Source organism: Gallinula chloropus, assembly GCF_964237585.1.
Source record: "Gallinula chloropus genome assembly, chromosome: 3".
NCBI lineage: Eukaryota > Metazoa > Chordata > Aves > Gruiformes > Rallidae > Gallinula > Gallinula chloropus.
Window position 1 is genome coordinate 60,222,763 of NC_140087.1, and position 121,896 is coordinate 60,344,658.

At 38.6% G+C, this 121,896-nt stretch overlaps 1 protein-coding gene across 3 annotated transcripts; it reads left to right on the top strand.

The window, feature by feature from the left end:
• Positions 1-42,139: 42,139 nt before the first annotated feature.
• Positions 42,140-97,373, top strand: SYT14 (synaptotagmin 14; the record flags this gene model as incomplete). 3 transcript variants are annotated; one of them, XM_084261371.1, is made up of 7 exons in its annotated part: positions 42,140-42,266; positions 48,496-48,714; positions 73,419-73,687; positions 75,590-76,039; positions 92,337-92,526; positions 95,859-95,915; positions 97,060-97,373. In XM_084261371.1, 7 exons carry the CDS (start codon positions 42,155-42,157, stop codon positions 97,371-97,373), a joined length of 1,611 nt encoding a protein of 536 aa, XP_084117497.1. The 3 variants fall into 3 exon arrangements, with proteins under 3 accessions (XP_084117497.1, XP_084117496.1, XP_084117495.1); XM_084261370.1 differs by lacking the exon at positions 95,859-95,915 and having other exon boundaries at positions 42,155-42,266; XM_084261369.1 differs by lacking the exons at positions 42,140-42,266; positions 95,859-95,915 and adding an exon at positions 43,471-44,416.
• Positions 97,374-121,896: the final 24,523 nt, after the last annotated feature.

Sequence of the window (121,896 nt, forward strand, 5' to 3'; positions counted from 1 at the left end):
AATACAACCCATAATACTAATTCTTTTTCTAGATGAAAGCACACCAGTTTTAGTAGTTCTATAAAATATTGATCCTAAGGTAAGGCTCAGGAGGTACGTCTAACCCATGACTATTTTTACATGAAGCTGTCCTTGATCCGAGAACACTGTCGCCATGCACTGAGCACAGGGTTTGATCTGCCTCTTCCAAACCCCGCTTCTTTGAATGCAGATTACATTCCTTTTCTTGGCATTTGTTCTTGTGCCACCAGTGTCAAAACAGAAACTGCAAGCGTTGTGATGAAAGGGAAAATATTCCATTTCCCTGCAGCTTCTGTAATTGCCTTCGTGTCCTTTTTTGAACCGCCCCCCCAGAGCCAGTCCCTTCCGCGGGCAGCAGCTCACTGTTCTGAGCCTGTGCACCTACTATGGCAACAGGACCTTAAAACCCAGCGGAAAAAAACTCCAAGAACTCCAGGCTGGGTGGCAGCAAATAAACTGAGTCTTTCTCTCCGTTCAGATTAATAGATTCTGTTCTCAGAGCTTAATTCCGTTCACTGCCCCAAGGAAAAATGAGAGTGTTTAGCAGAGGTACAGTGTGCCGGTGATAAAGCCGCCCCCGATCCTTTCCCAGGTTGGGCAGAATTAGCATAAGTGCTCAGTGCACACAGCTGCAGCCTTCAGCGTGCAGGAGCTTCTGCAACAGCTTCCCTTCCCCGAGAGGGGATTTTGCCAGTGGAATGACACTGGCATGGATTCATCAACCATACGCCTCCTCTCGCTTCCCACGCACTCTTTTGTGCTGTCACCGCGGATCAGTGTAGGAGCGCAGCTCTGCGGGTCAAAGCCTGGTTAGACTCTGCTGAGCGCGCTGCCTGAGCGTTGTTCTCTCCCTGTCCCCAGATAGCAGAGTCTATTTCTTTGGGCAAAATGTAAACCAGATGGGATAATGCATTTGAAAGCTTGAAAGTCAGAGCCTTTGAATTATTTTTTTTTCTTTTCTTTATGATCTTAATTTATGCACATATGAAAGTGAATTTCTCTTTTCGTTCCCTCCTTGTCTCTTTCCTATCCAAAGCATTAAAAAAAAAAAAGAAAGAAAAAGTCAATCTTTTCCAATAATGTTTTAAAAATTGTTTTGGAAATTGAGAAAATTTAGAAAGACAACCCATAAAAAATCTGACAATTTTAAAACAAAACAGGAGCTTTATTTTTTCTTTCCCTTATCAGCTGTATAAGGAATATCCATCTAAAAACCGTTGATTTGTCTAGCATAACATGAGCAACGTGTGGTGGAGCTGGCAATGTAACACAGTTCTCCCCTGCCTGCACAGATCTGTATTGAGAAAACTATTCCTTCTTTCCCTACAGCTCCCCATCTATTTCAACATGCATCTTACAGTTTCTAAAAAGAAAGGATAGGAGTTTTATGGAGAAGACTTTCCTTAACAAAATAAGAGTGGTTCTGATTGAGGAGCTCTATTCAGTTTGTGCTCTGAGTCAGAGAAGGCTCCAATGAAAACAGGCGCGTGCCAGGAAAGCAAAGATCCATTCCCCATGTGTTTTGGTGTCTTTGGCTACCTCAGAACAATGTGGGCCCATTTAATGACACGCGCTGACATTTTCAGAGCAAACTTCCAGCTTCTGCTGTGTCTGTGGAAATGGTGGTTTACTGTCGCTCCCACCAGGGCCCACAAAAGCATGTTGGATTCAGACTTTGACTTGTTACAAATCCCTATACCGAACCAGAGAAGCAGTAGAGCCGATAGGCCTGGGAAAGGTAAGCGTTAACAGGTTAGTGTTGCTGGAACAGCCTTTTCCCCTAAGCACGCTCTCACAAGCAGCAAGGTTTATCTAAACTTTCAAAAATTCTACTCTTAAAGCTGAGACTAAAGACTGAAATTGAGGGCTGGCATTTAACTGTGATGTTATGGCTCAGTGCATTTTTTATACAATGATACATCCATCACCAGAGTCACTCAGGACTCTTCTCTGCCTGCTGAGCAGCCGCACGTAATTGCATACTTTCTGCTCAATCACGTATTGCTGGCTCATTTAGGACACAGAGCAGTATATTATCTTTAAAAAGAAATGTCTGATCATTAACTCAGAAGATAAATGATATTCATTTTGCTGATCTGACTGGTCTGATACGGTTGTAATACGCTGGCTTGAAACAAATGCAGGCTTTTAAAGACCAGTATAATTTGTGGCAAAACCTATGATAGGGACTTGTACAGCATGGGTCTTGTTTTGCATAAAGCTGGATTATCTCTGCTCCTTTTGCTGTAATCAGACCACGTGGACGCATAATTCTGCTAAAATTCCCCAGCATAAATAACTGCAGACAAGGTATAGTTCAGTTATGAAATTTCAGCTGCTGAAACTGTCAATCTCTCCTTAAAACTATGGAAACTTTTTCTATATAAACAGGCCACTTTGCCCTCAGATGACAGGTGAAGCTTTGATCTCTAAGATGTGTCCAAAGGTAGCTAATTACCAGCTCAAAGTAACTGAGAGTCAGCCAATTATTTGCTCGTTGTCATATAGCAGGTTAGTGACAGCGGCAGGAATACCAAATCTTGTAACTCCAATATTGTGCTCAGTGCATTAGATCACAATTGTCTTATTTATATCACTGTGTATTTCTGAAAGGTTGCTTTTTTGTGGGGGGTGTTTTGTTGTTGGGTTTGTGTTGGTGGGTTTGGGATTTTTTTCTTTGTTTTTTAAAAATCAGATGCTTGTAAATTAAGTTGCTGTCTGTAGTCAGAAATGTTTTTATCACTGATTCTGGCTCACAACCAACCAAGCACATTGTTATTTTTACAATGGGACAGGATGTTCCTCTCATTCCAAGGAAAAGTTAATTATGAGTGTCAGGAGGGTATGTCGTGATTTTGTTATGACCAGTTGTCCTCAATCATGTCACTGTTGCAAAAGGCAGTTAGTTCCCTAACTCTTAGTCAGTGCAGCAGCATTGACTTCAGTGAGCTGTAGCTTTAGCAAGCTGATAAAAAAAAAAGATAAAGTAGGGTACTTTTAGAAAGCTGATGACCAACAGGAAGAAGTAATCCTTACAGGCATGTTTTATAACTGAGGATGAGAAGACAAACACACCCTCCCCCCCTACACACACACACACTCTGCTTATGCTTCAATAACCATCAGGTGACCTGGCTACATATTATTTTCTTCATTAAGCAAGACTAATTTATGGTCTCCAGTCAATCACTTTATCAGCACTGTAAGCTCTAACCTCTGTTTGCTGGGTTATCATGGTAGAAAAAAGCTCCCACTGGAATGTTGGCTGTCTACATTTAGGCACATTTTCCTTTACCAAGTGATTTGTACCTTGTGGCAAGGAAAAGGTCTAGTAGTACTAGTCATTTGGATGGATTAATTGATGGCCCTGGTCTGCTAGATTGAATGTGCTGGATTTCTGTTTCTGATAGCAACATTAGCATATAGTTGAGTGGCAGAGTGTTTCTGTGCAACATCAGGCCCCATATGTTATCTCCTCTTACAGTTTGTAACTTAATTCATTTAACATAAATCTGTGAATTCTTGTAAGTTCATTAATTCAGTTTGTGTATTAATTCAGAGCTCGTGAATTGTGAATCTTATCAACTTATAGCTAAATGAGTAAGTACTTCTTTCTGTTTCAAAGCATATTTTAGGCTAGAGACTTAACAGAAATATCAGTGAACTTTTCATAAAAAAATACTAACCCAAGAGAACTCAGACACCAGAGAGTCACTGCCAAAGATGAGATCTGTTTGAAAATCAATTCCCTAATTGCCTATGGAAGCAACTTTTCCACAGACACAATGAAAAATTCTTTTAAAATAGTTTCATCTTCCATGTTATGAACTTCCTGGTGTCAGTATCTTTGTTATCCACACCCAGAAATTAAACTTGCAATGTGTAAGTTTACATCCTGGAGATGTGTCTTGCATTTAATTAGTTGAAAAAACCTCTATGCCATTGGATTTCGATGGCTGAACAAAGTGACCATAGTACATGTAGACCACCTATTAAGTTTATTTTAAGGTATACAGATCCTTGCTTCAGGGAGGACCACTCCTTAGCCCCATAAAAACCTTGTTAGCCTTTTGTTACATCAAAATCCTTGCTGCTGGGTGGTATGGAAAAACCTGTACCAGGTCCCTTTACCCTACATAGTTCCCCAGCGTATTCCCAGAAGACTTGTCACCCTTACCTACCTCTTTGTACCATCATAATATGCACAATGGTGTGCAACATCTACCCACATATCAATAAATGCCATGAATACACACTCTGATTGACTGCATACAGCTCTTGAATTATTTGAGGCGTTTAGAGTTGCAAAAACTCATGCATACAGTAATAGTGTTTTAGGATCACAGAGGTGCTTCGTGAAACCAAAACCAAGAACACATGGTGTGGAAACAACCAGGCTGTGTCAACTGACCCCAGAACAACAGGATGATCTCTGTCCTGCTTTATTGAGCAATGTGGCTACAGCTTCTATATCACTGTTATTTATTTGTGAAATAATGGAGATTTCATTTCCTTATCTTGCAGTGGTATTGTGGGGATCAGTACAATGAAGATGCAACCAAAGGATCTTGATATATCTTTGACTAATATATTCTATTATGCAACAAATGATTAATCTCATTAAATAATTTAAAGGAAGGCCAGATCCTGTCCTAAACTATAGTGATATAATTCCAGCAGAATACTTTTTTTCTTTTGGAGTCACACGGGCTGCAGTTGGAAGAATATCAAAGGTGAAGCTTGGGGGTGGGTTCAAATGAAATACAGAGCCAAAGAATGATCTACCAAAAATGCCAAGTGTGTGTAGAGGAACGGGAATAAAGCACAGATGATAACTTGCAACAAGGAGCAATGACTTTGGGAGAATTGGCAAAGAAAATGGTCATGGAGAATACAGCTTTTGTTTGGACCACCTCTTGGACTGAAAACAATTTTGGGAGCCAACAAGAACTGCCAAGGCAAAGTAATTGTGTTGATTGAGATCAGTAGTGAGAGGTTCCAGATCTGGGGTAACATAGCTGGAAAGAACGAAAAAGAAGTTTAATATTGAAAAGGGACAAAGGCAGCAGAAAGTTAGAAAGCACCATTCCAGACAGCTGTTGCCTCACAGTTTAACAATACTGTAATAAAAAGCAGCCAGCACAGTATCCTGTTTTTAGGATCATTCCTTTAAAGTTTTGTAGAGGATTTATGAACATTTTTCACGTTTCCTTTGAATTTTCCATTACATTTTTTCCCAAAGGTAATTGTGTATCCACCGCTCTTAGAAAATGTGTGAGCACTATTGGACATTTAATACATCTGAGGTTAAACAAGGGGTTGTTTCAATATCACAATCACAGAATCATAGGGGTTGGAAGGGACCTCGAGAGATCATCGGGTCCAACCCCCCTGCCAAAGCAGGCTCCCTAGCTCAAAAAGAAATTAAGACACATCCTTCCTAAGACAGATTAAGATGCATCATTTCAGTACCTGGATGGGGCCTACAGCAAACCTGTTGAGGGACTGTTTATCAAGGAATGCAGTGACAGGACAAGGGGTAATGGTTTTGAGCTGAAAGTAGGTAGATTTAGACGAGATATTAGAAGAAAATTCTTCCCTGTGAGGGTGGTGAGTCCCTGGCACAGGCTGACCAGAGAAGCTGTGGCTGCCCGCTCTCTGACAGGGTTCAAGGTCCAGGTTAGATGGGGCTTTGAGCAGCCTGGGCTAGTGGAGGGTGTCCCTGCCCAGAGCACCGGGGGTGGAACTAGATCATCTTTGAGGTCCCTTCTGACCCAAACCATTCTAAGATTCTCTGATCTTTATTGAGATGGCTCAAGTGAATTTGTACCAAAGTCAAACTCTTATCAGGCAGAAATGAAGGGTTTAAAGCTATGTGGCTAACACATTATTGCCCCTGCCATATGTTTCCATACATTGCCAAATCAATTCTGTTCTAGTGCCATCATGCCCTGTCAGATATGCCTAGTGCCAGCATCCCTAGAGGAATCATTGCTGTCCTATGGTTGGAGCTATTTCTGTAGACGATCCCCTCAGTTAAATGTACCTGTTTGCAGTATTTGAATTCTTTATTACCATAGGGTATCCGTAGGATCAGGAGATAATTCACGCTGGAAGGAAATTACAGAGGTCAAAACTAGACTATATATCACTGTTTCTTCTAATGGAAGAAGCTGGGTCTTGAGGAAGGGGAAAGTAGGTTAGTTGATTGGCTTTTAAACAGCTTGATTTACATAACTTGGTTGTAAGCTAACCTCAGATTAGTTTGTTACTGAGTTTTCTTCTTTTTTATAATTTCTGTCTCTGTGAAGTTCCCCACTGATGAGTATTTGCATTTCAGAAATCTTTGTGGAAGTTTCTGCTAAACATCAGCCAGACTGAAAGTTGGGCAAGTTAAAAAATTTCATGTTTAATCCAGCAAATATAAAATGGTATTAATGAACTAATTCCATAGCTTTTTTAAAAATTACCTTAAAAGATGTAGACAAAACCTGAGTACATCATACAAATAATACTTTAACTTTATGATTCTACAGCTCTTCTGCAGAATTCTTAAACTTGCTGTAATTGCATAAAGGAGTAATCTTTAAAAGAACCAGGACTATACTTCCCATTTACTTATAACGTGGGGTTTTTTCACAGAAGGTACTCTTTTGAAAAGGCAATAGAAATGTTAATCAAAAAATGTATTTAAATAGGTTCCTGTATTTAACAGTGATTTTAACAATTCTGCAGGTTGCATAAATTTTTAGTAAAAATGTTTCTTTAGATTCAGTAGTGTCATTAATGCATCAATAGAATATTTGTGGTGCCATCAGAATGAATGACATATTCTGGTAGTTATTTTAAACATAAGAACAGAACATATGTTCAGAAACAGCATTAAGAACAGCTCTGCGAAGTCCAAAAATCGGAGTAGCTCATATGCTGCTGTATACCTTTGGAATAGTTGAAGTAATTAAAAGGCAAGCTAAAGCCTTTGTCAGTAAGAAGCAGCATGAAATTAGATGTCTGCAGCCTTTTGTGCCCTTGAAAAGAATTTTTACAAGACTGCTCCTGAGGGCTAAGTCCAAAGGGAAAGTGAAATCCTGGGTACTCTGCAGACTTGCCCCCTGAGCTGTGCGGAGGCATGTGCAAAATAAGTCACTGCCATCAGAAAGAGTTTAACACACAGATTACACACCCTGCGCAAGCCTCCCGGTAGGACCAGTTAAGGGTACCAGATCGTTCCAGAGGACCCAAAGAGCTCTGGCTGTGGCTACAGCCTTTCCCGGTTGCTAGGGGACAGAGTTTGACAAGCACTTTGTTTTGTTAATAGATACTGTCATTCCTCTCTACGGAGGCCAGGTTCCCCTCCTTTACATGCAGAGCAGCGGCACAAAAGTACTCCCTGCAAGCCAGAAGTGGCGGCTTTGAGCTAACCAGGGTACAGGTGGGAGGGCAGAGAAACAAAGCAGGGAGCACAGAGTGCACTAAAGGCAATTAGAGGGAGATGAAGAGTGAGAGTGAAGGAAGCTGTTTCATGGCAACGGGAATGACTTCGTCAAGGTTAGCCAAGAACAGCAGGCGCGGGTAGGTTTGACCAGGGCCGGTCAATAAAACAGGGCTGGCATACGTGCTCTAAGTAACTAACGCTGTGAAACACTTTGCCATTTTATGACCATTTCCCCTTCCTTGGGAGGGCAATTCACTCCCTGTGCTGCCATCACCACCTCCGTGGGCACCGCTCTTACAAGCTACTTGGGTGACGGGAAGGTGAATCTCTCCCACTCCTCGTATTTCCAGCGTCAGTTGGTGAGCAATCAGCTTTAAGCCCTTCGTACCATTCAAAGCAATCTGAGATTAAAAGGTTTTAGTAACCAACACCGCAACAATTTTAGCTCTGCCTCTGTATATGCTATGGGTTTTCAGCTTGGTACAGCTCAGTCTCCATTCAAACCCTTTACAGCCTCCCATTGTGCTATTGCATCGGGTCGTGGGAGCAAGGTCATTTTGTGCTGGCATGAAGCAGGGCGGTAGGCTCTGTTAGCATCCAGGATCTCATTCTTTCTAAATATAGCCCTCTGGGAGAGCTGGATCATATCGTCCCATCCCCTTTTAATATTTTAAGTATGAATAACGGAAATTGAATTTGATTTTGTTCCATGGTATTACCTTTGATGGCTTTTTGATGAAGAAGACGTATTCCATTAAAAAATGGACATGACTTTCTGAATGGTTGTTTGTTGACAATACATATCTGCCTATTTTCACATCGTTATTGTATGCAATGTTTTTTCTAATTACAAATCTAGAGAACTGTTTTGTCAAAGTGCGGTAACTTCCATCCTCTTGTATGTTGGGAGATTCATCTGTGATACCCACCTTTGGAAAAGAGAGGGGCTTTCTTTGTTGTGTATTTGTATTAGATTGTATGTATTATTTTGCATTTGTATGTATTATCTATAGCTTGTTTTTCATATTTTGCTGGAGCTGTGTAGGCTGTTTGCAGGGCTTTGAGTTATTTAGCCTCATTTCCCAAGCAAATGAAGCTTATGTGAACATGCTTTCTTTGTCAAACGCTTCCACCTGTCAAAGCTGAGGGAAGCTTCAGCTTGGGAACAGTTGGTCAAGTTCATCAAGATCCCAGAAATAATTAAGTACCTTCTAGTTTCATGGAATCTAACTTCTGCATGGAGAAAGCAGAATGAAATCAGTGCCCTCATTGAAGAAAAGGACAGGAGAATTAATCAATTATGACAATTAAATGTTTATACTTTTGGTTTGTCAGCTTCTTGACTGTTTAAACAGCATGTGCAAATCTTTGCAAAAATTGCAACGTGTCCTGTTGTGGCTGGGGACGTGATAGGGGTGAGCTAGGGATGTCCCATCAAGGAGGGAGAGTGGTCAGAGGTGAAGAGCTACACCTGCAGGAAACCCCCTTCATTAGTTCAGCTTCTCATGGAAAAACTGGTATGTCCACATGGATTTTGGATTAATCTGGCATAGGATTTTTTTGGCACAGTCTTGGTTTGTGACTCTGTGGTTTCTATGAGGACGTGTGCTCATTGATAGGTATCCTTTGGAATTGCACTGAGCTGCATCTTCATGGTGCTTTTGTTTTGGAACAGTGCACAGGAACACAGTGGAATAATGTTTACTTTAGTAACTTGAGCCAGCTAATTTTTTAACAAGTGTGCCAAAAAGAATAATTATCTAAGCTATCCAGGTCTGAAGTCTGCACACAACTCGTGGCTAACTGAGCATCAGCTAGAATAATCAGGCACCAAAGCTCACGTTTTCATTCCTGTTTTCTGTTTTTATTTCTGTAGCAGATGTATTGCTCATAGATTAACAATGTGAAACTGAACACAAATCTTTGCTCTTTGCCTCAGTTGATTAGACCTTTTCCAATTGTATCCTAGTTGGAAACCCGACCTTGTGAAGTCCCAAATCTGGCAGAAGAAAGGTGCTTCTGGAAAGACTCTTTTCCAGTTTCTCAATCATTTATTCATGAATATGAAGTTACACAGAGTGGTATTTGGCTAAATCATTCACTTCAAGAGTTGATTTTATGATCCTTTTCCAACAATTGCAGACTTGAAGGTATCTGGTAGGTCACTCTTACCAGATGCACCTATGCAATTTCTGCCAGAGAGAGGGCCCAGGCTGCCTTTCCTAGCTTTCAAACACTATGAGAAGCTAAGTAAGAGTCACAGTTTATTTACTTAGTGCCAGCAACTTGATAATGCAAACCTTAATACCGAAAGGTCAGGTATTTAATGTCCTAATAAAGAACACTTTGAGTGAGAAATTAATCTGGATGGACATTAAGTTGCAAATCTGATTGGCAGTGTCCACAAAATTGCTGCCAAAAAATCTTAGGGAAAGTTGTAAACTGATATCCCAAATCAATTAGGGCACAACACTATATTATAACGCTTAGCCATCTTTTTATCTTCTGGAACAATAACGTCTTTGGGAGATATCTCTTGAAGATGTTTCAGAGGTCATGTTTTAACTTCAACATTATGGGCTAGAGCTTTAGAGTTGGTTTGTTTCTCTCTTCGTTTCAACACTGCTGCACCAGTTCACCAGGGGTTTTTTGTGCATTCTTATAAATAATATGCAAGGGTGGAGTACCCTAAAGTTGCACATTATTCTGCTTCTTGCTGGAAATTTTGTAAGGCTTCTGGCTAAAAAAAAAAAAACAACTCAAAATTTTGTGGGAGCTTTGATCTATTCTTACAAATTCTGTTTTCTTTCCAGACTGAAATACAAGCAGAGAAAAGGCAGACACACACAGACACAGAGGTGCAGGTGTGCACGCTCACACACACACACACACACACACACACACACACACACTCTTGGAACACCCCACTGAGGGAAATTTCAACAAAGGGTTGAGTTTTCTAATGGAAAGGTTTTATATTGATAAAACTAAAATGATTCATTTAAATGTCAGTATTATGTTAAAATATAATAGGAAGTTAAAAAGGCTTGAGATTAAAAGGGTTTTTGTTTCTGAAATGAAAGACCTTGCATATGCCCTTAATTTTGCCTCCCTCCTCAATGGCATGTTGGTGAAATCATTATGTTTCTGCAAAGTACCTAGCTCTGAATGAAATGGCAACGTTCCACTGCAAAATTTACATCCAGCTGTTTAAAGATTTCTTCCACTGTATGTTTAATTGTGAACTCATCTCACTCATGTATGTTTTACTTTTGTTCAGATGTGTTTTAATACTAAGATTATGGCTAAGGTGGAAGAGAAAATCCAAATAGTTTAGGCATGGATCATGCTTTAAATGTGCAAAGAATCAGTTTATAGCAAGGATCAGAGAACTCAGAATCATGACATAATCTCCCATAAAATATTTGTGGGTTTTGAGAAAAACTGGTGCAGAGTTCTAATCAGAAAAAGTAAATATTTTGATATAATGATCACACAAAAATTTAATATAAACAATGGCACTAAAATATGTTAAACAGGCTTTGTCTTTGAATGGAATTATGTGCCCTTGCTATCTATATAAACATACGATATCACAAACATATATAATATTCTATCACTGTACTAGTTTTCCCAGTAACTGAGACCTTCATTATCTTTAATGCTGTTATATCCCATGGCCTTCATGCCAATGTTTCCAGCAGTTTTCGATTTTAATTGCCAAAGTGGCTTCACATCAGTGCAGTGGGAGAAGTTTCTCCCACACAGGTAGTTTGTTGAAAGCTTTAGAGCTTATAGGATAAAATACATCCTATACGTGCCAGTCAGTTCTATTAGTGAACCAAACTTGTCAGCAAATTTGTTGTTGCAACAGGTGGTAGTTCTTTCCTTTGAAAGGAAACTCTTGCTAACCCATGAGTTGTTTGTACACCACTGATGTATTACTTAAGGCCTCTTGTAGTTGCATTTGCTGCAGCTGTCCTTTTTGTATCACCACAGGTAAATACTTTCAGCAGAATGAATTGCCCTCTGGGTTTAGTGGGATGCCTCTAACGCACCCAGAACCACTCATCTGGGCTCTTTTTTGTTTTTTTGGGTTTTTTTTTTGCAGGGGATGGATGGAGCTATAACTCATGCTGTCACAATTATACCATGGGAACAGAACTAAAATATCTAATTTTTTTTGAAGTTTGGTTAAGATTTGTCCCTTCTGGTAATAGGGAAAAATGATACCTTTATGGTGGTGGGCAGGACTACCCGATGTTTGAATAAAGCTTAGAAATTTTGAACATGTACCTGTGAAAGTAAAGAACAAATAGAACTGAAATTACTCAGCATAGCTCTGAAAAGTCCTGTTTTGGTTCCTCACGCACACTTTTCATACCATCTCTTTGTTGATGCAGAACCATGTGTGTTCCTTGTGTCCTGGAACTGTTTTTCCAAACTGAGCAAATCATCACTGCTTTGGTGGAAGGTATGAATTTCTTTTGTGCTTGGAAAACCAAAAGCATGGACTAAGAGTTCCAATTTATTCCTCATCCTCAAAAAGAGTTTGTCCAGTGACATGAAGGACTCCTGTAACCCACTATGTTAATTGCATGCATGAATCACAGAAATGGGATGACTATGTGAGGCTCCACAAAAATTTAGATGACTTTTTAAACATCTCGCAAGCTGAACCCTGGGCTCTGTAGGGATGGATGTCTGTACCCTAGGAAGTTTTGCTGACACCAGAGACAGTTCCTTCATGAGGGGATGCTGCCAAAAGTGTGAAGGAGAAATAATGAAAAAGGAGTAGAGAAGAATAATAACTCTAACTATGTATTTGATCCCACAGGAGTCTTCAGCACAGCAATACCATGAGAAAGATGGCTATCAGGACAAATTGTACAGAAAACTTCAGGGCTGGAACACTTTCTAGGAACAAACAGAAAATCATTGGGGTATCTGAGGTAAATGTCAGTGCCGGTGCAGAGAAATATATTTGCCATTAAGCTCTGCTGACATTTTATCTTTTAAGATCCTTTTTACAGCTGCTTGTCTGGACAAATGTCTGTCATTTGGGACTCGTGTTTTCCAAGATGGACATTTTGCTCAAGCTGGCTTTGCTTTTAAACTCCTCACTTTAAAAGTTGCTTTTTCTAACTGAGGTAAAGAATGAAATTGAGAAATCACATTGATTTTTCCATATGACAAAACATTTCTGAAGGCTGCTAGGCTGAAGGAGATTAATGCTTCCAGGATTTGAACAGTGACTTAACATTTGGCAGAAAGAATATATTGGTACCAAAGATACTTCACCTGATGAACTTGTGAAAATTTTCCTATGTTTGGCCAGTCCATACATGCCTGAGAAACGTGTTTGCATGTCCTAATGTGTGCTGTTTCCTTACAGCTCCAAACACTAATGGGACTTCCCTACACAGCACCAGAGTTTTGAGTGCACACTGTTGTCTTTCACAAGATAAAATCCATTAACACAACCATTCTGCTCAGCTGTTATCTCTGTTGGTCCCAGGAGCCATGCATGGCGTGGCTCAGATGTCCTGGCTGCCAGGATCCTTGTGGTCAGTGCCAGGGGGCTCTGTGAGACCCTGTCCCCTTTGCTCACCTTGCTGCTCCGTTTGCATGGAGCTTCTGGGAGGCGAGTAGGACAGATCAGGAGGATGCCCTGGGAGGGATGACAGCTGCAGACCCCAGGGGAAGGTAGTCTGGTCCAAGTGCAAGGGAGCTGGGGAAAAGGCATGGGAGAGGAAGGACCTGGGGCAGGTGGGGCAGAGGAAAGAATGGCAACAGAAGCAGGCCCTGAGAAGTGGAAAGAAGTGAACAGAGGGTGTAGCCACAGAAAAGTGCCTGCCAAAGCCAAGTTTCAATGAGGAAACTGCCCCCAACCCTGTGTAAAGTACTGCAGATCCATTAACCCCTCCACATTCATTTAAATCCCATTTAATGTTGAATTCACCTCAATCATTTGTCAAAGGCTGCTACACATTGGAAGATGTCAAGCCCTCCTGAAGATGCCTATCGTGCTGGTGGATGTGGCACCACATGACAGACAATTATTTCAGTATCACACCCCCAAAACTGCGGGAAAACCGGACTACGGTTCCGGAACACTACGGTTAGAAATGGGATCTACCAGAGCCAAGGTTTGTGGTGTCTTTATCCACCACAGGGTCCTGATGCGCTTCAGATGGCATCTGTCTTGTGCACCCAGGTCAGTCAAAGGTAGGATGGGGAGGAAGGAAAGGTCTGGGACTGTGCAGCGGCACCGTGTCACAGTGTATTTATCACCCGCGCTGTGCAGCAAGGCAAGGCGGCCCAGGGAATTTAAATTCGGGCATCCCCGCTCCGTCAGCGGGCTTGCGGAGCAGAAGCACGGCTGTTGCAGCTCTTTGACGGGGCTGGGTCCGGGCGCTCCGTGCGGTCCTACCTGCACGAGCTCCGGGGAAGCTCCACAGAGGTGACCGCGGGCGCCGGGCGCGCCAAGTTCTGGGGGTGTTTGTGGACCCAGGGCCTGACTGAAACTAACGGTCCGACAGCTTCGCTGCCTGCCTCCGCCGACGGCTTTGGGAAGGACGCCCCGGGGGTGGGGGCAGAGCCGCGGAGAGACCTTGCCCTGAGGAAGAGCAGCCTCTCCCGCCCCGCGCCCGGGAGGCGCTCCGGGGCTGCCCGCACCGCCGCCCGCCGAAGGGACGGGGCGGGGCAGGGCGGGGCGCGGGCTCTCCAGCCCGTTATAAGCGGGCGGGCGGGCGCGCGCGCGGCATCCGCCCCCGCCGGTTCCGCGGCTGCCGTTCGATCGCGGGCGGGCACGCGCGCGGCGGCGGGCGGGGATGGGGGGGAAGGAGGAGGAGTAGTCACGCGCCCCGGCACGCTCCGCTGGCCCGCCCCTCCCTCCTCCCCTCCCCGCCGCCCCCGCCCGGCCCCGCGCGGCGCTCCCGTCTCGCAGCCGCGGCGCTTGCCAGCGCCTCTCCTGCGTGCGCTCCACTTGGTACGGCCCACTCCGGGATCATGGCGATTGATGGTAAGTAGGCCAATAACGGGCTCCTCTCGCCCCGAATCGCTCCCCTCCCCCAGCCCCCTCCTCTCCCTCTCCTCCCCCGGGCACGGTGCGGGGGGGTGGGGGGGGAGAAGGCTCCCACCGCGGCTTGAGGTGGGGGCGCACCGAAGCCGAGCGGCACCCCCCGCCCGGCGGTGCCCGGAGCCGGGCTGAGGAGGGCGGCAGGGGGGTGTCTTCTTTCCTCTCCCCTCCCGCGCTACCCCCCTCCTCCCCTCCCGTGCCCCGGCGGGGGCTGCAGCGGAGGGGCTGTGCTGTGCGCGGAGGAGAGGTGAATGTCGCCGCTCCCGCCTCCTGTCTCCATGTCGGAGAGCCGGGAAGGGGCGAATAACCCCTGCCACGGTGGCCGGCATCCTTCCTCTCCATCCTCCGCCGCCTGCCCCGGGGATGCCGGGCGTGCGCCTGTGGGCGCCGCGGAGAGGACCTGTGAGGAGGACGAAGCCCTCCTCTCCGTGCTGCGAGCCGCCCTTGCTCTGAGGGGGAGGAGGGGGCGGGCGGCTCCCCGTGGGGCCGGGGCTGTGCCGCCGCTGCCTGCCGCCGGGTCCGAGACCGCTGGAGCGAAGGGGGTGTCTCGTCACGACCCGCAACCTGGTTGTAAATGTCAGCTGCTGAACGTACGCAGCCTTATCCATCCTCCCCGGAGAGACTTTGGCAACTGCTTTAAAAGTAATCGTCCCTCCTGGCCCCGAAGTCTCTGAAGAGCGATTGATCCCCCGGGCGAGGGAGGCTCCCTGCTCTCTGCCGGTTGCTCGGCTGCTGAGGGCTAACAGGCGGTATAGGAGCTTCTTGGGTCCTCGGATCTTTCTAGTCATCGCTTAACAACAACAACAACAGCTTGAGGTGTTCTAGACACTTGTTGGTTTCTGTTTGGAGATGGTCATCTTAAAAGGCAGGGCTCCTGAGCTTTGTTTGAAACCTTTCCTCTCTATTCCGAGAGTAATTTTACATCCCGTTAAAAATCCTTTAAAAAAAGCCCTCCCCTCTCCCCCCCACCCCAAGACCCCAAAACATCCCAGAACTTCTTTTTTTTTCTCAGCAAAAGGACATCTTATGGTATGCTGCTTCCTCGACCACAATGTTTCTTTCTGAAAGCATCTGTTGTTAGAACTTAAAGGACCTAGGAAAACAGCGAGGGGGGAAGAAACAAACTGTTCTTGTTTGTTCTGCATGTGGGATGCTTCTGTGCTGTCAGTTTCCCTGAATTAGTAATTAGGCCTCTGTAAGGAGAAGTTGTACTGCACAGGCAAAGCTGTGTGTTCACCCTGTCTTGGAAGCTGTGCACACCAGGATTTGAAGTTGGCCAGCTTTAAGTCGGCTAGGTTCTCTGCTGTTGAAAAGCCCTCTTAGTATTATCAAGAAGGTAGCAGAAATTAGTGCCAGTTCTTGGCCTTTTACATAACTTCAAGCTCAGAAGAAAGAAATTATCAGTCTTTCAAAAAACATCTCTGTTTTCATTTTAGGCTGCGTTGTCCTATAAATCTGTGAAAACTTGTTAGATCTGGAAAGAATCACAAATTCTGAAATGCATGTTAAATTTTCAGAGGACTTAGGGTATTACTTCTCAAAAGTTCAAGCAAATACTCCTGAATGAATTAAGCAATCTAGCCTTTGAAAGGAGTACAACACTTCTCATTATGGCCAGACTTTAGATAATAGCCTGACTGTCTTCTAGACACTTAATGTGAAATTGCTGAAATGGGATTCAAGCTCTTGAGAAAATTGAGTGCATAGTTTACACTTAAATGTGAGGAGGGATAAAAAAAAATCCAATCGTGAAGGTGATCTGCTGGCTTTTGTTTCAGGCCTCTTTCTGAAGACAGAAAATGCAATGTATTTTTCTGCTGTAATTTGTAGCAGGCATGCAGCATCCTCTTTGTTGTCAACTGAAGAGCAGATTGCTTTAGATTTATTAGTGCGTGTTGCAGTTTTTATTCCTCATCTTGGTGTTCTCTCCCTTCTGTTTGTGCAACAGTACCTTGCCGTGACTGTTTAGCAGTACTGTTTCCTGGCCAGCAGTGTTTATAAATATGAGTTTGCCTTAGGTGAACACTAACTCTTGAACTCAGGGTCCAACCACAGCACTTCTAAAGTGTCAAAATGCAGCATTTACATTGTGTCCAAGTTAATCTGTAAATGTCTTTAAAGAGAAAAAATACTTTGCTCAGTTTAAAAGATAAGGCAACTGTCTGTATATTTTTTTAAGGGCATGGGAAATAAGCAAGATTAAACCCTTCTGATTGAAGAATAACTAGGAAGTAGTTCAAAACTCCTTAAAGCAAAACATATACAGTTACATGTGAAGAGTGCACAAAATTCAGAGAGGTCAAATTAAAATAGGATTTGTTAGCTGCAAGAAGTTAAGTGCTTTTGGCTGTCCTTAAAAATCTGTAAGTACTGTTTCCAGTGTGATTTTGTCATCATACCAGTTTAGAATTTAGTGTTAGACTGATGTAAAGTTTTTGTAAAAGTGAGGCTTTTTGTGTCAAGTGTTAGAGAACCAGGGAGCCATTGGCCACAGTCAGTGATCGCTGTCGTTTTGATCAGTGACAGTGCTTTACCATGTTCTTGTATTATGATCACTGACAGAATTTTAAAAGTAGTGATCATAGGTCAAATAATAGTTAATGATTGTGGGAACAATTACATCTTCTACTTTAGAAATACGTCATGTTAAAACATGTGTCTCTATTTCTTTATAAAGACATCAGGTATACAGTTTGCCTAGGTCAGGCAATCTCAGATTTGCTAAGAAACAGAAGGGGGCAACCCAGCTGGAAAAGTTTTGGCATAAACAAGATTTAAGACTTGTAGTTAGAGTTCTTATTTCTGTGTATTTCTTTACCAAACCAAAATCAGTGTTAAGGAGGACCTCTGTTTTAACATGCAAGGTTATTTATTGCTTAATATTTCAACTTTTTCATAGGGAAGGTTAAATTAATCTAATACGGGGCGTGTCAGAGCAGGGAAGATGGCAAATGTGGTTGCGATTTAGCAGTAGTAAACCCAAACTGGTCGACAGTCTGTGATTAAGATCCTCTCAACTGCAAGCTGCCCAGGCCTGGGGTCTTGGGGCAGTTTGTTGGGTTTGGGAAGAGAGAGCTCTGGGGAGTCACTTCTGAGAATCCTTCAGCATTGCCATGGTAATATTCCTTATGGCAGCATTAATTTGACTTTATGTTGCTTTTCCTCTTTTGAACAATAGCAGAAGCCTTCTATTTAATTGATGTCTGGGTGAGGAGCTAGCGATGGAAACCACATTGCAATTGTGTGTGTGTGGGAGACACACAAAGGTCACAGTGGGATGCTTTGTACCTAAGGTAGAATGAATTACCTATCTTGCCTATCCTCATTCTCCTTTTACCACGTTTTGCGGTTGCATTTGAACATGCTATAACATGGTATGGGCTGCACAAAAATGTTCATTTCTCAAGGATGGGAATACATTCAGAGATGCATCTTTTCAGACTGAGTTAATTCTTTTTTAACTTACACACTTTCTTATGGTTTCCATTGTGAGGAGTTTCACTGTTAAGAGCTGAGAAGAAGTATTAAAAGAGAATAGTGAGCCATCTGGATAAAATGAGTCTAGTGGGGAAGAAATAATTGAGAGGTGGTGCTGTCATTTAATAAATTATTGCTAGAGTATGGAGGCTAACAAATGTGGCTACCCATATTTTCTGCCTGTGATCAAGTAACACTTACCATTCCTGATGTGGTATGCCAAGGACCTTGACAAGTGTCTAGGCTTGTGAATATCTCTTATTTTGCCCCTGCACCTCCTGAGTGTCTCTGAAGTGTCCTGAGCTCTCCAGTGTTTTTCACAAGATTGTTCTCCCCTCTCTTTCCTCATCTGCCAGCTGTTTGGTTGGGAGTAGGCAGCTAGCTGCAGCAGTGTGTGTTGTGCATGGATTTATTAGCTGGTGGGCTGTCCCTGTGTTTGGTGGGTCTGTGTTTGTGTTGTATTTGCTGATAATTTTTTTTTTAATGGAACATAAAATTCTCCACGTATTAAGTTCTTAAAGCTTTCTGTCTGTTTTGCCTTAAATTAACCAGTGAATTTCTAAGCAATAGAAGGATGGGGCAGGAAATAAACTAATTATATAATCCTCATTTCCTTGGGAAACAAAGAAAAAAATTACCCATAAACAAAAAGTAGGTTCATTCAGGATAAGAAAAAAGGTGGTTTAGGTTACATGAAAACTATGCCTTGTTGCAAATTTCCAGAATCCAGAAAAGGAAACAAAAGGACAATGAGCTGTGTGTAGTTCTGAGATAGGAGTATCACATGTGTGGCTCATAGGTTGAATCTGGCTAGGGAACAGTTTTATCTTGACTTTCAAGTTACCTGGAATATTCAGGTGTCACTGCAGCGTGTACTAGGAGGGTGTAAGATGACATAGAGATCCTCAAGTTAGTGCTGACCTGAATTGGCAGTGGTGCTTCTGAATCCACGCTGATGCAGCCGGAGCAGGGGTTGAGCAGCAGCAGCAGTATTAAATAAAGCCTAAACATAAGAAGCCGCATTTTGTACTTAGGCCTGTTTTTGAACACATTGGTTAAATGTAGGATGGATTGAATGTCAGGGTATTGGATTTGTTCAGCCACACAGAATCTATTTAATGTGGTCTTATGCTCACTCTCATGTCTGTAGTGGAAACTATTCGGGGGGTGTTACCTGGTATTATTTTTTTAATTGTCATTGTAAGGATGATTCCCTGCATTATTTGCTGATGACAGTAAAGGCTTGTGTGATATGCAAGATTACCAGTTTCCTGGTTGGATGTTTCCTGGTTATGTTACCACCACTGTAGTGTTATGGATCTTTTGAAATAAAGGTTGCCATTAGGTCTTTATTGACTTTAGGTAACAGAGTGGGCTACCTTTTAAAATAAATACTCTAACCTCTAGTGCTCTACAGACTTCATTTTGACAAGCTCCTTGTGGGCTGAGATGAAACTACAATACTTGCTGTAAGAACAGTTGATATATTCAGAGTGAAATTCTTCTTGAATTCTGTTCATTTTCAATGCTTAGCACTTTTGCAAATTGGAACTCTTGGTGCTCAAGATGAGCATGCAGGAAAGCAAACAGAGTCACTACCTGATTAAAAATGTTGGCTTGTATTACTGCCCATCAAAATACAGGGGATCTGTAAGAGACAAAACAGTCTTGCTGTGTTCTTGGAGAACCTTCAGAAACTCCTTTAACCATCAGGTCATACCTATTCACCCTATTCCCAGCCTGATTCAATTACACTCCTTCCACCCTTTTTAATGAATGATATGAGGCATCCACAGCTCATACTCTCAGGCTTTTTCCTGAATATTGTCAGGTTTTAGATTGCATAAGGCAAAGGTCTTATCTTGTATATAAAGCTAAATGGGCTCCTGGGGATTGAAGTTGAAATTTCACGTCAGTGTTTAATCCTTGCACTCCCTAATTTTTGGGTGTTTAACTCTTGGAGGTGGGAGGTGTTTTCAATTTTCTGTGTAAATCTGTTTCTGGAGTGAGATGGAGAAACTTTGGGATGTTTCTGAAAGTTAATTGTAAGACAGCAAGCAAGTGCTGAGTTTGTGAACTAGTAGGTCACATTCTGCAGAGGAACATATACTTTGGTGTGAAGAGTCAGAGGTTCAGTTTGATTGACATGAATCTTACAGGTATTTTTGTTTTGTAGTCTAAATTAAGCAGTTTCCCTAACTGGTATCTTCTGAAATATAAATTCTTGGTAGTAATTTCCTTTCATATTACAAACTTACTGTTTTATCTGATATGAGGAATCCACAATTTCCGTGAGCATATTTTCCTCACAATTTCTTTGAGTAACTAAAATTATTAAAATATACATTTTAAAATTTAATTATGCACACAAGACTATTAATTGTTAAAAAAATATTTCTCAACTTACATTCTCACATGTAACTTTGCTCTGGAATGTTGATTCAGTGTTGTTAACTGGAAACTGTAGGAATTAGCTAAAAATCCTACAAATTTTTTATCTGTTGTTTTGCTATCAACTTTTGTTGTTGATGTCTTCCTTTTTATTTCCAGAACATTTGATAGCTGTGTACATTGCTTGGCAATGTATATTTAATCTTGTAATTTGCAGTTAAGTAACAGATCTTCTTGTAGCTGCTGGTTTTCTTTCTATTCTTATTTAAAAAAATTTTATAGGTTTTATATAGGTCAGATTTGAACCATTTATACTGAATGTTTCTGTTGCTAATTATATTTACTGTATCTCTCCATTTACACTGGTGAGACACCGAGGAAGTATTTGAGAACAAGGTAAAGAACTTGTTAATCTGACAACTGAAATAAAATTAGCACTACGAAAAAGAACAGTAGGAAAAGAGAAGTGTCTTGTCATTCTGGGTAGAAAGGAAGCTGAGAGTTTTATTTTCATGATGGTGAGAAGGTCCCAGGTAACCCCTCTATGACGTAGCACAGATTTTTCTAAGCGGGCTATCTCCATTTATTTTTGGCTTCCATAAGTCCATGTAGCTGCTTCTGTTTATTTCAGTGTGAGTAGGATCAGATGCAAAAATAATCTGAGAAACAGAAATGGCTGTGCTATTCTTTATTAGTTGTCTCTGAGTGCTAATTTGCTGATCGGTGGTGTTGGTTCTCTCGACTACAAATATAATTGCAATTTAAATATTTCCTGTGTGAAAAAAAGCTTTTGATCTTTGTCACTATTTTAAGGTCAAATAACAGCAAACAAAATATACTTAAATCAGGATAGGTACATGGCTGTATCTTTTGGCTAAGAAATCAATATATAGCAATCATTTTAAATGGTGCTAGCAGAGGAGGTAGTCTTTACAGTAGGAGTTTGTATTATAAAACCAGAATGTTGACTTATAACTCTTACTCTTGAAAATGTCTGGTTTTCAGCACATCTGCTGCTAAATTAATCTGATACTTATTTCTCTTATGAGTGTGTTAGACAATTGTTCTTTATTCACCAGCTTACATCCACCATCTGTTGTGTCTTTTTTCTCAGGTTTAAGAGTCTTAGCCTATTAAACCACTCCTCATATGTAAGCCTTTTGTATTTTATCCATTTTTATTGACTTGTTTTGCCTTTCTCTGACCTTGGTGGTATTTTATTCTCTGAGGTGGTGGAACAGAGAGAAGACCAAAACTGTACAACATATACAAGATGTGGGCACATAATAAGTATATAAAATAGCAAATGTGGTTTTTTTTAAAACTTGCTGGCTCTTTTCTAATAAATTAAAATGTTTGCTTCTTAGTTTGCTTTTTGACTACTTCCAAGCATTCAGCTTTGACAATTTCAGTTTTTACTTAGGCAATATGATTTGTAGATTAAAATTGTAAAAAGGGTACTAAAGGAATGCAGAGATTATTTTACCACATGGACAAGGATGGACCAATGAGTCTATGTAACCTCTTTAGGAAAAGTACCATACCAGCTGTAGAGTTGCTCTTCTGTGAAAGTCTTTTTAGCTTTGTTTATTTTCCTTTACAGTTACTTGTCTGTTCATCTAAACCCAGGTTCTTCCTTACAGTCAGCTTATAGCACGAGGCAATTTTTCAAGTAGTCAGAACATTTCCATTACAGTTGTCTTTTACAATAAATTTGTAGTATGTTATAGGAAGCAGCTTAGCATAAGAGCGGGTTTCCTAAGTATCTTGTATTCATAGCAAAAGCATCAGTATTTCCACATGCTTCAGACACTTTAACAGCATGGTAGGCTTTTTCACTTGTATCCCATTTTGTTTCTGCACATAACACCTCTATTTTAGGCATCTGCTGCACAGCACTGTTGTTTCCTTCTTGTTTGAGACTCTTGCGTGCTTGAGGTAGGTGGCCAGCCTTACCTATGATCTGTAGATTGACTGTGGCTCTGTTTGACATGGGGTCACAGAGCAGGAGTGAAGGAACTCTGATGAAATACACATCTTGTGCCATTGCTGTGCATGAGTGGTAGCTACTCCTCTGTAATTTGACAAGGTGGGCTTTCAAGAGCTGTAAGGAATGCCATGCCCTCCAGCCCGTTCATGCTACTCAAACCTGTGTGGGTGCTGTCATTCTGCACTGAAATTTCATGGATTTGTCAGTGGAAAAAATAGTTGTCTAATATTGAATAAAATGTTAAGTGAATGTTTGTTGAATTTAGTCCAAACTTACTGAATGCTAATTAAAATCCAGTCCTCAGCAGGAAAGTAATTTATCATAAAAATACGTCCCAAGTTACACCCAATGACAAAGACTTCTGTGATACGGTGTAATGTTCTGCTGCAGCTACTAATTTAGATTTTTTTCTGAACTGGACAGTGTGGTTTATACTCATATCTTAATTTGTACCACAGTATTGATGCTGGGACTGAGACTGTTTGGTGTGTTTGTTGAGGGGATAGAATGCACCCTTCCTGAGTTTGTGGGTGATGCCAGGTAGGGAAGCAGTTAGTGTGCTGGAGGTAAGGGCTGCAAGGTGAAAGAATGGACTGAAGGAAACCACATGAACTTCAGCAAGGACAAATAAAATGCCCGGTCCTATGCAGCACTACAAGCTGTGGACAGTCTGCACAAAAAAACTTGAGGGTCCTGGTGAGCAGCAAGTTGAACATGGAATGGCTATGAGTCCCTGCAGCAACATAGATTGACCCTGTATCCAGCTGTGTTAACCCAGTATGGGAGAGGCAGACTGGAGAGACTCCAGCAGAGTGCTGCTAAACTGGTGGGGGGCTGGGGTATGTGGCATGTGAGGAGAGGCTTTGGAAATAGGTTTGTGTAGTCTGGAGAAACCTGAAGGGGACTCTTACTGCAGCCTTTCACTGTATAAGGGGGTATAAGAAACAGAGATGCCTTCTTCGGGTGCACAATGGAGGCACCTGAGGCAATACTCTAAGGAAGGAATGCTCACAGTGAGGGGGTGACACCTTTCCTGCCTTTCCTCTTGGAACCAGTAGTGCCTGGAGAGGTCATGGAATCTTGGTCCTTGCAGAACTTGGTTGGTTGAGGCCAGGTTGGAACCTCCCGTAAAGGTGGTCCTGCTTTGAAGCCTCTTAGATCACCAGTGGTCATTCCCAACCTAAATCATGCTTATGATAATGCCAGTGTTATATTTCTTATCCAGTTATTTTCAGGATGTTGAACTGGAGTTACAGCTAAAGTCCAGCATAGTGGAACTTTTTTGTTTGCTTTTCGAAAGATACACACTTTTACAATTTAATTGATATAAAATTCAGGTGGTGCTGTATTTTCTTTGATGTAAAACTTTTCATCTCTGGTGTCATCTTGGCAAGTAGAGACTTGGTATACAAAAAGTCTTAAATTGAGAAAATTAAACTTAATCAGGTGTTACAGCTGCCTCTCAAACATTGTGGTTTAACCTGGCAGGCAGTTAAGCACCACACATCTGTTTGGTCACTCCCTGGCCAGTGGGATAGGGGAGAAATCTGTGGGGGCAGGGGGAAAGGTAAATCTTGTGGGTTGAGGTAAAAAACAGTTTAATAGGACAGAGAAGTGGAAATAATAACAATGTACAAAACAAGAGATGCACAGGGCAATTGCTCACCACCCACTGATTGGTACTCAGCTAGTGCCCCAGCCAACTCCCCACAAGTTTTTGTTCAGCTTGGTGTAATTAGGTATAGAATACACCTTTGGCCAGTTTGAGTCAGCTGTTCTGTCTGTGTAGCTTCCCAGCTGCTTGTGCACCCTCCAACTGCTCACTGGTGGGACAATAGGAGAATCTGAAAAGTTCCTGGCTGCTTAGCAACAACTAAAACATCACTGTGTTATCAATACTATTCTCATCCTCAATCCAAACCACAGTATTACACCAGCTACTAGGAAGAAAATTAACAATTCTAGCCAAGACCAAGACAAACCTCTGCCCATTCTGTTTGTGCTGAATGTTTGAATGTTTTAGATTTTAGGGCCACAAGGTAGTCCTTCCTGCTTAAGAGAAAGCAAATGTTTTGTTGAATGTACAATTCTAAAATCATTTCATTTTTCATTATTTTTCATTTTACTCCCACTGTCTGATATTATGAAAAGCTTTGTGGTCCCCAGGTGGGATTTTTTCTGTTCTCAGCTTACATTTTGGACAAAGCTTTATGGAGCTTTTATCTGCAAACTTGCTTAAAACTTTAAACTGTTAAATAAGTCATCATGTGCATAGTCAAAGTAAAATAGAATTAATAATAATTTGCATCTAAGTCAAACCTAATTTTTTTTTAACTATAAAAGTATGGTGACCTACTACTATATTAAAGTCAAATGTTTACAAGTGACATTTAGCGACTGTAAAATGTAAGAGGGTCATACCCCTGAAGCTTTGGGATATGGGGGCGGATACAAACCCAGTCTTTTCAGACTGAAATGCTAAATTAGCAGCTGACATCTTAACATCATGCAAAATGTTTTTGTATTTTCAGTTCAGTTTCTTTCAATGACTGGATTATTCAGAACTGAGAGACTTCCTGGTAGTTGGAAAACCCAAGTAACTTGTGTTCATTTGTTAACATGTGAGTGTAAAAGCAAGGTGTCAGTAGTGTATTAGATCCACAGCTTTCCACTACGGAACAGAAGAATCTGCCTAAGTCATCTGAGGATAATATTTCATGGGTTTAATAAATTGGGTAATTTAAAAGATGCCTTCTTCAACTTTTTTTCCAAAGCATGTAGGTCACTTGATGTATTTTTCTTTAAGTTGATTTCCATCCAAAAGCAGTTTTGAAAGAGAGTAGTAGATTAATCACCTATTAAATAAGAAATAACATTCAGCATTTTCTAACAAAACAGAAAAAATTAAAATCCTGAATGAATGCATGTTAAATTGTGTAAATTTATTATGTTGCCTTTAGGCATTTGGTTTAGTAGGGGACAGGTATGGTTGGGCTCAATTATCTCAAAGGTCTTTTCCAATCTAGTGATTCTGTGATTCTTGTGGTTAAGAAAAAGTAACATGAGGATTAATGTAGTGGCTTTATTTAGTGGAATATCATCATATTTTAGCATCTAAATGATTGAAAAAAGATACCTTTCTTTAGAAACAATGAGTAACAATGCAAAATCCAAACCTAACATTAGTATTTTAAGATAAGATTTAAAGCTGGTTGATTTCACTGAGGGCAGTATATAATTAAAATCTGATGTTGCTCACTGTTCTTCTGTGTCATTTCTAGGTGAATCTTTATTTTTAACTAACTATCTAGTATCTATGTAATGTTTTTTTTTTTTTTCCCAGTAATTGTTATTCTTTATTCACTGCTGGATTTAAGTTTATTGGGGGAAGAAAATCTAGCAGAAGAGTTTCAGTCACTAGTTTAGTTTCTGTAGTCTGAAGGTGATTGTAGTGACTTTGAAGGAGACTGTAATCTTATCCCAAAGTTTTCTTAAAAATTTGTTGTCATAAAACCAGATTATTATTTTTTTCTTGAATTTTTGTTATGTTTTTCCTTTCAAGATGTTTTCTGAAGGAAAAAAAATATTGACTAGCTTCTAGAATGCACTGAAAAGAGGAAGTTGTTATATTGCTATTATAATAGGGATTTGTTATGGTGATAACTGTACAAAACTCATGGAGTCATCAGACTTGATTCCATATTCAAGAGTATCTTTGAGGCTTTTATTTCATATTACTTGATATGAAAAAAAGTATGTTGACTTAAAATAAGGATTCTTTTTAACTTTAAGCAGACATTTATTTTAGAAAAGTTCTCTTACACATTTTTTTAATCCTTTATCCTTTTTGTCCTAATACGTGCATTTCCTACAGTTATTTCTTTTAAATGTAAATTTAACTAATAATATGGTTGTCTTCATGCTAACAGATGTTGGTGTAAAAGTTGTATCAATTATGTTTTAAATATTAGTTGACATAATATCTCTTATTATATTGCCTAATATTTGTATTATGCAATGAAAGAGAGTAATAAGTGCTGTATAATGTACTTCCACATTTTTGAGATGGAAAGAATTTTGTTATCTAAAGCTTAGTTTAGAGTGTTTTGAAGTGCTTGGAGCTCTATAGGGATTAATGCATATGGAATAGATGTGAGTTTTTGAAACTGTTTTTTACTTTCATGAGGTTGCAGAGATCTGGGAATGAAAACCTAGGCAGTTCTTTATTCGTATACATGCAGTCTTTATTGTTAGAGCCAAAAGACTTAGTGGGTATGGTAAAGATAAGCCATTACCTGGTGTTGCTTGGAATTTTAAGGCTTGACCATGGGGCATATTGTTCCAAAAATAATTTAAGAGCATCACGAGTACTATAAATGTATTCAATATAAAACAAATAATAATAAAAAAACCCTAAAAAACCTCCTCCGATAATTTCTAGATAACATTAAAGGAATCTCTTCAACAGTTTGCAACTACCTGTTTTTCCTCCTCCTTGGCTTAGCAATAGCTCATTTTGTGTCCCATCCCTGTATCACAACTTCCGTTTCAACATGGTTGAATGAATGTAGTCTCATTCCTTTGTAGATTCCTTCTTTGTCCATGCTAGGTATATTATGTGTTGGTGCTTTGTTCATTCATCTAATTCTAACATTAACATGTTTTTTATTGAACTATAATCAAAAGCTTAATATTTCCAGCAACAATTTCATTATTGTCATAAATGTCTCATTCTGTACAGATTCCAGGTAAACTCAACATTTAGTAGCAGGCTTTCTCTCTTTTACAAGATAATAATGACGTTATTTTGGCATTCTGTAATTTGCTTGTGTCTAATTTTATCTGTACAAATTATGTGTAAAACTCTTGAAACTGTACCATCCTTAGCAATATTAAACCAAAGATATAGCTGTTGTTTTCTCCAAATTGAAAACTGGTTAAGTTAAATGACATGTTTTTACAACATTTTCTTTTACACTGTTTAGAAAACTTAAGAAGCCAAATACATTTTATTAATATTTTCTAATTATTTATTTTCACTTAGGTGGAGAACGGACTTGTGGTGTACATGAGCTAATCTGCATTAGAAAAGGTAAGCAATGATTTATGCAAGTGAACTTCTTAGCTTGTGAATAGTACTGGTGAGAAATCTACCTAATGATATGGTCTTACATTTTCTGGATCTTGGTGTTGCATCTTTGTATTTCACAATGTTTTGGTGCTGACACTGTCAATGAAAAAAAGAAATGAATGTGAAATTCTGAAATAAAATTAGAATTTTCTCAATAAGAAAATAGTTCCCGAGTTACGTGGAATTTGTTAACGTTGTTCAGTTGTGATAGGAAACAAAAAGCCCTTTGATCTTTGCCTTACCCAGTTCTTTGTAGTGGTAATAGAAAGTTGTGAGGATATTTTAAATAACTGAGGTAATTGGCAATTTCTGTTTCTGTTTTCAGTTGAGACCCTAATGGTTCAAACTTCTTTGAAAATAACTGTATCAGTAATGAAACCAGTAATTGATAGAGCATGAAACAGAGCTGAGCTCAAGAGGACTTCTATTGGTTTAAAGCTGAGTTACAATTGAAGTTGGAGTTTGACAGTACTGCTGAGTGATATAATAACTAGATACAGTTCTGTTTTCTGTCCTCTGCCAGCCTCACGCTCCTTCTGCGGTGTTTCTGTTGAGTCTCTGTGTTCTCTTCTGAAAGCTAACCTGAACAAAGACAAGTAGTACTTCAAGGATTAGATCCTTGCGTTGGCTCACTGTTAGGTCAGGAGTGTCTTGGTGCTTTCAAAAGGACAGGAGTAGAAGTGTGGTGGGAGAGGAGGAGGGCTGCAAGACTTCAATAACCTAGTGTTAGACTGGCTCAATAGGATTGTCAAACAACATTGTACTTGGTAGGAAGAAATTTTGAGCGACCTTTGAATAGAGCTTAGTTTCCATTGCATTCACTTAAAGGTTTTAGTAAAATCAGTTTTTTCAAAACATTCACTTAGTATCTCCTAACCTCAGAATTAAGTCTATTGCTTAAGGTAAAAAAAACGCTTTATGATCACAAGTCATATTTCCAAATATCTATTAAAAAATTTTGCTGAATGTTGTGTATGGTTTGACAGTATAGTAATTGAAAATATTTTTCTGATTTTTTTTTTAAACTTTGAATAATTTCATTCTTGCTATATTTAATTACTACTTTTGCATTTGGCAGGGGAGTTGACTTTTTTCTTCTTATGCTTTGGTGAGCTTTTTGTTTTGTTTTTAAAAGCACTTTGTTGTCTCTCTTTTTCCATTGATGGATAAGTCGGTACACACAATGCTCTGTATTCTTTCTCTAATAGGCTCTGTTTTTCTTTCTGAATTATGAAACGCATTGGAAGTTTAGGAAGTTTCAAAATCTGTTAATCTTGCTAACCCCTGTTTATTTCAGGGGACTATAGTGATTTTAAGAAAAATATTTTTTTTCCAGTGGAGGCTGTGCTGTATGTTTTTTTAATGTTATTGCTGGGAAGCTAAATTGAAGAGATGTTCATTTTTTCACAGTTCTGTTAAGATTTAAACATTAAGATTCTAACCTCCATTTGTCATTGATAAGATATTATAAGCATTTGTTTTTAAATAGCGGTTGCATGGAACCTGTGTTTTAGCCTAGGTAGCTGTAAATTAGCATAGGGATGGGTGTGATTAAAAGAGAAGAATCCTCGTAATGCCATTTATACTTGCAGTATGTTGAGATCTTTTTTTCATGTGAGTTTCCATACATATTCTAACCTTGTGTACACTCAGGCCCAGCCATGTTGCTGACACAGTTCTTGTAGTTTGTGGAGTGGGTACATTCTTGTCTGCCCCTCTCCATACTTGAGGTGTATGTTTAAAGCAGAAGGTGTTTGCCTTCATTCTACACATATTCTAGTCCTGTAGCATTTTGGTTACTTTATCTAAGACTTTACATAATCTAATACATGTGAAGACGTTTTTATTCTCTAATGGCCATGCTATGAAGAATACTTCATTTGTCAGTTGAACTGCTTGCTTGCGAGGATCAGAGTGCATGCTCAAGATACATACTGACCTCCTTAGGGTAGGAAGGCCTTTCCAAGCAGAGAATTTCTGTCTGCCAGTAGGCAAAAGATCACATCAGATCTTCCAGATGTGTCCCTAATGCCACTGGGTGCAAATTTCAAGCTTTTAAATGATGAATTTGGAAGGTTTTGTTGTTTTCCCCTTTTCTATCTCTTGGCTGTGACCTAGTCTATGAGCTCACTGTGAAAGCTTGATGGAAAAATTATGTAATCACATTGAAATATGGATAGTTCCCTGCAGTCTTGTCCTGTGCTAGGGAAGTTTGCCCTTTCCCCCTCTCCTTTTTCACTGGTGTCTGTGTGACTGTTGCTCCAGGGGAGTACACCCTGGCACTCCTAGCATTCATTCACTTCTTTCCATTGAATGTGATATATGAAGCCTTGGGAGTTGGTGTGGTGTGTGACAAAATGGTTCTACGTTTGCTGTTTGCCTGAAAGTCTCCAGTGCTTTCTGACAGGTGATGGTACGTAACTGCAACTGCCAGATGACTGTAGTTAGAGTCTGCGTGGAACCTCTGAAAGAAAGATTGGTAGTAAATAGCCAGCATAAGTGACTTGAGTTCTTGGAGCTATCAAGTGTATGTTTCTGCTTTGCTTGTCCATCCATCTTTCTCACTGTCTTCCAAGGGTGACTTTGTGAAGCAACTAATACGATAAACAGTGATATTCCATCTTATTTGCTCTGCACTGAATAGGGAAAAGGGAAAAGCAGCAAGTAAGTATGTGTCTTTCTATGAATAATGCAAAGGCAAACTTTCCGGTTTCAAGTGATGGAGTGTAATTAGAATTTGTATGGGGATTATACAACTTGAAGAACACCTGTTGCTGGAGATTAGTTTTCCCTTCTGGTTAGCAAAGTAACACATTCCTAAATTGTCTCTTCAGTTTTGCTAGGAAAATAGGAATCATGGGATAACCAATGATGAAATGTGGCAAGGAACCAGAAAGGTTAGCGAGGCTCTGTGTGATCACACAATTTAGTTCAAATTATTTGATGAAAACTTCTTATCTAAATATGAAGACACAACTGTAAAAATAAACCCCAAAGCTTAAAAAGGAAATGTCTGCTCTAAGAATATTCACCTGTTACAATAAAAATAATTTGAAACCTCACTTTTCATTCTTTTGTAACTTTGCATTTTCTCAAATTAGCCAAAATCATGGAGGGGTGGGGTTTTTGAACATTAATTTTTTAGGTACTTTAGGCTGCAGTACTGGGACTACAAACAGTTGTGTCTTCACCTAAAACAATTGCATTTTCATTTAAAAGCATCATTAAAATCTTTTTATTAACACTGCTTTCACTGAAACTAATTTGGTTTGTAGATGTGTTTTTAGTGAAGATGCAAAAATTTGCAAGTACCAGTTATCGAGCTTATTATCTGAATTGTCATGTAAATATGATTCCAATACAGTATCAATACAGATGTCATATTTGATAACCACAGTTGTAGCAATTGTCTGGCACAGGGCCTGCTCTCATGTCACATAACACTGTTAAAGCTGAGTAGTTCCCCAAGGCAGATTGATGGGTCCACTTGTAGTCTGCACAAGGAGAATTATAGTACTTCCATAGTGTTTTACTTACTCAGTTTCCTTTTAGCAGATTCAAACATTTTTGAGAAGAATCTTAAAAAAGGCTTTTCTGGAAAGTCTTAAACTTATCTGTATGTATTTTTAGAGGCTTTTAAATAGGGAAACTGAGGTGGGGTGCATGTGTCCTGAAAATGCTTGGATTTTGTGGTGTAGCATCTAATAACAGCAAGATACAAAACAAGTCCCTTTCCAGCTATGGAAAAGAACTTTAAAGAAGTGTGTTCAGTTCTTACAGAGGTTTAGAAATACAGCACTGAAGTCTGACTTGTGTGTTTAACATAGCTGAGTGGTTGAACTCTTTGTGTGGTTTTGTATTTATGCACTGTTGAATTCTGGAAATTGGAAAAGGTATTTTTTTCTTCTATTATAAATGAATTTCTTGTTTACTTATGTTATTTAGTGCAAGTTTGTTATGTACACACACATATCTGAATTCTTGTTTCTTGCCTGACAATACAAATTGAAGACTTGGCTAGAGAAAGAAAATTCCTTCTTAGTAGTGACCGTGTCATTTCATTCAGTCACTTAGGCTTCTTTGCAACAGGAGGTGGTGACAGCGTTTTTCTGATACTCAGTTAAAGTTTTGCCTTTTAGCTGGATATCTTGATAACAGATGTTTTTGAGAGATTAGTAAGAGTTACATTAGGTTGTTGCTTTGGCTATTTGGTAGGGATGTAAAAGAATTTAGGAAAGGTAAAGTCAGACTTGAGAAAAATGTATCTTTTTAGCTATGTAGTTCATTGTAGCTAGACTGCTGGTCTTACTTGGCATTGGCTGTTGTTAGCTGTACTAATATTTTAATTAAGGTGGTTTACAGGTGCTGTTTGTACACAAGACAGACTTGTAATGAGTATTTATGGTATTGAGCTGTAACTGAAGAAAACCTCTCTTGAATACGTGTTGATATGTGTAATACTTTATAACATGCAAGTGACATTAAAGCAGAAAATGCATGGCCATGTTATTTTTAGGTCTCTTTTTAGCTTTCACAATTCGTGTGTTTTTTGAAGTAATGCAAAATGATCCATTGCTGAGTTAGAAGTATTTTATATTAATTCATGGAAATGTAGATTGAATATCTAAGTAATGTCTGAGTTGTGCACATTTTAAAAATTATTTTTAAACCGTTTTTCCTTTAGCAAGATCTTCTTTTCTTTCTATTGTTGTAGCAGTCTCCCAAACAAAGAAAATTATTCAGCAAACTGCCTTTGTGACTAATAATGGAACAGAAGTGCTTTTTAATATGCAAAAGAAAGGAGTTGCAAAAAGGCAATGTCTTTGGTTGACAATGAAAAATGTCACTTTTAATAATAATTTTGAAAAGATAAGAAGGTATAAATTTTTGTTTTGTCAGAAGTATATTTTAAGTAGAACCATGTCCTCTTCAATGTTCTGGTCAACTATCCTTATCCATTTGCATGTATCTGAATGTTAAGTTACCAACTGCAATTTGTTCAAGTGGAAAAAAGATATTTATTCATGAGTTTTATTTTACAAGTAGAAGCATTACTTCATTGGAAGTCAAATTCATCTGATATATTACAGTTTTTTGATAGTCTACACTAAGTGCATGCCTCTGAAAAAGCGGCCAAATAATTTTTCCCCTTTCTCTCTACTGTCATCCAGTTGGTAGAAATTCTAGTTCTTTGTCAAGAGAGAAGTGATACCACAGATGGTAGCAAATTACTCTAAATTAGGTAACCTTACATTAACATAAAACATGATAAATATATGTTGTTTCTAGTCATTTAATGCTTCAGGTATGGACACTACAAAGTAAAGTGCATTTTCCCTTTAGACATAGGAGTAAAACCTCTTCACTAAAAAGCATACCCAATTAAAGCTACTTTTGTAATATTGGCAGAAAATAATAAATAATCTGTTCATGGTGTTCACTAGTTAATTTGAAATTTCTTTTCACATGGAAGAAAAATATGTATTTCCCTACTATTGCTTTTATTCCATGAATACTAAAATTGATAGATCTGGGTGGTATTACAAAGGTATGGCTACATGTTAAAAAATGAAAGTAATAAGGTTAGAATTAACAATGCTGGATCATACACTAAACTTTGTGCCCTGTTGGAAAGCTAGTCTGTATTTATACAACTATACGTTTTCTTTGATGTTATTGATGCCTATAGAGAAGCAAAGTTATGGTTTGATGTTGTGCTGTGTTTGGAGTCTCTTGGAAAGCAGCATCTGCTGGGGTAAATTAACTCTTCACTATTGCACTACATATTGTTCTGTAGCAAGTTTTGTGTGTAAGAACCATGTTATAACCAAACCCTGGCATTTCTTCCCTTAAAATGTTCATGTAGTACTTTTCACTGCACAGTAGTTTGCTATGTATACTAGTTAATCATGGTGCTGTTCAGAAATCTGAATCCTGGATTGCCTCACACTTTGTTAGTTGTAGTGGCCAATAGGAAAAATGGAGTTTTAAAAGATTTTTATTATGGAGAACTCTCCCTCCAACCTCCTTCCCTGTCCCCCCCCCCCCCCCCAAAAAAAAAAAAAAAAAGAGAAAAAGTAAAGGAAAAAGGTAGTTGGGGTGACTTTGTAGTAGTGCATGGAGAATGCAGTCATGCAATAGGCTATGTAATTGCAACAGGTTATTGGCATTTGGAGGTAATCAAAGCGATTCCATGATCTGTGTGTGTTCCAAGTAGCAGTGTGATGTTTCTTTTTGTTGTTTCTTGTTAAAGATTTCTGTTGTGAGATACTGCACAGGTGAATTCCGTGTTGGAGAGAGAAGGCATTGAGGCGCTGGTAAACCAGCAGGGCTGGCAGGCCGACAACTTCCTTGGCCCATAAGAATTTAAAAAGTGAGAAGATGTCTGTCAGAAACTCAAACCTTCATCTCAGAGTATGGCTTCTGTTATTTCTGAACTGTTTCTTAGATCGGTGGTAGTTTGGAGCCTAGGGTCCTCTTTTTCCCCATAATTAAATTTATCTTCAAAAGCCAGATTTAGCATGGTATTTTGAAAGAAAGGGAAAGGAATCCTGACAAACTGCAGAGGCAACATTAGAATTGAAACAAGTATTTTTGTGCATTTCTGTATGTGAACCAAATTATGTATGTGAACTGAACCTTTTTAACACAAACTATAATCTTGAATACATTGAACATTGAACTCTATTTGCCATAAATATTTAGTCAAGTAATCTAATTGCTCATAATAAAATTAAATAAATTAAATTTTAAAAATCAAAATACATTCTAGACTTTCTTCCTGTGTGAAGGAAGTCCTGGAACCTAGATGTTAAAACATATTTTTTCTTATTAGCCTTTGTAATTAGATGTTAAGAAAACAAGGGGGGAGGGTGGGGACAGGCAGGCAGACAAAGTCCTGATTTATCGCTGTAGTAGTGTGGAGTATCCTTCGGCCAGTGTAAAGTGACATAAAACAAATGAAGAAACAAAGTTGCTATTATTCCTGACAATTTTCCACTGGAATGAAAGTGACACTAGTGCTAGACCAGTGTAGTTGTGATATAATAATTCCAGTATTTTTTTTTAAAATGTAAACAGACACATGTATTTTTTCTTAATGTCAAATGTGTGATTTTTTTTTATATGTTTGCCTATAAAATGCATCATGCTTGATTTCAGATAATGTAAGTTTTCTGTTTTTCTCAGTATTACTTTGAAAGGCTTATAAAGAGAATTTTTAAAAGGGCATTGTTATTCCAAATAGAAGAGTAAATAAGCACTTTCATCCTGATTTCATTCTGTCAGTTTTTCAAAACTTCTGAAAGGTTCTTGTTACTAAAAATTGTTAATAATTTTCTTATTTAGGAAATGCTCCATTCTGTTCTGTGTTCAATTGTCACTTCATGTTTATATCGATTTTAAATTTCATGTCACTCAGGGTAATAGAATAGATATAGATATTTAAAATGTTAAAATGCAGGTGGCTTATGTTGCAGGTGCTTGTAATTTTTGCCAGAGAGTGTGTAAAACTGCTGTATAACAACATGCAAGAGGTGGGAGGAACAAACACATAGGAAGGAATATCATTAAGAACAGCAATATAATGTGTATTTAATATGTAGCCATCAGCAGTGGGGCTAAGTTAAGAAGTCTGTGCTGCAGAAGAAAGGCAAAATACAAGTTTGAGTTGAAGGGGACAGCATCTTTTATACAGAAAAGTGTCAGTTGTAATGTTACCTGAACATAGCTAAAAAAACCCCCTATGCTGGTAGGTGTAATGATAATGGGAAAGTATTCTAGTAGTAATGTCAGCAACCACATAGAGTTACCTTGTCTGTAAACCATTGCAGGCAGTCAAGAATTTAATGTAAGTGTGACACAACACTGGATAAAATATTGTCCCCTGTAGGTGTAGCAGTTTGTCTAGCTAAGCTGTGTTCTATTCCCTGGGGATTGATTATTCAGCTACTCCAGCAAACAGGAAGATAATGATAATTGTGTTAAATTAGTGTGAAACTTTGTGTATTGCATTTACCTTGTTGAATTAAAGCTGTTTTGGAAGAGCACAAAATCTTAGGTAGCCTTCAAGTTCTGTTACTTACAGAGAAGAGGCCCTCCTATCTAATTAGTTTTAAAAGAAAAATATTTACATGTAAATGACACCTTGGAAAGTACAGCTCTTACTTCTGTTGAGTAGTCAGTCACACAAAGCTATTGTGCTTCGAGCGGACTCTGAGCTATAAAGGGGTTGGTTTGTTTGTTTTTCCCATTGTGACATGAGTTGTCTGTGAGAAATAAATATGTGCTGTTTGGAGATAAATAATTCAAGCATGGAGAAAACACAATCAAGGCATGAATCTTATTTGGTGGTGCAGTAACCTGTTCAGCTTTCCGAAAGTATGTTAATTTCTTTTGCAATTTAGAAAGTTGGTATGAAGTGATAAGCAGCAGTGAATAACATTTGAATTAAAATATTTTTGAGCTGGACAGCACAGATTTTACATCACTATATTTTGATGTTATATGAAAATAACCTAACAGCAAAAAATAATTCTTCAGGACTAAAGACAAAACAGCAGTCCTGTTCAGTTGAAAGAATTAAAGCTAAAATATCTTAGATCAAGTTAAAAAATGCTTACAATATAATTTTAAATGCATTTGTGCTAGTATTTTACAGATAATTGAGGTCTTTTTTCATGATACCCCTAGTTAATTTGTGCACCAAAGAGATAGTATTGCATTTGTAAATTAATAATTAAAACATCTCTAAGACAACTGTGGCTTTTCACATTACTAGCTAAGTAAGCACTATGATGTGGAGTGAGAGAGCTACAGAAATAATTGACTGGATGCTAAATAGAATCGGGGGGTACATACATATTTAAAAAATACCCACTTTTTAATATTAAATGCATCAAATGCTTTTTAATGTTTTTGAGGATTTTTGTTGTTTTGGTGAACCTTACTTGAAGATGCCAGTATTTTCTGAAGAGTTTAAAACGTCTCTTGGTGAAGAAAAATTCAGTGGCAGGGAAGTTATTTGAAAAAGAGATGCTAATTTGGTATTTAAGATGAAGAGATGGTAAGTTTCTGCGTTCCAATAATTCTCATTTGAGAGATGATAATAATGAAGGTGAATTAAAATGATGTTAATGTAATACTTCGGTAATGAGTAGAACTTTCTATGCCATTTCCATAGCTAGCAATTCAATTAGTCTTAATAACTTTGTAGCAAGACGTTTGTTCTTTTAATGTTTCTGAAACACTATATTATTATGAATTTCAAACATTCATCGGTTTTCTGAAGAACAGAGGATAATTATGAAGTAGGACATTTGAATTTGAAATATGACTATTGCAAAAGTATTGCCTTTCTGTTGATTTGTGGTTGCAGAAGAAACCTCTGTGAGTGTTTAAAAATGCTTTTCGTGGTGCAATTAATGCCCAATCCAATCAGAATTTCTGACAGTATGTTTTGAATCAAAATAATTCTGGTGCTGAACATGGCATAGATGTATTTTATATGCAAAAATAGTACTTCCCCTTCCCCCCCCCCCCCTCCTCCCGGGCCTATGAGGTATAACTGTTTTACACTTCAACTATTAGAAATTAATTGAAGGATTAATGTGATGTATAAAACCTCTATTCATAGATGGGAATCTGTACACATTTACATGTGGAACATTGAAGTACAATTTTTTTCTTTTTTTTTTTTCCCCTGGCTTTGTAAGGGTAGTACATTAGGGGTTTTGAACTTGATAATATACTTATGTCTGTGAACAGACATTCTGAAACTCTCACATGGATGCAAATTGATACGGAAATATAATTTTCAAGTCCTATGTTCACACTGAATTACATAAATAATTAAATAGCCTTGCTGCAGCTAAAGTTCCATTCTTTTTGTAAGGCAGCAGCCAGTGTGTTTTTCACTCCAGAAAGATGTCATCAGATACTGTGTTTCCATAGAGAACTATACAGTTTGTATATAGTGCCTGTGTTAACCCATTAGTATCCAGGAAGTACTCCAGAAAAAACTCAAAAGCATTGTATTTTCAAGGTGCTTAGCTTGTGGTTAACTTCCTTAAGCACATATTTTGAGGTATCATTGCCAAACAATACAAACATAAGGGGCATGGGGGTGTGGTGAGGGGGTTGGGAGAGAAGAGTTTTGAATGATCAAATGTAAAATACTGGAAAGTGCATTTTTCTCTGAAGGTTATGTACAGTTAATCTGTCCTATTGAAAGGAAATATTCACTGTCCTTTATTGTGGGTCGTAGAATGATTGGAATTCATTCAATCTCCTGCTCAAAGCATTGCCGACATTGAATGCAGGCAAAGTTGCTTAGGTTAGCCTGCTCCAGTAACAAAGCAATTACCCTCATATATTAATTTCTGTGATTCCATTTTCCTTATCTGTCTAGTCTTCCCAGTTTGTTGTTGTTCTCTGCCTTCTCTTCACTTTCTGACCTGTTCTGTATTCTCCATCCTGATGTTGTACCTTCTTCATCATATTTCCCATTTCCTCAGTAGACATTGTACCTAATGGCCACGATCTGCTTCAGTCTCACTTCTGTCGGTCCCTGTGTCCTGCTGAATCAGTTTCTTATTCCTGCCTTTTCTGCCACTGTGTTTGATAGGTGTTTGAATGGAACTATTGAAGAATGAAGATTTTTCTGCGCTCAGCCCAGTCTCAAGCCTCATTTGGTCAGGATCAGTAATTCAAAGAAAACTGGTTGTTGTTCCAGTAGCCTCAGATATTCTTTGTTATCCATATGCAGTCTTGGGAGGGAGCAGGACCTGCCAGCCTAACCTTGGGAGATTTCTTCTGTTACTGAAATTGAATATAGATAACCAGAGGTTTTTGTCAAAACTGAGAGCTTTCACATATTTAAGAAGATTCCATTAAAATGGTAAATGGTCACCTGAAAAATGAACAGCTGACAAACATAAAACCTTCCTTGCTTTAAATCAGAGAACACTAGGGCTTTTAAAAAAATAAATTGGTCACCACTTTTGTGGTAATATTTATTTTTTCTTTAGCTTATTCTCACTTGTAGCTTAACTTTTTTTTTTTTAAAACTTAACATACAAAACCCTTCCAGTATGATGCAGAGAGTTGTCATAAATTTCAGCTAGAGCAAGGTATTTTAATTGAATTATGAGCAACTTAAAATGTCAGGTAATCTTAATAGAATGTGCTGCAGCAAGACCTCTCATCCTGATGGACTGATATGAGACTAAGTAACTATATGCACCTTTGTATTTCTCTTGTTCTGTCTGAAAATAGCACATGCTCCTCCCAGACACACTGTTTTTTTAAAATTTATTCTGGCCCTATTACGCAGTTCTGCTGTGTTCTTAAATTTCTTCCTCTGCCTTGGACTCTAGTGTTTTGGAAGGTGAAGGTCGGATTTCGAAGGTTGTGAATTATTTCTAACTTTGCCTTCAGCTCTTCAAAAGCATGTGTTCCCAACCTAACTCAGCTGAAAGTTGCTTATGTTTTTCCTAACTTTTCTGATATCATTTAGTAAAACAGGAAAAAAATCTTCCTTAAGTTCCATACTGACTAAATACAGGTTTTAGTCTAATTGAGTTTACATTTCATTCTTTTGGGATTTCATTTGCTGCAGTTGTGATATTTCTTTAGTAATACTATCAGGATGGGTGGTTCAAAGCTCTTAGCATGTTCCTTTCACTGTGAAAATTGTCAGGGTTCTAGGCACAATGTTGTTGTGATCTGTTCTGGTCAGAGATAAAAAGTGGAACAAAAATATTTTTTACAATTTCAGATTGTTCTGGATGCTCAGCTCAGTATAGAAGTGCAAATCTGACCAGTTCCTTTCAGACGGTGGAAGGTGCATTTCTTTTGATCTTTCTTTTTTTGTTATTTTTAAACACAGCTGTATAATTATTTAAAATACACCACAATTACAAATGTTCCTTATCCCAGAAATAATGCCCCCAGAACAAATAAAGCGGGTTGTGGAACTGTGTTTCACTGTCAGCACTTTTACATAAATGTATGAGCCCAGATTTACAAAGGGCATATGTAAACTTGGATAATAATTTCATTTGGAAGGCTCCTGAGGATGTAATTCACAGTTCAGCCTCCTGCTCAAAGCAGGGCTAACTGTAAAGTTGGATTCTACAGCTCATCTAGGCAATCTGTTCCAGTACTTAACCCCTCTTACTCTCTAACTTTTTCCTTCATTTCCAACTTGAATTTTCCTGGTTGCTACTTCTGACTCTTGCTTCTTGTCCTTTTGTGTTGCATCTCTGAAAATGCAGAGCCTGCTGATACACAGCATTATACTCCTAAAGTGAAGTACCAAAATCTTGGCCAAGGGAATTAAAAAAAATCTTACAAATCTTCCTAAATTTCCTTCCAACCCAAACCAGTAAATGACTCTGTGATTCATAAATCCTCCATAAATAGAACACCCTTCCCCCCCAACTCCCCAAAATGGAATTTATGATATAGGACACTTAATTAAGTCTAGAGAAAAGCAGGAAGAAAGGGAGGTGTAAAATCCTAGCTTTGGCATAGATGAATGTAGCTGTGGTCAGTCCTGAAAGATGCATCTCTCTTGAAGCCACAGAAAATACTGAGTGTTAAGGTGTCTGTTACCTTAAGGTTTTACTCTGCATTGTTAGAATGTTGGTTTGGTGTATGAGGCTATAATGGTTGTAAATTGGTCAGCAGACTACTGATAAACCAGTTAAAAATTAATAAACATCAAACTGTGAATCACAGATCTGTAACTCTCTATTGCTAATTGCACACAATTCTTGAGCTCTAGTTCTGTCACTTTTGGCTTATAAATTGCAAGCAAACATTGAATTACAGTTGTATAACCCTTTACTTTAAACTCGCACATCGCTTAGTAAAAAATTTGCAAGTCTGTCATCCTTTAAATTCTCACATCAAATCTTTCAGATGTACACCCAGTGGAGAGTCTGGTGGGTTGCCCAAGGGGCTTCCCTCTGATATGCTGGCAGCCTTGGTTAATGAAGCAGATCAGCTCTGTTTTAGTCTGTAGGCATTTGCACTCCTGTCAAAAGACCTGCCCTCACTTGTTCTTGAACTGCTTTTACAACTTGTTCATTATTTCTTACATTGCTAGATCCATCTATATTGCTTTCACTCCCTAATCTCCTTTCAAATAAACAAGGGACCCCTTAATTACTCTTACCCATTGGTCCAATTTCATGGAATCATTGAATCATAGAACTGCAGGGGTTGAAAGGGACTTCCAGAGATCATTGAGTCCAACCCCCCTGACAAAGCAGGTTCCCTAGGACAGGTCACACAGATAGGCATTCAGACAGGTCTTGAATATCTCCAGAGATGGAGACTCCACAACCCCCCTGGGCATCCTGTGCTAGTGCTCTGTCACACTCACTGTGGTTCTTCTGCATATTGGTGCAGAACCTCCAGTGTTCCAACTTGTGGCTGTTGCCCCTTGTCCTGTCCCCACAGACCACTGAAAAGAGGTTGGCTATTTCCCCTTGTGTCCCACACTTGAGGTATTTATAAACATTTATCAGATCCCTTTTCAGTCTTCTCAAGGCTTAACAGCCCCAGTTCACTCAGCCTTTCCTCACAGGGCCTCCAGGCCTTAATCATTTTTGTGGCCCTCTGCTGGACTCTTTCCAGGAGATCCCAATTTGGCCATCCATTCTCAGATTTCGTATTTCTAATACCATTTCATAGGTAATCTTGGTCTTAAACAGTACTTCTGATGATGTTATATAGGTGCTGATGGATTTGCAAGATTTTTACCCCTGTAAAAGATGCCCAAGACTCCCTTTTTTGCTATCTGCTTAATATCAATTGCATTTTCTTTATACACTAAGACGTGTCAGTCTACTTCAGCCTTTTTTTCCTCTACCTGACTCTGATTACGTATGCTTTATCTAAATTCTACTTCTCTTGGTATATGCAGGTGGCACAGATACCAGGGCAGGGAACATAACTTTATGTGCCTTTTCTCGTTCTATTTTTTGCTCACACAGTATTTTACTTGTCAGGAAGCAGTGAGGACCGGCTGGTCCCTAAGGGCAGAGGAGCCAGGAGCTGAGTGTAACAAGGCTGGCAGAGGCAGTGGCCTCACCAGCAAGGGCTTGGTGCCTCCCAAGCAGTGCTGTCTAGGAGTTGGCTCTGAGTCTAGGCTGCCAAACATCCTGTCCCTTCCAGAAAGTGAGAAGCTCTTAGCTCCCTTCCAGTATGCTCTCTCAGATGTTCCATCAAAAATCATCAGCCTTGGCATCTGTTCTGCAGAGGCCATATCTTGTTACAGAGTCTAGTGTTCTAGCAGAACCCCTCACTCATAATCTCAGTCCTCCCTTAGCCTAGGACCCCAATACTTCTCTGTTACTGGAAAAGATGGTTGGAAGAGAAGAAACTGATGAGATTTTAGTGTTAAACATTAAGTCAACTTTAAATGGTGGGTTTTCTTTTATATCTTGCACATATAGTAGATATGGAACCTTAGTAGTATTTATTAATGATCAATTCTGATAAATACAACTCTTATAAGTGAAATTTTTACAAGGCTTTAAAATGTGTTTGTTTCTGTTTCTTTTAGTATCTCCTGAAGCAATTGGATTCCTGTCTGCTGTCGGGGTGTTCATTGTTCTCATGTTGCTGCTTTTCCTGTACATTAATAAGAAGATGTGTTTTGAAAATGTTAGTGGCTTCCCAGATCTTGATTCAGGATACACTACACGAAACAATTCACAAGATAAACTTTGTAAGTATCTGAAATACAGTGTACTGAAGTAATTATAAGAATGAATGTTTTTATAAGGATGTGTATAAATACACAAATAATCACTTGACTTGAGTGATGAAAAAACACAATCTTGACATTTTCCATGACTGCGTTATGGGGAAAGGAAGAAACCTTTGTATTCACAAGCCACAGAAATTCAACAGGTGTATAACCAAGGAGCTTACTTATGGGAAGATAGTGCAAGAGAAATATGAGAACATTTGCATGTATTTTAAATGTTCTATAATTATGTATAATTAAATCTTCTCAACTAAATTTGTGAATAGGATAATTTGGTTTTCAGCAGCCTGCTAAAAGCCTTCAGTGACCTTTTGGAGAAGGTCTTGCATTTACTCGTCTGGGAAATAATTTTAAAGAAATAAAACATTGGAAACGAAAGAAATCTGATCTCTGACTAACAAATTAGAAAAAATTTAGACCTTGAAAAAGATACTGAGAGTTGGTAAAATAACCCCTTTCCACTATTGGGCTGTGGAAATTGAATGGCCTTTGTTAGTTGACTTGAGAGGGAGAGACAGGTACCAGAAAACAGAGTGGGAAATTGGAGATGTTTTCTTCCTTTCTACCTCTTTAAAAGGTGAAGCTAAATTTTTATTTTCAATTTTCTTGGAGACAGAAAAAGTTCTCCCACCCCCAGTCCTTGCTGGAAATTAAGGCTCTTGACTTTCTTTTTGCTACAAAACAAGTCTTCATGTTCTGAACTATCTCAGCTTATATAAAAGGCAACACATATTTTGGGGTGAAGAAGTCTCCATGATGCGTGTACAGTGATTATGTTAAAAGCTTGTTTTGGTGTGACATGATGAAAGGATGTAATTTACATGTCTCACAACTTCTTCTTTACAGGTTAGAATAAAAAAAAAAGGTATTTCCACATCACACAGTTGTCTTATTTTTGAAAATAACTTTATTATGGCTAGTTGACACTGCAGTTGATGAAAGACTATGGTTTTGCAGGTTGATTGTGGCTTCATTTCAAGATACTCATTTAGCTGCTTTCTTAGGATTTTCAATGCATTTTGAATGGAAAGAGCAAAGCTGCAACTTCCCCTGGTAAATGTGTTGAGTTTGAGATAGCAAAAGTGAATAGCTCTGGAATTGATCGGTTTGTGAAGCGGAGGACCTTCCTGTGTTAAAAGTTGTTGCTGAATAGATTGGAGAAATGGCGTTTTTCAGAAACCTCCAGCAAAATCTGAGCCTTCCCTCTGTGTCTTCCCTGGTTGACACACTTAGCAGTGCTGTGGATGACCTGACCAGTGCTGTTGGAGAAGTTGGTTACAGTGTGGCTGATTCAGTAACAGAACAAGTAACAAGCATGATCAATGGCTTCCGTGCGGAAGATGAAAGCTCTAAAATACCGAATGATAAAGCCACGCAAAGTAGAGAGGAGCATACTCAATCATTAATTAATTCTCAGGAAATTAATGTGAAAGTGAAGAGAGGTATAGCAGAATGTAGAGAGACTCCTTATTCAGAATCATTAGATTCTGTAAAAAGAGATGGAGTATCTGACCATGTCATGGACAAAACCCAGTGCCAGTTAAAAGGCAGAGATAGTAATAATCGTTTTGGTGATACAGTAATACCTCAGAACTTGAAGAATGTAGGAGGATCTTTTCAAAGAGACCCAGTAGGAGGAAATGAATGTTTTGTAAATGATAAATTCTCAAAGGATAGTAACCTGAAAAATAATCCATTTACAATGGAGCAATCTACTGAGGAACTAGATAATTCCCTGTGTGCAGTATCAGATAATTCTAAGAAACACTTGCATAGAAAAATCAAACAGTGTTCATCTGGAGTTGATTCTAAGGATTCTGAAGAAGCACACAGTATGAATGTTCCTAAAGATGTAGAAACAAAACTTGTAGAAGTACAGAAGCAAAAAATACCAGACTCCAGCTTGAAGACACAAAATGACCATCCTGAGTGCATTAATGAATTAAGAGAAAAGAAATCTGAAGCCTTTTTTGACAGAAGAGGAAAAACCGTATCAAAGGATGAAGACAATGTGTCAGCTACAGCAGCAAAAACAGGTAAAAAGAGATACTCTAAGAAATCAGAAAAGAATTCCAGAGAGCTATGTAATAAGAAGACATCAGGAAAAGGTGAGGAATATTGTCAGCAAACTGCATTCTTCAACCTTTCCTGAAACTTAAGATACTTCCTACTTTTTTCACCTAATTTACACATTTCCTGTGAATGAAAGAAACTCTTTGTCAGTGATTCATTCTCTAATGATGCTGATATTTCTTGGAAGCTGCTTACTTTTAAAAGTATTTCTTGAGTGAGCTGATTAATAAATGTCTTTACTGTATACGAACTTTTCTTCTTCTATTTATACAGTTTTTCTTACCTTCCTTGGGGGTACCCTGTGTGCTTTTGTAGAAAACTATGAATTAATTAATACTGCAATTTAGCAGTTGTTCAGTGAAAGTGGCTTTTATGTATTCTAAAAGCATTGCATAAAATGACATAAGATGATAAAGAAAAAATAACTTTTGCATTACAGTAGATCTTCAAAACGTATTTCTGGGATATGTAAGACAATAATTTCAAGACACAAACCTCAGTGACAAGTGGAAATTAAGTAATTTTAAGTATAGAAAGAACTGAATGTGGCTTGTCTTAAAGAAGTAGTCTCCCCTAAAAAGCTATATACTGTTGATATTGATGCTGTGTGTGCAGTGCTAAACATCCTGTCATAAAAAAATATGTCAGTGTAGTTGCAGTAATAGTTTGTGAGTGAAAAATAAAACCTAGCCGGGTATGTAGTGAAGTTTTAGAAAGCAACACAGGCTTTGCTGGACTTGCTGTTTTTGTAGAGAAATTTATTATTTCACAGTAGAAATCAGATGTTATTTTGGTGATGGTTTGTTTTTTTTTTTTTTTCAGTATGTGCATGTGTTTTCCCTTCTTTGAAAATTTCAGTTATTCATTTTGTTTGTTGTGTTTTGGTTGTTCTTTAAAATTATTTTATTTGGGAGGTGGTTTTCTTGTTTGTATGATGAACTATTATCTGTTATTTTTTTCATGTAATACAATATTTGCAAAGTGTATTCTCTATCAAAAATAGCATTTTATGTCCCATAATAAGCAAATTAATAGCTTTCGATAGGTTAATAATTACATATAACCTGTGTTAGCCAAATAAAGGAAAGTTTTTAATAAAAACGTGAATTCTCTTAGGGAAGTGGCAAGGAGAGGCATAAAACCCAGGGGATTTTTTTTTTAACATGCAGGGAAGTTATTTTTTCCCAGGTAACTGAAACAGATTTGTATTGTTCGTTTAAAAAATGCTTGCATGGATAACTTGTGTTTTGATCTTAATGAGACTTTTAAGCCCTCTGAAGGGATCTTGTTTAATGACTTGCATACATCCTCATTCTTCTTCATTTATGACAGGAACTGGAGAAAAAAATCTGGTATCACTGAACTTTTGGATGCTTATAAATGTCAGCACCTTTCAACATGTTGCTACCATGTCTTATTCTATTCTCTACTTTAGGCAGACTGAACCTAATTTCATGTGTGTGAATACATTTCTTGTAATGATAAACAATGCATTTAATACTGATATCATTATAGTTGTGGAAATGTGTAGCAGTTTCCTAGGTAGCAGGTTTCAACCTGTTGAGGGCAACATGAGATACAAAATTTTACTCTGTACCAGCAAAGGATGCTCCTGTATGCCAGCTAGAATATATCCTGCTTGGTGTGATATTTTCAATAAGTAATCAGTGAAATGGGACTTGCTTTGTAGCCATCCATACAATGGGAAAAAACATATCTGTCACACTTGAGTTCAAATTGATAGCCTAGAGTTGAAAGATCTAGTTGCTCATTAGCAGTCTTTTAAGGCACCAGTTTTCCTATAAATACTAAATTAAGATTACGTACACATTGCATGTAGAGCTGGTAACACCATCTGCAGTTAAAGTTTCCTGACATTTTCCATTTCAAGACCTTATTTTCAGTTTTTTAAGAACTGTGCCAAACTTGAAATATTTGGGATGAAATTTGGCTTTCTGGGTTGTTTCTCTCTCTCTCTTTTTTTTTTTTTTTGTTTTTGCTATCTATAGTTTAAAATTTTAGGAGTAGAGTATGGAAAAAGCATGTTGTTTATCTGTGCAACAAATAAGTAGATTTCACATCTGCTTCACTAAGATGCTTTGGCACCTTTGTATATTGGAGTATGTACTTGAAATTGGGAGAGCACTTTTTCCCTCTCAAAGATGCCCATGTTCTATGAAAAACAAAAAAGTAAGTTTGACAAAGTTGTAAATCATTGGAAGCTTTGCTTTTCAAAAAGGTGTAGTAAACTCTCATAATTTGCTTGTCAACTTCACTGACCATTCCATTTGTGCTCATATAATTCATTATAGGGGTTGAAGGAAAGAGCAGGTCCTATCCTGGTTTTGATACTGTTACTGAAGGATGTGGGAAGTTTGAATGGAGGAATTGAGTGTATGAGGACAGAAAGTTCCTGAACAAACGTGACATGATGCAAGTTGGTAGACTAGGATTTGTAGTAAATTGGGTGGCAGCTATGGAGAGAACTAATAAGATTATATGAAGGTGGAGAGACTAAGGTTACATAAGTAGTTGGTTAGGTAGGCAAGAGAAGAAAAATTGAGATTGAATAAACAGAGATAATAAAGGGGAAGTCCCCATAAGAAACCAAAACTGGATGCTTGGAGCAGGAATCTGGAGTATGGGGCTGGTAGACAGAAGCTTAGAGTAAGATTCTATTTATAAATGTAACTTTGGAAAAGATGTCTTAAACTTGCAGCATAGGCTTTTCTATATGACTTCCAGGGAGAAACATACCTCTGTGGGAAGTGATTTTACTCATACTCTAGAAGCTTGTGTAGAAGTGTGAAGGAAGAGCCTTTGTAGTAGGAAGAGGCAAACAGGTGACTGTAAAATAGGCCTAGATGTCTGACACAGGTTGGGTTACTTCAGTTTTAAATTACTAAATTGTCGATAAGCTGAGTACACAGGCAGAGGGGAGAGACTAGCTGGGCATGAAGACAAGAGACTGATGGGAGCAGAAATGCAGGACATAGAGCTAGGACAGGGACTGGGGTGGAGAGCATAAAGCAGGGAGGAAGAAGCGGGTAGAGCATGACCCAGTAGTATATTAGACAATATTCCCTTGCCCATAAAGCTGTTTTTCAGCTCCCAATTCTGCATCTTTGAGCTCTGCTGGTAATGGAAATCCATTGGCAAATTGTATACCATGGACTTGGTCACTGAGTAGTGAGTGGTAATGCTGACCTCTGTTGAATTTACATGAACTCTTTTAATGCCTATTAGAGTCTGAGATCTACAGAACCTTTGCATGGTATGTTAAATTTGGACAGAATTCACTTGAGGTTTGGAAAAGGGACGAGAGAGCTTTCCTTTTATGGGAATAAAAGCACAGCTGAATCTTTGACTTGTGGGAGGAAGTCATACTTGATGAACTGGGAAAAAGTTGGCCAGAGGGGTTGGCATTATACAGGAAGTAAAACGAATAACTAGATAGATTCTTCTTTGCAAGTTTTGCTGTTGTCGGATGACTGCAGTGAGAAGCTGCATTAATTTCAGTTATTTAACAAGGGGCTGTTTATTTTAAGTTAAATAAAACTGTGCACATAAGCATCTTTCACTAGCACTTTCCCATTCATTTGTCATTGTGAATTTGAGCATTACCAACATAAATATCCTCAGACAACTTTGTTGTAGTTTTCTCTTTGTAAATCAGTTTCATCGCTGTTATAGTGCATGCTCACAGCAAAAATGAGCTGGGAATGGAGGATCAGGAGCTGCCTTTTTGGTATGTTAGGTATTGAAATGTAATACTGCATCAATGTTGGATTTACTTTGCACAAGTGACGGAGCATTTTCTTACTTAATCAAGGGTTTCAAGAAGTTCAGTATGCACTGTCTTACATAAACGGATCCTTATTCTGTTGAATAAGTTTCAGAATGATTTTTGGGGCATAATAATATTTCAGTTTTTCTGGAAAATAGCTCTCACCAATTAAAAATCATTTAATACTTATTATGACAAGATAATATTAAAAAACATCCAGAAATTCGAATTGAAATAGCCTAAATATCTTCAATTATAACCTTTTATGGTTATTTTATTGTATTCTATCTTGAGCTGTAGTCGATTTGCTTTATTTTATTCAAACAGACAACTCTTATATGAGTAAAGACCAGCATGGTTCATCATCTGAGAGTGAAGATGAAGCACTGGGTAAATATCATGAGGCCTTGTCTAGAACACAGAGTTCCAGGCTGCCAGTGGTGGATGGCAGACAGCAAAAAAACTATATATGGGAAACCAGACAAAAATATAGTCCCCTCTCTGCAGAATATGATGGATACAGTAGTGAAGCCTCAATAGATGAAGGTAAGAGTGATTTAAAAGCATTCATTTTATTCCAGATTTCAAATTTGTTCTGGATAAGTAAGTCCTAGACAAGGACAGCTTGACTTGCAAATAGTCAATGTCTGCAAAAAATATCCAGACATGTCTTATATTTGTGCATGCTCCACAAAAATGGCAGACTTGTGCGCATTCTTTCAGAAATACTGTTATAATGAGTTTATACCGTTTTATCATTAGTCATTTTATTTTGGGAGGGCATTTAAGCTTTTGATTTAGGAAAGAAACATGGAAACTCTTGATGAATTCTGTCATATTAGAAATACAAAGAAGACCTGTTCTTCCTTTATTGATAAGCTGTCATAACAGCAAAGTAAATGAAATTGGTTATTTGTTACCGTGCATAAGGTCATTGCAGTGTGCATTACTTGAATGTTCTGGTTTTGGTTTTGTTTTTTTTGAAATCACAGAAATTATTATGGAGATAAGATTAATATAAATTTTCCATGGCATTAAAAGTTGGTTGTAAACAGTGGATACTTTATTTTGTGGTATAAACTTCTTTTTTTTTTTAAGTTAGGGTTACAAACTGACTGGCTGAGAGGCCAAGAATTCTGCTGTCAATATTTTGCCAATATGTTTTTTATGCTGGAAAATAGCTGTGTGTGAGAACTGTGTAGCCTTTTTCTAGCATGAAAAGTGAACTTTGGTTGAAATTACATAAAAATCAGATTTTAATATAGATGCTTTGCTATAATAACATATTTGCTGGTCTCCCTTTGATATGTTGAAATGCAGGGCTTTTTTTTGAGATGGATATTTTCTAAGAAAAAGTGGGTACATATAATTATAAGATGTCTGTCCTTAAATGTTCTGTACAGTCCAGAAGAGTTTGAAAAAAACTAAATTTTCTACTGTGTGATGTAATTCAAATAAGTAAGTTTGCCACTACAATTTGAGATCAGTGCATGCTCATTCATGGTTCCAAGATAAGACATAAAGGACATGAAAGCTATGATCAAAGTATGTTGCAGAGTAAGAGGATTCTTTTCTGTTCATCAGAAATTTTGGCTTTTTTGATTGCTGTTAAGTTATATGAAAACTGTGAGTTCCAGCAAATGGGAAGGAGATGGAGAAGTGAGGTCAGATGGTGAGAACTGATCCTTGTACTCTGTGATGGGGAGTGACAGCAAGGAAGAGGGAAAGTGAAAGTATGTTTGCTTTTTATATCTACTGAGATTTATCAAAAGCATTGGAGAGAGGAATAAGAAAGATAATTTTCTGTAAGGCTTATGTCACTATTGAGAAAGAATGGTGATGTATATTAACAGGAGATGGAAAACTCAATTGTGCCAATACAAATTACACCAGATGATTTCTTTCAGATACCCAGAATAGTGTATTTGTCTCTTTTCAAACTATTGTTGAAATAGTTGTAGCATAATTCATGTTGGAAAGAACATGTGACATCCCTCTTCCTATGTCACAGTTGTTCAGGGTTTTTTTTATCTCTACTAGTTCATCTTAGTGAAAAGTTCTCCGTTTGTGCCAAAGTAAAAAACTCAGACAGTAAGACAAGCTCGAAAGGCGTTGTGCTAGCCTGTATCCACGGGGGGGGTTTCAATGTTTGTTTTTTAAATTGTCTTCCTTGTCATTATCTCAGATCATGAAAATACACAGTTACAGACTTACCCTCTTCTGGGAGATGAGAACTCCAGTCTGGAAATCTGTATCATAGTTAGAAGCTAAGATAAAACAATACTTTGGAAGTCCAAGTATTGTGTCAGGAAAGTTAAAATTGGTCCCTGTCCCCCCCACCCCGCTTTCACTTTTTCTTCTGTTGCTAAAGATATCTGTCACCAGCTGCTATCCCTTCTCAACGTTCTTGTCATTCAGGAAGCTGGCTGGATGTAAAACCCATTTATATATATTCACACACATACTCATTCTAAAATTAGTATGCAAACTGAATTTATTATAATGAAAGAACATTCAGGGTTTGGAAGAAAATTTCAAAGCAAAAACTATGAAAACATGTTAACTTAGAAAATTGTTAATTTTTAACCACATACTGGCAAAAAAGCTTTAATATATTGTTAGTATTTTGTTTTTAAAGCTGCTGCTTGAGAGCATTCTCTTCCCACATTTTACAAGGAGGGGAGAATCAGCAGTTACTGGTTTGATAGCCTGCTATTATTCTGGGTTTCTGCAGAATGCTTGCAAATTAGAGTGATGATTTTTGTCTCTCTTTTTGTAATCCATTAATTTCAACAAAAACATGTTCGATAGTATTAAAAAGAGTTTTGTGGTATTGGACACGGCAGCAGATTAACAACCCCAGTATCTGTCACTTTTCAGTGACCTGAAGGTGGCACACTAGAATAATTTAGTGTTAGTACTTTTTACGGTCTTCCTGAATTATTACAAGCATAAAGGAAGGAATGTTTGAACAATGATAGGGAAGTGTTAGGATGGAGGAAAAGCCAGAGCATGCCTTGTTATGCTATGATCATTACAGAGAGAAAGCTCCCCAACCGAAAACTTTGATGAAAAAGAAAGCCTGCAGTCAAAAATAAATGAGACTGGCAGTTGCTACCAAACAATTTGTATGTGTTCAGAGAAACAATTAATTGGTCAGATGAGGTTAAAAATACCTGATTTTTACGTGGAGGCCGTAAACATTCTAGATGTTTTTGGGTAATTTTTAAAAATTCAAAGCTTGACTACTCCTTCAACTTGCAAAGTAAATCTACAGGATACTTGATGTCATAGGAGTCCTGAAAGATTTAATTAAATAATTGTATTTTATATTGCTGAATTATTTTTTAAAGAAGTGTAGAGAGAAATTATAGAACCATTTCTTGATTTTATTTTTTTTTTCTTACAGTGTGGGGGGGGAAGCAAGCACTGTGTTCCTGTGTACTTTAATGAGAGAAACAGTTGTCAACATATTTGACTATTTGTGCTTCTGTTTCCTCATATGTACTGTATAGTTTTTATTTCTAAGACCTAAAGATTTCAGCCATACTTCCAGCTTAAGGCACCAATCACTCCACATGTTAACCAGGGCTTGGTAGTGTTATTGTGAAGTGATGAGAACTCATTTTTGTCTCATCTGTTTCCCTTGCTCACTGCAGTAAATCAGCCTCTGATGATATCATTAAAAATTCCATCAGAGGTAGAGTAATATGAGCAATGAAAATGATACTTCATTTTCAGGAAATTCTGTGTTATTTTCTTTCAGCAGTTAATGTCTGTCACATGTTGTGTCTTGCAACAGTGTGCTGTGCGTTTTCAAAGGAGACAGTAAACAGTTTTACTAGTAACTGTTTACTCTGCACTTTAATCTTCACTTTTTAAATTTGTTTGTTTAGATGCGTCTGCACTTAATGGTGCACACAAATTCATGAGATAAAAATATAATCTTGTCTTTATTAATACACACTGTACGCTTTGCTTGCCTTGCTAAAAACCTCTAATATTTTGTCTAATAAGTTTTTCATTACTAAGGCCATCAAAATGTCTGATCATGTTATTTTGAGGTTCAGTTATTATCAATTACATCATTAGTTTGTTACATTCTATTTTCTGGCTGCACATCTTTAAAATAATTTATTTTGAAGCCTGAAAATGTGTGTGGCATGTCTTCACATCATTCTTTTCTCCTCTAGATGGCCATATTAATCTTTCTTTCCAGCATATTTATACAGAACTGACATGGCATTTTGTATAATATTTTCAATAGCTGAATGAAGAAAGCAAGATATTTTGTAGGTTTTGTTGGTGTATTTCGGTGATGGAATATTCTAGTAACACTCTAGTTCATTCTATGAAATTTAGGGTTTTAAGTTTGGATTCATGAATAACCAGTGTCTGATCCACTTAATATATTTTTACAGTGCATTTGATGCACTTAGATTTTGATGAGTTTTAATTTATATTTTAAATGGAAAAAATATACTGGGTTTAGATGCAAATACTTCTACAGACTCACTTTTGCAGTGAGTGCATCCTGGAACAACTCAAGTCCAGAATAGCTCCAAATGAAAATCAAGATGATGACAAATGCCATCGACAAAAATAAAATCGTACAGAATGGCCGAGTAAATGGTACTGATGGTCAAGTAAAATGGTGCAGAGGATAGGTTTACACCTGAAATTTTCGACTCCTGAACAGATGATTCAAAACTGTTAATCATGGAAAAGAGAAACCTGTATAACTGCAGTGTTTCTTGATATCTGTGTGGACTTAACCCAGGCTTTGTGCTTAGGCCCAGAGTTATGGCCAGTGAGAAGTGTGAAATCTTATTTTGGCCAGTAATATTTTTTGTGCTCTGTCCTGTTATCCAGTGAAGTACAGATGCTCGTAGAAGTCACTTGTACTTTATTTTGCTATAGTTTACCAGCACAGAACAACCACAGGTTCCATCTCCAGCCTATTTTGAAGTCTTTTTCTAACTTCTCAATTGATAAAGCCCTTCGACTGAAGACATGTTTGTTCAGAGGCTCTATTTCTGAGATTGGCCCAAGTGCCTTACATTTCACAAGGTTTTTTGGAAACATATGGAAGCACTAAAAGACTGCAGTGAGAAAACATAAGTTCTCTTAAATGAGAATCTGCTGCTCTAGCAGGCATATGCTACTGGATTTTATCCATCTTTTCCATATTGTGAAGGTAGAGTATGATGTTATTTTTATAGTTTATCTTCTCCACTTTTATTCTTCTCTAGGCTTTCGGCACTTTATGTTGATGTGTCTGTTGGACATATGTTTGCCTTGCTCCTCAGTGTCAATCTTTGCACGTGAAGGCGACTGTTCTTCTGGAATCTCTTGGATCTGATTCTTTATGCAGCTTTTTGCCTTTTCTTTCTCCCTTGTTAGTTTTCACTTGGGAAAAGTCTCTTCACTGAGCTACTTGGAGTATATATAGAGATTTCCTTTCAGTATCTTCCCAACATAAACAGCAAAAGTTGTTTCAGAAGCACCTCAAATGTGGTATACAGGTGAATCTCCACAGTTTGTTAAAGCAACCTGGTGTTGTTTTCCTCCGTAAATAACTTCTGTAAAGGAAGATGCTACTTCTTCCAACTTGTCAAGCTCAGGTGGAACCCACTAGACAGGCTGAAAGACGAAGAATGGATCCCTCAGTGACTCCCTTTATAATCATGTTCCACTTCAGTTTCTGTTGTTATTCCTTGCACATAAGCAGATCTATCCTAAGCCGAGTGTAAATGAAGGCTTCATGTTTCAAAATTACAGAGTGAGGGCCCCACTATGGTTCTATTGTATGGAACAAAATAAGTCTATGAGGTTCTCAAAGTTGATCTATCTGTACATTTCATAAGCTGAGAATTACAGGTGAAAATGGCATACATGGTGTAAGAAGTATGAACTAGTGTTCAGACTGGAAGACTGAAAGTTCAGTTGATCATAATTTGAATAATTGGGGTTCCCCCCACCAATGTGCTTTAAAGAAATTAGTTAGAAATACCATGGGATGAGTGTACAGAAGGAAGTAGCCACCAAGCTTTCTCTGTGTCTTTATCAGATTACCTGTGAGATTTCTCTGGTATAATACCTATTGGAAGGAAATCCGTTTTTTGGCCTGCAGGTTTTGTAGACCCAGTTCCTCAAATTCATCAGAATACTTTCAAAGGCTTTGCAGTAAAGACACGTCTTAAGTAATGTTCAGAGCAGTATTTCCCCCGTGTTTCAGAGTGAATTTTGAAGTCTGAGTCGTGTTACAGCTGTGAGATTATTCTGGATATTCATACGTGTATCTCAGCTGATAGTAGTTTTGTACTAGCAATGGATACAATTCTTGATGCACTACTTAGAAATTTTTGGAAGAGAAAAAGGGTAGGATTTTTTAAATTACAGTATGTATTTAGTTGAATCAGCTTCCTTATGCTTGATTTCTATTATGTGGCATCTATCCTTGACACTTATAGGAGCAATTTAAAATCTTCATGTAGTACAGGAAAAAGTGCAACAACACTATGACACAAAAGTTCTGATCCCAGATTATGTGCCTCCTATTTATTGGTAAATTGGAGTGATAATTCATTGCCCTCAAGCCCTTAAAACCAGAGAAAGAGTGTTTCTTCTGTTTTTGAAGCCCCTGGGGAGTGTGGCAGTTCAATCTGTATCCATATTTAGAGAACATTTTAAGGATAGTTTTGTACAGTACAAAAGATAATTATGTAATTCAAGGGGCTGCAGTGTACTGTCCAGAGCTAACTTGATTTGCCTTGCTTTTTAGTTGCTCTGGTGCTATGTTTAAGTTTCTAAGTTTCAAAGTATCTTCCTAGTGCATTATGGTAGAACTCTATAATTCTTATATAGCAGTAGAATACAGTAAATTCTGTTACGTATTTGAAATTATGATGCATGTTTCCCAAAAATATAGTCAACTGAGCGATGCAAAGTCTCAAGTGATGTAAAGATTAACTTTTTCTGTCTTCTATTAAATTGTACAGAATTAAGAATATTTTTTTTTGTTTCCCAATAAAGTGTTACTCTTTGCCTTTTGAGAAGTTCCTGAGGGTAAGAAGCCTTTCATGTAAGTAATTTACATTTTAGGCTATGATCTTCTTGTGGTAATGGTTCTTTACCAGCATGAAAAACAGACAAGCATAGCATTTACAGAATCTGGAGATCTGGAATGAGCAGAATTCACAGATAGAAGTTGAAAGTATGTGTGACACTATTATTTTTGTAATTTTCTTGAGAAATATTACAGTGGTGGCAAGATCTAGACATGGGTCTTAAAAGCAAAGGAGATCTGTGTCTGAGCTTAAACATGGTTTTAAAGAGTATGGAGTTACATTAGGAACTTCTGAGTTGAAAACCAGATAGGTGATGTCAAAGTTGTGAAGAATAAATATCTTGTCAACATGAAAGTGCTCTATAGAATAAGTTTGAGTGATTCTGAAATCCTGGATTTACCTCATGATTAACAGCAGAGATGCTGGAAAAAGTTTTCGTTAAAGCATGCATGTCCTCTTCTGCTGAGAGAAGAACTGTGACAAAACTCAGTCAGTGATGATAAGCTAGACCAACTTCCCTTTCCAGCGAGAACAACTCCAAAGAGGAGCGAGAACTGTCCTCCATTAGGAAAGGGCTTTTTTCCAGATGTGCACAACTGAGCAAAGCAATCTCACAAATTAGTTTCCTCCTGCCAGCATTTTGAGTTTTTTGAAGAAATATCCTTTGCATTGAAGTGAAGGCTTTGAAAGTCAACCTTAGCAATATGATAACTCTAAAGCAATGTGAACAATAAATTAACAATTATATGAAAGTTTCCATTTTATAGTGAACTTATTATTTTAATAAGTCTCTCACCTATTTGAATCTGGAATTTATGAAAGGATCAACATTGTCATTAGGTGAGAAAAGTTCACCTACGTAATTCCTCCTGAATTAGTTCCTTGTGGCATTGCATTCTATGTAGATGTTGTACATGTAGAACTCATTTGTGATATAAACTCAAGAGTTAATACTATATTTGCAGAAAAGATCACTTCCTTGATGAAGCTAGCAGTTTTCCTGATTCTGAGAGTTCACATTGAGTACTGGGTATTTCTTGTACTAGTATGATGTAAAAGCTGTCAGGTATGGACATTCAGTTTTCTTGGTATTATGGTAATATCCAGTCATATAGGGGAGCAGTTTTTGATCTTTATGTATGTTTACCATGAGAAGTGTCTTGTTCTGAAAGACTCCCACAGAATTGACGGAGAAGGTGGTACAGTTTTTTAGTCTTAACCCTGAATTGCAGAAATCCCATGGCTCTACTGCGGAATGAGTAAGAAACATGATTGAATAGTAGGCTGAAAATCACTGGGTGTTATTAGGTCCATTGCTCTGCACACACCCAGTACTCACCTGGCGACAATAGTCATGCTGCTTGGGTAGCAGACTGGAACAGTACTTACTACATAAATATAAGAACTAAAGATGTTATTACAACTCTACATAAGAACATAACAAATTGATTACAAGTTGATCAGTTCTTCTTCCATAGCACCTGTGGATAATGGGATCATTCTTACCTTTAAAGGCATAAATCAAAATATTTTAAACTCTAGTCTGAGGTTTGCTTTTGCTTCCTAGTTGTGTTTTGTTCTTCCCTAGGTTAAAGACCACTTACCATTAGGACTGTTTTTTATAATCTGATCACATTAAATTTTAACCAACTCTTTGGTAAAAGAGGAGCAACAGGTTATTTTAGTAACTGAACACTTCTTGTTTTGTTACCTAGTCAGTGTAGATTCTTTTCCATACACACATGTATCAATTTCATAGAAATGATATAACTACTCTTTTGGGATTACTTAATTATTAAATATAGTCCTTGTACAAGATGAATGATGTTACCGTTTTTATCTAATAACATGTATTTTATTGTTAGGATGTCTATTTTCATAGCTACTGTAGTTGTATGTATTATTTATCATTGTATCTGAGTAAACAGCAAGAAATAGTGTCAGTCACTTCTGTGGAAACAAAGGTCTGTTTGGGGTTTTTTTCCTTGTTAAATAAGTCACGTGTGCTACTTGCAACATAAAGTTATCCTTAACTTTTAGGAATTATTTAGGGAACAAAGCATGATACATTATATGACTTGAAGTGTTGTTTGTTTGTTTAGTGTTCATTTGGTTTAGTCAGGGGTTTTGTTTGTTATTTGGGTGGAGTTTTTTGTTTGCAATTGCTTTCTTCCACTGCATTAACAAGTAAGTTGGAAATAGATCCTTAGCTAGTGTAATTGCCAAGCTTCGGTCATTTCAGCATGGCTGAAGGTTATATGCTGTGATGGAATCAGGGTCTCATGAAAGTACGTAGGAAAACTCAAAGGGAAAATTATTTTATTATGGAAATTCTGATTCTGGTCCTTAGAGAGAAGGTAGCAGACATGCTTAACTGGGTATAAGATTTTCTGTGTGGAGTCACCTATGCCCAATTCAATTAAAGGTTGATCTTTAAATTTGTAAATAGGAAATCCTGCTACATTCACTTTCCACACCACTGCCAGCATGTGTTTTTATGTATAGATTTGTACATTTTGCTTAAAAATATTAAAATTTCCCAGCGCTCTATTTGAAACCTTTGCACTCAGCCTTTTTGAACCATTCTAAATTGTATCATTAGAAGTGGGGTTAAGTTTCACTTATCATGGTCTTCTATTTGTTGTAATTTTAAAAGAAGGTTTATGACATTCCTTTGCAAATATATCAATTTGTCAGATAAAGGTTAAAAATTAGATAAATTTTATTCATGTTAAAGTCACACCCAGCTTATTTAAAGGCAGCTTTGACTTAGAGTTGCAAGCCTGAGGATATTGATTTGAATTATGCATGACTGTCTGGTATGCAGTTCCATTAGCCTGCTGGATGGATAATGTAAACATGTTCAGAATTTTAAGTATCCTATATGAGCGGCAGGTTAAAAATAGAGCTGATAAGAGCATGTGTATCTGAAAAATCCAAATCTTGGCAAATGAAGCTACAAAAGGTTCAGCTCTTGAAGAGTCTGACTTCAGGTGCGATCTTCTCTTCTTTGGAAATGTTCAGCCCGAACAAATACAGCTTATGTGCATGACTTGAACAGGTGATGCGGTTGCTGTTGTTTACTACAAAGACTTGACATCTGCACCAGCAAATGTGCTTGTAACCAAAAGGTCAGGGCCAGCTCTGCATTTTTTGGCAAAAAAAAAATTAAGGACAGCATCTGTGCTTGTTTGAATTTGTAAAGATCAACACTAGTGATTAGACAAATTTCTTCCTATCTTCAAGGAATCTTGTTTAGAATGTTACTTGATTTTGCCCAGACTTTCTGTGGCTTCCAGTGTCTCATAGTTCCTGTTTCTGTTATATCTGATCTGTTTGGTTATCCCTGTATTTTGGCATTCTGTAGTCTCATGTAATGCGTTCTGAAACATTGTTTTTAAACTCTCAGCACTAAAACCACCATGTTAATAAGATTTTAAACAGATAGTATCTTTTTAAAATTTTGTCCCTGTTCCTGTGAATTTCAATAGGAAAAAAGGCACCTCTGAAATGAAAAGTACAGTGCCATCTATGTTACATTTTATTAATACTTACTGTTCTTTGAAGTGTTTCTGCATATGTAGCATTTGTGGCAGTTTAAGTGAAAATAAAAAGAAAAACTCTTGCACTTATTATCAAGATCTGATGGATGCAAACCAGAAAGCTAGTCTTAATTTTTCATTAATTTGTAAATACCTTCTCAAAGTTATCTTGAAGTGCTTCATATTTGGCTATGTTAAATTCTGCACATAATGCTGGAATTTAACTATTTTTAGATGATGAGAACAACAAAAGAGAATAATGGTGTATTTTTCCTGAACTTTACAGTGATTAGTTGCTTACATCTTAGTTTGGAAATAATCATGTGAAAATTTGAAATTAAATGTATGACATAAAAGCACTTCTTTTAGATGAGTTTGATTGTAGTGCTTTTGGGTTTGGGGGGTTTTTTGTTTGTTCTTATCCTGTCAAATCTTGGATCATGAATTGAACACCCACAGAAAATTTAGCCAACATGTAACTCTCCACTAGGTCTGGTAAAATTTGAAAAGATATTTTGAGTTGATGGCCACTTTCCATTGTATCTGAGGAATAATTTGTCTTTTAAGAGACTCATGTCTAATGAACTCCTTCAGAAAAACTCATCATCCTGTTTGATAATGGCTGTTATCCTTGACTGTTTTGATAACAAAATTCCTTTACATGGCAGTGAGAATTACTGCTGTGAATCATCAGCTTTTCCTGGTGCCATTTCCTCCCTTTTAGCAAGGTGGGGCTTTAAAAGATGAAAAACTGTGGAAGTAAAAATGTTTGCTGTCATTAGTGTTAAAGGTGATCTGTTGGCCTCAGAGGTATAGGTGGCAACTGTGGCCATTTCCAGACAACTGTGAGATTCTGTGAAGGAAGAACTTGAGAATGTTTTTTGAAGGATGGTAAGAATGGTTATTTCTTAAGAAAAACCCCCAAAACCCAAACTAGTTTGCACTTTATGTCTACTCAGAGAAGAATGAGGGATCTCTTGTGTGCCTTTGTGCAGAGTGCAGATAATCCAGGAGAGTATTGTACAGAGGAGCTGTGCATATAGCATGTGTAAAGTTGAGTGTGATGGCAGGAGTACACATCCATTGTGTAAATATCTCCACTGTTCCGGAGGCTACTATTTTGGTGAGTGGTCCCAACATTAAACTACAGAACTAGTAATATTTTGATAATACAAATAACTTACCATAAACACTACATTGTAACAGTCAATTTTGAATTCCTTTTAATTGTTCTCTAGCTTTCAATTACCTCTCACTTTTCAGGGTGTTGGGGGGAAATGAGGTTTAATTATAGTTGAATGCTCAGAGTGAAATCATTATGTTGATATTTTTTGACCCAAAGAGAGGATATCATAATCTGAGACACTTCAAAGTTAAATTTAAAAGAAAAGCATCTTATGAAATCCATGCAAATAGAAGTATAACCTCCAGTGACACTATTAGAAAATTGAAAACATCTAATATGTCTTTAGTTCATATGTGCTTGTGGTAAACTTACCAGAATGGTACAGTTATTTCATAATGTCATAACAGCAAGGGTAAGAGTCTGTGGTTTATGCTTCTCTGTCCCTGGCTCAGATGGTGCTTTAAAATGCAGAGATTTTTGAGCTTGTGGATATGAGCATGTCAGGTAAGTTTCTTGTCTAGTGTTTTTCTGTAATACATAAAGATGTTTAGATAATTTAGGACAGGGGGAAGAGCAGCATTTGCCTACCTGTTCTCTGTCTCTCTAGCTCTTAGATGCCTTTGTGGTGCTCATTTATGTAGTTGATGTCTTACCATTGATTTAGTAGAATGAAATTTGCAAGATGGTTCTGAATGAATCTATATCAAATTAATATTACAATAATTTATTTTTCCCTCTGGTTATTATCGTTCTCATACATTAATACAGATCATGTTGTTTTTTGAAACCTGTGTAGATTTTGCTATCTGTGTAGGAGACAGTCTTTTGTTTAAGAAGAGGTCAGAATACAGAAACATAATGGGAAAATCAGTTTACTAACTGCCCTCTTCTTCACTGATTAGTAGGAATTATTCCCAGCTTGTTGGAATGCAATTTGCATTTGAAAATGCCCATAATAAATTGGTATAAAGAACCCTAACAATTTCTGTTAAAGGGAGTTTTATTTACTTTAGTTTATGCATAATTTTGGAGTTGTATATAATGTTTCTGCAACTCCTTTTTGAAATGCTTGCTGAAATTTCCTGCATTTTACACCTTCAATGGATATGTTGGTCTAGAAACACTTAAATTCTGTCAACTCAAAATAAACAGCAGTCAGAATGATTCTGTGTACTCCCATTTTCATTTTAACACTGTTTCAGTTAATCACATTAAATTGTTTTGTGTCTGCACCTTTTTGTTTTGTTTTCCTTGAGAAAAAGTACTATATTTTAGATGGAAAAGAACCTGCTTGTTTATTTCATTACAAATTGTTAGTGTATGGCATACCTCATTTTTTTTGAGGGGGGGACAGAAGAGGAACCCTTCCAAGAGGTTAGATATTCTTCCTGTATAGATGGTTCGGATTCTGACTGCGTCAGTTTTCTGGTGTTTGATAAAGCACACAAAGCAGTTGTGGGAGAAAGCATATCACTTGTATCCATGGTAACTTGAAAGATACTTTGGAACTCAAAGGGATAGAATAAGCCAGAGTAATAGGTCTCATTATAAGGGCAAAATACATAAAAGGTTCAGGCATATGCTTTTAATTAGTTGCCAAAAATAGCTAGAATCAGAGATGATGTAATGAAACAATAATTCTTAGTGTTAGAAATGGGCAACATTTGAATTCTAAAGATGTGCAAAAACTGAAAGGCTTTTATCTTACCATCTTATTATGGCTATTCAGTTGGTGAATACTAATAGTTTTACTATGGTTTCTTAATCATGCTTAGGACATGAGAGTGCACACTGATAGAAGCTAGTGTGAGTCTTGTACGACTACAAGTTTCAGAAGTTCCACAGTGATGTTAATTCTTGTGGCTCTGATGCACCTTCTTATGAATAGCACAGGCAAAACATTCTCTTAGGTACTGCAAGTACACTGCTGGAAAAATAAATGTAATGAGTGCCTCTATGTAGGGATAATAAAAAATATTTGAAAATGAAAATTAGCTTGAGATCAAAGATATGGTATTTTTCAGAATAAGTCACTTTAATTTTAAAATAGGGAGGTAAGCAATGGAGGAAAGTGTGAAAATGTAATAGGAAACTTGAGTGGGTGCTCTAGTATTGAATTCCAGAGAATGAAAATAGAACAATGTCTGAAGTACAAAGTATAGGATATTTGAATAAACATGTTAATAGAAATATTTTAACCCGGTGAATAATTTTAAAGTTTTCTATTTGAACAGCAGTGTTTGTAAGGAATCCATCTTGTATTGCAGTGCAATTCTCCACATTATTTCCTCTGTTGCTATAGAAACTAATTCTAGTGCAGCTGTGATCGCTTATCAAAATTCTAATGTTTCAATACCCATTTCTTATTTTGAGTTATTTAAATAGCCTTGTCTTATGTTGAATCAAACTGCACATTTCATCACTGCTGCTGAATTGTCGACTGGTCAAAATGTTAATGTGAAGTGATAGCAAATGCTGGTTTTGTTTTATTTCTTTCTGCCGTCTAAGCTATCATACTTATTGTTAAAGTTTGAATAACAAGCAAATTAAGGCTTTTTCACTTGATAAATTATAAAGGTCAATATTTGCTGTCTAACATCAGCATTTTGTAATAAATATTACTTCTTCGGTGTAATCTTAATTATATTTAATATTTCATAAACCTTAAATTGTTCCTGTTACTGATCCATTGCCATGGGCTGTGTTTATATAATATATGTGTGTGTTTATGTATATGTTTATATGTGTGCGTGTAAATTATTGCTAGGATTTTTTTTAACTTAGAAGTCTTTATCATTTTATCAAAGTATAAATTTCAGTGATACTACTTTGTCTAAAACTATTCAAGCCACAAGGTTATACTGCAGCAGGACATCACTGGTTAACAAAGTATTCTGAATCGCTTTTGCTGCTTGTATTATTTGTTTCTTTGGGGTTGGATCTGGATTGTTTGGGGGTTTTTTTGTGGTTGTGTGCTGGGGTTTGGGGGGGTTGTTGTTGGTTTTTTGTTTTTAACAATGAAAGTACTGTGCTGGTAGATATATTTAATGCAGGATGCTGCAGCATAGCTAGTATGTGTAGAGGGGCTGTGCTTGCCTGTGAATTGTTAAACTACTGTATTATAGAGGGAGCGTTATAGATATTTAAGATGATCCCCAGCCTTGATAATTATAGTATAGAATTGAGTTTTTCTATATGATTGCAGAATTAGTGAATAATACTTGAAAAAGGACCTGTGGAGGTCATCTGGTGTAATCCTGTTGAAAGAAAGCTAGCTTCAAAGTTAGACCAGGTTGCTCAAGGCTCTACCTAGGAGAGTTTTGCAGACTGCTGATTACACAGCCTGTCTGAGCAATCTCTTCCAGCCTATAGCCACGTTTATTTTGAAGTTTTTTCCTTAATCAGAATTTCCTCTGTTGCAACGTACACATCTAGCTGTTACGTATTGGTTTTATGTATAACTTGTTATTAAGTAGTTGAAAGAGTGCTGAGATTTGAAAAAAAAAAATTGGTGTTTTGGTGATGATCTATGTTAAAGACCATTGCACTGAGTGTGTTTTCAATTGTAGTGTCAAGATCGATAAACTTTTCCAACACCAAATGATGAGGAATGGTGGGATGGTAGTAGGTCTGGAGATAAATGCTGTGTACTTGTAATGTTATAGCAAAGCTACTGAAATATTCTAGTAGTAGTTTTCAAGATAATCACTGACTTTCTAATGAGTGTACACTAATTTCATGTAGAGTGAAATAAATCATTTCCAATTTTGAAATTATCATACAAACATTTTGCAGCTGTAGCTGTCAGACTTTGATTACTAATTAACTGCTGTGCACCACCTTTAAGTCTCTTCAACAAGCAGCATCAAACAGTAATTTCAAATTACAGATATAAAATTTTGCTAGTATAGAAAAAGTCCATGAGAAACAAAGTTCATGGATATGCTAGTTTTCACTCTGTTAAAATGGCTAGTAAGTTTTCCATTGTAGGTAGAACACCATGTTCATGACAACACAGTTTTCCAGTTACTGTTTTGGGAGGTTAAATGGATTGAGAATGATATGCTGCATTCTGAGTCTCTATTGTTTCTTTGGGTGGGGATGACATAGAAGACTAGTTCCTTTCCTACTGTTTGAGGGCTGAAGCATCATTCTAAGTCCTCTGTATGCAATACGCAGCTTGGCTACTGTTCTCTCATCCTTTAAGTTCTTATGACTGGTGCTATGGCTGAATGAAAATATCTTCACCAGCCAGACTCATATTCATCTAGTCCTGTGAAAATGCAGAAAATTACCTGGTTTGTGAATTGTATGACACTTATGAAAATATAGTAACAACTTTTATTACATGTAAGCCTGGTGAAGCAGCTCATCTGTGACAGTGGGAGGCCTCAGAAGTGCCGCAAAGAAGTGCAAGGAATTTAGTTTTGAGTAATTGTGTTTCTTTATGCCTGGAAAAACTTGTATGAGGCCTTACTGGAGTGAGTGGGACAGACTGACACGCTCCCTGCTGCTTAATCCATGCCTTTGCTGTGAATTCATAGCCCTCTGACTGGGTGTCTAACGGAAAGATACCTTGGTTTCCAAGCGTATCCATTTCCTGTGATTTCACAGCAACTCTTGCTTTTCTCTTTCTGGACACTTGGACCCGTAAGTGATACTAGTGCCATTATTCTTCAGTATGCCATCTACAGGCACTAATACCTGAAAGGTTTTAGAGGAGTTCTTGAGAATGTATAACTTTCTCCTGTTGTTGGCCTGGTAGCTATACCTGCAAATGTAGTCATCCTAGATGTTTCTGGGTTCTAGCTGCTTTTTATTCTGGATTTTCTAGAAACCTTTTACAGGAATACTCTAATACTGCAGGAGATACAGTCCATTTTACTCAAGTAAACCACTGAGCCAGTATGCCAAGGAAAGAAGTGGAAAAAGTGCCTGAATAGATGAGAGAAATTGAGGTCCTTTGGAATCTCAGGATCTGAATAAGTAACTACCATCTCTCCACTCGAAAGGAAAAAAAAAAAGAATTATAAATATGAAATGCAAATATAAAAATAAATGCTTATTCTGGAAAACATCTTGCCTCTCCTGGATTGTAACTAGCTGTGTTCTCTAGGTTGTGCAGATTTTCACCTGCAAATATGGATCTTCCCACCCATCAGACATCACTGATTCCTTTTATCTCTTTGCTCTGTCATTGCTTTTTTCTCAGATCTGAACGACTTTTTTGCATGTCATGTGTTGTTTTATTTTCCCCATTCCTTCACCTTTCTTCCTCTGTCATTTTTGCTTTGTTATTTTACCTGTTTGTGACTTTTCATTCCTGTTTGCATCTTGTCTGTTCTTTATTTCTCTCTTTGCTCTCTCCCTCATTTTCTGTACACACCTACTAAACTTCTTACCCTTTATTTCTTTCCTTTGTTCATTTACTACCAACCTATTGCTTTTTCAGAATCATTGAGCCTGCTTTCTCCTTTTACCTCACCTTCCCTGCCCCCCCTCCTCCTTTTTTCCCATCACCCTAATATAGTATTTTTTGTTTTCTTTCTCTTCCACTACAGACCTGATGATAATGGAAAATTCTGTAGGGGTAAATGTCTTAAGAAGCTAGTGGCTTGGAGGTCTCATGTTGGTGGTGGTACACAATTCAGGTGAACCTTAGATAATAATTTACAAGGTTTGAATGAAAAATTAAAAAAAAAATTCCAGATGAAACTGCTAAGGGTCCTAGTTTGAAAAGACTTGGTTTCAGTTCCACACTTCATTGGAGGCTTTGTGTGATTGTGAATCTAGCTCAGGAGTGTGCATAGCAATCTTTATTGCCTCTTATTTAAACCTGTATTTTAGTTCAATATCTGTAAAATGCCAAAGTTGTTAACTTCCACTGTTATGGTACTACTATTATTCACCATGAAATACGTTATATATGTTTATATATGTTAACAGTTATGAGATATCCAAATTGGCATCATATAGATGTCTGAAGTAAGCAGAAAATTTAACTCATGCCCTACTGAAATGGTTCATGCAGAATCATTGTGCTGCAGAATGTCCTTTGCACTCAAAATTTGTATGAAGATAAGACAAAGGAATCAAAGGAAGCTTTGTGTTCCTATTCTGGAAGCAGTTCTTGATTGAAAATATCATTCCTTGTTCATTTTCAGCAGTTGGGCTAATAAGACATCTAAAATAATAGAGAACTTTTCTTAAAAAAAAAAAAAGTAAAATTACAAAATGCAGCTACCAAGTGGTATCACAGTGAAGCTGCTTTTAAGAAATTACTAAGTTGTTGCATTTTAAATTGCATAAGGAGTTCTTACTAAAGGAATTATTTGTATCATATTTAAAGCATGAGCATGGAAAAAGGAGTGATGGAATTTGGATAATTTAGGAACACATTTAACTATGGTGTATATATTGCTGAATGGATCTTGTTTATATCAAGTGAATAATTCCTGAGATCTTAGAGGAGGTTTCTGCATCACTTAAAACTTTGTAATTTTTTTTCTCAAACAATGAACATGCTTGAAGTGAGCTGCAAAAATATTAAACTGCTCAAGAAAATGATACATGTAACAATAATCTTGCTTTCTAATCATGCTCTTTCCTCATTTGAGATCAGCTAGAATGAGAACACAATTACAGGAATATTAGCTCTGTGTTGCAATACTTTACTGGGAATTTATCTTGGACTTCTATGGGATCTCTTTCACCTTTTCAGCACTTTATTGTGCTCTGCCCAACTCCTGTGCTTAATACTGCAGCCTTAGTGGTATTAAACTGGACTGGAATTTCAACTATAATTTAAAATGGAAATTGTGCTCAAAGTATAGCAATGACAGGAAAATATTTTCTAAGCCCACATCCAGCTGCCGTGGTCCAGAGGTGTGAGGAGATGCAGTGTGCACAGACTGGTCAGAAACAGAGATTGTGAATCTCTGATTTACAGTGGGTGGAGTTTATAAAGCTTTTAACTGTTAAGCTTTGAATTTCTGTGAAGCAGATAAATGCTGGTGAGAGCTGAATTTGGGTGAATGATCAGAGGTGATGCTTGTCACCAAGATGCTCTTAAAATTCCAGAGCTGGTTGTCAGTCACTTTGAGCAAGCAGGACTTCTAGAGTATGTAGAAAGAGAGGTTTGAGGGGAGAGGAAGATTCTATGAATTTATTTAACTACTTATCTATTTGGAAGTGGTACGTTTATAGCAATTTTTATAAATTGGAAAATGAACAGCAAAGAGAGGTGCAAAGGAATACCTGCTCATTTATGAAGTTAGCCAACACACTGATTTAAAAAGTAGTGTAAAGGAAAGTTGGCTTCTTATAAAAACAGTAAAAGTGAAACCAGTATCTAAAAGGAACTGAAAAAGAAGCTTTTTCTACCTAAGAAGTTGAATGATCATACTTAGTTAAAAATGCTTTACCTAGCTTTGTAACTTTACAAGTATAGAAAAGAAAGAAAGAAGTTATACGGTTTCACTTCTTAAAGATCATTACTTCCAAAAAGCTTTAGAACTGGATGTAGTCTCAGAAAAGGAAGAGTTTCTGAAATGTCCTTTTAAAATTGAAAAGAAAGTTTTGGAAGGCTTGAATTATTGATACTTGCATTAGTAGGAGATTAAAATATTGAACCAATAGTAATATTTAGATGTGTTTTGGACTGCTGGAAATTGAAAATACAGAGCCAGGTAGCAGGACTCCTTCTATTTTAATTAATAGAAATACTGTATAAAGAATCAGAAAATGATACTTAAATTGAAAGAAAATTAATTCAAGAGATACTAATGTATAATTTTCATTGAAAGGCAACCAAAATATTTGGGAAGGAAACAAAAGAATGTCTTTGACAGTTAGTTCATTATAATGGTTTAATAATGTATTTGTAGTTTAAATGTTCTAATTTGGGTTAATTTTGGAAAGAGAAAGCTTGGAATTTTTCACCAGTGCAGCACTCTTCTGTGTTGCTCTGTGAAACAGAATGATAAATTCTTATAAATCAGAAGTGCTCTTTTAAGTGCAGAAAAGAGCAAACAAAACCAAACTGCAGATCTGCAGGCTCATGATGTAAACAGACCAAAAAAAGAAAAAGAGTCACTAGCAAGTATTAGAAACTTCAATCAGTCTTAGACCTTCCTTCCCTGAGGAAGAAAGTTGAACCTTTAAGGACTGGACATAAAGGCAATATTGACAATTTTGGATTAGATGTATCAAACAACAAACAAGGACATTTTTATTATGTAAATGACCCACAGAATTAGCCTTAGAAAATGTGGGAAAATGCAGTGGTAAGAACTTCATATGACATCAGATTCCAATGGCAGGAATGCTCTTTTGATTTCTACAGGTCTGTGATTAAACTCATGTTGTATAGACTTTTCAAAATACCAAAATTTTTTTTACCAAAATAAACCAACCCAAACCCAGATACGATTTATTTTCTTGTTTACTGCTGAATTGCTTAATGTAGAAGATAATTCAAAAGTGAGTAGAAGTCTAAACGTGGCAAATGCAAAAAGAAAGCTGATAGAATATTATATTTTATTCTGTTGTCCATAATGACCCCATTCCACTCCTGTATTCCCCCTTTTTTCATTAAGCAAGATTCAGGTCATAAATCTTTTGGAAAAAGAAATAGAGTAATGCCAAGATGATTTGTTTTATTGTGAAATAATATATTTTTCTCCTCACAAAGATGCTTGTAAGCTTTTCATTTTAAAGAAAGGAGAGCCCTGAGGTTTCATTCAATATTTAATGTTTATATTTTATACTCCTCATAATGTGGGGTAATTCAGTCAATGTAATATTTTTGGATGGTAGAAAAGTTCAAACATGAGAATTCCATTTGGACTGTCTGTGCTACATATCAGAAACCTCTAAGGGTATTTAATCATTCAGAATAAGAAAGGTTTCTTTAATTTTTAAACATGTATTTCATTTTATGTTTTATTTAAATTGTCTTAACATTTACATAGAACCCCTTGAAGGCCTGAAAACTTGAAATTTACGTTAGATTAAAAAAATAAATAATTACGAAGCATCCTGTATGTGGAGATATATTAGAGGAAGAAAAGGTACTGTTTGAGTATGAAGTTAATTCTGATAATTACGAAATATGGCTTGCAAAAATGATTAATTTATATAGTGATTACGTTTTTAAAGGAACCGGAAACCGGATTCCAAAAGGTTTTGCAGTAATGCCACCTCCCACAATAGTAAAAATACTTAAAGAAGTAATAATATATATGAAAAACTCCCAAGTTGCAAAAGTGTAATTAATTACAGCTTATGAGACAGGGGAATTAAAATCACACGGATAGTTTCTTTTCTTATATGTTGAGATGGATGTTCTCGGAATTACTCCAGAAATATGCAAGCAAAGTTTATGCTGCTGCTGACAACTTTTGGGAAAAGCTAATTAAGATAGCAAAGTCTAAACATTGTAGACATGTAAAGGAACACCAACAGGTTCGTGGTAAAATGTACAGCCTAGCATGGTCCTTAAGGGACCAGATTAGAGAGGAGAAAGAAGGAGCATTGGGAGTAGGAAGTTCAAATTGTAACTGAAACACTAAAGGAAAAGCATTTCTTTTAATTTGTGGACCTTTGAACTATGATTCCACATGTAAAAAGAAGTCACTGAAAAGTTGATGTATTTTCTCCTAGTTACCAATCATGTCTCATTTTGGCAATGATTCCTGTGTCAGGTTTTACCAGCAGTCCCTTGAGGATGATGGTGAGAACATGTACCATTGCCCCTTGGCTTTCAATTGTGCTCTGCATGGGGACTTCTGAAAAAAGTTTAACCTTCATTATTTAACAAACTGTCCTAAAAGAGGATATTTATTTCCTTCTGACTTAAATGTGCTAATGACAGTTTAGGTGCTGTAATTTCTGAGTGTACCAGCAAAGTGCTAATCTGCTCATGTTTGTCCAGTGCTTCACATATAGTTCTGGTTTCTTCAGCTGTTGAGCTTTTTATTATTAAACTTTACTACTATTGTTACCTCATGCTAAACCTGATTTGATTTCTCTGTGATTATTCCTTTCTTCCAGGTTTGGGATATATGTTGCCTTGTTTTTCATCCTGTCTAGTCCAAAATGGTATGGTAATTTAATAGATTAATTTCACTGAGCAGCTTGGCAAAATTTCCTTTCTATATTGTTTGAAAGCAGAAAGCTTCCTGCGAAGCTTGCATAGAAACAATGCAACAATAGATTGTAGATTTAAACTGTACCCATTTGCTTGTGAAGAGTAAGTATTTAGCAGGTGTTATGAGCCAAGTTCAGAGGTCTTTGGAAAGGTATTTGGTTTTGTGACAGTGTAAAGTATCCACAAGTGTAACTGTGTAAATTTGCAGCTTAAAGGAAAGGTAGGAGGTAAGGTATAGACAGTGGTTCTCTATGTAAGTATGTAACACTTCAGAACATGCTTTGCCCTCCTCTCCAGATGTTTTTCTCCATTGCAGTCAGTGACTGGCCAGCACGCATTAGTGGTTTGTTTTGGGTTCTTTATTTAAAACTTTGAAATATGTGCAAAGTGTTGCTGACTGATTAGTTATTGAACTTAGGTTTTACTTCTGTGTAATTTTTAAGGAAAATACCTGGTACCAGGTATTTGGTGTTCCTGTGTTCACTTTTGTCTGAGATCATTTGTCTTTGAAAATACTGCAGATTGGGTTTACCTGAAGACATTCGAATGACTGATGACATCAGAGCGCCATAACATGAAATGGCCATTTTATTGTGTCATTTACTGTGGGGAGGGGAAATTAATTTAAAATGAGGTGTTTTCACTTTACAAATTAATTTGAAACTTTTATATCTTTTAATGTTTGTTCAAAACCAGGTTTTGCCTGTTTAGACAGTGATGTCCTTTGATTTTTAAACCTGAGTATTTTTTTAAAGGCTTTATATGCTGTTTCAGAAATAGTTAAAACCAGCCCCAATGTTTCAGCTTTTTCTGAGGGTTTGTTTTGGTTTTTTTTTTTTGAATCGCTGCCGGTTATTAAGAATTTTCTTTTCTTTACTTCTTCCCCACCTACATTAAAAGTACCTTTTCTGTCACACAGCCTGTGCAGTTTTCCCATAGGGACATATAATGGAGTTCATCAAAGTGAAAAAAGTGAGTCACACAGTCATTTATTTACTCATGTAAGACAATAATGGTGTTGATAGTTACCCGGCCACGCTTTCATTTCTTTAGATTGTGGAAAAGCTGGGAGTTTAAAAGTCCTTGAAGACTTACACTATGTGTGAAAAGCAGGAAATTAAGCTACATGGTAGTTACTGTCTCATTTAAGGCTATTTGCTTCTTAGCAACAATGAGCAGAAATGTTGTTGCTCTGAATTTGCTAGAATATTTAATTATATCAATTATGAAAAGGAAGTCCTGTTTTCATGGTGTAGAGAGTCAAAGATTATTCACTATTATTATGATTAAAATATTAATTTAGATTCTGGATTTAAGTCTATCTACTTTCATAGGCACAAGTTATCTTTTATCTTTTTATTTTTAAGTGCTTTCCTAGCTCTCTCCATGTCTTGCAGATAAAGCTTTCTCACTATTCTTGCATGATGGTTTCAAGATTCTGACTGCCCCAGTTAACCTTGATGAGTGTGTAAGGTTTTATGTGTATCTGTTAGACGGATGGCTGCGTTTCAAGTAAGGGGTTCCTTGCCCACTCTGTTTTCCCTTCCAGCCCCGTGGGACTGGAGTTTCAACTGTTAGTGGCACCGAGCAAACAAACAGCAGAAGATCTTTTGCACAAGTGCTATAAGAGTAACTTGGAGTCACTCTGAGGGGTAGGCTGGCTCTGGTGGGTTTATCAAAGAAGAGAGGATTTCTGACTGAGCTATTGTTTAGTAGGTGTGCTTTGTAGTGTTCTGACTACTCGTTTGCCTTGGTAAAGGTAAAAGGAGTTCCATTAGGAGCCTAGTGAAATAGAGGCAAGCCCTGCATTCCCCAGTTAACTTAAGGCTTCTGCTTATCTGTGCAATAGATATGCTCCATAATGAGCTGTCCTGTCCTTCAGTTACCCAGCTTTGGGGATCTGTTTATTGGCTCCCTTATAGCCAGTGTCTCAGGGTTTGCTTCCCATGGACAGTGTGCACTGAAACCACAGTGATTTGGGCTTGCGTCAGATGCCAGAAGCTGTGAAATATTCCTGTGTGCTACAGGCAGATACAATCCAGATTTGCAAAGGAGAACTAAAGGGAGCCTTTTGCTAAGGCTGTTTTCCCAAGAGAGCCACATCATGGTGTTTTCAGCCTTGTTCTGTAAAGGGTAACTCTTATGCATGCTCTGGTTTTGTGATATGTTGAACAACTGGTAATTACTTCTGAAGCACTTAAAACATTGATGAAACTAAAATGTACCACCTTTGTTGTGTAGAAAAAGTAATTTCCTTTCTTAGAAGAATGTGAAATCAAATTATATATTGTTCTAATGTTAATTCTTTCATTAACTTCTTTGTTTGGTAGGGGTTCTTTTTCTGTGAGTGAAAGTGGTGTGTCTGACACCAAAAAGGATTGTTGCTTTAAAATCTTTGTGTATAAGTTAATTCAAGTTAATTCTACATGTTAGAGATACCAAAAAATTCTTTAAAACCTCAACAGAAGATGTAAGCAAAATGTCATACAGGTTTTACCTATACTTGCTATTCCTTTCATTTCAGCTACTGCATGCCTTGCTGTTGTTTCCCACCTTCATGTGTAATGCTGCATGGTAAAATATGAACTACAAATCTGAAATGTAATTATTTTGAATTAACTTTCTGTGTCCGTAGCCATACATCCTGGGTTTATTTTCTGAGGGGATGTATAAGCTCATCTCTAGCTAGCTAGCCAGTGTGAGAAGCAAAGATGGTCAACATCAAGTATTCATCCGAAGCACAAGAATTATTCATGGTCCTTTTCCTCTGTCTTTAGTGACTGGACCTAGTGTCTGACTTGTAGACACTTGGTATGTACCCTTTAGCTGTCCTTAACAAGTAATGAAGCATCTAAGACACTGCTTCTCTTGTTAAATTCCCAAGTGATCAGAGTTCACTTGTGCTTCAGAGTTTAATTTAGTATCTCCCTGGGTGAGCAACAACATGGGAGGTAATCAGAAGTTTGATATCATGGCTTTAGGGAGTGTATTTTGCTTCCTTAATTGGTCTGCATTCCACCTGCACAGAATCTGACTTAAGATATGCAAAGGTTTTTGCAAGGTAAGCATCCCTGAAATTAAAGCTTAGAATTTTTATCACATTGTATTTGTGCTGTTTATTTATATATGGTTTACACAGTCCATTGTGACTATATATTTACTACTTTTTCCCACACCTCTTTCACCTGAGAGATCATCTGTTCCCATTTCTAAACATGCTTTTTTTTTTTTAAGTAGAATTTGTTATTTCACATTTACAGATTTTTAAATACTCTGTCCAGGTTTTTGGACTTACCATTTTCCACAGAACTGTTAAGAGTAAACAATCAGAAAGTAAGTATAGAATTTTCACTTATTCTCAGCAAACTGCATTCAGAGGATGAGAAGAACACCTCCGCTAGATGAACTGCAGCCACCTCCATACCAGGATGATAGTGGTTCTCCTCATCTTTCATGTACGCCTTCTGAAGTCGGAGACAGTAAATGTGAATTTTCCCAGTGCAGCAACAGTCCAAGATGCTCCTACAAGTGCCCAAGTGAGGGGAGCACGGGACACGAAATAGAAAGCTTTCATAATAAAGGATATGAAGAGGATGTACCAAGTGACAGCACAGCTGTTCTTAGTCCAGAGGTAAATAAAAACAGTTGGGTCTTCTGAGTGCAACTTTTTAAGAGATATTTTTTTTCCCCCTAAAGATCCGTGTAATATATATAAACACTAATATTGCAGGTCATTAATTAAAAAAACCCCCAACAGTTAGTTTGTCAGAAAATATTACAATAGAATTTCACATTGTTCTTTGTAGTTACCTTAATGTTCAAACTAGCTCCAAGTAAGAGTGAGTATCATGACACTGTAAGGACCCATAGTCAAAATTGGTTTTCTTCCTCATAAATTTCCAAACAACTCAAGTAAAAAAGAATAAAAAATATCTGCTAATCCTTTTCAATCAAACAGCCTGTAATGGAGAATTTCTCTTATAAAAAATTTTATTACAAGGAATGTTTTTAAAATGTTGACAGTACTTCAAAGATTTGTTCCATTTTATTTTTCCTTTTCATCTGCTCTAAACTGTTACGATACTTATTTTTTTATTGTGAAGAAATAATATTTTTTGATATGCATGTCCTTGAAATGTCTTTACAACCAGTTACTACACTGACATCTGTGCTTAAGTCTACATTAGTGATGTAGTGTACAGAAGGGGCTCTTTCTGTTACAGATTTGTCTTTTGTTTCTACCTGAAGTTTGGAAGTGCATATTAGGGAGGGCTCCTGATGTGCCAACAGCTGTTTCTGTTTCAGCAGACCTCTTGGCACGTTGATGTTGCGTACCTGGGGTGTTGGTGCAACATCTGAAAGGCCCACCTGCTATGTGAATGCAAGGTTCTCCAGTAGCTGGCTGGCTGCACGTGCCTGCTGATGAGCTAGGACCACAATCTGTATGAACTTCATTGCTAGTAAAGGCGTAGTGTGTACATATGGTCCTGAAACCGTAACAGATTGCAGCAAATCTAATCCTAGTTCTTCCCGCTTTGTGTCACAGCAGTTATTAATGTAAGTGTACCCGAGAAGTGAGAATACTGCCAGCTTTTTTTATAGCCATTCAGCAACCTCTAGTATGAAGCTTTCAGAGGAACGAATTCCCATAGCTATATAGCAACCAGTTTAAAATAAAAACACAACATTGTTTAATCCAAAAGGTTTTATTGTGGCACCTGTTCGTTTACATGCAAAGCATGTCTTTGATAATGTGAAAATGCACACAAAATAGATTTGTCTTACCTACTTGGAATAACTTCATATACAAATATTAGGTTGACCTTTACTGGTAAATATTTTTTATTTCAATATCGCTATCAAACTGTTTTAAAGATGGAGAGGATCATTATTTTGTTCAAAATTTGAATGAGCACAAGCAATAAGCAATTTTAAAATCAAGTTTATAGTTTTAGGATTGATGCTGTTTACAGAAAGTTCATACAGCATGTTCTAAATACACACATTCTCCACAGTTCTAGTTAAAATTAGGTTAATAAAGCCATGATATTTTTTGGCACATTTATGAAACGCTTGTGGACTGCAAGAGCTGCACATGCAAGTAGGTGTTGTAATTCCTGTATTCTTTGCTGGTGTCATACTGTGCTCTTAGTCCCTAGCCAGCTCTTAGAGCACTATAATAGCTTCACTTAAATGTATGCATTTACTTGCACTGAAGTAAGCGTAGCTATATCTTGTAACAAATGTGTATAGATTTCAACACATGGGGCATGGAAGAAGAAATCATAAATACAGTCTAATCTGAGCTCTGTCTCATTGGTTCCTGGCTTTTGGCAGTATTGGCCAGGTAAATTCTTTTGATTGCTTCTTGGCTGCTAGTCAGCCATCTCCTCAGGCTTGTCAGTGTTTAATTACCTTGTTTGTGAAATGAACAAAAAGATCAGAGTCACCTCATATTGCTTAGAGAAAGCACAGTAGATTTAATAATAGAATTCAATAAATAAATAAATAAAACCTGCTTTTTCTTCTTCAGGATATGTCAGCTCGAGGATCATCTTCACAGCTTCCTAAACCTTTTGATCCTGAGCCAGTAGCTAAATATGGCACACTGGATGTGACTTTTGACTATGACTCACAGGAACAGAAGCTTTTGGTGACAGTGACAGCTGTCACAGACATTCCCACATACAGCAGGACAGGTGGAAGCTCGTGGCAAGTACACCTAGTTCTCCTCCCTATAAAGAAGCAGAGAGCAAAAACCAGCATCCAGCGGGGACCATGCCCTGTCTTCACAGAGACGTTCAAATTTAATCACGTTGAGTCTGAGATGATTGGGAATTATGCAGTTCGCTTCAGACTGTACAGCGTACGTCGCATGAAAAAAGAGAGGATTGTGGGAGAAAAGATTTTTTACTTAACAAAATTGAATCTTCAAGGGAAGATGTCAGTGCCAGTGATACTGGAACCTTCTTACAGTCTGTCTGTGAGTATTAAATGAGGCAGAATAAGAATGCAATGGAATACAGTGTCCTGAATCTTCTAAGGATAGTATGTATATTTATAGAGTCATCACATCCACACTCATAGCACCATACAAGCAAAATTATAATTTCCTTAGAGTTCACTTTTCATCTCTAAGCACTACCCATGTTTTTCCTTTTAATTACTTAGAAATTTCTAGTTGGTAAATAGTGGTCAATATATGTATATGTGCAAATACATATATACATATTTAAGAGTATAATCTTTGTTCTGCTACTCATAGCATTTGAATTAAAAAAAAAAGGGGGGGGAAAGTAAAGCTATACTAGCATGTGCCCTCCATCTGTTGCAATTAAATTTTGGTTGCAAGAGGTATTTTCCTTTAGAGAGAGAGATAGGAAAGAGAAATGTTGAGAGCGCAAAGCCATTTTTAATAACTTCAGCTTAGAACCTTGTAAATAATTGATTTCTGGTTCAGTCTGAAGTGAAAAAAATAGTGTGAAAAGTAGTTCAGGCTGAAAGTGGAACTACTTTTTTTGCTTGCTGGAAAAAAAAAAAACCCTGTGTGACAAAATTTCAGTCCCCCAAAATTCTCAAATATTTTTAATAACACAAAGCAACAGCAAGAAAGGGTAGACTTAGGTATCACTATTAAAAAGACATGGGACATCACTGTGTGGGCAGTGATCAGTATCTCCCTCTTCTGTTCTGTAAGTGTTTAAGTATGCTTTTGTCCGGAAAGATGATGTTTGTGGTGATGTGGTTAGGGCTTCCTATACCAGGAGTGTTCATTGCTTAAGAGCTGTAGATGTGCTAAATAATGGACATTTTGGGGAAAGAATAGGTGATTTAGCAAGGGCATCTTTATTTGGAGATTTTATATGTTTTGTGGGTTTTTTTTAAACTGTCAATAACAGAAAAAAGAAAATGAGATGGGAAAGAAAGGAAAATGTGTTTTTTATGTGAAACAGTTTAATCTGATCTGTGTTTTCAAATAAGTTTGTATGGGTTGAAAAGGCATTTCTGTTGAACATGAGTATTACATAAGACACTTGAAATAAGGTGCCACTGTATTTAATGACTAAAAATATATTTATTAGAATTAGTAAAAGCTGAGACTAAAACTTGAATATGGTGGAGGATCAACTGAGAAGAGATCAGCTTAAGAAGTACAAATCAGTGTATTCCAAGGATGAAGTGTTCACTTAACCTAGTGTGGTCTTTCCTAATGCGGAATTTACTAGTTTTACAGCCTGGAAAAAAGCACCTCATGACAAAAAGCATTGAAATTTCTATATGCTTGCAAAATTTATGTGTAGTTTTGCTAGGTTCTGCTTTAAAATTTACCAGTTGGTAAAGAGGCTAGTGAATGGACCAGGCTTTTGATTGATCGGTATATCCCATACGTGCCCTGGTTGTTGATCTGTGTTATTTTTTGAGCTTTTGTGGCACAGGGAGTAAAGATAAATTCCAGAAGGCATCAAAAATAGTAAGATGATTATTTTTTTCTGTGATGGTAAGACATGCCACATCTGGATTTTACTCTCTTCCTTATTTTTGTGGAGGAGGAAAAAAGAATGAGGTATATTGATAGGAAGTGAACCTATTTTCCAAAGTATGTGGCTGTAATGGGGTGTAGGCAGATCTGTCTTAGCCCTAAGTGTTGCTGGAAAGGAATCTTCATAGTCTTGATAGCTTGAATGAGTATCCATGATTTTTTGGAACTACGCAAATCAAGGTTTAAACCATTGGAAATTCATTCACATCTGAGTTGATTAATATTTTCCTGTTACTGTTTATAGGCTATGTACCATTTGTTTTCCTAGAGTAGATCTATTACAGGGTTTAACATACAGCTGTTTTGAAACTGTGATAAAATTTATTGTGTTTTTAGGATGTATGACTGGAGGGGGTTGGCATTCTTGTGTCTCTTGAGGTCAAGCCTTTGTTATTGCAGACAACTGGGTCAATCCTGATCAGAAACTTGTGAATTTCATCTGAAAAATCAGGTTGCTTTGTTTCCACTCTGAATTTCTTCATGACCAATTTATAACCATTTATTCCTCTGCCAGCAATAGCGCTTAATTAGTTCTTGCCCTTCTTGGGTACTTGCCTGTGGGTCTATTTATACTCATTGGTCGTATTCCTTCTCAACTGTCCTTTTGCTAGAATAAACCCACAACAATCTTTATGTCCAACTAATCATAAATGCCAGGCAGGAATTATTTAACAGGAGAAGGTAAGTGTTTCAATTTGGAGAGATCCAGCTGTTCAGGGTGTTTGTAATTATAAAATCCATGATGAGGTATATAGTAAATTCTGAATTAAATTTGCCTTGTTCAGTTCTAGGGTGTTTCGTTGCTGTGAAGTGTTTCTATTTGACAGCTTTTTTACAAAGATACTTCTTGGACGCATTGACAGTTGCCCTATTTTTTTTCCTACTGCTTCTCATTATATGGATTTTATATCTTAAATATACCTTCTGTCACTGAAACTTCCTAATCCATTGAAACAGCTATGCTAATCTCTTCTGCAGCAACATTTTTATTTCCTTCTGTCTGTGCCTGATATTAATGTATTTTGTTAGCTACTCATCTGCCTTCTGATTGTGTGAGAACAGTGAAGTTCTGTATTTTTTCAGTTATACCTTAAAGCTATTCACAAATCAATCTGGTTAAAGGTAGACCAACAAGTTCAGTGCCTTTGAAACATAGTGGTGTGCTTGGTAGTAAGTTCTTTAAATAGGTTTGAAAGCCACATGTGGCTTCAAATTGACAAATACATTCACAGATATCTTTAGTGATTCCTCACCCAAGATTTCACCCTTTTCCTCACCTTCCTACACTGCATATCATGTCTTGCATCAGTAGCTATTACCCACAGTCATGTTGCCATTTGTCTTTTAACAGTCCTGTGTTGCTGTGGTTCTCCCACATAGCAGGGAATTCCTTCTCACACAATATCCTCATCCCACTTACTTATCACACCCTTCCTTGCTAGTTGAGTGTATGAGTGAGGAAGAAGCTACACAACCAATATGGACTAGCCAGAGTGCAGTTGTCATTGTGATCTGAGACTGTCCCTTTCAGGTCTAATAGAAAGTGGCCATTGCATCAGCATTTAATAGCAGGGCTGCACATTGTGATTTGTCTGAGTAGGTCTTAGGAAGACCTTTGATCCATTTAGTTTTCCTTTTAGTCTATGATGTGGGCAATTTTTGGTTCACCTGCCTTGGAGTTTAGAATCCATTGAGATGTTGTTTATTTTTCTTCAGGAAATCCCCATGGACCTGTTTTTAGTTGCTCTTTGGGTAAGAAAAAGAAAGAAATTTTCCTGTCAGTGAACAACAGCCTCCAGTATGATGCGATTATAAAAATATATAAGCAGTTTGAGTGAAATATCTTTAGAAAAGATAAAAAAAACCCTAAGTGTAATCCTCTTTGCCATTTCATAGATTGCTTTTTTGGTGTAGACCAACATAAAAATACTGGTTTATATTTTTTGACTGATTTTGGTAGCACAATTGGACAATAGAAAGATACCTCTTCCTGCTAAGGAAATCTAGGAATCATTCATTATGTACTGTCAATAAGATGTTTGCTATGGAGAACTAAATTTCTTCTTTCTTTCTTGCTATAACATTCTCCATTTCTAATGCTGAACTCCCAGATGTGATCCCCATAACAAAGAATGGTTGGTCTAGGAAATCATATGTGCTTACAGGATTATTTTGTGCATTTTTACTATAAATATCCAGAGTGTCTGAGAATTACTTTAATTACAGGGGGGTTTAAGTGAAGGCATTAGTGCATATGATGCATAAAAATGCATACTTCTGCACACATATGTGTGCACCCTCTCCACTTTGAGGATGATGGTTAATCATCTGGTTCATACTGGTTTATGCATTGTGCTTAAGACTTTTGTTCCATGTTGTTCTTTGTGTGGCAGATCTTAGGCATTCTTTCTAATGGATGTTTATCAGTTTATAAACTTCTCAAAAAAAGAAAAGCTTTGAGTGGCATTTCTTTCTTGGAAATTCTTGGCTCTTGTAGAGTTGAGCTGTCAGGTTTGGTGAAAATCCTAATATTTTAGAGGTATTGGCAACTTTACTACTCTGTTCTTAGGGCACAATCTTTTCAGAATCGTATTTGGAATTCTACGTACAAACATACCTTTACTAAACAGTAGCTACCAAATAGATTATCACAGCTAACAAATTACTAAGACTTGTTTAGGAAAAAAAGAGACTCCAAAGATTTTCTTCATAGTGTTTTACTTAACCAGAATTCTACCTAAAACGATCTTGTCCTATGTGATGGTAAACAAATGCTTTTGTTTTAACTTCTACAAAATTACATCCATCAAAGTAAGGGCCAATTATCTTTAAACACAAGCACATTCTTACCTCAGGAATAGTTGCTGAATTCATTTGAGTTAGTGATGTAAAACATGGAAGATCAGAATTAATCCTCTGACACAAAAAGAAAGGTGACTCTTGCAATTTCTTTGAAGAAAACTATTAGATGATTGGAAAGTGATGATCGTGTTACTGAGGCTGCAGAAGAACCCAACAGTATTTGGCAAATGAAGAGGACACCCTGACTTTTTTGTCTGACTGCAACATTTTTTGGCAGTATCTGCTGTTGTCGTCTCAGTGTCATGGCTGCCTTAGTTTTTGTGCCTTTGGTGTTCCTCAAGCACTGCTCCTGGAGGCTGAGAATCACAGAATCACAGGACTTGGAAGGCACCTCGAGAGATCATTGGGTCCAATCCCCCTGCCATAGCAGCTCCCCAGCTCATATTGCACAGATAGGCATCCAGACGGGTCTTGAATATCTCCAGAGATGGAGACTCCACCACCTCCCTGGGCAGCCTATTCCAGTGCAGAGAAGATAAGTGCTAATCTATGGCATCCTCTTATCAGGTCTTCAGGATATGAGGAAACAGAGAGAACCTGAAGACAACTGGCTATTGTGCTCAAAAACAGTACGTCTGCGCTGTTCTGACAGATGCAAGTTTCAAAAACTTGAAATCTGACCAGATAAGAACCTCCCACAAGACAACTTCAGTCATCACAGCTAAAAAATAATTGGCTTTCCAAATCAGTGCTGTTTACTCCTGTGGTTTTTGTTGTCATGGGCAGTTTTGGCACACAAATAATCTGTTCATCCAAGAAGCACTGGATTAGGATTGAGACTGTAAGGCTGTTTCAGGCCTGTGTAGAGTAACCTTGATACTTTGTAGAAGGCTTTTAGATAGTTTTCAAGATTTAAAAAAAAAAAATTTTATGTTTTTTACAATCACAACTTTTCGTGGGTTACTGCAGCTGTTCTGTCATCTTGGGAGCAAAATGGTTGACCAGTTCCAACACGTGCTGCTTGTTTTTGATAACTATTACTGTTGTGGAGGATGATACAGTTATTTCTGTCACAGATGGAACAAGCCTCTTGAGTGACCAATCCAGAAATGTTTCCTCAACATATACAGAAATTCATGTCCAGTTATTTGAATGAATTCAGAGTAAGAGACAAAAGTCCTTGCAAGTTGTTTTTCACTCTGTAACTAAATTCAGTACTTCAGCTCTTAATAATTTGTTATTCTCTATCTCCACTGTGATCAAGGGAAGGATCTCTGTCATTAGGATGCTCTGTCTTATATGATTATAGTCCTGGGCCATATTGTTGCTATTTGTTCATTGACAGTCAAGTCCAAGATCTGTTCAGGTAGCTTTCCTGAACACAGCGATTCTGAGTTTGTTATTCTGACATGCCCCAAGTCAAATGACAGGTTGTGAATGATTGTTTTAGATTAAATCAAAGTAATCCTCCTGAGCAATACTCTTATTTCCTTAGAGAGCCAGCCTGTCAGTGACAAACATATTGTTGAATTGTATGTCTAGTTTTGATCATCTTTAACAAATAAAAAGGGGGGGTGGGGAGAAAGCTCATCAATACACAAAGCTAAAAAAATAGGAATTTCATCAGATATCTGTGAGATTCTCAGACTATCATTCTCTGTGGCATAAATATGATCTCCCAACCTGGATTGCAATTTCAAAGAGCAGTAAGGAAAATAATCATACTGTAAAAACATACTGTAAATTTCCTAGAAGTGGCTTTGTAGGAGTTACAAGTAAAGATTATCAAGGTTGTCACTAGCATGAAATTGCCACTTTTGACGACTGCAAGCTGCTGCTTTAATCTTCCTCAAGCAACTCTTTCAGTAGAGATCTGTTCCTTATGCGAATCCAAGTGATATTTGTTTCCCCTAGCTACTAAGGTTCCCAACTCTTATTTTCTTATAATTTGGACTTTCTTGTTTGCATGTATGGGTACAAACAAACATCTTCTCACTTTTGTTACTGTCTTTCAAGGAAATCAGTAAAAGGAAGACCACAGAAACAGTTCCTGTTTGCAGGTTTTAGCACCCTTCAGCAAAAGCATGTGCACTGTGTTCCTCCAATTTATTTCCGTTGGGCAAAACCCTGATCAGAGGTGTTTCACACACAGATGAAGTTACCTTGTCTGCAAATGTTATCTGCGGAATTTTGAAATTCAAGTTTTACTGGGTGATTCTTTCATCTCCCAGGCTTTGCAGTATGATGTTAAGTGTTCTTCGTTAATGTTTTTCACTTCGGACTTGAGGCTCTCCAGGTAATTGCTGCTTTTGTATATTCCAGCAGCACATATTTGTTATCAGATAAATACCTCTGTTCATAGGGTACCTTTCACAAGGGATCTTTCTAGTCCTAATGTGTTAGCTTCTCATCAGGCTTGTCCCTCATACTGTCTGACCTTGAGCTGCATCTTTCACATTTCCTGTCTTCCTGTTGGGCTTAATCAGCTGTCAGCTGGCCCCAGGAGAATCTAGCTTATCTCCACCTCCTGCCCTTCTTTATGGTGTGTATGATAGCTCTAAGAACTGCAGTAAATCTGTCCCTTCCAACTGCAAACACCTGGTGATCCTTAGATCATGAGTTTAAAGATGACCTGAAGAAATTGAGAGGTACCACTAGCAGATTAAATTAGAGCTGGGTAAACCAGTAACCACAGATAGTTTAACTGACAGGTGCTTTATAAACATATCTGTAATGTATTGGGTTTGCACATAGTAAAAAATAACTGCTCGAATACTTAGGCAATCAAATATTAGCCCATAGATTGACTAGTTAACTATTGTTATCCTCACTGATTACTGAATCTTTTTTCCCTTTTCCCAGTTTAAAAGAGTGTAATCGAGAGAAAAGAGAAAAATTAAATTATTTTCCATTAATCTCCGTAGTGCCCATGTAGAATAATTCCATGTGGACAAAGTAGTGTCATTGAAGAAGTCTGTGGTCTTGGAAGCTGTTGTGCAGTAACATCTCCACAGTCTTACAAGCCTGACAGGGAGTAAAGAGGGGGTGGTGTGAGTGAAGCCTGGGTAGGAGCTGTTAGCGTAGCTTCATCGGGAATACAGGTAAAATGCCTGCATTTTGTGTCAGGTGTTCTTAACTAAATTGCTAGCACAAACATCTAACAGCTTTTAGTACTCGAATGTTTCTTTATGCTGCATGTCTTGTCTCAGAAAACAGAATTCAATAATAAAAGGCCTCTTACTCTTTTTCCTCCTCTCACCTATGGCTGTATAAACAGCTGGTAGACTTTTGTGGTATAAAACCAGAGCGCTTTTGTAAATGCTGTAAATTCCATTGTACATTCATTTCCAATTGCCTCTGCTGCTGCTCAGGTTTGCTGTGCAAATTTCAGGCCCATTAGTTCTGTGGAACTGCTAAGTGACCTTTTGTATGTGGCAAGGAACCCAAAGCTGTAATTTAAATACAGAAAATAAGTCACAGAAAACTTAAAATGTTTCCCTCTCTATAGGGAATTGGGGGGGGGGGGGGGGTCTGCAGAGCTGATGGTTCTAAAAACTTTGAGACGAAAATTACTGATAGCAAATTCTAATGAAATATTAAAAGTGACACAGAGATTGGTCGAGCACGATCTGCCCTTGGTGAATCCATGCTGACTGCTCCTCATGACCTTCTTCTCTTCCAATTTCTTGGTGATGGCATCCAGAACAAGCTGTTCCATCACCTTTCCAGGGACAGAAGTGAGGCTGGCTGGCCTATAGTTGCTGGGATCCTCCTTCTTGCCCTTTTTAAAGACCAGAGTGACATTGGCTATCCTCCAGTCTTCAGGCACTTCTCCTGTCCTCCAATACCTGTCGAAAATGATAGAGAGCGGCTCAGCAATCACTTCCGCCAGCTCCCTCAGCACACGTGGATGCATCCCATCCGGGCCCATGGATTTATGTGTGTTAATCCCTTTGAGGCACTCCTGGACCACCCCCACCTCAACCAGAGGGAAGCTCTTCATTTCCCAAACTCTATTACTTTCTTCCAGTGTGCGTGTGTCCTGAGGGGCCTTTGAAGTGGAGACCAAGGCAAAGAAGGCATTCAGTATCTCCACGTTCTCAGCATCCCCTGTTACCAGGGCACCCGCATCGTTCAGCAAGGGACCTACATTATCCCTGGTCATCCTCTTCCTATTCACATATCTAAAACCCCCTTTTTATTATCCTTTATGTCCCTTGCCAGTTTCAATTCCAAGTGGGCTTTAGCCTTCCTAGTTGCATCCCTACAGGCCCTGACAGCATTCCTATATTCTTCCCAGGTGCTCAGACCTTTTTTCCACAATTCATAGACCTTCTGCTCCCTGCTCATCCACGCAGGTCTTCTGCCTCTCTTTCCCAATTTCTTGCTCGAAGGGATGCACTGGTCCTGTGCTTGGAAGAAGTGCTGTTTAAATGCTAGCCAGCTCTCACAGGCTCCGTTTCCTTCTAACAGCGTAGCCCGCGGGATAGCTCCTAATAGGTTGCGGAAGAGATCAAAGTCTTCCAAACTTCAGGGTAGCTATCCTACTTTTTGGCTTGCGTCTTCCACCCAGGATCTTGAACTCTACCATTTCATGGTCACTTTGTCCCAAGCTGCCCCTGACCTTCACTTCCCCAACAAGTCCATCCTTGTTGGCAAAAACAAGGTCCAGTACCTGCCTTCCTCTTGTAGGTTCCTGCACCATCTGTAGCAGGAAATTGTCTTCTACACATTGCAGAAATTGTCTAGACTGCATACGACTGGCCCTGTTGCTTGCCCAGCAAGTATCTGGGTAATTGAAGTCCCTCATAAGGGCCTGGGATCTCAAGGCTACTTCTAGCTGCTTGTAGAATGCACTATCAACTCGTTCCTCCTGATCAGGGTGCCTGTAGCACACACCCACAACAGTGTCACTCACACTTGCCTGCCCCTTGATTCTTACCCTCAAGCACTCAACTGATGGATCATCCTTCCCCAGGTGCAGTTCAATAGATTCTAGCTGTTCTCTCACATAAAGAGCAACTCTTCCACCTCGCCGCCCTAGCCTGTCTTTCTGAAAAAGCACATAGCCATGCATGACAGCATGCCAGTCATCCAGGCTGTCCCACCATCTCTCTGTGATTGCAATGAGATTGTGGCCCTGCGACCGCACAAAGATCTCTAACTCTTCCTGTTATTACCCATGCTATGCGCATTATCATATAGGCACTTTAGAGGGGCAGGAGATGCAGGTATCCTCAACAGGTCACAGGGAGATTTCCGACAGAGGATGGGCAATGGTGGCTCCACTGAGGATTCCTCACGGCAATCCACAGAATTTTCCCTACTATCATATGGAACAGCATCCCCAAGTCCGTCCCTGTGCCATTGGCATTTACCTTCTTCCGCCATCAACTCGTCGTGTCTCCCAAACCACTTGCCTGACCCCAGCAGCCTTCATGATATCCCCTCTTCCCCTCCTAACTAGTTTAAAGCTCACTCAATGAGCCCTGCCATCTCCTGGGCAAGGATCTGCTTTCTCCGTGGGTACAAGTGAGCCCTGTCAACAGTCATCATGCCAGGAGCTGAGTACACCGTCCCTTGGTCAAAAACCCCAAAGTTCCTGTGCTGGCACCAGCCTTTCAGCCACTCGTTCAACTCCTGGGTTCTCCTAACCTGCTCGGAACCCATCATCCCACTAGTAGGGATAGAGGAAAATATGAACCTGCTGAAAAAAAAAAAACGTGAACCTGCTGAAAATATTTCAGGAAAGTGGAATGTTATTTTGCTAATATTAAGAGTACATTCATTTTATTTTGTCATCTTCATTTTAGGACAAATTATAGTTTCCTAAAGTTGGAAAACAAACCTTATTTTAATAATGCTGTGTTTTTCTTATGAGAAAACCCACAAAGTTTTAAACTTTTATTAAAATAATTTTTAATTGCTTTAAGATTGAAATGTATGTAGTGTCATCATGTACCTAAGGAGGATTTATAGCTCTGTATGTTATTAGTGTCTATGGTAAAATATGTGGTGCATATCATTTTTAAGGTTTTAGTCCTTTGACTGTAAGGAATGGAAATATGACTATTATTTGATCTCCATTTTCAGTCTTTCATATGTGAGAAAATATGTATGGCAAAATCCTGCATCCCTAGTTTGTTGGGGGTTTTTTTCCTCTTGAGAGTGAAAAGCAAGGTAGAACAGAAGCTTTTAATGAGAAATGGGAATTTTATCACTTCAGATAATCTGACTTTCAGCTACATTAACTGTAGTTTAATAAGCAAAGGAATTCTGTATTTGTTGTGAAGGATACCATTAACATTGGATGTATTTATTTGCCAAAGATTTTAAAATTTGAATATGTGAATTTGGTGATCTTTAAAGCATGCCATTCTACCCAAAATCAATATGTTTTTCGTTTCCTAAACACAAATTACATAATAGAAATATTTACTTTCATCTTTGATTTAAGTTCACTTAGATATTGATACTGTGAAGTGTTAAGTACGTGAATAAAATTCACATTATACTTAGTTGGAACATGCTTCAAGGAAACTAAGCAAAAACCCCAAATAATTATAATTGCCTATCATAAATAATGATGCTTCCCTGAACTTGAATCCATGTGAGATTCCTGTTTTGGTGTTTGCAAGTTCAGGTTATTAGTTTAAGGCAAGATCCTGATAATTATACCTTCCCTTAACTGTACTATACAGAACAGCCAGCTACAGCAGGAATTGGAATTTCCATCCTATCTTGTTGTGAAAATAGTTAGCCCTTGTACAATTTAAAAAGTATTGGCTTTCTTAAGAAAACAACAAAGCCAAAGAAATAAAAACCTAACAGCCCACAAACCCAAACTCTGGTCTGGAGTCAGCACCTGGGTGCTCTCATCACCTCAGCAAGATTCTGCCTCAAAGTGGAACAGCAGCTTCAGGGTTCAACACCAGGCTGGTGGGGAAGAGAGATGAAAACTTTCATCTAAAACGTTGGAGACTTGGATTCAGCTCCCTCTTTTGCCTACTAGGTCTCACATTTCCTTCCTTAACTTCTCATTTTTATTGATAGAGAAGTAGAAGAAAGTAATGTGTAAAAAAAATTCTTTAAGAGATTAGTGGTATAACATTAACATTTAAAATTTGAGAGAGACATTTTGACAAGTAACATGCTGTGAATCAGATTTTTGTTGCTGAAGGATTGTCAGCAAGGTTTCATCTTTCCTGTGTACATTTTGAAAAGCCAAGAGAATCAGATGTTCTTGTTCCATAATCCGGCAGAGGCAGGATTTTAACCTGCGCGATGAAGAAAAACTTTTAAGTGCCCTCAGGAGCACGGCCACGTTCTTCCCTGTGACTGACTGCAGTTGGCTTAAGAGCAGAATATATAAGTACAACTTCAGGGTATAGAAAAGTAACAGTAGGAGATGAATATGTAAGCAACAGATATCCTGTTTCCATGGAATTATGGTGAAGGAAGACAAATAAATACATTTTACATACATTATCATTGTTGTAAACAGGATTCTCTGTTGTCAGCAGAGAAAAAGATTGTTGAAAATGCTTCTTAGACTTTCAGGCCTGACCCCCTGCATTGTATATGTTCATTTCTGTGGGCACAAGGGGAAAGAGTCTTTTTTTTTGATGCTGACATTTGTACGATAGGACCACATGAAATACAAATACCACTTAATTGGAATGTTTTATTATATAGTTATTAAAAAGTGTTGTTTCTTCCCTAGATAATATATGCAAAGAAGTCACCAAGGACAATAGTTTGGAGAATTAATAATTAAGTTTTTATAGAATCTAACACATACTGCTCTTACCATCCAGTGAAAAGCAGTGATTCTTTAAGTGTTGATCAAAGAAAGTCCACCTAACTGTAATAATTAGTCTTGTGGTGCATCTGGGAAAGGTTTAGGTCCTTTGCACAAAGCCCTGTGTTACAAAATTGAAAAGCTGAAAATTTCTAATTCACTGTAGTAAGACAGACCTTTGAACCAAATATTTGGACTAGGTTTTACCTAATGAGGTTTTTTGTTTGTTTACTGTTAATAATATGTTTATTGTATGGGTAAAGTGACAAAAATAGGTTAGAGATTGAAATCCTGGAGAGAGCCTCAAGTGACAGCTCCTTGCACTGTGGTCAGATCATCAATACCCTGATGGTTCATCTAAGTTTAAAAAGCTGCAATTAAGAATTTGCAACTGTTCTTGCCAGGCTGTTCTGGTGCTTCTCTGACCTTGAAAAGCTTTTGCTATTTATGGAACCTTAGGCCTTTTTTCTCCTTGCATTATTAAAATACAGTGTTTATAGAGGAAGAGAGGGAAGAGTTATAAAAATAAATGGACATAGACAGATTATTTCAAACAAATAGTAACTTTTGGTCTAAATATTATGTTTCCCACAGTTGAAGCTACAGTATCAAAGTGGCCTACAGATAGATTGAATGCAGATCTGTATGGAGATGAGGAGCATCTGGTAATACTGTAATGCTGTCGTGAGATGAAAGCTTCATCATAGCAGAGTTTATATTCATGTTGTACCAATTAGCAAGTTCAGTGTTAATATTTTAGAATTTGGAACGTGGTCTTGAAACTTTTCTTTTGAGCAGGTAAAAATGTAACTTTTTGTCTTGCTTTTTTTCTTGATGAATTTGTTAGCACTCTTGACTTTTTTGCTATGTAAACAGATTTAAAAATCTAAGTAGAGACTTGAAAAGCTGTTATTTTTAATTCTAGTGCCACTTTATGGACTTAACACAGACACAATACATGCCAACAGATGTTATCATGGAATACTTTACTTAAAACAGCATGAACAATAAACTCTGTGCTGGATTAAATACTGCTGAGAAAACATCTAATGATACTCTGTATCCCTGATTTTAGCTTTGTCCTGCACTTCCAATCTTTCTTCAGTTGTTGATCTGAGCCCTGTTGATCTCAGCTGTCTTTTTCACCTTCCATGTTCCTGTTTCTTCCTTTCTTCCTTAAAGGATCTTTCAGTTTTCTTTCCAGGGAAAACTGACAAAATACAACCAACTGACAAATACAACCTTCCCTTTTTTCTCACATCTTTTACTTGCCCTCAAATTCTCCATTTTCTTCCTTTAGCATAGACCCCAAAACTATCCTTTGTTTTCTGTTGTTGAACCCTGTTTTTACCCAGGAACATTGGTCTGTTTTCTAACCTGTTTCACACCTCACTAATATATTTTTCTTCTAAAAGTCTCACTGGAAATTTTATAACACATTTAGGTACACATGAAACAAAAAAGTGTTGGAGTATATTTTTTAGTGTGAAATACTTGGGTTTTAAACAAAATATTAGATTGCTGCTTCAGTGAATTTCCTTGCTTTTATGTCTTTAAACTTCTGTCACTACAGCCATTTGTAGGAAGGAGATTCATAAGTTTACACTAAGGATTAAATAACTTCCTTTTGTTTGTTGCAAACTTGCCACCTGTCTCCAAACAAAAGACAAAATATTTTGTTTTAGAAAATACTGTAGCAAAACATTTAAGTTAGACCTTCCAGATTTTCATCAGTTTCATCCGCCGGTACTTCCTGTGCAGCAGTTCTAAGATACAGCCACTTGAATGCATTTCCATCCACTTACAGATCTGAAGTATCACCTAGGTCTTCTCAGCCCATCATTCAGCTGGTGAGATTCTTTTCTCTGGCCTTGGCAAAAGCAGTCTTGTCCTTCTTGCAGCCACTCGGGATCCTGCTGTAGAGGAATGGTATTTCTAGTCCATCCTGATTGAACTTTTCAATATCAGACTTGTAATTTTTCAGTTATTTTTACCCTTCTCATGTCACACAGAGGCTACATGTCTTCCCTTTCAAGATACTTCAGGACTCATTTCTACTTGATCATCGCTCATTTGCTATTTTCTATTTCTGGCATTCTAAACATTGTTCTGATGCTGGTTGTGATCTGTAACTCTGACACAACCTGACTTGGACCGAGTTCCTACTAGAACATCAACTGTACAAATAAGTCAAAATTAGGAAAAAGTGCTATAATCACCTTCTCACAGTACAGATGTTGAAGCCCTTTGAGGGTTTGGGGCAGGCAGGGGTCGGGATGGTGTTACCCATCTACTTACTTTGTGATATGCCTTTTTTTGTGGACTTGCCACATGATTGCAATCAAATTTGAGACCTGAGCTTTGAACAGTATCAAGTTAAATTGCTGGCACAACAAAATAACAAGATGAATAAGCACCATAGGGATAATGTGTTACAGTTTTAAAAGATCAGAGAACTTACGTAATAGCTGCATTTGTGACAGGCTGAGGCTTAGCAGTGTGTGGTGTATACTGAAAGTGCCGAAGTTAGGAATCAAAAGTCTCCTGTTTCATAAATGCCAAGAACCAAAGAATAAATGTATACTGGCAATTCATTTTCAGCAACTTACAGTTTGTAATCCATTTGAAATTTAATCTTGGAATTGAATAAAGAACCTTTAGAGAAATAACCAAAAAATTAAAATTCAGAATTTGAAGCTTGGGGAATGGATTTTGGGGAGTTTTCCTTCTTTAGTAGTACGAATACCTTTGCTCACAACAGTAAATGTTTACTAATGAGGAACAGGACTGCTACTTGAAACTTCTGCAAGACTTCTTGGATATGTTAAGAAGAACTAGTTAAAATGTCAATATGAAGGATATTGCAGATTCAGGATTTCTTCTTGTAGGTATCACGTCCTCTATAATTTGAGATTCTGTAATGTATTAGGTCTATGTGTGTCAGATTAAGTTACTTGATTTTAAAGATAACTTTTAACTTTATGAAGATTTCTGCTATTTAGGTTTTAGGACTGATCTTGCGCCCATGTCAGCTGTTGCTGGAAATGATAGAGGAGGAATCAGCTTCACAAAATCATGGTGACTCCTTGAAAGAGTACTGCCAGATTCTCAAATGAGTCAAGCCATACTTGAAAAATCTGTGGATCCAATTTACATGTTTTCTGAGAAAACCATAAAGGAATATACTGATAATGCAAAACTCTCTTCTCAACTACCAAGGAAATTGTTCCATTGGCTTGATTCCATCCAGTTTCTTGTTTTCAGCGCTACAACTCTTTGTGCCAGTGCATGAAAGCAGGAAATGAAAGTAGGACCAACCAATTATGCTATGGTTAGCATAGTAGCGTAAAGAAAGAATATTTTTTCTTCTTTTAAGGGCAATAGTGAGGGGTTAAAATGATAGAAATTAATACTGGGAGCTCCTGTCAAAGATGATGTATGGTGAGGATGCATGAGAGATTTGAAAATGCATGAGAGAATCGAAGCAAGCTTGCACAATGGAAATAAAGCATCACTTTCTGAGCTTTAGGATAGCATTCTTCCTTTCTCACCGAAGACAAAGGGTCTGTTGCAATTCTGCATCCCTGGATCAATTAAATTCCTTGTAAGCTAATTTATTCTAGACAGAGTGCATTTTTCTATTTGCATGTGTTCTGTTATTTTGCTACTCATAAATTCTCAGTCTAGAGAATAACCTTTACAAAAGATGAATAAGAATTTCTTGCATGTTATTATCTTCAGAGTTCCAATAGTGTTTTCCATTTCTGGAGAGAAAAAGATCCAAGGTTTAATGTTCTGCAGGATGCTGGCAAATTACGTTACAGGTCTTATCTTAGCAGTTGAAGCAAATAGGGGACCATAAAGGCTGCTCTTCATCTTCTGCTATTATTTATCCTGAACTATGAAGAAACAGAAACACGAAATCAATTATTTTAATTTCAGACCTCTTTAGTCTTTGTTGCCCCTAACATGTGCAGACTGAGTATATATTAAGGATATATGTTCTTATTGGGTGATTGAATGGAACTTCTTATTGTCAGTAAGTTGCTTTCCTAATTTTCTCTGCATTATTCTAAAAATTGACTTCCCAGTAACATCGTTCCATAAAATACATTGAACGTTTTATCTGTTTTATAGGGTTGTGACTCTCAAATGAGCATGTCAGAAGTGTCCTGCAGTGAAAGTACCTCCTCTTGTCAGTCTCTGGTACATGGCTCAGCTCCAGAAATCCTCGTTGGCCTCCTTTATAACGCCACGACTGGAAGATTATCAGCAGAAGTGATAAAAGGCAGCCACTTCAAAAACTTGGCAGCGAACAGACCACCCAGTGAGTGAAAATCTTTTTTCATCCTAATGCTTCTGTACTGGTGGGGCTCTCAGTAGCAAGGACTTCAATCCTCTCATTTAGTCTTACCCAATCAGAATGAAATAGAGCAACTAATGTGTTTCATGCTTTGTATTTCTAGTCAGTTGGGAAATAGCAAAAATCTGAAATTCAAAATATTAATTTTAAGTTGACAAGACTGTTTTAATTTTTCATGATGACTGACTAATAAATTACCTTTATCATAATGATTAATTGCTAAATTACTAATGCCTCACATCACAGGCCAAGAATAAAAAGTTAGTGTTTAAAGAGAAAGTACATGCCAGCTAATATTAATATAAACACTCTGAACATTATTGCTATTCCTAGAGGGGTTGATACTGCAGCCTTTAATTGCTTGTGTGCCTGTGTATATGTGATAGTAATATATTCAACTTGGGGATGTCAGTGAAACCAACAGAGAAAAAAATTGGGACCTTTGGCATATTTACTGTGCAGAAGGAATGTTCACCATTGGAAAGGACTTGAACTGTTTGTTCAAAAATATATTTATCTGAAATATGTGTGAACTTCATATACTTCTAAATTGGAGCCAGATGGAGTGTCACACACACAGAATGTTTTTACTGTCTAATTCTTTGATATAGCTTGAGAAAGTTTAGTAATGAACTTCTTAAAAAAATTTTGTTTGTTTTTTTAGGTGATGAGTCTGACTTAGATAAATTGTAGCCAGATACCTGTTCTTCTCCATTTTTGTGTGGAGATTCAGGTTTTAGCCCTTCTTTCTGCTTCTCAATTCCCGGATTTTTATGGTACTAACAGATTATCTGGCACTACTAGATTATGTAGCACTGCCAACAGTTTATAAGTGATTTCTACATCTTGCTTTGTCTTCAGAGTTTAGGAAGTAAGCCAAACAACTTGAGAATGATGCTCTCCACTCTTTTTTGACCCATGTTTTTTTTTTCCATTTGTTACATTTGGCTCAGCCTTAGTCTGCTTTGCTTTCCCTAGACTTTTCACACTGATGGAATGAGATTTTATTAACATGGCCAGAGAAGGAAGGCAAAAGAAGAATCTCTAATGCTTTCAGACAATTAGGTAGCTGCCCTGGTTGCCTATTTGGAGACAAAGCATAGAAATAGATGAGGAAAGCTAAGAAGGCCCAAGGACACTGGGGGTGGGGAAGAAGTGAATGGGAGAGGAAACCTGGAGAAAAGGGACTGTGTGTTCCCTTAAAGCAAAACACAATAGGTGGTTTATGCTTATCTTTCTGGAATCTCTAGACAAAGCCAGTTTTTTCTTAATATTTACATTATGCAAGTTAGATAGGAGTTCAGTGCTCCTTTTTGGACGACAGTGTGTTCATTCCCTGGTATGTCAATTCCCAAAATGTGTTCTGTGGGCCCATGCTGGGTAGCTAACAACTGTGTGTGTGTGTCTCCGGGGTCAAAAACCTGTTTCAGATTGCTAGAAAGCAGCATCGAACATGGCACATAGCCCTGTAATACCATGTGCTATCTAACCTTTTGGAGGGAATCACAGAATGTTAGGAGTTGGAAGGGACCTTGAAGGATCATCTAGTCCAACCCCCCCTGCCAGAGCAGACTGAATCACACAGGAACTTGTCCAGGCAGGCTTTAATGTCACCAGAGAAAGAGACTCTACAGGCTTTCTGGGCAGCCTGTTCCAGTGCTCCATCACCCTCACAGTGAAAAAGTTTCTCCTTCTGTTCACATGGAACTTCCTATGCTCCAACTTGCACCCACTGCCCCTTGTCCTATTGCTGGCCATCACTGAGAAGAGCAATGCATGTTACCTTTTTGTCATCTCCTGTGAAGCACAGGGGAAGTTTTGATATTCATAATAATAATAGTCCACTTCTGTTTAGACAAATGTGGGTTTGGAGGTCTGTTATTTCTAGACAGCTGGAAGCTAAGGCACTTTCTGGGTCTGGTTAAACGATGCACAGAATATTGTAGAATCCAGGTGTCTCCTGGGGGCTGTTTTGTGCCATCCTCCTCCCTTCCAGCAGTGGTGGCACCTTTTGTGTAAACACCTGGACCCAGTTGCATGCATACCACTGCCATTTCCTGACTCCCTGTCACTTGTGTTATGGACACATACAAACCTTCTGACTTGCTGTTATTTCTACAAAATAAAAACTAAGGCACCCAGGGTCAATGATGAAACACTGATCAGATTTGTTGTTTGGACCATCAGTGGTCCAAAATACTCAGGAGTGCTGCAAAGTACATGCACAGGTCGGTTTTCATTTGAGTCTTGAGAAACTATGGTAGAAGGGAAGCAATTACTCTTTCCCACATGCTAGGAGTTGTGAACCTACACTTATTTTGTGAAAAGCTTCTGCAGCAAGTAGAGATTGAGTCCTACATTTCTGCTTTCTAGTATACATTCCTCTGCTGTATTTTTATATGTGTTAGAGTAACTCATGTAGCAACTGAGTACAGGCAAATAGGCCAAATCCTGCAGGTGGTAGCAGTTGACATCAGAAGGTGTCTTAGTTTCTCTGTGTGACAGTTCATATTTTGTCTGAGGAAGAGATGCTTCTTGGTATCCTTTAAAATTTTGTTGAAAGAGGGTATGAACTTTTGCACATCAGATGCATGTGTGACTGTGCATGCACACGCACGTCAAATACATGGATTTCAACAAGTGAGATTTTTGCATTTTAAATAGAGACCCATGGTTGAATTTCAGATGTAAGCATCCCTCAGCTATTTTTAGAAATCGGATCAGAGCCATTTTTGTGCCCAAATCCATCATTATTCAAGAACTAAAGTATTACAATCAAATACATGTACCTGTAAAAGCTAAGGGCAAAACCAGCTTAGTTTTCAGTTCGGTGATTTTTTTTTTTTTTCATTTTATTGCTTGTAATATATGAGGTATAATTAATGTGTGCAGTTTTTCTTAATATGCTGGAGTTTGCATGAAAAAGCATAAGGTTGCTACAAAGGACACAGTGATTGATTTTTTTTTTTACCCAGTCTTCTACAACCTCATCGTTTGCATGATAGTTTCTATGTTGAGTGTGCTTTCGAACCCACTGGCTATTAGCGCTGAGATAACCCATTTTGTAAGCAGTGTAATTTTTGTTACACAAAAACTGCACAAAATTTTCATTTCATTAAATTTTACCCAACAATCCTTTTGTTCAATCCTTTTTCTGATCTATGCTGCTAAGGTTTTGTGTTCTTCCACTCCGGTGAATAATGTTTCCTCTTAAACTGTAACCTTTGATCCTCTCTCACCCAACTATTGACATCTGGTCATTATTTCTTTTACTGCTTTCCACCCCCTGTTGTCAGACGGACTGTTCTGTTGTCTAAAACACTTGATAGGTGGACAGGTTTATATAATCCGAGGTGAGTTCCTGTAGAAACTAATTGGATGTTGTCTTTTTCATGCAAAAGAAAACTTGCCAGCAGTAAAGATATCCATGGCTGCCTACCATATTGGTTTATAAAAGTATTTGTTTATTATTTGTGGCACACTATAATGCAAAAGTTGCAATTATCTCTGATTATGGATGGTGGGATTTCAGTGTACCTGCAAAATGAAAATATTCAGTGTGTTTCTTTTTACATAACCTCCAATCTTTTAATAATATTATTCATTAATGTAAATATGACCAGGAATAAAGAATGAAACACCAGATTGTTTTACATTTCATTAAAATCAGTTAATTTAATTAAATGTGCATCCCTCTGCAGGAGCATGGCCTATTGCTTCTAGACAAATGAAGAAAGGGCTTCAAAAATAAGGGTTTATACCCAAACACCTAAGACCCAGTGTATGTGCTAGTCACAATTACTTGCATCACCTTCGTAAAGGTATTTCCAAAGAGCACTGTGCAAGCTATGTTTTAATCAGCCTTTTGAATGATGCAAGAGCTTATTTCTCTTTAAAGGTGTATTACATGTATTCCTTCATGACTCTAGGAATTAAGAGGGTTTTTTGCATTGTGTAAGCTTTAACTTTTCAATGTGTTTTGGTAGTCTTTAAAATAAATAAATTTTGGTCTTGGAAATAATTAAAATGGAAAAGTCCAAAGTGAGACCCACATCCATGCAGAGATTATTCTTAAGCATTTCATTGTGGCTGTTCTGATATCATCACTGCATATCCATGTTATCTTTTTCCTTTTCATTAGTTGCCTTCATTCCACTTTGTTCTTATTCTCTGAAAACTCAGTGGTATGCTTTACAGTGTTGTGGCTAGTTGGAGCTTGCTACATGTTAATGCAATTTACGTTTGTGTAGAACAAATAAGGGGGAGAGGATTATGAGGTATACCCTTAATTTAACTCATTTCCATAGTACTGAAGCTGGTTAATTTGTTAGTGTGTTTGTAATAACTGGCTTACTTGTCATCTTTCCATGTGTCTAAAATAAGCCATGTTCAGTCAGCCTGGTATACACCATATATCCTTGTGTCTTGTAAACAGCTCGTTCTGAAAAGCTTTTGTTCTAAGATATCTGACATTCCAAAATGTGGTTTATTTTGTAGATACATATGTTAAACTAACGCTACTGAACTCAATGGGGCAAGAGATGTCCAAATGCAAAACTTCAATCCGCCGAGGACAGCCAAACCCAGTATACAAAGAAACCTTCGTTTTCCAAGTGGCACTGTTTCAGCTTTCAGATGTGACGCTCATACTGTCTGTTTATAATAAGCGCAGCATGAAACGAAAAGAGATGATAGGCTGGATTTCCTTAGGTCTCAACAGCTCAGGAGAAGACGAACTCAATCACTGGACTGAAATGAAAGAGTCTAAAGGACAGCAAGTATGCAGATGGCATACTTTACTAGAATCCTAACGGACGGTACGAAGTGCAGTCGTGGTTTTAAGGGAGATTGGTCTCTCAAGAAAACGATCATTCCTGGTCACAATCAGCAGATGTGTTGTGGAAGTGAAAACCGAAAATGGAGGTCGCCATTCCATCGTGAAGAGTGCACACCGTGCAAAATGGCGGGATTTCATGTATAGTCGTCACTTAGTGTCCGACACTTAGTTGGTGTCAGAGAAGCCTTGCTGTGCACAGATATGTTAGCGGTGTGTCCCCCCATCCACCTGATGCTGTATTTGTTTGGGTTTGTTTTTTGTTTTTCAATTCAGAAATGTTTTATGTAAGGTTCTCCAAATTAATGTAAGCTCCTCCTTGTGTACTTTTTTGTATTGCTCTAATACTGTAGCTTCTGACCTGCCTGCATTTAGATTAAAGGTCAATAATTTGCACTTTGAGAAAAAGCTAATGATCTGTAGAACAAAGTGGGGGGAGGAAAAAACACTGATGGAGAATGCTTAGTAATATAGCAAGTATGATTATACTGTTGTTCAACATTGAGTTTATTTCCAGGAGCTTAGTAGAAGTAAGTTTTCGGGGTTTGGGGTTTTTTTTTTTGTTTTGATATACAGTTGGTTTGAGAAATACTAGCATTGGGCATCAGGTGAACTTTGATGTCAAAATAATGTTTCTTCAATCTGTGACAGGAACAAGCTCTATATACGGCATAAATTGGGGTTTTCCCTCTTGCCTATACTTCTGCCTAATCCAAAGAGACCAGATCACTAGTTTGGTCCCTTCCAAATCTCCTTAGACAGGTTGTACTGTAAAACTATGTAACTTTCTGTTGAAAGCACTTCCTGTATTCATGTATTCCAATGTAGGAAGCTCACAGAGCATGACTTTACCTAAATATATTTTCGTTAAACAAATTGATACGGATTTATTTAAAATGTCAACAGTTGGAAGTTAGGTTGAAAGACTGAAGGATGCGACAGCAGTTGAACTCTGAATGAACGCAAAATACTATAGCTTTGGTGGAAACAGGTATCCGCTTGAGTCTCTTGATGGGAATGGTTGGACTCGGATGGGAATGGTTGGACTCGATGATCTTCATAGGTCTCTTCCAACCTTGTGATTCCGTGATTCTTCTGAGTTGTTTTAGGGATTACCCTGTGCTGTTTGTTGGAATTAGAGGGCAGACCAGGAGTTTTTATCTTTCTTCTTGGAGAAGAGAACATCAGTAAGTTTATTTTTCTAGTGATTTGCAAGCAATTGAATGAATGTTCACACCTGAATCAGAAGTTTGCTTTGCTTATTTTCAAGTTGGGAAACACAGCTTTCTAGTGATGCAGTTGAGAAGCTGCAGCATCACAAGGAACATTGCCATTAGATAAATGCTCATGGCTTCAACTGAAATTAGGAAAATACCAGTGCTTCTGAGATTCCTATTTGTCCCAAATACTTTAAGTGGAGTCACACTAAATGACTTCTGAACTAATTGACTGCTGAACCTAATTCATAGTACTGGAAATTTGTTTTCTTAGAAATGATAGTGATGCCTTATAAATGTGAGACCTAACTGACTGTTGTAGCACTTGGTGGGTAGAAGAGTCAAGTTTTGGATTTTGTTGAGAGAATTAGTGGTAGCCTGGAGTGTTCTCATTAGGACAAATGTTTTTTCTTTTGAATTCCTTTGTAATAACTTGAAAAATCCTGGCTTTAGGGTATACAGACAGCCAAGTACAGTGAGATTGGAGACAGTGAGAATGCGATGATAAAGATATTTCATGGGGTTCTCAAATTCTCCCACGACTTCACAATTTCATTGAGTTCTTTTAAAAGGATATTGGAATTACACTTCTTGCTTTATTTGATGCCTTTTGGGGGGTTTATTTGCAGAGCCAGGCTTTCAGTTTTTATTCATTTAAAAATTTAAAACATTATTACAGGTTTGGTTTTTTTTATCTGCTGCTGCTTCATTTACAGAAGTTTTATTTGCTAAATACAAATAATGCAAAAAAATTCTTTAAACAGGAATGGTCTTGCAGTAATACAAGTTGTCTCAGTCCTTTTTGTTGCTCAGTTTGTGAAATGTAATATTGAGTGTAGAATTTAATAGAATTTAATAAAAAAATCAACATTAATTTTATATGCATAAGGAGAACGCTCAGATTTTCCTAGTCCTTTCAGCTTTCCAAATAATACAAACACTGACTGAAAAGCTGATCAAAAGCAAATTTTCAATGGATGTGGAAATGTTTTTACTCATTCTATGTGTGGTTATTTTGGATTCTGTTTCCTAAAGCAGAAAGCTGTCTCTTGATGGTTGTCTCATTGTACAGGTTTTGCTTTTTTATAATAATGTACAGTACTTAACAGCAAGAACTGAGCAAATTAAATCTAGTGGAGAATATACTTAATATCACCACTGCACAAATGAAGAAGTCAGTTTGGAAGGCGCCGTAAATAACTGCTTTCAGAACCGCACTGAACCATGTCATAACTGGGGTTTCTGTTTGTGGGTTGCATTGCTTCGGTTTTACATCTAACCTTTCAGATTTCTGAGACACTGAAATCTGAATTTGGGCACAGCAGGGATTTCTGGTAGCCTGCGTTGGGCACATTTGGGAAGAAGAATCATGTGACTTTGCCCAAGGTATCCGATCCAGTCTGTGCTTCCCAGGAAGAGGATTGGTTTTCTTGGACTTACACTGCACAAAGGCTGGGAACTGAATATATAAAGAACAGCAATGAATGATTAATTTTGAGACAGTAGAACATGGATTTGCCATGCAAAACCAGTCACACCAATAATTGGATTTGTCCTGGGTTCTTTATGAATTAGTTGTAGTATCAATAGCTGTCATGTTGTTTTTTCTTCCTAGATCCCATTCTTACAATTTGTCATTTTGTTTTTATCACTTTATGCAAACCTATACTTTTGTATTTTAAATCTGCCTTTAGATACTGGGTTTTTCTAAATCCTGCATAAGGGCTTATACATACAGTGTGGTTTTATGCATTCAGTTAGGTCTTAAGCATGGAACAGAATTTCTAAAGAACAAAGTATCAGAAACAAATTAGAGGCATTTGTGTTTTGCTCAGAATTGTCTGTGCTTTTATTTTTTCAGAGCTTTTTGTTTACCTTTTTGAATGAAAGTACAGTAAGTACTTGGAGAAGTCTATCAAATTATTTAATTGCTTTTCTGTGTGCCAATATACCATGTAGGCATTACAATTCTTGAATTGAATCTGTTCCCTGTTGGTGTAGCCTTAATTATAGAACAGCGATGTTCTTGCAGATTCTGTTCTTGAAACTGTTGCATCCTTTCTGCATATATCTATTTGCATTAACGTTTAGAACATTTCACGTAGGTCTTTTTAAAGTATTATAGGTATGAAAAAGTTGGTTAGTTCCTCTCTGTGGTAAGGGCAAGACTGTGAAGGGCAGTACAGACAAGTGTGAAATTGCTGTGCAAAAGGATGAGAGGACATGCGGCTTCTGCAAGGCATCTCTCTCCCGTGTGCATGGAGGCAAGGAGTCAGCAGAGCCATGTTTCTGTTCTGCATTCAGCCAGGTGGCACAGGGAAGGAGGATAGTATGGGTAAGATGCAAAGCTTGGTCCCTGTGGTGCTGCTCAGGGCTTAAAGCATCCGTGTCATAACCACAGAACCAGGTCTGACTGCAAAGGCAGAAGTTAGGCATGGTGTAGGTCTTACTACTAGAGAAACTTGGCATGCTTTCTAAATCAAATTAAGTCCTTTAACTTCGTTAATAGTTGGGTTTTGAAATATGATGAGCCCTTGCAATGAATGTGTGTGCTCTTGCTGGAGCTGAACATTGTTTATCAATTAAGGGAATACTTGAGCTGAAAACAGATTTCATGACATCTACTCTAGGAGATGTTTTCACGTCTCAATTTTTACAACCATTCCTGATGGCAGATGCAGTGCCAGCATCAGTACCTTCCTATTTTTCACGCCTTTGGAGCAATTTGTTGTCTAAAATTTATGTTTGTGTTGCCAATTTATCCTTTTTTTCCTCCCTAATGACTTGCTCCTGCAAACTCCCCATCATCCTGAGAAGTAGTCTGTGGCAGTCACTGGACCTCAGAAGTGAAGGGTATTCTGTACCATTTACTGTGAGGTACTGGTACAAAACTTCTGTGACCTGTCCAATTCCCTCAGATTTCTGAAATGCAAACCATATAGTGAAGCAGAAGAAAAAAACTGGATTTTCTCCGAAGGAGACATTTTAATGTAGGAATTGAATACAGATCACTCCCTCCTGGAGCTGAATTCTCAGTAACAGCTAAACATCCATTTAATTCTCCCAGTGATGTGCATGCCTACCCACCATTAATGTTAATGAGAGGAGCCTCTGGGCATCAACAGGAGACTAGGCCTGACCCCAAACATGTGAAGTGCAATAGGATCAGCAGATTAGAGCAGTAATGCAGCATGACACCTGCAACACAATCAAATGTGATTTCAATTATCAATGGAGGTAAAAAACCAAATATCCAGTTGCTGTCATGAACTTGTTATTTAATCATGATCTCTTGGGTTTGTTTCTTTTTTTCCTCAGCTTCTGAAATGTTTTTAAAACTCAATACAAAAAATGTTAAAGCAATACCCAAATATCTTGATCGTTTGAACTGGAACATTCAGCAACATTTACTGTTGGAACAAGCAGTCAAGAATGTTCTGTATTTTGGTCTCTTTGATTCAACTCACAGCTGGATTTCAGCCTACTTTGTTCTGATGGTAGTTTTTAAGGGGAGAGTCACAGGAGCGTTTGCTTGTCAGTGAATCAATGCCTGATGAAGAGATGTCACTTGAGAGTGAGAGCATTAAAAATAAGAGGTGGCTTCATACAGTGGTAGTGACAATGACTCACATTCTACTCTTGGAGCCTTGTGGCCCTCAGAGGGCCCTACTCAGAGAAACCATGACGTCTGAGCTGTGGGAGTGTTTATATCCAAAGCGGCACAGGCCTGTGTGGGCACTCCATGGCTTCTAATCTAGTGTATTTTACAGGTGTCAGCAGGGGAGATGGTGTTTATTTGCCTAGTGTGAGCACCAGCTGCCCTGCAGTGACATGGATTAGTTTAGCCTTAACAAATTACCACTGTCCCTCCTTAAGTTCAAGCAGGGTTTCTTCCTTTCTGGAAACTATGTAGAAATCTTACGCACCCAACGTATCGGCTTGCATTGTGCCTACTGGAACAGGGCACGATTATATTAATGCAGGCAAGCTTAGTTCACATGTAACATGATGTGACTGAATAAATTGGTCTGATATATGCCGGATCACGTTTTGCTGTGCAGGCTTATGCTGGTGTAATACGGAAATAAGATCCTTATGGAGAGGAATATGCCAGGAGTCAGAAAAGCAGGTAGTATTGCTCCTGTAGAAGGGAAGTCCAGGAAACAGCTATGCCCAGAAAATGGACAAGTCTAGCCTAATAGCAAGAAGAATTAATTCCACTCCTTGGAACCATCTACTGGTAGAGCTGGCATAAAGCCTCCACAAACTGTCTGTCTCTGAGGCCCTTACTCAGGAGAGCAGAATAAGTAATATACCACTGAAGGAATACCTCATGGACATTCAGGGATGTGATTAATGTCATCCTTTTTAGTCTTGCACCTGAGGACAGGAGTCTTGCCTGTTGTACCAAGTTATTTTTTGGTGGTGGTTGGCAAATCCTGTGGACATTTGCTGCATGCCAGGAGTTTGAAGTGGATTGCTTTGTAACTTCTGGTTCACTTCCAAAGCATGGGTGTGAATGGATTTACAGAACTAACTAGAAGCATTATCACAGCTTTGAGATGCAATCTCTAGGCCATAGTGCAAGCACGGAGCAGGGTTTTGAACAAGTTTTGATAGTAAATTTTGCAAATGGCTTATTATGACATTTTAAGAAAATTTCTAAGTAGTTGAATGTATATGGGAATATTTAGAAAAAAGGAGGTAGAGCAATGATCTTTTTTTACTATACAGCTAGTTTGCTGTCCTTTCCAGTAAACCACAAGGTTCATTAGTGCTCAGTACTGTTTCATTTATGATAACTGTTTTTAATGTGACTTTCATGACAAAGTGTAATTAGTGAAAACTTTTATTCAATTTTCCCTTTCTTTGCTTTTTATAAGGAGAGATTTCTCCTTATATACTATATATACTTTCTTACAGAGCTTTCTTACCTATTTTTATATAAGATGATTTAGCAATGTAAAACTAAATGCTCTATGAGCAAGCTATATCACTGTTACACAATCTGAAGTGCTAATACCATGTCTAAGGGCCCGAACCGACTGCCTTTTACTCAGGTCCTGGTTTAACCACTCATCTTTCACGTTCCATAGTACCTTTCCCTGCAAGCAGTTCCATCTATTTCTCTGGGATGACTCAGAGAAAGGCACTAGTAACATGAATAGCAGTGGTAAAACTGAACCTCTTCTCCATTCTCAGCAGGACATCTGTCATGAGTAAAGGCTGCTGGCTCCGTCCCAAAAGTATAGTTATAGATTATAGTTCCCTTGATCTTCAGCAATTTGGAACTTGTTTTCTGGTGACTATCAGCTAATAACTGATCTTAGCGAATACAAATAATGAATTGTGCTGTTACCAGCAAGGTTATTAAAATGTGTTTCACATCTTAATTCATTCTTTCACTGGGATGTAAGGATTTGGATTTGTAAAGCGTCATGTTGCATAGAGATAGCACACATTTGAGGCGTTTTTAAAAAGGTGTGCAAAATACACAGTATGTAGCATTTTCTTGCATACTTTTATACTGCCTGTACGCCACCGATGCACTCGGTGCCTTCCTTCTTTTGTATAAAACGAATACGTGGACAAACTCAAGTTATCCTCTGTAAGCAACGTCGCTGCAACCGAAGAGATGTCTTAACCTGATTATTCCTAGTGCAGGGGGTTTCAAATGGCAGTTCAGTTGAACACAATGCATTTCTTTGAGTTTGAAGTTTTCCCCTTCCCTTCCTCGCCCCCCTTTCCAAGAAACCTCCCCATACGACTGTTTATTCTTAATTGATTCCTGTGTCTGATGTAAGTCACGTGGTCTTAACCAAAGAACCAAGTCTGTTTCTAATTCTTCGGACGAATAATGTTTGGACTTGCTATTACTTAAAGACAGAAATGATGTAATGGATCTCTTTGAACAAATACAAAATAGGCTTCTGTAAATGTGACTCGCAGCTGAGAATTCAAGATACCTCTTTTCTGACTGGTTGTGCATTATTGTGTCAGTAGCAGTGTGTTTTATTTCTTCCTGCATTTTAATCAAAATCCCATTGCAAGCAAAAAATATAAGTCATTCAGTGCTGTCAGATTAGCCTGTTTTACCCATTTTATACCTATATCAGAAGCGTGCATCTCTGAGAGCAGACTTGTCTTTTTTGTGTCTGGAGTCCTGATATTACTATATAATAACTGTCTAGTGTACGCTGGTCTTACAGAAACAGACTCATGCTGCATTGTACAGACACTTCCTACCTTTCATTGGATAATTTATTTAATATACCACAGTTTTCAACTAGCTGTTTCAACTTGAAATTCCTTAAATTTCAGTGCATGTATAGCCTTAAACATTTAAGACACCAAGCACAGTTTTAAAGGGAATAGGTTATATTTGCAAGTCCCGTTTGGCACAGAAATCAGAGAATTATTTTTATATGTATCAATCAGAGACTGTAGAAAATGGGTATATAGCGGTCACGTTATCAACCGTGCTCTAATTATATGCGTTAGCAAAACATTTTTGCTGGTGTTTTTAGAGGTGAATTACCAGTGCTTCTTTTTCATTCCTGAACTTGCTAATGATTTTTTCATACTTTCATCTCTGTACAGAACCTTGGAGCCCCTAACTAATGTCCATGACTGAATTCACCTTTATTTCCAGAACTTCTTGAGCTTCTTTGTGTTTTCTTCTGCAAGTTCAATAAGCAGTAATTAAAATTACCTTTTTTTCTTTCTCTCCGTTTTGACAGTAAGATAATCAGAGCAAATGACTGTTTGCAACTGTTTATGCAGCTTATTAAAGCCTTGGGACTTTGTTTGAAACTGTCATTGCAATCCAGATGAAGACGTAACGTTTCATGGCATTGCAGTCCGCAGCAGGTGGAAGCGGGAGTTCTGGCGATGAACGTGCAGATCTGCATGTTGGGTGTCAGACTCTAAATCCCAGGAGGGATTTCTAATTACATGTCACATTGTATCTACAGTATCTCCAGTTGTGTGTTGTCAGATACTTGTTGGTTTTTCTTTATTATTACCTAGCAAAAAACTGCTTTTATCATTTTGTGCTCCTGTATATTAATCTTGAGAGTTTCCAGTGTGCAAGATTAGTTTAATGTTGTCGGTGTTCTTTTTGAAACAAGAAACCTGGACTTTCAGCATACGCATCCCACTGCCGTTCTGCTTTTGGGGAGAGGCAGAATGCCATCAGCGGGTTTGAGTTATATTTACCTGCGCGCCACAGGTACCTTTAATTCCATGTCAGTTTGATTGAAACTTGCTGTGGTATATTTTCAAACCATGGATCTGTCACATTAAAATAGTCATTTTTGCGTACCTGAAGCTTTGCAGCTGTGGATTTGTATTTTGTTTGCGTGCTCTCTTTGTATTTATTGCTCTGTGAAACGTGTTTTTGTCAATTTGAGGGCTGGAATGGGCAACTTTTGGTCATTTCAATGTGTTTTCTGTACATGGAATCTGCTTTTTGCATGTGAATTTAATCGGTGGAAAGTATTTTTAAAAACAGGAAAAATCACTTTTGAAACCAGTTGTTGTCACTTTCCTTTAGAATGCATTAGATCATAAACAAATGTAATAGGCTTCACTATTTAGAAGGTGGTAACGCTTGGTCAACCATTTGAACAGTTGTCTGCATCAAAGAGAAGAAAACCCTTTTAATTTTGGCAAGCTAACTAATCCTAGCCTTAACACACTTTTGGGGGGGCTCACTTTCCAAATTCCCTAAGTTTCTCCGATTCCCTTTCTGTTCCTCACAGTCTTTGTTGTTGTCATGAATCTTCTTCTACTTAGAGAATTTTACATTAACCAGTGTGATAACGCTCTCCCAAATACGATGTGTATGCCGGCAAATAAAGGCACACTCAGGTGATCATTCATTTGACTACACATAGTTTTCTTCGGGGGTCATCTGTGATGCTCTGCTGCTTTGTCCCATGTGCATCTCAGAAAAGGTCTCATCTAATGTATTTATGCTTTACTCCCACTTTCTAAGGAGTAAGTAGGCTGAATTGATTTAAACATGAAAGAACACCTGTAAGTAACAATTATAATTTTACCATGGCCCATCTTAGATCTTCTATACTATCCTCTAACGATTTTTGTGGTGCATATTGGAAAAAAGCCTTCTGGGCTCTCTTGGCAGTTTTGCTTTAGGATGTGCCTGAATATAGTTTTGCTTTAATACATATTAGCATACATGGAAAAAAGGAGAATTGTTAGAACAATTGAAGCATCTTTTCTTATCCTAAAGGTAGGAGGACTCTGTTATGAAAAGATTCTGTCGTTTCTTCCCATGTCTGCAGATGAAAGGAGCGTAGCCCAGTGACTTTTGCCAGATGAAAGCGGAGAGAGGGGTGCATTTCTTGGCTAGACGATCCTAATCATCTGGACCCATCCTTCTTATCTGTGCGAATCCTAGGACTTCTACAGACAAGATACCACTGTACTTGCTGCTGTTAAGGCTGGCCTTTTCAAAAGGCTATACTCTTAAAAATAAATTGTCATTCCCTATGGAGACTGGTATGGAGTTGCTACTTGAGGGGCTTTGAGAGGAGCACTTATGCTGTGTCCATATTCTTTAGATGATGTCACAAGACATTTGGTACCTTTGTCTATCAGAAAAAAAACACAACCAACAAACAAATGTTTTTTCTCTAGATTACATGAAATCTATTGAAATACAACATGAATTGTTAGCTGTCTTTAAAAGTAAGGGTTTATGAAGCAGTGAAAGCATAACAGAGTAAGTGAAAGACGTTATCTGTATGGTGATAGTTGCTCACCATTTATGAACAGCCGTTTTCTACTCAAAGAGCACGGAAAAGAGTTGACAGACCTGTGAAGCAAGTTAAGGTTTCAGCTGTGTGTGTGGCACCTGTCAGTCACCCATGTCTCAAGCATGTAGCTGAGAATTGCGTGCTGACACTCAGACTTGTTAGTTTGCTATGCAACAGTAATTGCTTCAGGTGGGTAGAACCAAGCTATGACATTACAGCTACACCTTTACCTGCCACAGGTTTTCTCCAAATAGTTGTCTTCAGGTGGAAAATTGCACAGTAGATGGTATTTAAAATCAGTTTGAAGTCAGTTGGTTTCAAAACCACCTGTGGGTAAGGGATACTTAGCATTTTTCCTGCTGAAATTTGTAGCATGGGTTTACTTTCTTCTCATGGGTACAGTGCATCAGTGTGGTTCTACTTTAGTGTTTGATTCATACTACGCATTTCGTTTTACTTGTAAATTACTCTACTTCCCCAAAATTAATGAGACCGTTACTGAGGTATTTTGTTACCTGTTAGTCATTTTGAGTGGCTGCAGTTCAACAGGGGTGTCAAACCAAGTGTGCTGTTGTATCAGCATTAAGAATAGTAAGGGTAGAAGGAAGCAAAAAATGCAAGTAAGATCATGCAACAAATCATCTGGGCTTTAGATAAATGATTTATTATTAAATTCAAAACCTAATAGGTTTGTGTGTTCTGAGTGTAGTTTACACTGGTTTGTTTTCCACTTAATTAGAAGCCTTGCATTTCATCTTATTAATAATGAAAATCCTCTTGTCAAATTGTGCAAGATCATGTTGAACTAGTAGGTCTATATTAGAGGCAGAATGGAATCTCCCCTCCTAGCCTTTCACATCACTTCACTGCACCATGCAGAAATTACATTCTGCCTTTAATCCTGCTGGTGTAAAACATGGCAACTTTGATTCCTCTTTCGTTCCTGATTGAGAAAGCCCTGGTTTCAAGAATGGTGCTGAAGAGAGTTCACTCTCCACCGCCCACTTTGTAAACGGGACATGTAAGAGTATCAAAGACAATAATGGGTCGGTAATCAAGGCTTAAGTTATGTCCTGTTGTATCGGCTCTTGTCACAGGGGTTGGACAGTTCAGAAAGGGAGGGGGCTCAAACACGCCAGAGGAGAACGGATCTGTGTCCCACTTCTTTAATAAAGTGCACATTTTCCATGATATCACGGCGTTTTCATCTGCTTATGCAGAGACCTAAAGTACCAGTAGACTAAAGCATCAGTCACACAAGCCTTCGCTAATTAATGCCTTTGCCAGAAAACGTCTGGCATTCTTAGGAAATCAGGGAGATATAGAGCATAGGGATCATTCATATTTATATGTTTTTTAAAAAAAGAAGGAAAAAGAAAAGGCATTTAATCAGCTATTTAAACAGCTCCGAATCAGTCAGCTAGGCTAAAGATCATGAAGCTGCAGCTAGATCTACGTAAGCCTCAGTGGCAAATCATCACACAAGCTTGTCACAGCTTTCTGGGATGGCACAGAACGCCTTGGAGCACACGGGCCAGGCCAATAGGCCAAGAAATAGCGTTAACCATCCAGCCTTCACCATCTGCTGCGCGTGCAGCCAAGCTGACAGTTGGGATGAAGTTGTTCGATATGTTTCCTTCTTCCCCAGCACATGGGATTTTAAGGGAGCTGCTTCCCAGCAGGCTTGCCAGTGAATACAAACTCCGCCGTCGGCAGCACCGGTATGTATCGAAAAGCAGTGGCGGTGAGCGGGAAATGGCAATCGAGCTGTTGCCAGACCCTTGAGCATCCCTGTTAATGAAGCAGGGTGAGGTATTTGTTGATCTAAGCGTGGGACTGGGAATCGGGAATACCCGTCAGTTCCACATTGGTGCGGAGTGGCTTTGTAGCCTTAGCTGATTTACTTGGCCCTTATTCTCACTTTGCCAAAATTCCTCTTTTCTTCCATGTCGTTAATATACCCATGTGCTAAATGACCTGTGGCAGTATTAATTAATCAGCAAACTGATGTATGTCTTTTTTTGTGTTGAAAGGCAGCATGAAATACTCTCTCTAAAGTGCTACTGTGTAGAAATTGCTGCACGTGGTATTACAGTCAGAAGAAGGTTTTTCTGCTTATGCTGAAACACACCGAATGTAATGCTGAGTAAGTACCTCAGTTATGTCATCTTTTTGTGATTTTTTTTTTTTTTTTTTTGCTATCAACAATTCACTGAAGGATCAGGATAAAGCTTAAGAAGACTTTCTTAAAACTTTTTGGTGGGATCAGTTCCCCAGGGTGAACAAAATTACAGCATAAATGAGTGCTAATGGAGTACAAGGAGTAGGGTAGAAGGAGCCAAGCTGACCTTTCCCTGACGGTCCACGCTGAGCTCAGCCAAAGTTGATGCTGAAACAGCTATCTGAAAAAACTCTTAACGAATATGGAGGTACTTTACATTGCTGACTGTTGCCTATGAGGAATCTACCCAACCACTTCTCATCTCAGTTTGAAAAAATCTTCTGAATATGTTTAGAAGTGAAACCCAGAGGGGTGGGCAGAAATGATTCTACAGACTTTTGAAACACTACAGAGTCCTTTTGATGGGACAGAAATTGTTACTGGGTTCCGGTATATGCATCCTTTCAAATACTCAATTAGAAAATGCATAGCAATGTTACCATTTAAAATTTGTACATTTAGTACAGTTTATGTTATTTTGGGGGTTCTCCTAAAGCTCCAATAACACTCCCTCTTCCCACCCCAACCCTTCCTCCATCCCGAGAACACTTGTTCCATAGCAGGCCCTGATTCAAGGATGTAGGTTGCCTTTGTTACCTGACATGAGTCACTGTAGGAGGTTTGCCACCACGGGTGCTTGGACCCCAGGAAGCCCTTTGAGAGGACAGATGGTGGTACGTGACCCTCATGAGAGCGCAGGCACCACTACGAAGCTGGAAGAGTGCAACTGCTGAAGGGCATTTGAAAGCAATCTGCAAAGATCCAAAGATGCCACCACACAACTTGCAGGGATGTTTGGTGGTCTTGGTTTTATCTTGTGTTGTGGTTTGACCCTGGCTGGATGCACACCAAAGTAACTCTGTCACTCCCTTTTTTCAGCTGGACAGGTGAAAAAAATGTGTATTGTGAGGCTTAGGAGTCAAGATGAGGATAGGGAAAGATCATTCAGCAATTAGTGTCATGGGCAAAACAGACTCAATATGGAATAAAAAAAATCTAATTTATTATGCTCCACCCACACACTGTGAAACCAGAGTTGGATAATGAGAAGTAAACACAGATCTTAAAACCACTCCCTTCTTCACAGACTCAACTTCATTCATGAATTCTCCCCCTTCTCACTCCCCCCTGCCCAGGGTGGCATGGAGGAAGATGGGGATGGGGGTTTCAGTCAGTTCCTCACAAGTTGTTTTCCTTCTTAGCAGGGAAGGGGGGAATGCTCACACCCTTCCCCTGCTCCAGCGTGGAGTCCTACCCATGGGAGACAGTCCTCGATGAACTTCTCCAACATGAGTCCTTTCCCATAGGGCTTCAGCTCCTCACCAACTGCCCCAGTGTGGGTCACTTCTATGGGGTGTAGTCCCTCAGGCCCTGACTGCTCCAGCCTGGTTCCCCACAGTCATAAGTACCCCAGCAAACTTGATCCAGTGTGGAGCAGGTGCAGTCTCTGCTCCCCCTCATCTTCCATGGACCACAGTGTGACAACCTACTCCACCATGGTCTTCTCCGCAGGCTCCAGGGGCATCTTTCTCTGCAGCCTTCCTCTCCCCTTCTTCAATGACCCTGGTGTTTGTAGAGCTTCTTATATCTTCTCACTCCCTTCTCTGGTGGCAAAAAAGTGGCTGCTTGCGGATTTTTTCCTCAAATGTGATTCCCAGAGGTGCTGTGACCATTGCTGGGTGGCTCCGCCTTGGTCAGGGGTGGGTCCTGCCTTGAGCCCAGCTGGTGTTTACTCTGTCGGGTCTGGGGGAAGCTGCTAACTGCTTCTTGCAGAAAGCCACCCCAGCACCCCACCCCTCCACCAGGACCCCACCATGCAAAACACCCTGGAATGGGGTGATCTGCCCTTAGAAAAGTACTTCATCACCAGAATTATTTCAAGTAATTGCTCTTCTCCCAGTCAACATCCCACCCTCTCTAATGATGCACAATATTTCCCTGAAAGCTTTTGCAGAAGGTAGATGTGTGACATAAGATCTGTTACCTCAGCAGCCTGAAACACAGAACGCGCTTGAATTCTTCGTTGTTGTTCTCAGCAACCCAAATTAAGCATCCCCAGCAAATGCTGCAATCAAAAGAACAAAAGCTGTAAAATGATTTGATGGATTTATAGTCCATGGAACCACCAGATGACAAATGTTGCTGCCTTATACAAATAGTAGAAACGTTGTAGTTTATGCGAGGAGTAGATCTGAAAAATTACTAACGCGTGGCAGTAGACTGCAGTTAGATCTTCAGCCTTCGCCTGTATCTGCTCAATCTGTTTGTCCATGGATTTCCCAACAAGTTATTGCATGTGATCTTACCTGGTTTCTTTTCTGGAAGCAACGTGGAGCTGTGCTTTTCACTTTAATGTTTCCATTTGCAAGCGGATATTGAAGCATTTAACAAATACTAATTGCAGCATACAGTCCTGTGCCAAGTCAGAGTACGGGTTTGCTTTACCTGGCACTGAAATGAGCCGGTTTGAAGATGAAACCTAGAAAGCTCTTAGCGGTTCAAGCCACTGCTGCACACCACTTTATGGGAGAAGACAAATGCATCAATCCTAATTTAATGGGAGAATTTTCAGGTAGACAGTAATTGAGTTGGAATGTGGCCAAGGCCTCGAGGTTGAAGGAATGACTCTTTTGAAATGTATTAGAGGTTCTTCAATGAGTGTAAACTATTGAGATCTCACAGCTGCATCCCTTCTGCAAGGGACAGCAGAAAATGCCCCTTTCCCTCCAGAAATGCTGTCTGCAAGCAGGCTGGGGCATTGAAAACAATATGCTGCCTTCTGAAACACCAGCACCATTTCTCGTCAGCAGAGACCTCAGTGCGCTGACCTGTAGGAGGAGTAGCTGGCTTATGCATCTTGGTAGTAACCCTCACACCAGTACTGAGAAACAGCCACTAAGCAAGCAGGGACATCCCGAAGTGAACTAAATCGAATTGAACCACGTTGGATTCAACTAAGTTCGGGGAGGAGGATTTGGGTTCTTCTGTCTCAAAAATCCCACTGACTTTCAAAATAACATCAAACAACTTCATTAAGTTGTTCAGGTAGACCAGACAAGAAGAAGGCTTGCTGCTTTCCATAGATAGATATTTCCATACCTATCAGGTCTTTTGGATTTCTTATATATCTATTTCCTGATATAGCTAAAGTTTGGGAGGAGAGGGAGGAAGGCAAAAGAATCCTTGGCAGCATAAACATGAAGGAAAAATCGATGCTTTACAGATACTATAATTCTTCGTCTTTGAAGTTTTCCAGGTGAAAAGAATTTTGTCAGCTTGCTGAACCCCAAAGTGTAAGTTTATGTACAGACAGAATGACATTTTGTTCTTTTAAACCACTTCATCAGCTGCAGTAGAAATCGCTTTAAAAGGAACAGCTTCTAAAATGGACATGAAAGTGTTTACTTCGGAGATTAAAAAAAGCTAAGTCAAACTTCACATGGGTGCTTAAATCTTCCCATGTGGAATTTGACCTGCTGATGCATTATACTGCCTTGCACCAGGACAGTCCCAGAGTGGCAACAACAGGTAACCAGCTTGGTCACCTTTAGTCATGAGAACGGGAAAAGAATAAATCTATTAATTTAGACTCCTTTTAAATCTCTTAAAGATAATTCTCACTAAGCTAGCAGACATTTGTTTAGTCTTTAACTGTGCATTTACTTTTGGTTTTAACCTCGTAGTGGTTGTGTAGTTCCTAGCACACAGACCTAAGGGGCCTGAAGTACCAAGTGTCATTACCCACCCCGGAGTTACTAAGGAGTTACTAAGCTCAGGCCTCAGTGTGCAGCTGCTGGCATGTTAGCAGGTGAATCAGAGTGAGGTGAACCGGTACCCTGCTGCAGAGGAGGGGTCTGCCCTGAGAGCGAGCCCCAATTCCAGAGTCTGCATTCACATCCGAGTATTTAACTTCAGGCTTTCCTCAGTGATTGCTCCCTTTGTGCAAGAGTACTTTGAAGCACAGTATGTGTTCCATGTTACCCGTGTCAGATTGAAAGGTGCAAAGTCAACTGTATTTAAGGAACATATACAGTCTGTAAACTGAATAAGAGACTTCATGTTAGTGCCCTGCCTGAGATTCCCTGCATTCCCCTGATGCTTTCCTCTCCAGCCTCCATACTTGGAAATAAATAGAGAGCAAAACCTGGGCGAGCGGTTAATTCCTTCAAGATGACACGGACTTGGAATCCAACTAAATAATACTCTTGCTTTTATATTTGATTTTTGGTTTGGATTATTCAAGGATATTTATCCTTCTCTCTTGGAATAATTTTGCTTTTGGAATAATTTCAGACAACAAACACAGTCTATGGTTTAACTTACTGTGACCCACTCTGGCTCCCAGAATAACTTCTCCTACCAATTTATTTCTCAATCGTTGGCTATGTTCTGCTGGGTTTTAACTCCTCTTGTGCCCCTTGGATTAGGAACTGCTGCCTAGATATTTTTTTAGGACTTTTTATTTCCAATTTACTGCCCTTCTCTAAGTAAAGAAATGGCTCTTGCTGCCGTAAAGTAGTAGGAAGCTGCTAATGCTTTTTGGGAGCAGAACCACACACAGGAGGCTCATATAATTTACTTTGTAATTGAATGGTACATTTCTCAGCATCCAGACTTTTAGCTGTTGGGATTCCTTTTTTAAGATGCTATATCCTTCGGAGGTTGTGATGTGCTCCTGTTTAAGGCAACGGGGGTGTATTTCCCTAGCTCACAGTAATAAATTGCTCGAGCAGACTACCGCCAGCGAGTCTCCCTTCCAGTTCTGAGTAGTCCTCCTGTAACCTTGTGCAAACCTCTCCCAGGCTGTAAGAGAACTTGGCACCTTGCTGCTGGCTATCCTCGAGTTGGGCTGGAGCCTCTCAGAGCCGTACCCTGCAATGTTGCTGTGATCTTGGGTTTTTTTGTCTTGGGACTGGCAGGATCTTTCTTCTCGGGGCTGGGTTCTGCCAGCTTTATTCAGGCTGAGAAGTCCCACTGTGCTCAGGGAAACTATTCACAGGGTGAGGTGAGCTTGAGGAACTGTTCAATGGGAGCTGGTCTGGCACTGTCTGGTCCTTGGAAACAAGCAGAGGAAAGTCTTTTCCTCCTTTTGGGAAAAGCAGAGAGCATGTGTAATAGAGGCATGGCAAACAGGCCTGCGTAGGGCTGGAGGAGATGTGGGAAGGAAATGAATCTTTAACTTGTCATGGAACAGCAGCTAAGCCAGTGCTAAAAAATATTTGAGAGAGTTTCCATGAGATCTAAATTGTATTTTAGAGTTCACACCAGAGTTTCACTGCAATGGCAAAAATGGATCAGCTGAATAATTGAACTGGAGCTGATCATTAGTCATTTTTTCTTGGTGGTTCAATGGATGAACTGATAATGAAGTTTATGAATCTGTCTCCTTTTAGCAAAAAACCCTTCTCTGTGCGTGCTTGGGAAGGCCTGGATGGATACACAGGGTCTTTGCTGTCGCTACTGGAGGTGCTGGTGAAAGTGGGTACTCAGTTTCTCTATTGATACTCACTGGAGTATCAGTATACTGTAAACATAATGAAAACATGAAGGCATACAGGAGTGCTTCCCCACATCTTCCTCTTTCTGGTTTTTGGGGTCAGGGTTTTTTGAAACGTGAGGAATAGTGTATTCCATTGAAATCATGAGTATTGCTGTGCAGGTTTGTATGAACCAAAGCAACTGCATGTGCCCAATTAGAAAATTTCATAGGACTGAACTTGGGCATCTCCCCATGCCCTGGAGCTTCAATGTAGCCCAGCACACACCACAGGGATAAACAGGAGAGTCAACACAGCTGTGTGGTAGCTAGGTGGATGTTTAGGAGCAGGCATGCAGGAATTGCTCCAGGTGATTGCCATTGCACCAGATCCTCTGGACATTAGATGCTACCCAGGTCTCTGACAGAGGATAGGAAGTCCTCTTCCCCAGCGCTTGGCTGTCTGCGCTCTGTTTGCCTGATGCTGCCCCAGTGCAGAGGGGATTGCTTCCTGCAGAGGGATGGTTGCTCTCACTCAACTGTGCCACTGTCTTCCCCTTCTCCAGACCCTTACCTGCTACTTCTGCCAGCAGCATGCACAGGAGACTCCAATGGGACATGTGGGTCCTACCTGGTCCCTGGGAACATCATCCATGTTCTGTCCTTATAAACAGTCCCTGCTCATGGCAATGACTGTACTCCAGAAAATGAAGTGCTACAAGGACCAACTTCCAGGGCTACAGGAAGAACCGCTGGTGTGGGCCAGCAACCTCTGAGACCCAGCCTTGATGAGGGCATATGGCTTGAAACAGTTCTCTGAATGGAAGTTAATTCTCATACACCATCAAGTTGTTTATGGCAACTTTTCAAGTAAAAGGAGTAATCCCTTTGTGTAGCCCCAGCTAAAAAAATGAACGGAGATTTTAGCAGAGTACTCTCAGTCCAAGGACAGTTGAAATCTACATCTCTGCTTTTGCAATGACAAAGTGTGCAGAGGAATCCTGGTCTTATAAATGTCTGTGATCTACTTCTATTAACGCTCTTGTTACCTCAGTTGCTTTTGTCACCTCAGTTTTCTCCGTACCATATTTCTTTTTTTTTTCCCCACTTCCCTTGGTTGCACAATTGTTTCATATGAAGCAAGTATTTTATGTTATTTGTCCCTGGTTCTAAGAGTTTACTTTTTCCTTAGCTGCTAAATCAATAGGTTGGACTTAAACTGAATGTAAAAAGTTTTAATTTTTAAAAACTTAGTCTTTTTTGGGTCTGCATTGTAAATTGAAGCATAAAAGAAGCTTTTTAAATGTTAATAAAATTGATCTTCTTTTGTTTGCTTTTTCTTATAGATGATAAACATTAAAGTCTGAAAGCAGAGATGGATAAGGAGACTGAGACAAGAAAGGATGAAGCCATGTTATTAAGAGTCAATCTGAATGCTGGAAGTCCGTCCCCTGTCCCCCCCAAAATTTCAGTCAAATATGAAGCTCTGCACCAAAATATAATGCTTTGTCTTTACATTTTTATTTGTGATGCTACCTAAGAAAGCCTGATTTTGGGAAGACATCCCCAGTGCGCAGAGGTGAATGGCTAATCCCTTCCTGCCAGGAGTGTCTCCTACCGACTGCGGGCCGTTTCTGCTACCGAGTTACCGCGTCAGCTGTGTCATGCATAAAAAATAGGTACTCAACAGCACTGCTTTCATAATTTTATAATCTTGTCATGAATGATACATTTCTCTTTTTCTAATTTGTGTACATTGCAAACATTTATTATGGAAGGAAAGCACTTTAAATTACGTATTTGAATCAAGCCCTTAAATCCCATACAGCAGCTGGCTCTGCCCCGTCGCTTCCCAGCTCTTCAGGGCGGACAGGCTGTGTTGTTGTGCCTGGGAGACCTTTGCCCTGTAAATAAACTCATTCTTCCTAGCCTTTACAAACTGCTTGAGTGACTCCCGGATATCCCTCCCTGGGAAGATGTTTCCCATCGGCAGGTGAGCGTTGCTTCCCCTCGCTCAGTCTTTGCAGCACGGTGAGTAGAAGCGGCGGTGCACTGGTGGGATCGAAGATGAAGCTGTCCATAGATTGCAGGATGAAGAACTTGGGGAGTAACAAGACACTGCTCCTTTCTGCCTTTCTTCCCTTGCCCCACTCTTGTTCCTGTTTCTCACCCTCCTTGGCTCAGTGTTTGACCCTCTGCATCTCCTTCCCCCAGCAGCTGCCCCTTCCCTGCTGACAGGCAAAGATGGATGTTAAAATTCACCCATTAACAGGGCAGCAAGGTGGGGTCTGAGGAGCTCCTACCTCCCAGCTTGCTGTGCCACCCTGCCAGCACATTCGGGAAGGAGACACCACACTGGTTTATCCTGGGTTTCTTCCCAACCCTGACAGCTGGTTATAACTGGTTGAGCAATGGCTGGAGTTCAGCACCGTTCAGATGTCTCAGACAGTCTATATAAACATCATTCCTACTCAGAGGTCCTGCTGGAAGAAGCGGCTCTTGGGCACTTGGTGAATTACAGGCTTAAGAGACTACCTGGCAAAGCTGGAAGCCTTGAACCAGATGCCAGACTTCCACTAATGCAGCCTTTAGCATCCTAAGTAGGTACTTGGCTGCCCACCGGTGTCAGGCACGCTGTAAAGGGGCTTTCTTAAAAAAAAATCTGACTCTGGACCAGCGTCCCTGTTTGTTTCATCTCGATTTGGAGTGGTTACATAGGAATTTGCAAAGGAAATGAATAAGGGCACCGGCTTCTTTCATTGAAAAGGCTTGTCTGAGTAGAACCAAGCGACAAAGGAATTCAGCGTAAGGTTTGCAGATTCCGTCGCTCTTGTCTAACCAGATTTACATCGCCAAAAACAAAACAAACAAACAAACCCACCCCCCCTCCCCCCAAAACCAACACGAGAGATCACGAGCGGTTTAGAATGTGTGCGTCGCAAGTGATACAGAATATGCATTTATCATTCAAAATTTTAAACAGCTGAGAAATAAATATGCAAAGTAGATTGTTCTGTTTGCAGATGGTAATCCTGCCGCACTGATTTTGCTCAGCTGTCTGATTTTTCACTGTCTGCATCCCTGGTTCCTGGGGTTCCTGATTAAGAAATATGAGTCACGACGCACAGTTACCTTCTGCACATCTGAAAGGGTAACTCGGCGGCTGAAAGAGAACGCGTTATTAGAGGCTGATCCTGCCTTGCCGAATTCAATGCAGTGTCAGGGGATTGGGAAAAGCAAATAAAAATCCCTTCCCCGCTCTGCCCCTCATTTTTACAGCTGTAGGATAAAGGCTCCTGCCAGCTCTTGTTGATCGGCTTGTAATAAATCGGCTGCCCGGCCCAGCTCTCCCGGGGGTCTCTGCAGGCGGGAACGGCCGGCGGGCAGCATGCTGCTCGGCAAGGTGAGGCACATCCCTTTCCCTCCCTCTCCCAAGGATGACTCAGTCAGTTATTAAAAATTTTCAGCTTCCAGCTAAAAATGGCATCAGAAGCGGTGCCCCGGAGGGAAGAGGGGGAGACGTGAGAAATGGGTTCTGTTCCCGTCTCTGCTTCCTAACATGCACACACACACACACACACACTCAAAGCTGATGTGCACCTCGTCTGGGAAAAGTTTATTTTGCAATAAGAGGGGTTAGTATTCTGCTGAAGGCTTCGCAAAGACTGGATCAAATTTTCGGAGCCTGTTGCCAATAATTGTGAGTCATTTCCTTGGAATCCTACCTTTGGTGTTTATTTCCCTTAGAAGGAAACTTGTAAAAGAATAATAATAGCTCTCATTTTTCGTGGAAAGTAGCGCACAGCGAAGTGGGAGACAACTCGCTCTTTGTTCCAAAACACTTTTTTTTTTTGGTTGCTTGTTTTATTTACTTTCTTCAGCAGACCAAAAGCGAAGGCGGCAATATAATTAACCCCACACACCATCTAATTTACGGTGCTCGTGACACGCGTGCGCTGCTACGCCAGAATGAGAGAGAAGTGGGGAAGCGGTTTCAATCGGTACCTCTTGCAAAGAACAAGCGAGGAGAACGGCCTCGTGCATGGGGGAAGTCTCCTGAGGTAACAGAAGGGTTCCTCTGCTTCCTCAGCCCCCCCGGGACCCCTCTTCTCTCTGACTTTGGCCCCGGCACCAACACCTAGCACCTCTTCAGCACCAGAACCCGCTGCAAAGGTCAGCAAAGCAGAAACACGATCAGTTAGAGTTTGCAGCAATAGAGGCACCTTTTCCCCTCAGGATACTGAAGTGTTTTGCAAACTAAACTCCCGCTGAGCCAAGTGGATCTTGGACGGCGCTTTCTGTGTCTAGCGGGACCACGCAGCCACCAGCGGGGTGGAGGCAGGGAGCGTATGAGACGCTTTGGCTAAGAACACTGGAAAAAACATCGATGCTTGCTGAAATAAATACCATGGGGCTTTATTGTTCTCCTAGAGCAGGCTGAAGGGAGAAGCTGCCTTCAGGGGATGGCTGCAGAAAACTCCATGTCACCTTTTCAGATGTCTGCCAGAGCCCCAAGTAAAAAAAAATGTATTCCAAATTTGCTTCTATCCCCCATACATTTACATATAGTGCAAACCGGAACTGTAACAACCACCATTTAAGAGCTTATGGCACCTAGGCTACCACAAGTGCTGGTAGGTGACATATACCTCCAAAGAAACAAGAGAGGAATCCTCTTTTCTGTGGGTAAGAAACCTCCTCTAGTTCTGGTTCACAGAGACCAGAAGCAGGAGGAAGCACAACTGTTAAGAACTAAAAAAAGTTCTTTTTATATATATATATATTTTCCCTCTCTGAAAAAATGCTTGCTAAGAAAATCAGGGGACTTTGACAAGCTGGGACAGAGTAACTCTGAAGAGTCTTTCTGGTGAAGTATGACAAGGAAAAAAAAAAAAAAAAGCATGTGGGAATTAGGAAAGTTAGAGAAATGTTTGTCCTGAATTCTGTCTTTTGAAAGAGGCACTCGAACATCTGGAGTTGTATAATCTAAATTAGGACAGAAGTTAAGCGAAGATACCTTTGAAACAGTTTCATGGAAGGGCTGTATCAATTTCTGATTTCAAGTGAATTCCTTTCCCAACAAACAGTAAGCCTGGCTCTAGAAGAAAGGGGGGGGGGGGGGGGGAAGAAAAGGAAAAAAACCTGTGGATTCCTTGAAATTCCCTGAAGTGAGGGCCAAGAAATACAGGGAAAAACACTAGACTTGGCAGGCCTATAGTTTATCTATAGCTCCGAAGGATGAAGAGCTGAATTGACCTGGTTGGCTCACAGACCTGTTGTTCTATCAGTCTAGTTATTTCAGTCTGCTTTAACCCTTTCTTTTCACTTGTATCATGCTTAGTTAGACAGCGTTGCACACATTTTGGGCATGAGGTGCAGTGGAAGAACAGAGAATCATCACTGCCAAGGGGCCCAGACCGCCGCCTGTCCTCATCCCCCTCTTCCCTCTGCCTCCTCCCTGCAGAGGAGACCAGAGACCACTACACTGAAACGATGAAACATGGCTGTTCTTCTTGGCCATGTTATGTCAACAAGAGAAGGAGGTCTCTTTCTCTCTCTCTGTTTCTCTCTTTGTCTGCTCCCAACCCACGACCTGTCTCTTGGAAGTCAAATTTTCAGTTTAAACCCAGCAGAGCCAATTCTAGGTGCTTTTCCACTTGTTGCAGCCTGGATGCTCACCTTGCTACCAGAGCCCACAGCGCGGGGATCGTCTTCGACTCTGTTTTCATTGACTGTGGTTGGGCTGCCCTGGTGCGCTGTGATTCAGTGTCCCCAGTGTTTCCACCACCTCATCACCGTGTTGCTGTAACGCCATGCATATCTATCCAGACAATAAACGTGTTAATCAAGGCCCTCGTTATCTCCCATCTTTGTTTCTAACTTCCTTCTCCTTGAACTTGTAATATGTCAGGCAGCTTAATCTATTTACACACAAGCTCCCAACATCCTCTTCCTGGTCAGCTGCTGTGGCCGGAGCCAATCCACCTCCTGCCTTTCCTCCTTATTTGCCTGCAACTAGTCCTTTATTTTCACGTGCTGGGTTCTCACAGCTCCGCCTTAGCTGTCATCGCTCCACCATTGTCTCCACTGCGTGGCTCTGCTCTCCTCGCCAGTGATGCTGGCGTCCTTATGCATTTATCTGCCGCTCCCAGGGGAGCCTTTATGCCGTCTTCCATGACGCTCTTGCCCAGAGGATGCCCTGCCTCCCTCAGCTCAGTTGGCTGTGCCAGACTTTGTTGCAGCAGCCACAAGGTCTAGATAGTTTACAATGAGGTTGGCCCGGAATTGTTCGCATGTGATAGAGCTGGGTTTTGTTGTTTTTAATGTATGCACACCAGTCTGGGTACGTGGCTGTGCCTTTCCCCTTCCTCTCCCCGGCTGTCGCTTGCTTTCCTTAGGCTGCGGGTCGGCACAGCCTGCATGCCCTGCTCGTGCAGTGGGATTCCTGATAGCTTCTGCAGTGTATGTTTTCTGTAACACTGGAAAGGTGACGGCCACCGAAACGGCGGCAGTTTTGTTCTCTGAGCACTGCAATCCAGATGTTAACAATGTCATAGCAGAGTTGAGGAACGTGCTTCCCTCCTCAAGCCATGTTGTTATGCAATGGAAACACTCCAGAATATATGATAAAGTCTGAAACCACTGCAGCACCTGGGTACAAACCCAGGGGTTAGGGAAGGAATAGCCATCCTGAGTCCTCATTGATTTCGGTGAGACCTGCTTCATTATTGTCACAGGCATTTTATATTTAAGTTTGGGTTTTTAAAGGCATTCTGGAACTGTATAAAAAGCCCTTTTCACTG